General features: G+C 40.4%; 5 protein-coding genes across 10 annotated transcripts in view; 1 reads left to right on the plus strand and 4 right to left on the minus strand.

Annotated features, from left to right (window-relative positions):
- Positions 1–2,589: 2,589 nt before the first annotated feature.
- Positions 2,590–5,494, minus strand: MOS (MOS proto-oncogene, serine/threonine kinase). Its single transcript, XM_059490549.1, has one exon. The coding sequence runs from the start codon at positions 5,445–5,447 to the stop codon at positions 4,398–4,400; it is 1,050 nt and encodes a 349-aa protein (XP_059346532.1). The 5' UTR covers positions 5,448–5,494; the 3' UTR covers positions 2,590–4,397.
- Positions 5,495–14,072: 8,578 nt separating this feature from the next.
- PLAG1 (PLAG1 zinc finger) lies at positions 14,073–66,388 on the minus strand. 3 transcript variants are annotated; one of them, XM_059487705.1, is made up of 5 exons: positions 66,240–66,363; positions 38,768–38,972; positions 25,020–25,119; positions 20,892–21,250; positions 14,073–20,295 (listed from the first exon to the last, which is right to left on the minus strand). In XM_059487705.1, exons 4-5 carry the CDS (start codon positions 21,131–21,133, stop codon positions 19,032–19,034), a joined length of 1,506 nt encoding a protein of 501 aa, XP_059343688.1. In that variant the 5' UTR covers positions 21,134–21,250; positions 25,020–25,119; positions 38,768–38,972; positions 66,240–66,363; the 3' UTR covers positions 14,073–19,031. The 3 variants fall into 3 exon arrangements, with proteins under 3 accessions (XP_059343688.1, XP_059343679.1, XP_059343695.1); XM_059487696.1 differs by lacking the exon at positions 38,768–38,972 and having other exon boundaries at positions 66,240–66,388; XM_059487712.1 differs by lacking the exons at positions 25,020–25,119; positions 38,768–38,972; positions 66,240–66,363 and having other exon boundaries at positions 21,067–21,205.
- Positions 66,389–66,553: 165 nt separating this feature from the next.
- On the plus strand, positions 66,554–72,017 carry CHCHD7 (coiled-coil-helix-coiled-coil-helix domain containing 7). The gene is made up of 4 exons (XM_059493863.1): positions 66,554–66,789; positions 69,503–69,580; positions 70,153–70,251; positions 71,005–72,017. The coding sequence occupies exons 2-4, from the start codon at positions 69,527–69,529 to the stop codon at positions 71,104–71,106; spliced, it is 255 nt and encodes an 84-aa protein (XP_059349846.1). The 5' UTR covers positions 66,554–66,789; positions 69,503–69,526; the 3' UTR covers positions 71,107–72,017.
- An 18,727-nt stretch (positions 72,018–90,744) lies between these two features.
- On the minus strand, positions 90,745–101,374 carry SDR16C5 (short chain dehydrogenase/reductase family 16C member 5). 2 transcript variants are annotated; one of them, XM_059485552.1, is made up of 8 exons: positions 101,269–101,374; positions 97,573–97,916; positions 94,889–95,020; positions 93,818–93,917; positions 92,891–93,035; positions 92,215–92,340; positions 91,516–91,643; positions 90,745–91,207 (listed from the first exon to the last, which is right to left on the minus strand). In XM_059485552.1, exons 2-7 carry the CDS (start codon positions 97,891–97,893, stop codon positions 91,550–91,552), a joined length of 918 nt encoding a protein of 305 aa, XP_059341535.1. In that variant the 5' UTR covers positions 97,894–97,916; positions 101,269–101,374; the 3' UTR covers positions 90,745–91,207; positions 91,516–91,549. The 2 variants fall into 2 exon arrangements, with proteins under 2 accessions (XP_059341535.1, XP_059341526.1); XM_059485543.1 differs by having other exon boundaries at positions 90,745–91,643.
- Positions 101,375–140,313: 38,939 nt separating this feature from the next.
- Positions 140,314–144,179, minus strand: part of LOC132075277 (epidermal retinol dehydrogenase 2-like) — an 11,924-nt gene continuing 8,058 nt past the window's right edge. For all 3 annotated transcript variants that reach the window (XM_059475532.1, XM_059475541.1, XM_059475550.1), the window contains exons 6-7: positions 143,310–143,432; positions 140,314–142,816 (exon numbers count right to left, since the gene is read on the minus strand). In XM_059475532.1, the coding sequence (XP_059331515.1) occupies positions 142,723–142,816; positions 143,310–143,432 (217 nt within the window). In that variant the 3' untranslated portion in view covers positions 140,314–142,722. The remainder of the gene's footprint in view (positions 142,817–143,309; positions 143,433–144,179) is intronic.

A 144,179-nucleotide genomic window follows, 5' to 3' on the forward strand; every position in this document is an offset into this window, starting at 1 on the left:
TCTGTACCATGTCAAGTTGGGCTCTGAGTATCTCCAAGGATGAAGACTCCTTAACCCTTCTGAGCAACCTGCTCCAGTGTCTGACCATTTTCACAGTAAAAATGTTTTCTCTTGCATTTAAACAGTGTTTCCTGTCCTTCTGTTTGTGTCTATTACATCTAGTCCTGCGACTGAGCAGCACTGAGAAGACACTGGCTCCATCTTTATTGGATGATAAATACTGCCTCCTATCAGTATTCTACAAACTGGTAAGATCCCCCTGAGCCTTCTTTTTTGAGATGCAGTGCTCCCATCTCTCAGTTTCTGTGATCAACTTAATGGTCCTTTCTGCATTCCTGGTCCAGTACCTCCGTGACATTCTTGTTCCGGCAGAGCCCTGACACATTGCCCCGCATGAGTCTCACCGGGGCTGAGTGAGGAGATTATCTCCGGTAATCTCCCGTAGCCGTGCTGAGGAGCTGGCAGCAGCCTCCGGAGCGCGCCCCGGTGCTGTGGGCCGCCTCTGCCGCAAGGGTGCATTGCTCGCTCATGTTCTGCTCCGTGGCTGCCCGCAGCTCCAGCTCCATCCGCAGAGCTCCTTCCCAGCCCTCGGCCCCGGCCGCGTCCTGCTGCACGGCCAGACGCTGCGTTCCCTGCGCTGGTTGCCATCAGCAGATTTCTGCAGCTTGGTGATGTCTCTGAACACCAGCACAACCACCAAGGTATTGCCTGCTCCGTCCGATTCTGTATCGCCTGCAAACTCGCAGGGGGTGCTCCATCCCACCGTCCAAGCCCTCCATGCAGATGTTAGCCAGCCCAGTGCTGATCTCTGGGATTCGCCACTAATGACTGTGACAGAGGTCTCCCGCTGGACCTCATGTCACTGATCACAACCCTTTGAGCCCAGTAGCTCAGCTAATTTTCAGTTTTCACTATTTAGTCAGTACTTCATCAACTTCTCAGTTTTCACTATTTAGTCAGTACTTCTGAGGATGTAATGGCAAACAGTGCTAAAAACCTCCCTAAGGTCAAGATGAGCAACCACTCCTGCCCTCCAGCAGCCAGTAGTCTCATGGTAAAAGGCTACTAAGTTGGTCAAGCATGATTTCTTCTTTATAAATCCCTGATGACTACTCCAAATCATTTTTTGTCCTTCATACGTTCGGCAATGATTTCCAGAGTTATTTTTTCCACAAGTTTTCCAGGGGTTTAGATGACTGGCTGTAAGTTTTCCAGATCCTCCTTCTTGGCCATCTTGCAGACAGGAGTTACATTTGTTTTCTTTCAGACCTCAGAATTCTCTCCTGAGCACCATGACCTTCTAAAGACAGCCTAGAGTTGCCTAGCAATGACATTGGCAATCTCCCTCAGCATTTGTGAATGCATCCCATCAGGACCAATGAACTTCTGTACACCTTGTTTGTTTCAGTGTTCCCTAACCTGATCCTTCTTCATCAATAGTAAATCTTCTTTGCTTCAGACCCCACACTGGTCTGGTCTCTCAACTCTTGCATATTTATTATTTATGCTTGAGTTTAATCAGAAGTTCCTTGTTTATCCTTGGAGGCATCCTGTCACCTTTACCTGATTTCCTGCTCATGGGGTTGGACCAATCTTGAGCTTGGAGAAGGCAATCCTTGAAAATCAACCAGTTGTTGCTGGCCCTTCTTCTCTCCAGGTTCATATCCTGGAGGGGAAGTCTTTAAAAAAATCAATTTCCTAATTCCATGAGTGACATCTGTACAAGATACATTAGCAGATTCTATATTAAAGGAAATAACAGATACATCAAGATGATTTGTTTAGAAGGAACCAATATTGCTTTCATTGGAAGAATTGCACTTCACAGTTGTGTTGGATTGTATTGGAATTCTTTGGGAGCAGTGACAGCATGTTGATAAGGCACTGATTGATATGTTCCCTCAGGGTTTCCAAAGGTATTTAAAAAATCCTTCACTACAAACTTTTGAAAGGTACTAAGCAGCCACATTTAGGAGAGAAATCCCGGGGCTGGGTAAGTCAAAGATGGGCACAGGGGGTAAAACTGCCAGCAGGAGAAAGTGCCCACCAGTGTTTCAGGGGATCCTCTGCTGCCCAGCACATCCACAAATGAAGTGCAGGATGGAGAGCCAGAATATAAATAAAAATGCTGATGGTGGAGTTATTTAATTGCAAGGACCAACTACAAACTGGCAGAAAGAAATTCAAGGTATATTAGTGTAAAGTGAGGCAAACAGGCAAACTTACCATCTCACATAGAACCAAGGATTCTGAGCTGTTAGGCTAGAGATATTTCTTGATTAGTATCAACTCAGAGCTCATTAGCAATCAAAAAACAAAACTAACCTTTGAAGTTAATAAAACAGAGACCATCATTATGGCAGCAGAGTATGGTGTGCCTACATCTTGAGTGCTGTGCAGAGTTCTCTCTCACACTATCAAAAGAGAACCCCATAAAATTGACAGAAACATCTGCAGAGCTGATTATACTTCAAGAGTAGACCTTGGCCCTTCAGTATCCTTCTGTCAAGTACAACAGAGAATTTGAAGGGTGCTTGATTTTTCACAGAGGCTCAAGTAGCACTTGTTGATGCTAAAGTATCATTAAGGAAAAAAATCACAGGTTTCTAGCAGTATAAGCAGCAAGCTTCCTAGATTGGCAAAATAAACACAACACAAGCATTTAGGAACTACTAGAAAAAATTAATTCAATTCTTTATTCTTTTCAAAGCTGCAGAAACATTTTTATTGCTTGATATTGAGGTAAGGCACGTCAATGGCTTTATCTAAAAATTTATCTTGCATGCCCTCAGCTAATCATTTCAAAAGGTAACTGACTTATTATCATAACTTCTATAAAACAACTTCTTTATTAAATAAGTTACACAATACACACACACAAAAAGTTCTGGTTCTATAGCATAATTATTTTGACAGAGAAACACAGGAAACTTTTCCCAGAATTTACTTCAGGGCTTTTTATTCCAGACAGCATTTTCTATTTCCACTTAAGGAGGACAGAAGACCAAGAAATAGTTAAGCTCAGATATGCTTTATAAACCATTAATTTCAATTACCAACCCAAATACCATAAAGACCTACAGAATCATCTCAAATTCACATAGTTGCTCATTTCCAGGATTTCACGGGGCTAAGAACAGATGTGTGTCAGAAATCAGGAAACTGGCTCCATTCCTTTGGGATTTTTTTTTTCCAGAATGGAAGCAGGGGGGAGGGAGGGTAAAGAAGAAAAACAATTTGACTGAAACATCACTCTTTCTCCTGTCTTAAAAAGCAGCAGAGGCTTTGAGCAGAAATGGCAACATCAGCTACAGGAGGCAGCTCCAGATAAGGGTGCAGATGTACAATTATCAGTTCTGATAAGTCAGGGATGAGAGCTTTTTGTCTTAGCGTTGCCTACAGCACTTCCTTTCCCAGACACACTACAACCAGATTAGGAAAGATAGCAGATAAGACATAACAGTGCACAGGATAGTTCAATAGTGTATGCTTTGAGCACCAGCAGAGGAACATTATTACTGCTGCAAGCAAACTTCCTTTTCAGTACTTCCAGTATCTTGTCCAACACTGAGCCATGTGTTATAAAGCAAAGTAATCCTCACTTTACCATTCTTCCCCCCACCTTTTTTTAAACTCTATTCTGCACAAAATCTTCTTATAATGCTTCAAAATTTACAGTGTTCCAACTAGCAAGTTGCTACTGACACACCTGGTAGCAGGGAAGTCTTATAAAAGGACAAGTTGTTAATGCAACTTCTTACTCTTAGTAGCCTTAGACTGACAAAAAGGTTCTTTATTTCAAGGAGTATGTGAGTAGTTCACATTTTCCATATCAGAAGCAGCATACTTACTGAAATTAGGTACATCTAAGAACAAGTTAAATAGACCACTGACACCCTGTATTTATTTTTCTGTATTAACTGATTTGTAATACATACTCATTCCTTGGTTAGTGAAGAGGAAAAGCTGAAGTGCACTACCCTAGCTGGTGTCAAGAACTACTCATATTTGACATTTTAAAAATACCAAAAGGTATTATGTATAAAGAACCTGGCAAAAGCAGACCCTTGGTTTTACTTCACTTAATTACAAACAACAATTTTTCTGCACATCACAGTTCCTAGTGAGCAAGGCAGCACACAACACATCAACCAGAAAAAACCATGTCTGCCAACATCATCTTTGCCACTATCCCCTTCCAGGGTAAAACCCCACAGTTTCATTAAATCTCTTTATTTTTAATTTTCCTATATCAAAACAGTTCAGGGTATTTTTTTCCAGTATAAAAAACAGCAACAAAACTTTTAGATCACACAGTGGCAGAATTAATTATGTTCAGAGGAAGGCCAGAGAGAAAGAAAAGTCAACAGAAGGAATATAAAGAGTGCTGAGTTTTCCTAGAGGCGCTGCCTGAGGGCCCTGAGGCTGGGGAGCAGCTGGTCTGCGCGCAGACGCTCCTCTGCGTTGGCCTTCCAGCAGCAGCTGATGATGCTGTGCAGGGCCCGGCCCACGGGGGACTCGTGGAACTCCGGGGCAGCCAGCGACGGGCGCAGGGTGTAGGCGACCACGGCGTAGAGCACGTGCTGCCGCTCGCCCAGGTACGGCTGCTCCCGCGTCACCATCTGCCACAGGGTGATGGCAAACGAGTAGATGTCTGCCTTGGCAGTGACCCTCTCCCCCTTGAGGAGCTCAGGGGCACGGTGGGTGTACGTGCCCCCTTGCTGGCAAGCGCGGGCGCTCTGGGACGAGCCCTTCTCCAGTTTCTGGGAGCACCCAAAGTCTCCAATCTTGCAGACTCCCTGCTCAGTGATGAAAACATTTGCAGGCTTCAGGTCCAAGTGTACAATGTCCTGTGAGTGCAGAAAGGCTAAGCCTGTCGTGATGTCACAAGAATAGCACACAGTCTCTTCCATGCTCAGGGCCTTCCCTCCACATCCTTCTTCCTCATCCTCCCCCTGTCTCCATGCATCCCCAGTGCCATAAATGACATGGTGCAGAGTGATGTTACCCACATACTCCATGATGATGGTGCCCAGGCTGTTGTCGCTGGCTGGGGCACAGGTGCTGGCAGCCACCACACGTACCACATTGTCGTGTTGGAGCTGGGCCACGTTCAGCTCAGCCCAGAAGCTCTGCCGCGACGCCAGCCGGTTTTTGCTGCTCTTCTTCACCTGCTTCACAGCCACTGTTGCACCATGGTAGGTGGCTTTGTAGACAGAGCCAAAGCCCCCAGACCCCAAGGGCTGCAGGAGGCAGAGCTGCTCCCAGTCAATGGAGCACCAGGACAGGCGTGAGGGCAAGCGGCGAGTCCTGGCTGAGGAAGCTCCCCCCAAAAAGCTTTTGCTGTCTTTGCCAGGGATAACTAAAGGGCTGCTGCAGGGGCGCAAATTTGCAGAGGGGGAATACTCAAAAGAAAGAAAACAATTAAGAGGAATAGGTGATGGCATAATATGAAGGAGAAAACAACAGGCAGCTACTAAGACAGAAGACTACAAAGCTTCCCTGATAGAAAGGACTCCAAACCACCTTCCAAAGCCTTTTATCCTCCCTTCACTGTTTTCCCTCCCTCCCCCAAATGAACTGCATCTGTCCCAACTGTCAGAAACAAATCAGGTTCACCTGGAAACATTCTTCTCCAGCCCTGAAGCAAATCTCTAGAAAATCAAGGCAAACAGATTTAAAGCTAAAAAATTATTAACTCATAAGTATTTCACATCATTTCTAATCTCAAAAGAAAAAGAAACATGTTCTGCCCATTGAATGCCTCTAGCAAAATGCCCCAGGAATAAATAAAGCAGTGAGAGGTGATTGCATTTCACCATGGCTCCCGGCAGGAATGATCAGCATCAGGTGCATTAAACAGCTCAGTCTTTCTCAGTGAAAGCAGCTGAAGTGGTGAGTGCTAATGTTTGATGATGCCGTGGCAGGCATAAATATAAAACTGTGTTTGTAGGACCCTACCACTTAAACATAACTGGGACAACAGGACTAGTTTGGGTGCTCAGCTTTGCCCATGCAGTACTGCAACCTTAATAGCAGCATAAAGACAAATTATTGTTGTGTATCATCCTTTGGATACAGTAACTAGAATTACACATAAGTATTTTGTCATCTTCCCATCACACCCCATGCAGTATACTACAGGTGTGTATTTTATTTCTGGATCCTTCTTAGAAAAATTATTGCTCAATTTACAGAGCTGTTCTGGCAGAAATCAAAGAAACATAATTTTGTGTTAGTGGTCCATGTGGTTTTTAAAGGGCTCTTTTGAATTTTGACCCTCTCACATATTTGCAGTGCTTGTGCTAACTGCCATAGTGCTTGGTACCAGCTGTACTGCCCAGACAGCAGAGCACCCTTATGGGACCTATACAGTTGAGGATTTTTGAATATTCCAGTATCTTTCTGTACATGATGACAAATATTTTGGAAAGCTTGGAAGCCATTTCCTACCTCCTCACTCTTCAGATTTTTCAGTACAGATTCTGCCATGGGACTTCAGACTGACAGTGCCTCTTTCTCCAGGGTTTCTTTTTGGGCAGCACTGACTGCAGGCAGTCCTGGTGTTTTCTTTTCATTTTTGTTGGTGGGGTTTTTTTGGTGTTTTGTTCTTGGGGTTTTTTTTGGTTGGTTTTTTTTTTTTTTTTTTTTTTTTTTTTTTTTTTTTTTTTTTTTAAATCTGGATGTGTATAATGTAGATAGCAGGCTGCTGAGAGGGGGTTACAAGAGTACCCAGACCATGTGCAAGCAGAACTGGAGTGTTCTCCTCCTTGAGATGGGTTCAGTTTTTCACCCTAACACACAAACCTGATGTCCCAAAGTGATTTCCTGACCCTCCCTGAACTCAAGATCAGCGGGACCAGGGAGTCTCAAAGACATCACTCCTCAGTGAATCAGTGATGCAGATCTTCCCTAGTACTGACATTTAGGACAATCAGGAGAAATTTGCAGCAGCAATTCACAGGCAAACGAACTTGGACCACAGCTGAGTGGGAATGGAGAATTTGGGTTATCATCTGGCAGTATGAACAGGCTGGGGAAGATCTAGATGAACAGGTGCTAATAGGACTTGGTAACAAGTGAGAGTGCAAGGACTAAGGGATGCCGAGAGACCTCCGAGGGTGGGACAGTTCCTGCAGATGGGACTGCCTGACAACACAAGGCTCCTCCTTCCTGCCCCCTCCCAGAAGGGACTGTGGCAGTGCAAGAGGGCCCAGGACCCACCAGGTGCTGCCATAGCCCTTTGTACAGCATGAGCCAGCCAAGTAATATCCTACTGCTACCCCCGCTTTGGGGCACTTCTCTGGCTCATCATCAGTTACTCAGGGATGTTTTGGGGGTGGGGGAGGACCAGAGGATCTTTAGTGTGGTTTTAAATATGCAGTGAAATAAGCCATGGAGACAACAGGTATTAACTTTCCTTTCTTGAGTAGTACTAAGGTGTTAAGCCTGTATATGAAGTCCTCATTTCCAATGTTTGCAGAGAATGTCTTCTAGGCAGCTAAGTTGTGGTGGAAATGAAAAGCTGCAGAAAGGGGATGAAGCTACATAAGAGAGGAAAGATTTTTATGCCTGTTTTCTGAGTGCTAGTAGGGCTCCAGCTCTTCAACAGGCTTCTGTGCCATACAGCATATAAAAGCACCAGAAAGACATTTCTGCTCTAAATTCTCCAAGCCTGTTTTCACCAGGTTATGGTGGCAGTGAAGTTCAAAGGGAAAGCTGAATGTGGAGAGGCACAGGTAGAAGGATGTGTGGATGAAAAGACTGAGCACAGACCTGTTAAGCTGACAACTATAGCAGCCTTTCTGATGATTGTGAATGCCATAAGACAGTAATAAAATCTATGTTCATAAAATAGACAGGATTAGGCCTGTTTCCAAATTTCTTTGACTGAAATCTCATTCAAAAGGCTGTATCAGACCTTCCATATTATTATTTTCAAATTCCACATCCACATCTGTCAGCTGTCCTTTTGCTGCCATTTCAGGTAATTTTCTTGTTACCCTTTTTTGTCAGAAATCTTTCTGTTTTGCCCTGCCATTGTAGACATTGTTGTATTGTTTTTGGAGAATACACTGAATTTTTGAACAGGAAGAGGGGCATTCTCTGGGGTGTAAAGTGCCCCAATGTAACCTACTGTCCTGCCTCAATCTTACGGCTGAGGACTGGAGGAAGGGAACATCCAGAGTCTTTCAGTGTGAATATGATTGATTTAAATGCAAGCAGGCTTTTATTCTTAGTGAACACCATTTTCCTGTAATCCATTGATGATTTGGCCCAGTGACTTCCCAGGAGCCACAATTGCTGCAGGATGTCCATGTCAAGCTTCTTGGCCCCATTTAGCTCTGGCTTTACTGCAGGCTGGGGAGCCACCTGCAGAGGGGAGCAGGGCTGCTGGGGACACACTGCCCCTTCCCCAGGGCAACCCCCAGCAGCCTCCAACCACACTGCTCCCATGGCACTGCCTTTTCCATGAGGGAAAAGGAAGCTGTAGGAGCCAGAAGTCATCAGTACAGAGTGCAATAGGAGTTTTTACAAGGGACAGGGGGAAAGCACACAGTCTGTGTTCCGTGGGCTCCAATATGTCACAGCTACAATAAAATCAGCATCAATGGGTTTGTTCCAAGCTTGTGTGTTGCATTTCTGCAAGTACAACATACCTGTGCACCCAGTGCTGCACCAGCTGCCCCATCTAGTCTGTGCTTCTGGATAAGAAGGAATACAGAATCTCACTTGCTTCCCCCATTCTTATTTCACTTGCATATCAGGAATATAGAAACCCTTTGTTTGCCATTGCTCTTAGTTACCCCACTGCTGTTTGTTTGGTCACTGCACAGGAGGAATCAGCCCTGATACCAAGGGCCTTAAAGGGCAGGCATGGATGTAACCCAGCACAACACAGGGCACGTACCAAACACCAGCTTGGTTTTCATCAAGGTGCATCACTCTTGTGCTTAATAGCCAGTTTTGTCTAAAACAGGAGAGGAACAGGGCTGGGGATCGGAACTGACTTCAGAGAGTTTAGGAGTATATAGTTTTATATATATATATACATATTCCTCAATGATTAATTTATTTGTACATTTGGTGGTTGTACTATGTAACAATCCCTTGAAGGCTTGGCTATCCAGAGGCTTCTAAGAACTGCCTTACAATACAGAGGTAGCATTGTGTTTCTAATAGGTTACTTTGTAACCTTGCTAAAGGAGCCAAGTGCAGCTCTTCAGTACTTAAATTACAGTCCCACTCAAAGGAAGACAGTTCCATAGCCGGTGGCTTAGCGACTTCTGAGAGGTTTTCTTCTCTGTTTGAAACCAAGTTTTATTTTTTCTTCTTCTACTGTTAGTCCCTCTGATCTCAGTTTAGGATTTGAATATGAACCTACATTCTCCTCATGCACAGAGTTTCATAGTCCAAGTGTTGCTTCCAACCACACCTCATAGACCTCAAATGATATTCAGAGTTGCCTGAAAGGAATTCTGATATGATCAATTACACAGGTGTACATGATAGCATTGTCTGGAGCCAGTCCCTACAGAGGCTTGCTCTGAAGATAGGCCACTGATTAACAACTTGGGTTTTTTTTTTGTTTTTTTTTTTTTTTTTTTTTTTCACTACAAGAACAAGCCAGAAAAGAATCCAGTTCATGTTTCAGAGTTTGGCTGTTTTGGTGAGACAAATGACACCTTGGAACCACAAACAAGCAAGTTTTCATTAAAGCAATGAAAGGTAAACCCAAATGCAAGGAAAAAGTACATCTGCAAGAACTGTGATGCCGTTTTACTGCTGAGACATAATAATAATAAACATTTTAAAAGGTTAAACCCCAGTTTATAAATAATAAGATCAAGTTTCAAACACACATTGCCAAGCAGCTGTTTGATGCTTTTTTTCCTTCACACTAAGGTTACTCCATGTGTTCAAGAGCATGAAGCAAAGGCTCTTCTTACCTGAACACACTGAGGTTTTAACTGGAGGCACTGGGAAGGCAGGTGAGGTTTCACAGCTAATTTACAGGGGGCTCAGTGACCAAGGTGAACCAGGGATAACAATCTGAGTCCTGCTGCTGCAGATTAATACTACAATTTCAAACGAGCACCTTGTGACAAGCTAAAAGAATCCAAACTTAGGGATAGAGACAATGAAATGTAAACTGCAGGCTCTCACCCACAGCAGAATTTTCTGGCCAGGCAAAGACCAATACCTATCCTGGCAGGTTGACTGCTGTCACGTGGCAGGCACCTTGTGCAGTATTTTCAGCCAAATTGTCCAAGACTGGTTTTGCAGTCTTGCCCCTGGAGCAAAGCTGACTTTGCTGGGTACAGGGACATGCCAAATATAGTGGTGGAATTTAAGACTTGTAGCTTAAGGACTAGGAAACAACTTCAATGCTTAATGAGCAAAATTAATCATGTACAGCAAAGGACCCAGGGGGGTAATGTCAGAGCTAAGCTGAGCACTGGAGGCTGCTGATTGCCAGGTACATGGATTTAATGCTGATGCCTAGACTGATGCCTAAAGGGGTGAGTCTCTCCCAGCAGCTTGCACAACCCCACTAACAACAGATCACACCCAGCTCTGGGATGTGTGTTAAATACACTGCCATGACAAATGTGGTGGCTCCCTGCAAACACCACCTCTTTGGAGGGTTGTAGGGTGGAAGAGGGAAGAGAATCAGCTAAATTTGGTGGCTCTGAAGTGGTGGCCTGGGTACTCTGGTGGGGCATAGCAAATTCTCAGAGGTGCCATAAATCAAAAGGTTTTAAGCCCGACATTAAAATGGGTCATACAATTCAAATACATTGTTGCAAGGCTTTCAGTGAGTAAGCAGAAGCTTCCTGTAAAAACTCTGCTGAATTCAGCCCAAGACGAACAGAGCATATAAAGTATGGGGCAACCCTGTAATACTTCACTGGTGTAAGGAGTCAAACACTGACAAAATAAAATGAGACAATTTTCAGGTGAGACTTAAGAAAGTTTGGGACTTTAGTCTGTGTTTATTTGTCATGAATGTTTGATATTTGATAGTCTTATGTTACAGCTCAGATGTTACCCACTTATGGTATGCCCCTAAACCCTAACCAAAGTCGGTATTTTATTTTTATTTTCAATATAAGTACTTGTGAAGGAACTTTAAGAATTTACCCATGACCACGTGTGTGTAACAATTTAACACAAAAGCCAGTAAGCCAGAGTTGAGCCTAATTTCAGAGGCACAGCCTATAGAGCTTTTCTGCTGAAATTGTATCTAGGACTACACAAGGAGAGCTGACAAACACCTTCCTCACTGGAGTCTGTGCACCCTTTAGATAAACTGCTGTCTCTCATAGATTAATCAAGTACTTGGAAGAAGCTCTGCTGGCCTGCCTGGGAAGCCACACACTGTGCTAACTTGGGGATACCTTAATAAACAATATGATTCACTTTGGATTTGTAAAACACAAACACTTTAGACTTAAACATTTTGGAGGAAACCAAAATGAAAAAAACCTGAAGTTAATTTAGCAACTGTTCCAGCTTGGATTACTTTCCCATGCATACGTGCATGCACACATACACGTGCACACAAAATATTCACCAGAGTTCAAGCAATGTACTGATTTTTAGGAACTGTGACTTTTCAGGTTTTCTGCACTACTTAGCACACATCAAACAGAGATCTGACACATGAAAGTGACACTAAACCATTCTTTGTACGTGGCAGTTCAGTGCAACAATGAGAATCAGCCCCACAGGTAAAATATCAAGGGATCAATTAAAATGATTTCCAGCTCAGCCACAGCAGGCATTACCATGGCTTGTTCTCAGAAAACTCAGCTGGCAGCTGATGTCTTTTCAGTCACCTCTCAGGCAAACCAGCTCTGTAGCTGGTGATCTTGTGATACAAATATCCCCAAATGTAAAAAGGCTGAGTGATGACAATGACAATGAAGAATAGGATTGTTCATTATATTTTTTACAAATACTTATTTCTCTGAAAATGTTCATTACTTGAGGACATGCAGATCAATAAATCAATAAATAAATGTATAGAAAGATAAAAATACCAGGCAAAGTGTTACATCTTTATTAGGAGAAGAGAACTTTCATACTGAATTACCTGGGATATAACACACGAGCAGGAACTTGAAACTTCACACTACTGCTGAGGTTTGTCATTTTTAATACCATTATCTCCGGCGTTGTTCAAAACAAATACAGTGTTGCTGTTTATTTGCTAAAGGCCTCAGCTTACACTGATAAGCACCAGTTAATCTTCCAAAATGCTTCTTGAACTATTAAGTACAGACTCAATTTTGTAACAGAGTTTATCTTGCTGTCCTGCTTGCTGCCTGTGTGTGATCGCCAATCCTTGCTGTGCCAACTACAGCAGCTGCCACTTTGGAAAACTTAATTTCTATCCGGTTTTATAGAATGTTTTGATTTGCAAGGCAGGGAAACCAACAGCATGTAGCTGCTCAGTTCTTGCTCATCCAGCAGTAGCTCTGTATCAGTTCTATTTCTCTGTCAAAAACCAGTTTTCACTCTAGGACATGCTTGTACGCGGAAAGAAAAAGAAGGTGTAAAGAATGAGGAAAAGTGAAGGGGAAAACTAAACCAACCTTCCTCTTCTACTCCTGGAGGACAGTGAGACCAGCTACAGAGGATACTGCAGAACCATTTTCTGTACCTTCTTATGCAAGTTTTGGAAAGAAGTGGTTACAGGAGAGACAGAAGGGAAGATGTCTGTGACTCTGAATTTAACAAGGAAATTCTGGAGCGACTGCATCAAGAGATCTCTATATAACACACAGATGTCATCTGTGCAATCCCATTCCAATTACTGCAGAGGCTGATGGAATTTCTAGAGGCTATCTGCTTATTAAATCAGTTTTTAATCTGATTTTAATTTAATCAGTTTTTAATAAATCAATTATTAATCTGCTTATTAATCAGAGGGCATATTAAATCAGTTACAGTGGGTGAGACCAACTAGTACAGCAACACAGTGAATGGGGTGGTTTTCTCTTGAGGGTGTGTGTGGGGGGTATGTGTCTGTGGGTGGTTATAAATTGTTTTGCAGAGTACTTCATATCATAGAGCATGTGTTGAGCTTTTGACTCTCAAAATAACAAGGCCAACCCTCTCAAACAAGTTAGAAACCTGTGGCACAGAAGTGATAAGTCAGCTCAGAGGAGTGGGGTAGGGATCACAAGAAAGGAAAGATGTCTGCATGTGGAGAAGGTGAAAACCACCAACTCTAACAATCATTTCTCTCCAGCTGGGTTACAGCAAGGAACCTAAAAAGCCAAGATTTGAGAAAGAAAGGAACTCAAAAGCAGGGAAACCCAGACAGTGCTAAAGATGTTAACAAAACATGTTCCAAAAAGCAAAGAAATGTGAAATGCTACTCTTTTACTTTCCTGGCCAACAGTCTATGCTGGGGAACACCTGTGGAATGAGCAGAGGTAACTCTCTGCAGGCTGCTTGTCTGGCTGTGAGGCACCTCTTCCCCAGGCATCAGCCTGGCTTCTTCAGAAGTCACTGCCAGGCCAGACAGACATCTATGGGATCATCTATGGGATCATCTATGGCATCAAAGCAACTGAGTTTCTCCTGGAAATACTGCAGAGAGGCATCCAACATACTGTGTCTAGCACATGGCACGCCCTCAAAGTTTGTCCTGCAAACTACAACAAACAATGTATGAGACTTGCATGGATCTGAAATGATGGGAAATCACCTACGTGTCCCAAAGGAATGGTCCCACTATGGACACCCCATACTTACCTTCCAGTGTCTCACAGTGTTTCAAAGCACAATTTGATGGCAAACTCAACTGCTTCCTTCAGTTCAGGTCTGTCTTGTCACAGACACAGTAGCATCATCCCATTTGTTCCTTGGTGAAATCATGAAACACAGATATTTATGCCTTAAGATTTTCTGAAAAAATGACATTTTACCAGCCATAAATTATAAAGACAGTTATGCCTTTGCAAACTATTCCCAGCAAAACTGGATGGACTCTGTAATTACTTCTTGCAATCCCAAACATGCAGATCAAGATTATCTATTGAAATGCCAGGCATAAGTTATTCATTAACTAAAACCATTCTGTAATTTTATTGATATATTTTGTGGAGTTCACATATTTTTGTACAGCAAACATAACACTGTAGGCCACAAGAAGCTGCAGCACTATTGTTTAATAGCAGCAAGGTATATTTTATAATCAGGGTATGTGGACAATAAATAGTCTGTTTCTTTGGATGTGAATGTTTAAAATGAAGTTCTGCTGCAGCTTCATAACGTGATTGCTATTTTACAGAGCTTATACACAAAAATATATATGCAATCTTTTTGTCTATATTTTATACAAATACAACAGTAGTTTGTGAATACATTTTAAAGTACATATACATGATAAGCAACTCAATTTCCCATATCACAGGATAGCAAATTTTAAATGCAAGAAACATATACAAATTCAGTCTGGAATGCAGGGTTTTCTGTGTTCTTTTTTTTTCTCTATTTTTTTCCGACTCAAAACTTTTATCATTAAAAACATTTTAGCATACAAGTCCAAACAATTTTTCCAAGTCCAAACAATTATAGCTAAAAATATCATTTCAGCAATCCGAGTCAGGTTTGGGTGTGACATCATTCACCAATATACTCTTCCCAGTTTTTGTCTAAGGCTTTTAGTAACATATAGTATGTTCTTCACTCCACACCATATAAAAAGCCCACATTTAACATTAACTAGCAGTCACCTATTTTTGTGAACAAGAGCTGGGCTTGTCAGCGTTTAAATTTGCATGTCCAAAATTTTACTTTTGCAAGTGCATATGAATACATTGTGGTGTTGCACAAAAATTCATTAATGACAAATTAAGTCACAGTATAAAAATATATCATACAACTATAGGTCTAGTATAGTCCTTTTTTTTCTATGGGTAAAAATACATCTGAATGAGACAGGGAGGTTTGTAGCACCATGAGAGGAGTTGTATCCCAAGTTACATTAGCAGCATGATCCAATATAACAATATTGCAGGAGTGTTTCTGAGGAGATAAACATTCACTCTGGGTCAACTGTACCACTGAAGCTTATACTGAAAAGTGTTTACATATGATTAGCAATAGTTCTGTGTCACTTCCAGGGCTAGATAACTGTTATCAAAAGACACTGCCTTCCAACAAAAGTAAGACACCCTTATTGCATAAAAGCTTTGGGACTACCCAAACACATTTTGAACTACTGTGGCATTACTTGTAAGTTGAGCATGATGCTAAGTAAGCTGTGGTTTAAACTGTACACTGGGGGGAAGCAGGACGGGCAGCTAAGCCTATAATGGTTTACTACATACCAGATAAGTACATATATTTCAGAGGCTTATCTATAGACTGAGAAGAATACAGGAGAAGCTGCTAAACCAGTGTATGAGACAGACATAACAAAGGATGCAGGATCCCCATAGCATTTACGGACGCAGGATCAGGCCCAAAGTTAACTTCAGACAGCAGCATAGCGATAGGATGTGATAAAAAAAAATGTATCAAATACTGCATGTTAAATATTTTTGACAAAGTTTACCATCAAGAACTCCAGAAGACAGTTTGCAAACGGTGAGGACAAACTCCTAATTGTTTTTGACTGGTATTTAAAATGGCAGTAGAAGACAGTGTAGTTTGAAACATGTAAACCTAGTAAAAACCATTGTAAAACCCTTAAGAAAGACACACTGGTTCTGTGCAATATAGCAAATTGATAAGAAAACACTGTAAAAATGTACCTGTTTAAAATTACAATGTCTACCATTTTGTACACAAAGCATTATACCAAAGGCCTACATATATGTAATCTAATGGCACTTGAAACAAATTATAATAAAAGGTTTTATAATAAAAAGCATAACCTGTAAGAAATTTTCTTAAAAGGTTTAGGTTTTCTTTTTTGAAAGTGCTATATCTTGTAATATGTGTAACATAGAGGTTGACCAAGCTTTATTTTAAAAAATATTGGCCTATAATACAAGTTTAGCTCACTAGGCAAATGATCCTGAAAATATGTACTCTTAACATTCATTATTAGCTTAATAAAGCAATCAGCTCTGGCTCATGTTTCAGTCAGTATATGGTTTTTAAAAACCGCTACTGCCAAATTAACAATAAATCACTCTATTCCACAATTTACTACTAAATAAAGCACAAGCAACAAGTACACAAAAATATATATATTTAAAAAAAAAACAACAACAACAAAACAACCTTACTAGAAGTTTAGAAGTTGCACAAAGAGTGGTGCATGATCAGCCAGCCCTCCCCCCTCCCACCAAGAATCCACGGGAAATCAAGAAAACGGGTTTTAAAAACTGATGGTTTAGTAGTGGCCAATAATGACTGCCTAAGTGATGCTCAAAAGCACTCTGGTGGTGTTGGTATTGCTTTAAGGGTCAGTCTGCTTCCATGTTACCCTACATCCTAGTTCAGCTGCAAACACTCTGGGTGCAGCCACCCACTGAAACCCTGACTGAATGAGGTTCAATATCTTGTCTGAGGTCTCTATTTCTCAAGTGAAATGTATATCTAACACCAAGTGAAATGTCAATCCCTTTTCAGGAAGCTAAGGCACAAACAAGGTAGTAAGGGTTCTGGCTACGCACTAAGAAACGGGTGTTGGCAAAGTGTCTGTGGGTTTTGGTTTTCACAAGGTCTTTCAGCAGCTGGGGCCGATAACAAGTGGCTCCAGACCAGAAATTTGTGTGTCACAGGCTGCCCAGGGAGGGCAGCGCTGCCTGGCCACGCTGCTGGGCCAGCTGCAGGATGCCAAGCACCTGCAGCTTTCCTCTGCGGCAGGGAGAGTTGCAGATGCTCGGTTCCACACGGGACATAACCCACTGCAGGAATTAAGTCCATTTATCTTCATCTCAGATTAAAAGGATTGAGAATAAATCCAAGTTTTTCTTAGATGCGTTACAGTCGTTCATGTAAACTAGAACTACATTCGGTTGCATTCAGCTTGTGCTCTGTTCATCTGTGTTTTTCTTTCCTTTAGAAAGGTGAATGGAAAAAAAGCAATATTGAACAAATCATTCAACTAAAGATGTAAGCAAGCGAGCAATCTGTTTCACAGAAACCAGAGGAAGCAGTCGTGAAGCAGAGCTAAACGCCCACTTTGAGATAACCTGCTCCTAAAACCAAAATCTAGGAGTAGTTTGCAGAATTTCAAAAGGTATTTTCCTTATTAATACATCCTTATTTTAATGCCTTTGGAACACAAACACATTTATAAAAGTGTTATTTTTCAGTAATAAAATTTAAATACACATATGTATAAAATAGTAAAACTACACCTGCATATTGCTCCTAGCATTAAAAAAAACAGTAGGAGCTACTGATAAAACATCCGGAGCATGAGCTCCTTAAATGGGAGCAACTTTTGTTTCTGTGAAGTATATTTAGTTTAACCACTTAAAACCTTGTATGAATTCTCATTATTCATAGTTTGAGAGATACTAATGTACTTGAGTTCCATTTTTTAATTCCTTGTACAAAAATGACAAGGAAAATAATGTTATTGTTGAATTACAGCAAATCTAGTTTGCTTTTATGCATCACAGGGTTGGTTGTTTTTTTAGGGTTTTTTTTTTTCCTCTTTTGGTTATTAGGGGTTGGGGAATAGAATATATATTGCATTAGGTAAAAGTGGTGTAAGCAATATGCTTTTACTTCACTCCTAAGAGTCCTGTCTTTAAATCTTGGCAATGGGCAAAAAGTCCCTAACCAAGTACCCAGGTGTAGAAAGTGTGATTAACATCTAACTTGTTGCTTAGGAGGACATAACACACCATGTAACACAACTGAAAAGATCACTCCAATAAAAACAAAACAAAACAAAACAAACTGGTAGTTGCAAATTTACATTCACTTTCTGACTGCACACTAGTTTTGAACTGAAAATAGGTACACACTTTCTGGCTGGACTTGATCCACCCTTTGGCGGTGGCAGCGGGGAGAAGACTGACGCCTACAAACATGAACACACTACTGGAAGGTTCCTATGCAGTACTCTCTCTATGCTACTGAAGAGACAAAAACAGCAAGTTAAGAATTCAAACAAAAACTGCGACAAAATATTCTGCATTACTATGTTACAACACTTTTATATTTCAAGATCAGCCATTAATTTTGCCTGTTTCCCTATACCAGAGTCACGAAAGCACAACAACAGTTTCAAATTCAACTTGAAACATCTGTCATTTAGGCAAGCAGATATTCTCTGTTGAAATTCTGTTCAGCCATAATTTTAGAGAATTACACTAATTTTTTTTCTTCTGTTATCCATAACAGGCCACCAAAATTTAAGCCAGAAAATGGCAAAATTCTTAACAACTTTTATAATGACTTCAATACAAGTCAAAATGCTATATATATGTACATGTGTATATATGGACTTCTATATATACACACACAAGTTTTCAGAAAAATCTGAATTCTATATTAATTTTAAAAATTTAGATTTGTCATTATAGAACAGGTCAGATGTGTCACTATTTGGGAAGAGGATTTGTTTGGAAACAGAATGCAGATTTTTTTCCCCAAATCTCAGGAATCCTTGTGATACATATTTTAAATGGATTATTTGCAAATAGTAGAATATATTAAAAGGTAAAAGTGGCAGTTCTACCATTGACATTAATAAAACAGACTAGCTGGTATGGTTGAAAAAGTTTTAAAAACGGGATGAGTGTTGTGAGTTTGCTTGGGATGACTTTCTACTGAACATTTTAAATGTGTAAATTGGCAGTGAAAATGAAAACAATACAATGAGACTGTTTAAAAAAAACAACAAACCAAAGTAAACACAGCTGAGAATAAACACTTTCAAAACATTTTAAAAAAGTTAATTTAAATTTCTTACTGGCTTCATGAGATTGGTACTGTACAAAAGCAGAGAATTCATAATGTCTTATAGTAGGCACTAAGTTAAAAATGGTCACCTAAGGCATTTCTACAAATAGACAGTTAACAAGCCAGCTTTGTACATCCTATTGGAAAGCTTGATGAAATCGTGGTAGGGTGGTGGTTGTGCTTAGACTGCTTGTGAAAGCTGCTGACAATGAGTGCAGAGACCCAAGACCTATACTATTGCTAGGATCTTGTGGATCCTGGGTTTGTGGTGGGAGTTGAGTCATAGAAGAATGTGCCTCCTCTTGCGTATAACTCATCCCGAGGTTTCCCACTGAAACAGAAGGATTATAGGGAGGGCCATTTACAGGTATGAAGTTGAACAGCTGAGAAAAGTCCAATGATGGGGCATTTAGAGGTTCACTAATAGGAACGGAGCCCTTGGAAAGGGAAACTTCCCCAGACCCATCATCTAGTGGCCCTACTTGTGGATCCAGCCCTAGTTTTGATGAAGATGCTTGAGAATCCTGGGATGAAGAAGGCATACCACTTTGCAACTCCATTAGGTAACTTTCTATTTCCCCTTTCAATGGCTGTTCTTTTTCAGGCATAGAAATTGAGTATGAGGTAGTACCGAGTGGGTATTTCAACGATAGCTGGTGAGAAGGGTGGACAGACTCCATATCTATTGGACAAGGCATTCCCAATGGTAACGATGTGGCAACCATTTGGTGTGCAGATGCAGAACTCTGCATGGACTGAATCTGAGTGTTGTAGAGATTTAATTGCAAAGTGTTTGTAAATGGCTTTGATGTCAGTTCACTGGAAGGTAAAGACATCACTGGAAGCAGCTCATCCTTAATAGGCACAGAAACATTGCAGGTAAAGGGATCTAGAAGGTCCATTGGCTCTGTTTTGACCTTCAGAAGTTCCTGGTTGTGACTTTTCTTCATGTGGCGCGTGAGGTGATCCTTGCGCCCGAATCTCTGTGCACAGTACTGACAGAGGAAGTCCTTTCTTCCAGTGTGCACTACCATGTGTCTGCGGACATCCTTTCGGGTGTAGAACCGACGGTCACAGTGTTCACACTGGTGCTTTTTCTCCTTCACTCCACCCGATGACTTGCCTGCATGAGTTTTTAGGTGCTCCAGCAGCACTCCTGTGCTTTCAAAAGTCTGCAAACATACCTTACAGGTGAGGTCACCACTTGTTGCAGCATGCAAAGCCAGGTGACGTTTGAACCCAAGCTTGGTATTGTAGTTCTTTCCACATTCTTCACACTTAAAGGCCTCTTTGTTGGGATTGTGTGTATGTAGGTGATTCTTTAGGTGATCTTTTCGGTGAAACATTTTCTCACAATAATTACACTTGTGGGTTTTCTCAGGAGAATGAGTAGCCATATGCCTTTAAACACAGATATATTCTGTAAGTAATTATTTTGATCAAAAAACACATGAGCTCATTTTTTAATGGCAGCTATATACTACGCTAAGGGCTGCTTTGCAACAGAACCTTTTTAACTGAAAGCATGACACTACAAAGACAGTTTGACAAATTTAAATATAGCAAACCGCGAGCCATTTCTCTTAAATTGACACTTTAGTTTTGGTGGGTCTTAGCTACGGTAACAGGGGTATATGGGCAAGTATGAAAGTACTCGTGTAAAAGTCCATAGCCAAAGAACTTTCAGTCCACACTCTTTTTCTTGTGACAATTCCTTATACAAATGAAAATTCTACGCTCATTAAAAACAAAACAAAACAAAACAAAAACAAACAAACGGAAAACAAAAGCAGAAAACAAATTAAGAAACAAAATCAAAGACATTAGCTTGCAAACTTAGGTAATTTAGAATTCTAGAAACAATCCAATAGCTACTTTAATTAACACATCCTCTCTGCAATCAGCTGAAGGCGTACAGAAATATATACTTTTACACGGCTTAACACGGCCAACATAAAATAGATAATATAATCTGAAAGATAAATAGAGTTTAATACCTTAGTAATTTGTACTTAGAAACAAAGGCCTTGGTGCAGTCTTGTTGTGTGCACTTGTAGGGCCTCTCTCCTGTGTGAGAGTATGAGTGAACCTTTAATTTCTCAACACTGTTAAAGGCCTTGTCACACAGTTGGCAAGGAAAGTTTTTTCTTGGTTTGGTTTCACCACGCTTACGTTTCCCTGAAGGGACTTTCTGGGTATCTCTTACTTCTGACAAATCACCAGGAATGACAGTGGCCATCGCAGCCTAAACCAGGCCTTCTTGTTGGACACTTGGGAATTGCCCAACTCCACTAAATGATTTAGCTTTAGATGGCTTCTCAAGTTTCATGTGGTCGTAAAAGAAAGCAAAAGGGGACTGGAAAAAAAAAATAAGAAACAACTAGTTTGTAACTAAACTTAGATTTTGAAGTTTACTTGCTATGTGATGCTTCTGAATAAAACTTAAAAATAAAGTTAGGTTCAGCTGGTCTAACGTAATACCTACAGGTTTCTTTATACTATTTGCTGCAACTCTTAAAATGCATTGCTCAGGATGAACAGATCCACATATGCCCTGAGATCACACCTCACAACTTTCCCCTCAAGCACTGATGGAGAAGAGCAGAGTTTCTGTCAGATCAAGGGAGGCATCAGGCAAAGGCCTACCTACCCAGGCACCTTTTGGCAGCTTCTGATTTCAAAGGATTTACAGCCACGCCTCTGGTGTTTGCACAGACATCCCCCCCTCCCCACACACACACAACTATCAAAGCCTGTAAGCCTCAAAATGTTTGAAAACCTACAGAAAACACAGCAGTACCCATGCAGACACTATGGAGGGCAAAGCTCATGTTCCCGATTGGATGTACCTCCCTCCCTGTGATTACTGCACATCTACACATCTACGCTGGGAAAATGCATGCACTGCCAATGATGCCTAACACCAGGTGAAATTCTCCTGTAAACTCACTCACCCTCTACTAACAGAGACTTGATCTATGAATGACAGAAGTCCCATGGATTAGGGTTAGATTAGACAGATCAGGGTTTTATCAGCCCAGCGCTGGAGACCCCCAGCCTTCTCATGCTACCCTGTGAGACACGAAGGCTGTAAGCATTCAGACTCAGGTTAGCTCAGGATGGAGGCTCCAAGTCCTGCCCCTGTGGCATAGCAAAATGTCAACTAAACAGGAGGCTTTCACTGTCAGGAAGTGCATGATGTGATCCTCGTGTCTGACTTGTGGGTGAGAAGTTTTAAATTTGTCATCTGGTATCATATAGTGGCAACAGGGCACCTGGCACCACAGGGCACTCAACAGCCCTCCTTAGTCAGGGCTTGCTGACAGCTTCACTTCATCCTTGGAGCACAACTGCTACTATAGATACCAAAATCCTGTGCTACCCAGAGTGGGAAGGGTGGAGCGTGAGGTCTGCAGCAGCAGGGACAAGGAGGACAGCAAGACAGCACTCAATGCAAGCATTTTTGAGGGCTGGAAAGCTCCAAAATTTAGCCTTTCTCCCTTGAAAGTGCCAGCACCAACCCCCAGCCCTGGTGTCATGGCTGGCAGCTGCTGTCCCCTCCGGTCCCTGCCGCGGCAGCTGTACAGGAGGCAGCCAAGCTGGGCCGGGCCGGGCTGGGCCGGGCGGCACCGGGGCCGGGCAGCGCCTCAGCCCTGGCAGCAGGGCCGGGAAGGCCGCAGCTGCTGGGACAGGTGGGGCTGGGCAGCTGGAGCCGGGCAGGCACCACCAGGCTGCAGCTGCTCCAGCCCAACGCCACCTCCCTGGAAAACAAACCGGGCTCTTCCCTGCTGGCAGTGAGGGAGCCCTGGCCCTAGCTGTCCTCTCACCCCTGCTGGGGCTCAGCAGAGATGGAGGCAGCAATTGCTCCAGAGAGAAGTGGAGAGCAGCGCCCAGGTGTGCCGGGGGGAAACTACACGGTCCTTGCAAGTGCCCCAGCATGGTCCTGGAAGAAAGCGAGAAGGAAGGAAAGCCTGTGTTTCCCTCAATGCATGACAGGACAGGAGAAGCAGGGAAAGGAAGCCGAAGTGCCTCTTTAATGTCTGCATTATAAGAAATCCTCAGACTTGAGACCTCCATTTGAAATGTGTATACAGAGTATGTCTATGTCTAAGCCTTTTCCTCCTTTCTTCCCATTTTCCCTTGTCTTTAGAGGAGGAGAGAAGTACTGGTACAGCAAGATGGAAATCTGCTTCCTTTCAACCCTGAAGTCCTTGAATGACAGGTTAAACTATGCTACCTCCTTTAAACTAGCAGTTTTGCAAGACCACTTTATTCCCTTAAACTTCCTAAGGAAACACTAACTTCTTTTAAAGATACTTCATGAGAGAAAAGGCATTTCTTTAAGGACTCTCTTGATTTCAGATTTGTCTCAAACTCATTCCCACTCGTGGGATGAAGCCTGGAGACATCAGTTCCATGAGTGGGAAAATGCACAGGTTTTCAAAGTATCAGCTTAATTTTATTTTCTGTCTCATAATCAACAATCTAGTTCACTAATTCTAGTTCAAAAGAACAGTTGTTTGGAGATGTAAGAGAAATAATTTTCTTCGATAAAAGTAAATGAGGATCAGTTCCAAAGACTTCAATGAAGCCACCAATGTAATCAAAAGGAGAGTCTGATTCACATCAAAGTTGTGATATATCTGTGGATTGAAAGGTTTTTTTTAAATATAGGCTTTAATCAGAATACATTAATAAAATTAATTTTGTTCTTCTGTTAATGAGCACACTGGTCTTCAGTGCATATTGGCCTGAATGTAGAACAAAATTTTGTTTTAGTTTAATCTCTCTTGACAAATGAAGTTCAGGGAGGAGAAGAAAAATCCAACCTGACCTACACTTGCACAGGGTACTTTTATACCACACAGGCACCTGCATGAGACGCACCATACAGAGCTGAGAGCACAGCAGTCACAGCCCTCACTGCATGGCCAGGGCACACCTCCAGCCCCAATGGGGTACAAGGGATCCAGCCCCTCTGGCCCCCCTGCCAAATCCATTCCTAGCCTGAGACAGGGAAGGCAGGATTAGCAGAAAAGGCAAGGAAACAGCCTCCACAGTCTGCTGCATAAGAGTGGCACTGCTTCAGCTCAGCAGCAAGTGGAGTCTGTGCCCAGACAGTGACAAGAGAAGCAGGGACAGCAGGGAAGATACAGGGAAGGAGGATGAGCCACCTCAGGGAGGGAGAGTGCACAGAATCAGGATGGGGGTGTGGGGCTAGGTAGGCTCAGGGAGTGCTGCATAGGCATTGGGAATATCTAAGGACATGAGGATAGGGGTGAGCTGGTAACACTGGGGTGGGTGGGAAGGAACTGAAGGTGCAACAAGCTGGGAAGTTACAGGATATGAGGCCATGCAGAAGGGTGAATCTGATGTGATGTCAATAGCAGCCTTTGTTATGAAACAGCATATTAAGCTTAACAAATTAACATCTGACAAATTCTCACTCCTTTTCTCAATGCAAAGATCACACCTCAGGCTGGAGACCATCCTATATTCAGGCCAATATAAGATCACTGTTGTTTTCTCCAAAATTTCAGGTAACCTAGCTGCTGTACCAGTCAGAACATTCACAGGGATGAACAATTTGGGTTTTGCTCCTCTATGATCAAAACTAATTAAGCTGACTTTGAACTGTGTGTCTAAGTGTCCTTAAAAATGCATCACTAGAACAAATATAGTGTGGATCCAATCTTTCATAATGACAGAGTTCTATCAAAGAACACGTATGCACTATTATCTCAGTATCACTTCTCAATGGGTGAGGCAATTAAGAATGTCAGTATTGATCTCTGAGTAGCAAATAACCACTTTTTTTTCCTTTTTTTGGATGTGGATATATAGACTGAGCAATGGAGATAAAACTTTAAAAAAACACTGATCCTCAAATATTAAATTTTCCAAAGACCAGCTGAAAGAATTTTATGAGTACTACTGCCTGCTTGTGTCTCAACATATTATCACTTAAAATCCACATTCTTACTGGTGCTTTCACAACTGCAGGATGAATGATTATATGCAGTATCAAATATAACAAACACATTACACAAAAGCTCATATATAATACTATTTTTAAAGAAGCATATACTTAAAGAGGATTAAAGCAGCCTTTGCTCAATGCACACCTGATGTTTGCCCACTAAAGTCCTCAGATTTTGGTCTTAACCAGTTCCGCTGACTCTTCTTGGAGGAAACCAGAATCCAGTACTTCCCATTTTTACTGGTCTGAAAAACAAAAGGAACAATGGACTAGACTCCAGCGAAATCAGCGCATTCATAAAGGCTCTGATGCGGCAAGACCAGGGATTGGAAAGAATCACAAAGGAAAAGTTAAAAGGGACAGATCCAACCCATGCACAGAACATTATATACTGTTAATTATAAACTGTAGGAATCATTCTTGCATTATCAGTAACAATTATGCACTTCAATTTGCAGTATACTTACATAATTTCAACTAACGCTATGCTGGACAATGACACATAAAGAGATAAAATTAGACAAAAGCAAAGGAGTTTTCATGTAGTTAAAAAAAGTAAAAATCCACAGACCACAAATAATTTAGATGTAACAGCAAAACATGTGAAATGCTGGGCCCAGACTTGAGTTTCTTACTCAGAAAGGACTGAATAAGAGAAGATTCTGGATTAGGCCCAAATTTACTAGAACCTAATGCCTTCATTCTGCTTAATTATACAGGAAATAGCAGCTTAAAAGGTGACCTGCAAAGGAAAATAAAATTAATTTTAAAAAAATAATAAAACCTTTTAATGATGAACATGCTACAGGTAAATCTTAAAGGAGGACAAGTCTAGGTATGCCTGAGCAAACCAAGAGGGCCTTTTTGGAATTTCCCTTGTATCTCCCTTTCCCCTGCCATCATCCTTTTGTAAATTTGCAGCAGGTATTCCTTGTCTTGCTAGGCGGCCTCCTGGATGACACAGCTATACACAGAAAACATGTTCACTGCCTCATTGTAATGGGGAGGTTAATCCTGTCCAGTTCTTCCAGATGTGTAAGGGCAGAGCCCTATACATACCCCACAGCAGGCTGAAGCTGTTTGGCAGAAGCCCTGTAGTAATGTAATGTTTCTTCCCCCCACACAAAACATTTTCCCTTCTGGCTTTCCATTCATTCCAGAAATCATTCCTCCTTTTGATACCGAGTTCAGCTCTACACAGCCCCAGCATCCTGTGTTGGTGGGTGTGAATGTGAGCAAACAAGTGTCCCTAAACACCTACTGATGTCAGAAGTGCTTCAGAACAACCGACTGAAGCTCTCTGATGGCTGAGGAACATTTATGTGGGGCTTTGTACATACAGGCAGGAGGCAGAAACAGCTCCAGTACTCAAATACAAAGCTCTGTTTTCAACTAATGAGCACAACTCTCACCTCCACTTTTTGGGGTTCCCAAATCATCTTGTTTAAGGGAGAAAATGATGATGACTCCTTACCTCCTCTCCCAGCAAGACCCTTATAACTCCATTCCCCTGCAATGCCCATATCAACATCTTCCACCATCACAAAGGAAAAGTTTCATTCCCCAGATATTTCTACTGAGGTACTACTATTGTCAAGTGTTTCTACTAATGTACTACTATTGTTAGGTAGACAATATTAAAGACAGACACATAGATGTAATGGACTAAGTCCTCATGGACTTAGCTCCTTCACTATTCACATTTACAGACTATTTCCTGTTTGGAAAAAAGACTCCAACAAATCCTGTTAAAATATTATCAAGTCCTCTCAGTGGCATTTAACATTTTCTCTGAAATGTTTATAGTCCTCAATGCTCACCACACATCTAAAGTCACTCTAGCAAAAAGCAGATGACCTCAGGGACAGGCCACTAGAGACATGGAAGGACTATGGAATCAGGGGAAAATGAAGCAGCTGGAACAAGTAAATAAACAAGATAAACACATGATGTAGCTAAAATGCTGAGGAGAATGAAGGAGGACAGTGAGGTACTCTCATTCATTCATTCATTCATTACCTTACAAATTCAGCAAAATCACAATGCAGTGGATCCAGGTGAGGGCAATGCTACACCGACAATTAGTGGGATCTCAATTTCTACAGGGCCTTTATTATGTAAAGAGCTCAACAATGTACACACAAAAAGGGCTACGTTTGCATGAATAATGAAAACATTTACTCCATTTGACAGGATTAAGTGAAAAGGTAAAATAATTCCTATTTTACAACAATAAGCATGCTATTGGATAAAAGACTTTTCCTTATGCACAGAAGACAAAAGTTGCCCATGACAATGCTGATTTCTAGACCACCTTTCTCAGAAGCTTTTGGTGTTAAAAAATGTCTGAGGCATAATACTGGACAAAGATGTACCACTCTCCTTGTAACTGCTTATAGTCATAGCGTTACTAAGCTTTTCACCCAGATGAGGTAGGAAGAATTTTTAATGAATAACAAAGTTCAAAGTATTCTCCACATGAAGCAGAGATGCATCACACTACAAAATGCATTGTCACATGCATGTGCCCAAAGCACATGGGTATAACACTTGGGTATAACAAAACACAACTTCTCTAATTTGTCAGAATTCTTAGAATTCTTACAATTTACAGATCTTCCATAATTTGTGAAGCACTAATTTTGCTAAGTCTCCAAACATCCTGATAATTGCAGGTTAGATAATATTTCAATTTCAACTAAAAAAAAGTGTCCCAAAACCCTTAGGTGGAAGATAAATAATATAAAATATAAAATAATATATTCCTTTTTATTATTAAAAAGAGTAGCACTTTTTCCCCCAAATTCACAGTTCCTATTCAAAAATCTGATAGTTACACTTGAAAATATTTTACAACATTTGGAATCTCAACTGAAAGGATAATGAAGACAATACAGAAATATAACTAATAATCCTGCTCCTAACTTGCGTTTCATACTTGAGAGGGTTCAAGCACAGTAAAGGAAAACAACAGTTTCATGGTTATTTTCTTTCAAAATAAAAGCAATAATGAGAACACAGTACTGAGAACACAGTATTTGTCATTTCACCTTTTATACAAAACAGCAAATCTAGCTTCAATTCCTGAAATCAATCAGTTTTAAACCAAAGGAATGGTCCTAGAAATATTAGAATCATATTAATGGTAGAACTCAGTAAGGAGTTAACAGCATTAGAGTCATCGTGGGCTTCAAATATTTCTTTAAGGAAACAAAATGGAAAGCGGTTACTTACCCTACGGAACTGTGATTCTTTAAGCAGTGCTGTCCGCACAGATCCCAGGTGAGCACGTACTCACACGGACAGGACCAAGTCCTCTGAAGTCAGTAATGTCCATCCAGGCTGTGCCTGTGAACCACCTCAGCTCTGCACAAGGCCAAGGAGTCCCCAGCAGTGCCACCACTGCCCCACCTAGCACGGCCAGCAGCAGGGGCAGCTCCCAGCTCTGCCCTTCGCTCACACCGTGGCACAAACCCAATGGCCTGCACCACTGCTGCCAACGCGCTGCTCTGGCAACCTCCCTCTGCCCTGCTGCTCCCACACCACTGCTGCCACCTCAGGGGTTTGGGTGCTGATGTGACTTGAGCTGGCAAGGTTTGCTGTGGTTGATGAAGGGGAGCAGGGGCATGGGAGAGCAATACATGGGCAAGAGTTGATGTCCTAGCTGCAGTTGTGGTGTGAGGTTTGGAAAGCTGAAACACTGACCGGCATCCTAGTTGAGGAAGAAAAGAGGATGAACAAACGCAACCCAAAGCAAGGAGTTGCTGCTGCTCAGGGTGGTAATGGAGCAAACTAATCTCACGATGCCCCAGTCCAACCTCTCTCAGGTTTGCCAACAGTAAAGACCCATTCAGAGTAAAGGACAATAGATAACTTCTGGTGCCTCTATTGCCCATGTACCATAAGAGCCACCATTACTGTAGCATAAGTAATGATTTTTCCTCTTTTCTGTACCAGGTGACTAATAGTTTAAAAAGCACTGACAGGCAGTCACCTGACTAAAAAGTACTGACAAATGAAATCTGCTCTGTTGGAGCAATCAGGGACAGCTGGGGGAGCTGAGTTGGTGATATCATCAGCAAGAGACAGCTGATCTCATCACTGTGGCTCAGAAGAGCCAAAATGATTATCAGACAGCACCTCCATTTGTAGAGAGGCAGTCACTGGAACAGGTTTTCCAGAGAAGCTGTGGATGCCCCATCCTTGGAAGTGTTCAAGGGGACAGGCTGGATGGAGCTTTGAGCAGCTTGGTCTAATGGAAGATGTCCCTGCCCATGGCATGAGGGCTGGTACTAGATGATCTTTAAAGTCCCTTCCAACCCAAACTGTTCTATGACTCCAACTACAAACCCCATCCCCTTTCAGCTGGAGCTCTTAAAATGGCACAAATGTTGCCAGAGCTCCTGAAGATGAAAGAATGTAGCCCTACATTAAGGTGACAAAAAGAAGGAGCACCATGTAGGCATCTCTGGCTTTCCCTGCGCTGTGAGCTTACACACAAGCCTCTCACTAGGCAGTTCCATTTTGTGGGGAAGCAGATTCAATCCTCCTGCTGATTTAGCTGCTGGAAGGGGCTGAGGGTAGAAGTGGCAGAGTGCCTGCACTGCTCCAGGACAGCATGCTGGGACCTGCTGCCCTGCAAGGCTCAGACACCCTTCCTGGATCAACAAGGACCAACGTGCCTACTGCACACTTGAACAGGCCTCAGAGAGAGCAGGAGGTCTGACTGGCTCCATAGAAAAACACTTGATTTTTTGCAGCAGACACTTCAACTCAGAGTAGCTGCAGGCAGCAGAAGATCCAACTTCCCACCTATGACTTTCAGAGAGAGAATTAGAGAGAATTCTCCCTCTTAGAATTAACTTTCCGCAAGGGAGGATCTCAGATGGAGAAGCTGATCCCACCAACGGAAACGGTCAAGCAGGTAAGAAAAACCCATGCAAAGATGTTGAAGTATTGATGCTTCAACCTTTTTAGGGTGCCTTTCTCCAGTTGAATTAAAATCAAGTCTTCTGACTGATTCAGGGGTCTACCTCCCTGCTTGTGCTTGGCAGGCCATTTGATCTGCATTTATTTGAACACCATGTCACTTCTAAAAAGAGACAGCTGAGGGAGCCTTCTACCTTTGCTCATACTTAGAAAGAGAATCCTGGCTTTGGCAGGAAGATGCTGATCCTCTCCCATCTGGTCTTGGCTGAATAGGGGTGGAGAGGGAAAGGGGCAATGAAGGTCTCTCTGTGCTCCTACATCTGGAAACTCAAGGTGAGGCACTGATGCTGGAGGGCAGAAAGGAAGAATGGGCATTGCTTGGGTGAGACAACAGAAAGTGAGCTTGACCATGAAGTCTGAGTAGGCCAGGAGAGGCTCACACCTGCACTTTCACAAAGTGAAATTTAATTTTCTGTCTGCTTTTTTGTGTAATTTGGAAGAGATCTGAACAGCAAGCAACATGTGCAGACACCTGGCAAAACTGTCCAAAAATAAGGCACTGCCAAATGGCAGGAGGGACAGATCTTGGCCCCCAGAGCCCTGTATCTGGCACTGTGGCCTTTTGGATGGCAAGCAGTGAGGGGGGAGAGCTGGCAGGTACCCTACCTGAGAGCAGCTGGGAATCACCACGCTTTTACAGCTCCTCTTCTCTCATAAGCTGACAGACAATGTGAAAAACAAAGGGGTCCAACAGTGAGGCCCCGGTGGGACAAGATGGCATTGAGAGGTGGGTGATGCCACCTGGCCATCTGCATTTTCTGACAACTGCAAAGAACCATTCAAAGATGCAGGCACTGGCCCTGTGGTACAGCGGTGCTTCTCGTAAAGGCAGCACGCACACACATGCAAACTCATCACAAAAGAACAGATAGTTTTGCTGTGTGGGTTTTAAAAAAACACATAAAAGGCTGTATTTATTTTATCTTGAACTTCAGGACCTGCTTATAGCACACAGCTCAATTCAGGGAAATCCTGCTCCAAGGATTCAAGCTCTAGCCTACAGTGCAGAGGGGTGGCTGAGGGAGCATGGTAGGACAGCAATGAGAGCATGCACAGGCTGCAGAAGGACACAACCAAATCCCCAAATCCAGGCATGCAGCAGGAGAACTGCCTGCAAAAGCTGCTACAGGAAAATGGGATGATGTGGGCAAAACAGTGAAAATATCTCTCCAGCGATCTTAGATATAAACATAAGAATGACTTAGAGATAATAACACATAAGAGTTCCCCCCTGAGGGAAACAGCCTAACATCTAGAACACAATGAAACAACATAACCACTGAAACTAAAACCAGGCAACCATTGTAGTCTACTGTTAGTGACAGCACATTACTAATATCTACTGTGTGCAGAATGATGATTATGCTGCAAAGAATATAATACAGAAGACAGAAAAATGCAAGATTCATCAATACTAGATTTTATTTAAGGCTTTGCTGTTTTGGTTTTTTTTTTTAACACCCACAAAACAGAGAAACCTACAGAAAGTGCAGGCAGTAGAGCAAGAAAAAAAATCTCAACCCCTTCAAACCAGTCTGAAATCTGGGTAGCAATGGAAACAAATGCACTAAAATTATTGAATGTATTTCTTCTCTTGTGGGTAGCAAACACAGGGATTTCAGTAGTAAACATCTGTTAAATATACATATCTTTTACTAATTAATAAAGCAAGCACTTGGAGGAAAAAACCCACTAGATTCCTGTGGGACAGTAACCATCATAGAAAAATAGGTATTTATATAGATATGACTATTAAGTTTAATGTTTCTTTTCATTGTCATAATTCTATGCAATTCTGAGAGCTATACTACAGTCATGAAATTTGGACAAGTAGCTTTTCAATTTTAGAAAGCAACTCATTCTTATAATATGCTACACTAGAAAAAGGATTACATAACTTTTTTCAGAATATAGAAGAAAAAATTCTATCATGCTTGTCCTTTTTTTTCCCCTTAAGTTTCTGGAAAAGTAGAACATGAACTTACTAATGTTTATTTTAGCATGACCTAATAGTCTGTAATTTAAAGAAAAAAAAAATCACAATGGCATCCAGCATCACTTTGTGGGCTTTCCATGTTTCAGATTACTTAGGTCCACTTTAAATCTTGAGAGCTCAGTTTTGGTTACTAAATGTTCCAAAGGATTCCTGGTTATATACTAAATTAAAGGAAACAAGAGCTGCCTAGAGCTAACCCATCTGATGATTGTGGTTTTATGGACTTTTTAAGAATCTCCACGGTACTGCATAGATGTTTTTCTAAAAACTTCGGAGAGACTGTGATACAAATAACGCTGTTAGTGTGATTACTGTTAGAATTTTTAAAACCTGTGGAAGTGTTTTTGTGTGTTTTGGAATCACACCATCACCACCACCACCACCCCTCTTCCTCATGAATAATCTGGACCCATTTTTGAAGTAATGATGCTTTTGTGAAAACAAGCTTTGGTTACTGTTTAATCTCCACACTATTTTTATAATAAAATGCAAAGGAAATCCTGTGGATGCACATGCAAGCATGAACACACAACCTAAAGGTGCATGAGATTATACACTAATATGGTCAGGAACCAATTTGATATTTTTAAGGAAAAGTATTTTCCTTTGCCACAAGACATCTCCAAATGAGTGTGGGTGTGAGGGCAAGATTAGTGCTACATCTAGGCCAGTGTTCTATCTTCAGTAATAGCCAAAAGTACAGGACAGGTCACAGATGTGTGATATTTCTCTGGTTCTCTTCAGACCCCCCACTCCTTTGATGTCAGGGACTTTCTGAACCATACGTGGTTTGTGTTTAGCAACTTTGAGCACATCACCCTTCCAAGCAATAGTCCACGATTCTCCTGGAAACCACATAATTTTTTACAATATCCACAACACGTTTAACAAGTCATCCCATAGATCTCTCCACCACTGATTTCATGGAGAACCTCTAATTTTTGAAGGCACTGAATGTGCCTTCCCTCCTAACTGAGCATGCTTTTGTTTTGAAAGGCAGTGGTCAGTATTCATCCTCCTTGCTCTGCACATATCCACAACATTGCCCTCAACTAATTACTTCCCCAGACCAAAGTTCCAACTTACAGAAATGTTCTTTAATGGAAGCCACGTATGTAGCTCATCATCCTTACTGATCTTCTCTAAGCTTCTTCTAGTTCTAATACACCTTTGAAGGCTCCAGAAATACACACAACTTGGAAGCAACTCGAACATTCACTCTTGTAATGACATTCTCAAAATTTATTCTGTACTTTTTTACTCTAATACTTGGACTGTGTTTGGGTGACCAATGAGTTCATGATCTCACATGATCACCAATCACAATTCCCAAATCTTACTCCTCAATGGTAATACTCAGCAGAAACTCTTAATCCAATATATAAAAAAAGGGATTGTTCTGCCCAGTTATCCTTCTTAGTTACCGTCATAATTTATCTACACTGAATCTTATCACCCATTTTGTTGCATAGTCCTCAGCACTTAAATGTCCTTCCACTGTTCTCCACAGCTAGCTCTGTTCTTCACGGCGAAGTTGCTCACCCAACTGCTCATCTCCTTAGTGATCCCATTCATGAACATGCTCCACAGATCTCTGTGGAAATTAACTGGGACCCCCCTTTAACTGAGAATTGGCCCTCTACCTTTTGACTGTACCTCTTAGACTGTAATTTACTTATGCAAAGACCTCCCCCTTACATCATCTTAGTTTCCTTAAAAAGTCTTTTTTATAAACTTCACTTTGATTTTTGAACCAGAACATCTTTACTTCTTGCTGATCCTCCCAAAAACTCCAATTGCCCAAGACAGGACTTCCTCACAAATACTTCTTTGACTCTTCTCAAATTATCATTCCTATGCAGCTGGCCACCAATGCTATGCTTTATTATAGCATCTACCAACCAAATGAAGATTTCAGATTTGCCTGGTACAGGCCTGCCTGGCCCAGACTACCCCTGAAACCATGATTTTCCATACTTGCATTTCAGAAGATTTTTCTGAACCTGAATACTCAAACATGTACCATTTGGACAATGTAATTAGGTAGCAGAGCACAAATAGATTGGATATCTGTTAAGTTTTGCTTTTTGAGACAGTTACCTAACAAATCATAACTAAAGATGTTTTTAACAGTTTCAGCTATCATCCAAGTAAGAGGGTTACTGTTGCTCTAGTCCTACTAGTTAACACAAGCTCAAATAAGAGGGACAAGTTAGGGGTTGAAAAAAATCTCAACCTCATAGAAGCTGCAAGGACTGTGCTAGGACAAGGCTTTCCGCAGGAGCTGATTTCTCTCATGATGCTACATTAGATGGTTGAGAAGATCAATTCTGGAACAAAACCACAACTCATGCAGGACAGATATAAAGTGACTGAGAGACAGGGTAGTCTCCCCACTACATAACACCACATCCTGGGTATAGGTGGCGACCATGCAGTAGTGCAGAGCCTGTAGCAAAAGCCCAGTCCTGCCCAGAGTCACACTGTGAAAACAACATTGCCTGAGGGCAAAACCTGTGACAGGGTTTAGCACTGTTTTTTTGTAACCTTGGATTTCTTTTAACCACATTATTTACTGGAGCTATTCCAACTGAAATGCTGACGATCATGGTTGCTCTCTTTTCCCTGCCTCTTATCCCTGCCTCAAGAAAGGCAACAAGAAAGAATGACCTATTTCCAAGCAGTCACTTCTAATACAACCTAGGGTCAAGGAACTGGTGTTCTATCTGAAAAGAAAATACTTCACAGATTATTGTAGCTTTACAGTAAATAGGAAGTGCTCATCTAGCCATGACTGCTTTTGCTACTACTGCTACAGCTGTGATGCTGGATGATGCTATCAATGACCTTATGAGCTAAAACACAAAATCCTTAGGGAAGGTTAGCTGAAAATGCAGAATACTTAAGGTAATGCCAAAATCCCTTTTCAAAGCTGCAACCAGTGAGCCTTTCTGAAACTGCACAGCACAGACACCAAATGTATTTCTGACTCTGTTCATGTACCAGCTTTGTGCAATGCTGTTAGTACACACCTAAATAGCTTACTCTGACTGAGTGACTACTCAGAGCCCCCACAAGCCCTGTTGCTACCAGAGCATCCTTGTGAACAAGGTAAATACATAGCTCTGCATTTGTTCCCATTTCCCATTTGGCATGTTGAGCATTCTGCTCCAGAGCACTGTGATGCTATGCAATGCAATTTGGGATGCACAACTCAATGCATAAGAATTCTGAGATTTGAAGCCAGATTAGCGAACAACTAAAAGCAGTCATGCATAATTTAGAGCTACACAACTGAACACTGCAGTGGGAGATAAGGCAGGCAGTTAGTATCCAGAAGAGCCACCCGGATTACAATATTTGGATTCAGGTGACCAGAAGCAACAACTGGATCAGTTTCAGCCAGCAAAGCCAAAATCTGCTAGAAGTCCACATAGATTTTGTCGTGGAGCTCCACCAACAGAAAACCATTTTGGGAGCTCCTGTCAGCCTGATGAAATGTCCTAATGATGTGGTCACCAAACAACTTTACCATTAAATCATAAGATAATCATCATATTATTGGCAGGACAAGCAAGCCAGGAAGGCTGACAGTAGCACAAGATTTCTCCATGTCATGTCAAGGGACAGGGATAGGGGTCCCTGCTGTCACAGAAACAGGTTGTGAAATGCATACATGTTCCCCTCCTCTGTCCCAGCTCCACCTCCAAACACACTGGCCTAAGACTTTCTCAGTCTTGCTGGACACAGTTTACCACAGTAAGCATTCACCAACACTCGCTGATCTATGATGAAAGACCCGGATTTCCTGAAATGTAAATTTTATTCTCCACAGTCTAAGACACCAGGCCACTTACAAACTCTCTTTTTTTAAAAACAATTTAGTAGACTCTGCTTCCCTGATTTCAAGCCTACATTAAGTGATGTGAGAAAAACACATGCAAGACTTTGCCTCGAACAGCTGCAAACTGCTAGTAGGGCAGGCTTCCAGAAAGGTGGAAGGAAGATGGTGACAAAAAAGATGGAATAAAAATAGTCTTGTGACTGTATGGTATGCATCAATGTTTCATGCATGTTATGGGAAAAAATTCTGGAGGGCAGATGGAAACATGAAATAGAGATGCTTTTGTGAATCCCAGAGAATGTCTTCCTCAAAAGTGCTCTCCAACAAGATGCTTGGGCTCCTTTCACGCTGTGGGAAAGGAGTTCTAGGCTAGCAAAAAAATTTGCAATTAAAAAGGTATGTTTAGTTTAATTTTATTTTTAAAAAGTTATGAAGAGATGAATTTTACAATAGTTATGTGTTCAATTCATTTTTCAAACAGGTGTCTAGAGAGATGATTTATTTACTGATTTAGCTGATGGTGAATTTTTTTCAGTGAAAAATAATAACCTTAAAAACGAAGCAAGTCTTGCACAGAGTGCTTCTCTAGATGGTATACATAAAATCAGAGTAGTCAGGAAACATTTCAGCTCAACTGACATAGAGGTCTCAATCTGAAATACCTTCTATGTTTTGCAGGGTGTTGAAGATAAAATGCTTGACCAGCGTTTTGTTAGAACTGTTTAGGTTTAGCACCTTTGCACTGCCTGTTTCTTGTCCCCTTCCAGAAATGCATAATCCATCACAATCTTCTGGGGCTTCTCCAGGAAACCCTCCTTTCACCATTCTGCCTTTGCTGAGCTGACAATTTCAAGGTTCAGATCCACCTTTTGTTTATCTTCTGAAATCTGATGGCTATCTTTTAGCTATTAATTCCCTCTTCCTATGGGCTGCAGCTTTTTTATGTGCTAAGAGAAATCAGAAAAAATAAAGATCTTACTAGTCACCCCACTCAACAGCAAGCCTATTTTAGTACTGCTAACTAGCTTCCTCCTTCATGACAACATTTAGATTCTTTTCTTCCAGTTTCTCTTTTCACCGTGTGCCCTTCAAAACTGCAAGATGCTTTCCAAATTACTTCCACATACTACATGCTGTTGTAGGTTTTTCTGAGACATACGTAATGGGGTAAGTTGGTTGCTATTGTTTCAAAACTTGAAATAGTCAGACACTGTTGGATAGGGAATTTGAGTATAAAGGGTTCTGCTTTTGGTTGTTTGTTGGTTTTTAAAGAAAAAACTAGTATGCATTACATATTTAACTGCATACATGGGAAACTCACTGTCCTTATGCTGAAGGACAGCACTCCCTAACAAATTCTCCTGGGAGACCTAAGGACCTCATTTATAAAGACAACAGGCAAATTGTGATAACTGCAAGGTTACCTATCAACAAGTTTCATCCACGAGTGTTACTGTTAGTGTCATTTCCTTAGAGGGGCAAAAAAACCAGACCCCAAAACAAAAACCCAAGGCCTCCTTTACCGGCACTTTTTGTGTCAAACCCCCCTCTTGCACACTATTTTCACTCCTTTTATGGCTCCTGAAGATTACTGTAAAATACACTGTGAAGAAATTTCTGTGGCAGCTTTTAGATCTACACAAGCTCATTTTACCACACAGAAAATACAGAGTAGCCACAAAGTTCAAAATTCTTTGTGTATTTCACCTTGAGTGAAGACTGAGCACAGAAATGAAATTCTGCAACAGCACAGCTTTGTATTTGAGACTGCTCTAGGATGAATAAACACTCTGAGCATGACTAAGGTCTAGAGCAGGGGGGCAGCATAACCAAAGCTGGGGAAGGCTGTGATTAGCGAGGAGGAAATGACAGATTAAATCAGTAGAGAAAGGAGGCAGAAAAGTGTGAATCATGTCTGGGACTTGGCACAGCAAAGACATACATCATTAAAGCTTTGAAGTAAAACTGATGAGAAGATGACATTTCACTGAGGGGAACAAGAGTGAAGAAAAAAGCATGCAAAAGTATCAAAAGTGTGATTGAGAGCTCTTGCAATTGTGGAGTCAGGTACTGGACAAACTACAAAACATGAGTCAGCAGCACAGATGTGACAGTCACTGACTGGGAGGAAGGCAAACCAGCACTTGCTAAGCCGAAGGATGTCACACAGGCAGGAGTGCAGGCAGCAGCAGGAGGAAGCAGTCCCATACAACACCATCCATTCTCTATGTCAGTGCACACCCCCTGAGCACATGACTCCCTCCAGCCTTCAAACTATCTCCCCTTGCACCCAACCCGAGCAGCAGAGCTCCAGGGAGCATGGAGGTGAGCCATGCCTTGGCTTCAGCTCAGCTGGCACAGGCAGCTCCTTGCTGTGTCTCACTGGGCTGGGCTGCTTTCTGCCTTCCCCACAGCCTCAGGGCCCCCAAGGCAGGGAGCAGGCAGTGAGCTCCACGGTGACAACAACACCAAGAGCAGGGTCAGCACTCCTCTTCTGGAGATCTCCAGGCTTTCCAAACAGGGCAAGGTAGGTACTGGACAGAGTTGCAAAGATTTGGACAGTGAGGAGAACTGATCTGGGCAGCTAAGATAATTTGATGCTATTCCTCATGAAATGGGCCTTTTACATGGAAGGTACAGAGCACAGAGAACAAGGGGAAGGAGAAGACATGGGAGGTATCAGGGAGCCGATACAGGAAAGTTTCTGAGAAGTCCTTCTGTACAGCTGGACTGGTAAGAGGGCGAGGCTAGCTGAGCAAAGACCAAGGAGAGGGGTAGGGGACAGTAAAGGTTGATACTCTGGATGACAGAGTAAGAGAAATGAAAGGATGGAGGGACAGTAGTTGGAGTGCAGAAGTTTAGAGATGGTCAGTAAGCGACAGTGCATCTGTGTGGATGAGGAGCTCACAGAAAATAAATAAAACAGGAGTCTGACATAAGTTTGAGAATGGCTAAGTTAAATTGCAAGGGAAAGGCTGCTACCTGAGTGATGGAGCGATGCTCCAGAAAAAGTAGTTTAAACCCTCCTGTGAAGTTATTTTGCAATTGGGCATGCAATACTTACCGGATCAGTTTCCTCCTCCAGCCTCCACAGGATCCTGTAGCTGTTTCTTGGGTATTGTTCACAGCTGAGGAGACACAGTGCTTTGCAGCAGACCCAGGCCAGGAGGACACTATGGTATAGGTGAGGCTACTGACTTTTTTTTTTTTTTGCTGGTTTGTTGTGTTTTTTTTTTTAAATTCATTTACCTCAGGCCTCTGTTGTGGTGCTGTGTACCATTAGAGAAAAGAAATATTCACTTCTGGATTTGGTGGCGATGTCACTTGCAAAACCACAGCCCTGAGCATGTATGAGGGCACTGATCAAGAATCCTGCTGAGTTTCTTTGTCTTCTGTTATATCCTTTATGGTCTCTTGTGCTGGTTCATTCCTGAGGCCAGGTCCAGGTGTGTTTTCTCTCCTTCATTTATGAGTGTACCTGTACCTGCCCATCCCGTTACGATTCATATCCAGGCTCAGCCATATATGAATTGGAGGCCACCAGAGCCTTAGCAGACCCTTCAAAACTAATAGATTATTATAACCAACTTTCTTACAACCTCCACCACAAAAACAGCACCCTTGCCTACCTGCCAACATGTATGGAACATCTACCTCTACTCAAAATGATCCTGGAGTAAAGCACAACATGGGTAGTGAGCCAAGTGGGAAGAAATAAGAACTCCAGCGCATTATAAACAATCCAAAGAAACCCTGAGTGGAACCCAGCTCACCACAACAAGTATTTACTACAGTAAATACTCCTTTGTGATGCAACATTGAGAATTCAGCTCAGCATGGACACATGATGCTGTAAGAGGAACTGCACTGTATTCAAGGTAACATCCTACTGGGGACTAAGCCATAGTGAATTGGATTTGTTAATTATTTCTCAGTAATCATCAGCCTGGAAATTCTTTCTCACTTCATCCATTTTAAGGTTCACAAAGGGACAATCCTACCTATTGACTGCTTGAGTGAATTCTATGTTTCCGTACTTACAAAAGGAAAATAGAAGTAAAGAACGGAAATGCAGTGAATTTTACATGCAGTTTCTGTTTGTTAGAGAAAAATATTTTTCAGTATATAAGAAGAATTTAATAATGTAAAAAAACCCCAAAAAAACAACAACAAAACCCCCACAATGAACCCATTCCTCATCCTCTACCTTTAAGAGATTACTCTAAGAGATAACACAAATGGATTTGTAATTACTGTATTCAAGTATCTTCTATAAGCCACTAAGACACCAAAGGAATGGGTCAGGTGGATATGCACATTTCAGATCTGCTAAGTGCTGGTCCCATCTCTCTCACATAAGCAGCTAAGGCATATCAGCTTACACATTTTGATCAACTTCCAGTCCTTGCTTAAAGAAAGAAACAAAACTACTTAACCAAATCCAGCCTACCTCTCTGTCAAGTCTTCCCTCCTTTCCCAACAAGACCCATCCATTCCTTGTTTCTAAAGTGCAGCCCCAACCACCGTGCTCTTTCAGAGCCTCCACTGCCCATGAGCAGCTGCAGAGCCACACTCCTCCTTCCAAGGCTTCCCTGCTCTCGTGGCAAAACCCAAGGAATCACTTCAGCTCCTTGCTGCCAAAGCGGGTAGGTCACTGTGCATCGCAAACTGAGTCTTGGAGATTTCTATCAGATGCACAGGCTGTTCTTTGTTTACAAAGGGTTGGATATTAAGAAGACATCACTACAAAAAGGAGGAGTATTTATTTACAGATATCATTAGCAATTTACAAGAAAATGAAACAAATAGGTCACACAGGAACAGCTGAAGCACTGAGCAGCTAACTGGATGTTTCAGCTATCGAAAATTCAGTATTGCATCAAATGTTGTAAGAGAGCGACAGATCACAAATGCCAAGTTAGTCATTTTCAGTAACAGTTCTCATGGAATTTTTTCCTTCTAAATAATCAAAACAATTGGTCATTGGCCCTTATAAGGAAAAGTGCCATACCAAACAGAATTTCATAAAATACAGCTGTTTTAACTTCACAGTTCCCTTTAGCATATCTGCAGCACCTGAATTTTGAGGCTGCATTTTTATGCTTGTGTCTTTGTTGTTTTGGTTTTCTCTTTTATTTTTTTTTTAACAAGATAAAACTATTAAAATTATTGGCAGTGGAATAACTTGTTCAGATTCAGAGTAACAGGTTTCATCTGTTCTTAGGATAGAGACTCAATAAAGCCACAGCATAGCAAATTTTAAATAAACAGCCACAACTTGTTTTTTAACAGCAATGTATTAGCCTGTGAGATTAATTGCCAGAAGGTAGCTTACAGTCAGACAGAAAAGATTTGCATAGATAACTGCATCATCCAAAATTATAATATCATTTCAAGAGGGCTTCAGGAAAAAATAATAGCAACCCTCTTTCTCTAGGACAAAACACAAATCAGCATAGAGTTAAATAAGAGAGGATCATCTCCTCTGTATCTTACAGTTATACCACCCCCTGAGGCATTTGATAGCACCTAATACCAAGACAAAATACAGGACTAAACAGAACAGTAGTCAGAGTTCCTGTGTTGTACAGATCTAGAGAGGATAAGACCTTTGTGGACTCCAAAGAGCAGCCTCCCATCTCCCCAGAGCATCTTTTAAAACATGCAGTTGAGCTTGCCTCGAGTATAGCAAAGTGTATGTTTTAAAACCTCGGGCACTGGGATAGCCGCCAAGTCACAACAAATATGTATACATAATCTAATCTACTTAAATTCTGAGTGGAAACTCAGTGCCCTCCAGGTATATCCCTCAAGGCTACGAACAGCATGCTTGTCAGACAGGATGAAGTTTCCCTGTGTAAGTAATAACCGAGTGCTTCTGGCGTCTAACCACGCCTCCCAGCTTCGTCCAAACCCCAAGATCAGGGAGGGAGGAGTCATCAGCATGAAGGTGAGGAGGTTTGGAAACAGGGGCAAAATGAGATTAAGGAAGAGGAAACCAAGACAAATTACAGTGGAGTAGGAACAACAAGGCTCTCTTAATAAAACAGTTATAAGAAAGCTCTCTTTTTGCTTCACCTGTAGCAGATGAAAAGTTGGTTAAAAAAAAACCCAAAACAAGGATCCCGCGAAGAGAAGGCAGCCTAAAAAGTGAAGCAAAGCCAAGCAGAGGCAAAGCAGCAGAGTTAATGAACTGCAAGGCAATGCTGCAGACAGGATTTTTCACATCACTGGTATGGTCACCTTATCTTAGGGAAAAGTGTCTAGAAATAAAGCCAGTGAAATCCTTTGGAGCCTGTAAAGGCTTCTACTGCTAAAAATAAAGATAACAAAACAAAAATCAAAACAGTTTAGGATACAGATAAATGTAAACACACAGGGGCATCTGTTGACAGCAAAAAGCAGTAGCTGTTGTCTTCTGAAATGATGGAATACAACTATTTTTCTTTAAAAGCAGGTGACTATTGAGTATGAAATTTCATACTGCACTTGTTTCTGTGACCTATGAACCCTCTGTTAAGAAAAGCTAAACAACTGGATACATTTTAATAAGAGATCTTTGCATTTGGACTCTAGAATAAAGATTTCACTGGCAGCCTTACTTCCTGCCACTAACCAATCTCTTAAAATATAGTATCTACTAATTCTTTAAAACACTTGGTTTAATAGCACATGATAATAACAGCTTTATCTGAAGCAGATCTAGTGTGTTCTACGCTACTTATTTTAGCAGGTTTTTTTTCCCTTTACTTCTAACAGATAATGTTACAATTACAAATTTCAAACTGCAAATGCCCTACTTACTGAAATCTGAGTACCAGAGGGAGGAAAGAGAGATCTGGAGACTCATGCTCATTCCATCAGTGTTTGTAACTGCCCGCATGAGCAGTCTTCAAGGAAAAAAGCAATACCTGTGAACACGAAGCAGGGATTCATGACCAGCTAACACTGGGTAGTACAGTCTGACAGTGGGGCAGCCACCCAAGCCTTCTATCAGTAAGAGCACATGAAAAAGGGACACACAGAAACTCGGCCGTAAAAATGACATTTCTTTCCTGCCTCCTATCACCTCACAGAAATGTGCCAGAGGAAAGGAAGGTGTGCACCCCCTTCTGCAGGAAGAGCTGGAAGCTCATCGTACTAAACCACACTTGCTACATACCGTCAACCACACACAATACACTTATTTATGACCTGCAGCTTCCATCCCTCTCCCCAAACTCACCCAGTCCTGCCACCTTGCACAAGCTGCCACCATGACTAGTGCTGGGGGGAAACATCTGCTGAAGAAAAGGGTACAAAACGGTCAAAAAGAGCTAGGGTTATGCAAATGAATGGCTGAGAAAAAAGACTCACTACCAAAACAGGTACAATCAATGGCCTGATGATGTTTCTTTCTGAAATCATTTGCTTCCTTACCAAAGCAGAGGGGGCTTTTGGAGGAGCCTTTCCCAAATGAAAACACAAGAATGTATCAAACATTTACATTTTAATTTCTCACTGCTACCCTACTTGTCACCACAACTTTGAGGTTCGTACCCAAAAGACTGTACTTGCCAAGATGAGGGCTGATATTTCCCTTGAATTACACACGAACCAGCACTCTGAGGCATCAACTTTTCACAACAAAACAAAACTCAACACAAAACAAAACAAACCCCTGAAAAAAAATCACTCAGAATAGATATAGCTACAGTAAAGATAATTGCTGTTAGTTAACCTCAAGGCCTGATCCGTCATCAGATTTGATAGCTGCCTTGGCAAGCAACTTCAGCAGTTACCTTCTCATCTCTGGATTAGATCCCAAAAGCAAAGCAGCCAGAATTAGGTAGCTCCACCTAAGCAAGCACCTTGTTTACTGGGTCAAGCATAGGCAGAGGCAACCATGCCCAGCCAAGGTGCCAAGCTGGTCAGACACAAGCCACGTCCTTGCTGGAAGCCAGAGCGTACAGCAGAAGCAGCTGGGCTTTCAGCTTTTCATCCATGAGCAGCTCAGAGGCAGGGGTAACAGCTCTGGCACAGCATCTTGGCTAATGCTTTGGGATCAGAGATGGACACATCTGTCCAGCTGTCATGCTGAAGACAGCACACGTCAGCACTCTGTTAGTCTGCCCAGAACTTAGTTATTTTCAGCATGCCTCCACACTGACACAGTTCAGTGCTTCTTCTTCCTTTCCTTTCCTTTCCTTTCCTTTCCTTTCCTTTCCTTTCCTTTCCTTTCCTTTCCTTTCCTTTCCTTTCCTTTCCTTTCCTTTCCTTTCCTTTCCTTTCCTTTCCTTTCCTTTCCTTTCCTTTCCTTTCCTTTCCTTTCCTTTCCTTTCCTTTCCTTTCCTTTCCTTTCCCCTTTCCTTTCCTTTCCCCTTTCCTTTCCTTTCCCCTTTCCTTTCCTTTCCCCTTTCCTTTCCTTTCCCCTTTCCTTTCCTTTCCCCTTTCCTTTCCTTTCCCCTTTCCTTTCCCCTTTCCTTTCCTTTCCCCTTTCCTTTCCTTTCCCCTTTCCTTTCCACACTCTGTGCCAGGTCAGAGAGCTAAAACATTCAAGTTAACCATAGAGAGCTAAAACAGTCAAATTAACTCTACAGGAAGAATTCCAACCATTTCCATGCAGTCTAAGTCTTTGGAGTGGCTTTGTGCCAGCACAAGAGGAAGCAGAGAAGAACCACCTCATGAACAGGGATGAGCAGTTTGGGATTCCCATATCTCTAGCCCCAAGAGCATGCACAGATTTCCTTTGGTCTCTTGGTACTAACTGTATTCAGTAGCCATCCAGAGTCAGGAACAGCAGCAATTTCAGCACCCTGCTGAACACGGGGATTTGGCACCAGCTCTGTCCTGCAGACCCAACATCCAAGAAAAACCCACCTGATGGAACAGACTGAGCACAGCAGACTGATGGAGCATCACAGCACTGCAAGATGCTCTCACCTTAGCAGAGGTGATGAAAGGTGCTAAATGACCAAGTTCATATTATTATTGGCAGTGCATAGATCTCCTTGAACAAACTTGGTGCAATCTAAGTCTGCCAAACATCTACAATCACAACAGGAAGAGCACTGGGAAACTGTTTGAACTCGCTACTCCTACTAGAGTGAAAAAAATGTAGAAGTTTACAGTCCTCTGCACCATAGATGGCTGTTGACCACAGAGACCAACACAGGGCCTTCTGACAGGTGAATTTAGGAAAAAAAAAAAAGCATCTGCCACTCTTATATAATCTTACCTTTCATACTGAAATACTATCTTCTGATTTAACAGGAAGCAAGGCTGTGATGAGATGGAGCAGTCTCACCAGAGCATCAAATCCAAGTACACAATTTTTTGCCTCATTTCAATATTGAGAAAGGTGGAGAAAAGTTATCTGGACATACAACTAATGATGATAGCATGGCCTCTTGCTTGGAGCACATTTTCAATGAAAGAATGAAAACATGAAGGTAAAGAAAAAAATCAAACAAAATGTCACGTGATTTTTAAACAATGAACCATGTCAAACACCCAGTTTTTCTTCAACATTACAAAGAGTCTTTATACAAAAGAAGCACAACACTTCTAGTCTCACTCCTAAGGAATATTCTACACTACCACCAGTAATTTGTTGAGCTGAGGAGAGAGGAGTTAGTTCAAGAATAGCATGACAGGAAAAGCAGCTGATCAAGAGGAGATGACAACAGATTTCTTTCAGAAAAAGGTGGAAGGATGTTAGCCAAGGGACTTCTGCCAAGATTGGTCTTTAGTCTTTTTCGATTCAACACTTCCATTTAGGATTTTTTTATGCCTTTAAGTGAACACTACAAAAACATGCAGAAAATATGAAAATAGGAGGTAGCAGAAGTACAGTGCAGACTGAAACAACACACAAGAAAAATTGTAACAAATCTTAAGGACAGAAAGAGGATGAAAAGAAACAACAAACAACAGAGTAATGCTCTCAGAGACAGTGGTTTCTGCTGAGAAGTGATGAACTGTTAGTTGGAAGCAGCAGAGAAGGAAAAAATTTGAGTATAACCCTCCTATAAGCAGCTAGTAAAAGTCACTAAAGAAAGCTGTTTCAGAAGAAATAAAATATAATGATTCAAAAAAAGCAGCTGTATTTTCAGTGCAGGAAGGGATACAAAGACACCACCACAGTGGACTACCAAGATCTCACTGGGAACACCATGTATAAATCTGGTAATAGATATTCACAAAAAACTTATCTGGGATAGTACAACAAAACATCTGACCAAAGGGAAAAAAAAGACTAAAGTTCTTAATAAGTAAACCAAAGAGACAGTCAGTAGAGCTGGAACAAAGAAGTGGAAGTATAAGCTTATCAAAATAAGTTTAGGCTGGAAATTAAAAGGCTTTCTAGACAACACAACACTGGCTTTCAGTTTACACGGAAAAAACTTCACTAGTTTGCAAGTGGCTCTATATAGGTTCACAGAGACAGACGTGGTTTCTGTGACAGCGAGGCATCTGGCTCAGCCAGGGTGATTTGTTCCAGTTCTGGGTGATTTGTTCCGGTTCGGGGTCCCTGAATACTCACTGCAACACAACGATGGTCCTTGCAGGCCAGAGCAAAAGTCCAGCAGCCCAGCAGCCTTGCTCCAGGAACAGCCAAGAGCAGATCATGAGGAAGACAAATGCCCAGTATTTTGGGGAAGTATCACCACCTGTGATTTAGGGACTTAGATCTATATAGATTTCATACCCAACCTTTTCCACTATTTTGGCAGCTCTCTGTCATGCCCATGTAATCTTTTGTACTGACAACATCCCATGGCAAGGAGTGCCACAGCTTAATTTCACATTTTATTAACAACAGCTCTCTTTTAGCTTGTTCTGAGCCCATTTCCCACTACTTCTTTTTGCTCTTAGCTAGTGATTTTGCTCACCCTTTATCCCATCAATACCACTCACTGTTCCTTTATCATTTTGTCTGTGATACGAAATCTCTGTTTTCAGTACTCTCCCTTTTGTAGTCTCTTACAGAGCTGAAAAGTCTAAACCAACTTAGGCCTTCTTTGAATGGAAACTGTTTCACTACTTTTTCATTTATCACCTTGTCCTGTATCTTTGCCATGCTACATACTGTATTGTAGCTCTTGCACTGTATTGAGGAGACACACCACAGACTGCTGCCTGTCTGATTTCTTTCCTAGAACAGAAAACCCAATATGCAGTGAGGTACTGTAGTAAGCCTGACATCTACACCAGGCAAGAAAGCATTAACTTCAATGAACAACTGGGGTGTGAGTAGGAGGACGCAAGAGTAAACATATCAGTGAAGAAGCAACATAGTTTAGAAAAGGATGTCAAGCTCCAAGAAGCAAGTGGAGTTTCTGGAGAAATCAATACAGATGCAGAAAAGGGAGATGCAAATGAATAACATGCAAGTACACCTCAGCTGAAGTGGCTGGAGAGACAGAAAGCTGAACAGACTGGCAGCTTTTCCAATGAAATAGCTGGAGATGTGAAATTAAACAAAAGGACACAGGTATGAGAAGGCAATGCACCTGCCTTTTAAACATATCTGCAGTTTAACTCCTTGCAACAGCACGTTTAGGCACTTTGCAAAAGCTCAAGACATAACATAAAAAAGTTATGGAAAAAGTCCAGTAAAGGTTAGTAAATACAAACTCATTTTGCTTAGCTCAGGAAGCCTTTGACAAGTGGATTACTGAAGATCAGGAGAATACTCTGGGAGTATCACCCCTATTCCTCCTAAATTTTCATGACAAAGTAACTTTGGTTTTGCCAGTGGCAGAAACAGAGCACCAGGTTTTAATATACATACAAGTATAATTATTCTTACTGAATAAAATGCAAGCATAGAATCTGATCAGCATTTATCAGGTTAAATAAAAGTACTGTCCTATCAGACCTTGATCAGGCTGCAAAGCCCTCCTGTAACAGTTCTTTAGCCACCCTTGATTTTGAAGCAGGACAATTCCTCTGTTAATCTGCACAAGAACCAGCGCTGCTGTCAGTAAGTACAAATGTGAATTCAAATCCAGTATATTTGACTATTTGTAGAATGAGTGGGATCACATTTCACCATGCTGCCAAACACTTGCCATTATATGATAAACTCCTCTATTTAAGCCAACCTAAAACTTTGCCAAACTGCCATTGTTTGGGCTGAAATTTTACAAATTAGTATCTGCTTCCCTGTTTTGTTTCTTCAGTTTTTATTCATTCCAAACAGTGCATTTCTAAAACATAAAGGTTAATAGAAAAAAAAGTTTTGTTTGTGTCAAAAAATTCTGGCACACATTTCCTACTTTTCCTTTTCCTTTGAACACCTTTCTTTGAGATGGAGATTTAAAATTAGACAGGGATAGTGGTGTAGCTGTCATTCCTGTGAACTCCACCCAAATTCAAGCAGTTTTCTAATTACTTATTCCACAATCCCATTAGTAACTCAGAAATCAATGTTTTGAGTCAGATAATTGAATGCTGTCCTAGAGGTCTCAGATTCTACTAGAGATCTCTGTGTCATTTAAACTAAATGCTACAGAGAAGGTCATTAATTTTCCCAGTCCTTGGCATGTGTCTACAAGGAGTGATTTGCAGAAATACTTAGTGCCTGAAGCTGAAGTGAAAGGCAGTGAAAGCTGTATTCTAAACAGATTATGGAGACAATGGTTTTGAAAAACGCTGCCTAGTAATCTCAGAACAGGTTCTTCCAAAAATTCCACAGAAATTTGATTCTTAAAAAAACAACTACAAAAAAAACCTCACCGGAGTAATTTACTTTATTCTCACTACATTTTATCCTGTGCATGCACTGCAGGCTCTCCTCCTTTGGAATCAAGGTGCTTTACAGTGCAAGCATCATAATGCAGTTGAGGCAAGAGGTGTCTCTCCATCACAAGAGTGAGCAACAGTGTACAAGCAGCTTAGCATTTCACCAGGGCAGGGACTGTGGCTGTAGGACAGGTTTTCTCAAAGAATCCAAAGCCTGAAGCAAAACATCCAACGTGCTAGAGAGCATACCAGAACTCTGTATAAATATGTTCCATTGTCAAGATCCATGTATAAGTTTCCAGCCAGAAAACTGGCTTGTGAACTCCCATCTGTGGGATACATACTGCTCTGAGAACCAGCATCCCACTGGGTATTTTCCTTCAAAGATCCTCAGCCTGAAAAACAGGATAGCATAGGAGTGCCCATGGTGATGACTGAGAGGAACATAATTTGGCTTTGTGAGCCTCCGTTGTGCCATACTGTTAAATTAACACACAAAATTAATCAGTGTGCACACATGTAACTGCAAGTACTCTAACTGCTTTTTTCCCTTTCCTTTCCACATGTCTCAGTTCTCCTCTTTCAAGCAACACTGTTAGCTTGTCAGGGGAAGGACAGATGCCTGCTGCGTTTTCCTTTTCAGCCTCTAGTACACTGAATCCTAAAAATGGATGCTATGTTTTTTTTAAGACATTAACAAAGCAGCACAACTCCTAAAGCCTCCTTTAGTTCTATTTATTCTTCTCCGGTCTTGGAAACAAACATTCTTCCTGTCCACTGCTCTCCTGTGAAAGACCACAGTATCTATAATTACTGGAGAAGAGTGTTTCAGTTATCTAGGCTCCAAACCTTTCCATGCTTTACGTTTCAGCTTGCCCCACAGGGCTTGCCCTCTCCAACATCAGAACCAAGATTTCTTGCTTTGGCTACTAAAATTCTCTCTCCTCACCAGGAAGCTTGTCAGCTCTTTAGAGAATCAAATACCACGATCACATCTGAAACTGAAGAGCTAAAGAGTCTCTTCTGATCAACTTACAGCTTCCAGACAACTTGCCAGCCCCCCCCGCTACCCAGTGCAAGAAAGAGGTGAGACAGCAACTCTAGCCCTAAGAAATGCTGTCAGAGAGCACAGGTTGAGGCTTTAAAAAAAAAAAAAAAAAAAAAAAAAAAAGAATTACCAACTTCCCCAAAACCATTTTTTCCTCATTTGTAGGCCTTCCTGCCAAAGAAAAGCATATTGGGCAGGTGGCACACACTACCACAAGTTGACGCTGCGAAACTCTCACCGGAAGGATACAAATAGCATCAGAAACAGCATCTCAACTTCCTTCAAAATATCCATGATTTTTTGACAGCCCCAAGAAGCAAACAGGATAATTCCTGATCGTAAGAATGGAATGGCAAGATTGAGCAGGGGGAGGAGGACTATATCAAGAAAGAATCTTTCCTATTCCTTTCTGAAAGCATGACTGCTTACAAGAGGCAATCTCATACAAATACACTATATTTTTGTCTGATCTTGTTCAGCTGTTTCTCCTTGGACATTTGAATACTGCATTTATTAAAAAGAATTCTGTCTTTTTGGTTAGAGGTGGATTAAGAATTTTCCTCCTTAGCATCTATGAGAAGATGCTTCCCTCTTTAGTTCAGTGGAGCAGCACAAACTTATGGCTAAGAAATTTTGGGTGTAATTCTGAAAGGTACAAACAAACAAGCCGAAGTCCAAGTTCATGCAAAAATCCTCTCGGGGCAGCTGTTTATTTTATATAATTCTTCCAGCTGTGCAAAGGTGCTCTAACAAAACAAAGCACGCTGCAGAAGAAAGGATAAGAGCTCAACACAACTGCAGTATGGCAGAGCTCTTCCCTGGGGAGGGGTGGTGGGGGCGGTGATTGGGGCGGGGGTAGGAAGTCCGAGCCTGAGAAGCTGCTGTGGCACACAACACAGGGCAGCAAAACCCAGGAGCTGAAACCCTGCTGGAAGATGGATATTTCAGATGGTTCATCTCAAGGAATGTGTTAAGAACAGTATGCAAGAATCCAGTGAAACATTCACGTAGTCAGAGGATCGATATATTTTGCAGGTATGTAGATCCTTAGTCACAATCTGCTAGTGCTTTATCTAGAAACTACTTGACAATACACAAACATTCCTGTTTCCTAGTGATCCTGTGTCACAGACCATCATCAGACTAAGAAGTGCAGAAACATTTTTTTTTTGCAACTGATGAGTAATTTAGGAGTGAAAACTGAAAGCAGAATACAAAAGAAATCTGGTACAGAAAAATGGTAAATGAAAAAAGTAGTAATGAAACATTCAGAAACAATGAATCAAAACAAAACCTAAAGTGAACTTTTCTTATAAATCAAAGATTTCAAAACACTAAACAATAAGAGACTTGATTAAGAAGAAATCTAAATGTGCAAAAATAAAAAGGTCAGATGAAGGTGTTTGGAAGCATTATTAAAATGATCATCCACCCAGAGAAGGTAGTTTTCAGATGCACTGACTACTCTGAACAATCTAATTTTATGCTCTCTCCATCTTTTCTTAGACATATAACTGAAAACCGTTGTTGAGGAAAGCTGCAGAAACTCGGAATAAACAGGAAAGAACAACAACATGAGAAACAAGTCATTGCTACACAGAAAAACAGAGAAAGCAGAAATCTGGAAAACCTGAAGCAAAATAACAAACAGTTTAACCTTGTTAAGGACACTGGGACACAGTGATGATAACTAGGAACACACATTCTTCTGGTCCTCTTTTACTGTAAGGAATTTATCATGAGCTCGACTTCTTGGCTGATTTGGCTTTTTAAATATAAAAGCTCCTCTTTGGTAAATACATTCTCATCTTTAAAACATAATTATGGTCTGAAAGTTGACACTAAAAATAGCACTAAGGAGCTTCATATTTACATCTTCTTGATTTCTGTATCAATTTACTCGATTGCAACAGTCAAGTGTATGTGCTCTGGTCATCAAGACTCAAAGGAGTCCTCCTGAGGGTTAATCCCGAAGATAAGTTTGACAGGGTGACAGATTTCAGTTTAAATCCATAAATTATAGTTGAAATTCAATGTGTAACTGTAAACACATTATGTCTAAAGAACAAAGCATTAACAAATGTTTAGCAACTCTCTTAAGAAAAGCAAGTATCTGAGAAAAAAAAAAAAAAAAACCCAACCAAAATTAGATTAGGGAAAAATAAGAAAAAATAAAAAGAATACATATTCCACTAATCCATACTGGCATGCCAGGAAAACTTAAAGACAATTTGGAACAAACTTCACAAATTCTTACAATTAGGAAATACATGAGGAATAACATCATGAATAAGTCTTCAAATTAGCAAGTGACCAAGAAGTACACACTTTGCCAATTTCAGTTCAAATCAAAATACTTCATGATACAAGCATATTTTTAGTACTTTTACAAATAAATGAGTTCTTTGGAATAAGATCCTTCACTCACTAACATTCTCATTTTTTTCCCTGAAGTGTCAGAAACAGTCATTTCAAGTTGACTTTTCCAAATATCAAAATTGAAAGGGACACTTCACATGTAATCTCATACGAAGTTAGAGTCTGAAAAAAGGACAAACATCTTTTAAATATGAATCTTGGAAAAGCTGCATTTGGGTTTTTTTTTCCCTTCATTTAATGACTATCTGAAATAACTACTGCACTAACCTGATGACACACTTATTTATTATATTTTCTTATGCCTGTTATTCACTTTCTGGCAGTAATACAACTTCATTTAGCAATAGTTTGGACCCCTCAGTAAGGGAATGTGTACATAGTAGCTCTCTAATCTTGCTGCCCAGCTGCTAAGACAGTCACATGAGTCACTTGCTGCCTTTAGAGCAACACATACCACTTGCTGAATTTAGAGACATTCTCTGTTTCTGCACTGGCCATACATATAAATTGAGTAATACCCTATCCTAACTACATACAAAACTCTCTAGGTATTTGTTTTTAGGTTTTTTATATTTAAATCAGTGAGTCAAAGAACATATTTTCCTAGTAATGCAGTTAACAACCCAGCTCTACGAAGTGATTTATGTACCAGTTTTCAGTGTTATCGCTCTCTCACGCCTGTTGGGATAACTTCAGCAGTCAGTTCAAATGTAGGTAACTGCATCTAATTGTTCAGTGAAAATCCAGCCCTGGAAGAATGAAGAACTCTGTCTGCCAGGACAATTCAGTATATAGCTTCGGAACAAAACACTTTACAACAATTCCCTCCTTATCAGTATTTTAAACTGTGACTATTTGGAACACCACCATATTCAACAGTCTATTTAAAAACAATTTACTTCAAGACTGGCATAGTTGCTTCCATGCAGCACCTGCTAATACATATAATTCCTTGTGGAAAATACTTTATTTACTAACATAATCCCTAAGTGTTATGTAGGAAGTACTATCTCATGCTATTTGGTGCAGTGCCTTACAGGAAAGCACAGTGAGGAGCCAGTTCTTTGGACTATTGCTACATTGCCAGGGTAGGCCTGATGATGTTTCATTTTTCCCTGCATCACATAATACCTCCTTTCCCATGCTCTCCCTGTGTCTCTTTACAGCACTGCTCTTTGCAGATGGGCATACAGGGAGCAGATCAAAGCCATGATGTGTTGTGCTCTGGCCATACGTGCTTACTGGCCACCAGAGTAACAAAACCCCCACAGAACCAAACCCAGGGAGTCTTACACTGTATGAAACACACTTCTACATTCTACAGTCCTTCTACACACATTGCACATTCTACAGTCCAAAACCACACTGGCACAAATTCCAAAAGACGTTTCAGCAGGCCTAAAGAAGAAAGCAGCGTATCAAACCTTAGCTAACTCTGTTAGTTTCAAGTATGGCCAAGCTTGCCTTAAAACAGACTTCTTGCCAGTAGGAAATCACAGTAGGCAATGTCCCAACTTGCCAGTCAGGCAGTAGCACATTTTCAAGTTAAATATTCTAATCTGTCAGATAACATGAAATAGACTTCCATAGCTAGCCAGAATAGAATATCACATAGTAGCAACTAACTAAACTTTTCACTGGTGTTGTACCATTCTGAATTAGCATTTAAAAAATAAATGAAAATTGTTACTTCCATGCTGTTTCAGCAAAGTTTGCACAGTAATTTAACTAAATACAAACAAATTCCTTGTATTGGTATTTATTACCTATAGTCATTGGTGTATACAGAGCCAGTCAACATACACGTAAATTTCAGATTACCACACATATATGTACTGTCCTTAAAAGCAACACTTCAGATTTCTGAAGTCAAAAGATAAGACAGAACTCTATTTTTCTGTTGCATTTTTTCCACTTCACCGAGTTTTCTGCCAAGTCAGTACTGCTGTTTCCCACGTCTGTGTGACTCTTTACTCAGCAACAGTATACAATTACAAACACTGAAAAGACAACTTCAGAAAACAAAGTGGCAGGGGAACATGGGGCAAGATTAGCAATTGAAACAACTAATCCAGATGAATCTCAGAGTCTCCAATCCAGCTGGCATAAATTCTCATACTCCTTTGTCTTTTCCCTAATCAGTACAGTACTCTGTTCAGGAATTTGGTTATCACAATATAATATTCTCCAGCAAAATTAGGAATTACTACTCTCTCCCACTCAAAAAAAAAAATTTGCATATGCCAGTTTTAATCATCAATTTGTCCCCAACAGCCAGAACTCCTTAGAGGAAGCCAAAACATGTTGTCAGTTCTTGGAAAAAATATCTTTAATTTGATAATGAAGGTATCATGCACTCTATTTAGGATGTTTCTCTCCTTAAGAACTCAAGTTCATGGGTAAATTTCTGGGCTATCCTGACATCTCTCAGATGGGCTCTTGTAAGAGGTAGCTGCTTAGAACAAAAACATTGCCTACAGAGTGATGTATGATGGCTCAGTGGATTAGCATGTTAAAAACATAATCTCTTTTGACACAGCTGTTTTTAAGTGTTCTTAAAAATATTACAAAATGTTAATTCTGTTTTCCAGTAAACATAACGTTTGATCTGCTGAGTCAGAGATGTTATGCATAATTATCACAGCAGGAATACAATACTATTTGTATTTTTTTGGAGGAAAAGGACTGAGCACAATTTTGTGCAAATAATAAAAAGAAAAATCACAGAGCAGAATTCAATTAATGTCAAATCCACCAGAGGGAAACTGTCGTTCTAACAAAACAAAATACTTGTTTTCCTAGGTAATGTCCATATTTCTAGAAAGTTAATTCCAGAGCCATGTAACACTCACATACAGATTTTATAATATGTACTTTCAACACTGGACTAAAATACTTTGTGCTACTAAGTCAGCACAGTATCACTTTCTATGTATCATTTTTAATTCTGAATTCAAATCCCCCAAACCAACACTCACTAACTTTAGCAAGCACTTTATCATGCACTGTCTGAATGTAGCAGAAGAGCCTCGTGTTTGTACAGCTCCCAGAAATCACCATGGAAGCTTCTGAATACCTAGGCATATCTAGGTTATGGATGTATGCAGACACAATGTAATTTTTTTCTGTGATAGAGTTATGATGGTTTTGTTATCAAAAACTATATTCTTCTAAATTATGTACATAATGTATTATATTAACAAATATGCTAATATACCAACATTCTTTTATTGAGGGATCCAAGCTACTGCTAAATTAATCTCTCATGACACATAAGTATTATTTGCTTCACTGAAAAATATTCCCAGATTAGTACAGTAGTTATTTTTCTTTGCTTTCAAGACAGTTTAATATTTTTTTGAACATTTTAACTTCATTTGTGGTTACACTAATTGCCCTTTCAAGTTGACAGGCTTGTAAAAATCATCCTGAAGTGTCCATTTCTGATACTGCAGGAAAAAATTAAAATGCCAGTAAGTACAGGAAGCATCTTATTCCAAAGAATTAATTTATTTGTAAAAGCCAGAATTATGCATCTCCCTGTTCACACTTCAGAAAGCAATCAATCCTTCACTGCTGGTCTGCTCCTTCTACATTCAGGACACCGTAGTTCCATCATTAAGAGCATCCCCTGCAGAGAAGCACATGAATCTACTGTTCCATGATGTACCCTCAATGACCACCAGCTTCTGAATGAAGCTACAAAAATACTGGGTTTTACTTACTAGAGAAAACCCTGAACAGCTTGCTTCTTGCCAACCTGAAAGACCATCCCTTTCAATGAGTGCCACCTGAAACAATCTCAAAAAAAAATATCTTGGGGAAATACACTTGCTCCCTGAGAAGCACTTCAGTTTTAGCACAGATCTCCCACTCTGAGATGGGCTCAGTATGTTGGCATTACAGACCATACAGTTACTACTATGCATTTACTAATGACTGACCTAGAATTTGACAGATGGAAATGGTGATTGGAAAGCATTAAATAGAGGCTTCATATCTCAAAGATCCACAGTGAAAGGAATTATTAGCATCCAACTAGCTTCTAATAAACTTTGCAAGAGGAACATGGGCCATGCATTTTTACTAACTGTTTAATTTAATTTGTTTTCATTTATAGCAAAGCACTGTTGAAAAGAACAGGAAACTTTCAAATAATTTGGTCAAGATCAGATGGGAAAACATGTCCCTCTTCCACTTAGAAATTCTATAGTTCAGATCATTCAGTAACTTTGCCAGCCACAACATACTAAAAAAATATATCAAGAAACAACTTCCTAAACAAGTGACAAATGCAGAAAGTAGAGGTTAAAAAAAGGATTAATTTTTTTACCCCCTTATAACAGTCTAAAAGTACTCAAAGCAAGAAGACATAACACACACTCTTTGGGTCAGAACTATGCCATGCACAGGGAGTGAAGTAATTTTGACTACATTCTCTCTCAGATGTACCCCCAAGGACAAAATCACATCACAAAATTATAAAGTTGCTCAGTAACAGTTAATTCATAAGTTAATTCACAAAGGCAATATAACCTTTGTCCAGAAGACCTCATAACCTTCCTACAAAGGCCTGAGTTACAAAAAGTCTGGATATATTATAGAATTGTAAAATGGTTTGAGTTGGAAGGTACCTTAAAGACCATCCAGTTCCATGGGCAGGGACACCTTTCACTAGACCAGGTTCCTCAAAGCCCCACCAAACCTGGCCCAGAACACTTCCAGGGATGGGACACACAGGGCTTCTCTGGGCAACCTGTTCTGGTGCCTTACCACCCTCACAGTAAAGAATTTCTTCCTAATGCCAAACCCAAACCTACCTTCCCTCAGTTTTACTCCTTGTCTTATCACTACACACCATCACAAAAAGTCCCTCTCCAGAGGCTGTTGTCAGCCAAAATGGTGGGAAATGTTATATATATTTGGGAAGAACTAACAGTTAAGCTCTTTCCTAACTGTTCTTAACTGCTCTAAGTTAAGCTCTTTCTTCTTCAAACTACAATCCCAAAGTAAGAAATGGGATTTAGGTATACTTCACAGGACAGTTACCAAGCAGTTGCAACCTGACAGCTAATTTCTGCCTGCCTTTTAGCTTTTTTTGTTAAGCTGCCTACATGAAACTTTCACGCCAAAACTACCTTCAAATACTAAGCTACCTCCTTTATGATGAAATTCAGATGCTTAGCAGAAGGGATTATTTGACCTTCAACCACAGTTTAACACCTAAAACTATGACAAGAACAGACATTTAGAGCATCCATTAAATCTTGGAGGCTTTGCTGACAGTTGAGAGACTTTCTATTGTTTGGTTCCTGATGAAAAATGGAATAAGCAGCACAATACTCAAGTTCTTATTCAGACAAAACCTTTAGGAAATTTTATCTGCTAATGAAGAATTATGGAGTTCATTTCAAGACAACTGAATATATTATCAGTTTCAAGGTTGCAACATGACTATGTGACTGATATCACAAATTCATATGATTTAAATATTTTGAGAGGACTGAGGGGCAGTGATTTAAGTCACCAGAGCACTTTTTTGACCAAATCTGTCTTCTAACTTGAGGACTGAAAAAAGATTCAGTCTCTTTTTATGTTTAGTTGTTTTATTAGTCAAACTATAGAAAAACTGAAAATAACAACACACATCCAACCTCCCCAAATGAAAGCATCTTGCTACTCCAATCAAACTGACAAGCAATCAATGTAGTTAGAAACTGCTTAAATGCACTTTCCTTTCAGTACAAATATTTAAGTATAGTAAAGAGCAAGAAATTTGTTTTACATGATGCATAGATAAAACCTGCACTAGAAATTGAAACGTATTTTTCAATATGGACTTAACTTACTTGTTCTCAAATATCCTGAAGTGGCCAAGGTTTCAAAGGTGAAATAATAAAGGGGAGACCTCTAAAACCATTCCCCCCCCCGCAAAAAACTTATTTCACAGTTTAACATTTCTGAAAGTATAATCTAGATTTCTGTGTGCCTTCCACAGAAATTGACACTAGAAGTGTGTCTGAGTATTTCTTATGAGAAACAATGATAGGACATATTTGACAAGACCTGGCATCTTTTCCTCACAGGTAAGTTTAATATTCATCCAGTTAGGGACCATTGCTATCACCCAAACACCATCATGATTAAGTTTCCTGTATTATTCTGCACTCAATTTTTCTATTTGTAGCATCACCAGCTCAAGTAAATTTCACAGTATTCCTTGGCACAATTTTTGTAGTACAAAAATTATCAATAGCTAAACTTAAAGGGACACAAATAGATTCTGAGATAATAAAAGAGTTTAAAACAAGTTAAAGAAGTGCTGAGTTCAGAAAAGAGTGTATCCAAAAGAAAAGGATACACTCAGGCAGCTAAGACAAAAAAAAAACCCTTAAAATTATAACTGGGAAAACATTACATTTTACAAGTAATGAGAAATTAAACAAGTTTGATATAAATATTTCATGTATACTTTTTAAAGCAATTTCAACACATACTAAAACCACCCTAAATAATTAGGATAATTAACATATTAGGATTCTTAGTTAACTTTTTAAGTAAAAAATAATGTAACTTTGTTGTTTAGGAATAGAGCTGATTTCATTGTACTGGTATGCTTATAACTGTACTTAAACACCATTTAAAATAGCATGTAGCAACACCATCCTTTGACAGATGCAATAATATTTTTATTACTTTTTCTGAAACTGATTAAAATATAGCCATAAGCAATATGTTTGTGCTGGGGCATAATTAGGAGTGGTTTAGTCTGAACACAATCCTAGTATTCAAAATAATAAAAGAAAACTTCAAATCGCAGATGAAAAAAAAGCCTAAAGATTTAAATAACTGGCATTTATGTCTAAGCTCTTCCTAAGCTAGGTGGTTCAATATTTCCTAGTGTCCTAGGTGAAACAAATTATATAAGTATTGATCACAGTAACTTCCGGTGAACAAAATAAGCTTGAACAATATTGTGTTTAACTTTTAAACAGAACACAAAACTCTGACACTATTTTATATTTGTTTTATTTTACTTTAATACTCTTCTTAAAGTACTTGTGAGGAGAAGAGCACCAGTAACTGATAGCAGGCAGCTAACACCATAAATTTACACCTTTGTAATGTATTGTCTTATGAAAACATAAGAACAGCTGCAGGCAATTGCTACTTTTATATATTTATATTTTATCTATACTTGCATGTGATAAATGCAGCATTACTAAGCCTTGCATGTAGGCAGCTGCAGTAAATGCAAAATAGTATAAATGAAAATTCCACACGTGACAGTAGGAGTTTGAAGAAACTTAACATTTACAAACTTGTAAATGTTTTATTACTAACTATACTGGCTTGATTGAAATTTAATAGCAAGCTGCCAGAATCTCTCATTCTGCCTTTCCTTCAAAATGATCTCTTAAAAAAAATATTCCTATTCCACAACTGATTCAAATACACGATATTGTCCCTAAATGTCTCCTAAAAATGTGTGCATGTCTGTATCTATCCCACATGTAAATGGAACATTCATGATAAATACATACACCCCACAGTAAACAGTTTTATTACAAGTGACAAGCACTTGAGACAGTAAAATCTCATTTGCCTACACAGGGTCTTTCTGCTGCTCAAACACGCAGTATAGTGAGATCTCATTAACTCACAATCAGATGATTTGCAGGGTTTTTTAGAAAACTCATGCACTACAAAAAGAAGGACATACTCAATACATGAAGAGGTAAGCTAAGTTTTCTGACAGCCTCGCTCCTTTTTTGTTATTTGGCAATTCACAGTAAATGTGCATAAGTAAAAATCAGCAATCTACATCTTATTTCCTAAGAAATACTTTACACTTGCAGACTGCCAAATCTGATGTGACTCACAACCATAAAGAAAAGCTTTTAGGGTTAGAGATACACAGTGTCAGGCTACTGGTAAATTACCTGCAGAATACATAAGTAAATTTACATGCAATCTGTATTGCTAAATTGTATCAAATAAAGTATTATTACAGCAATATGGAAGAGATTATTATTAGTTATCCTAACTTAAGTGAAAAAACAACTTTGACAAATAATTCCCTTTAAACACTTTCTAATCTGATTTCTAGGGATATTTTCCTTGAGAGAGGAATTTAGCACATTAAGTGCAAAAGAAGATTATAGCAATTCAGTTTACTGTAACAGACTCTTTTTGCATTTTTCCAAGTTTCTTTACATAGTTATTTCTTAATTGCATCTGATGGCAATTCTTGGGTTTTACTTTCCTGATTCCCACTTGACTTTCTCAAATCTGATTTGAGGTATTTTACTTCAGAGTTCTGAGTTACTGTTGTATGCATTACAGCCACACTTTTCTGCATTTGTTTTTTTAATCTCACTTTTTAGTTTTATAACAGTTCAGACCTGTGGGTTTTTTCCCTCTCTTTCCTTTCCTCTAAACAAATAGCTATTGGGCCACATTTTATTTCCTTTGTGCTCCCCTATAAGTGTATAAAAACCACCAGATTTGGTCATGAATAGAACAGGTCATCACTCTGGCCATGTATTTTAATGTATTTGACAAGGTATCTCTACACTCTGGACAGGCAATGAACCAGAAAGGAGAGAGAAGAAGACTACAGAGAAGGATATAATAGAAATTATTTATTCCTTCCACATGAGAATAATTACAAATCCTTTCTCACTCCTCACAGTCAGGTATGTACTTACACAGTCACCTCAAAGCCCTGACATATATGGTGGCTAATTTCAATGCCATGATCCTGCAGTAACCGTTTGCTAGACATGCAGGGAGGGTCCATTTAAATATTAAAAATTTTAATACATCGTATAAGAAGGCCCCATTCTTTAAAACTGGGAGCACACAACTACTCTAAAAAGCATGCTGTATCTTTTCAAAAGTCAAAAAACTCCCTCCAGTTCTATGAATTTCTGCATTTTGTCCTAAGATGAGACAATAACAGGTGAACAGTGATACAGATGTAGATAGAAAACACTTTGACAACACAAACTAAATAAAAATAAAACTTAACCTGCAGTAATGGTGACCAGTTCTGTTTAATATTAGGTTTTCTGAACTTGCATACAATTAGGATCTTCTGCATTTGATATTTGGTGGACAACTGTTTATTTAAAATGAATTAGTAACTGCAATCTATGCAGTTTCAGAAAAATGTTCACTATATCCCTTGACAACTAAAAAAAAAAAAAGCATCTGTGTAAGTGATTATATTGAGAGTTAATCAGTGTTTTACATTCAAGTTACAAGATCACACAATTTAAAAATCAATATAAATTGAATTAAATTCTAGATGTGGGTTTTTTTTAGATTAGATGAAAATACACAATTGTCTATTATCAAATGCCCAGATAACTGCAAAAAAAACCCACTCCAATGCTTCAGAAATTTAAACATTTTATGTTTGATCAATACAAGTGTTACTTTGTTCTAATATTTGAATTATTTTAAATAGTTTTTTAAGGCTACCTAAACATTTGGTAATCAGTTAAAGATGCTTAGCAGTTCAGTGGATAAATGCTGCACATTTCTTTCAAAAGCTCTGCAAGCTAAATCCTTACTAGGAGCAGAAATTTGGAGAATAACTCCTTGAAAGCAAATTCGCTATCACTTCAGTGGTGGTCACTGCTAGCTCCTTTTAAGTCTACACTGATTTGAGAATGGTCTAAGTACTTGAACAGATTTCATGTTTTCCAGAATATTTCTGCTTGGTAAACATTTAAATTTGTTCAAGAACCCTACCAAAAAGTATTTGTTCACAAAAACTGGTTTTAGCAACATAAGGGGTTATAGACAGAAAATTTAAAAACTTATGGTTTAGACTCTGAAGTAAAAACATTTATTTTACAAAATAACCTTGAACAGCTACAAACAGTGGTTTATTTAGAACATGAGTAGTGCCCTCCTTAACCCATTAATTTTAAAACACATGCAATACTCTGAAAGGAGGAGACTTTAGGGCACCATTTTGACTAACCAGCTGCAGAGATGGACAACCATTAGAAGTGGCTGCACTTTGTGCACAGTGCCTTTTGGAACTACATAAACTTTTAAAAAGTTTCTTAATTGAAATCTCAAAAGTTCTACATTGAAAACTAATTTTCAGGATAATTACTAAATTAAAAGTACACACCAAGAGACACATTTGAGCTAAGCATTCAAGGAAAGCTGAATGCATGTCACTTTAGATTCCTGTATTGGCTTGAACTGTTGTAGAATACTGTAGTTATTAATTTTTAAACATTACTGGATAGGATTGGTGAGTCTCTAAAAAGGATTTCAATACATTTACACCTCTCCTGTTTACCTAGAAAAAGTAGGTTAATTTCACCAACAACAGACCATAGAATTTGTTTCCTCAGGTGCTTTAATTTTAGAAAATCTTGAAAAAAATCAAACTGTATAATCTATGGAATCAGACCAATACATAATAAAGAAGATTATCTTAACTCTTAGAACAAGGAAGCTTTGAAAGTTACTTTGTATTTTTATTTTAAAAATACACTTCTTCACTGTAAGAATTCTGTTTTCTACAAAAGAGTAAGTTTGTAAAAAAACAATCCTAAACAACATTCTTTTCTGCTATTATTATCTCCATCTGGATTATACCTTAAAATTAAATCCAGTTTAGAAGAGTATCAAATTCTGAGAGAACACCCTTTCCTCTTTCTCCACCATAAATCCTGAATTTTGTACTATGGCTGGATACACCAAATTTACTTTGTAATACACAGGTGTAAGTCAAGAAAGATACTTCACAACACTGCTTCTTTCACATTGTTACTATCAGTGTCTATACCTATTTTCAGCATTAAAATATTAATGATTAAAAAGCTCCAAATTAGGTAAAAATGTAGAGGCATGTTAAGCACTTCACACTGATGGTCACAGAAACAGCATTTGAAGAGTTCTCAGTACCATTAACTAGTTTATTTAAGTTAGTTCTGCACATCTAGTACCATCTGTCTCTCTACCCTGGTACATTAAAATTACCAACATATGGTGAACTGCTATTAATTTATCAAATTTCTATGCATTCCAGGGTAATGTTACTTCAGTCAATAAAAATAATAGATCAGTTTAAGAAATATTCAGAAAGGAACTTTAAAGTCTGAATTCTTACTAACTATAAAAAAGATCTCTACACCATAAAAGGCAGTTTTGGAAAAACATTCAATATCATTCCTTTATACAAAATGATTAATTTTTCTTCCTTAATGACCCTTTTTCTAACTTAAGAGCAGTTAATGTGATTTAATTTTCACAACTGTGAGTCACTGGAAAACTTGGAGATTTCTGCCCAAATCTTTAACCACAAAGCTATCCTAGGCAACAAGTTTCTTTGGTCACCCTTGCAGAAAGGGTACAGATCATTTGCAAGCACATGCTATTCAACACAGAGGGCTATCACAGCTCCTGCTCAACTTGCACAGCTTCACAGCAAACATGTGCTGCAATAGCCCCCATCCAAGTCCAGCAGCCCATCTCCCCTCTCAAGAAGCACATACCTGTACTCAGTTTTCAATCTAGAACTAAGTACAAAGGCTCCAAAACCAAAGCAAGTGTAAAGGCAACATTGCAACTCCTCATAAAGGTATCAAATTGCCATGTTAAGAGGCGATGCTAATTTTTTAAAATAGGACATTCAAAAATAAAATTAAAATACATAGGAGATAATAGAGACAAGCAGAGCATTTCACATCATCGCAGTTAAACATTTACAAGTTAAAAATTAAGAAAAAAAAACAGTATCAGCCAGAACCCATGCTAAAAGCATGCATGCATACACTCATGCACACATATACATGACACCAGACCACAGTTAGAATGACTTTTCTTTCTTTAAATAAAGCCAGAGGCAATTCTTCCAAGTCATATTTTAACTACACACCTAAGGTGTACTTGTAAAGAGCCCCTTCTTTGGCCAATTAAAACCTACAGTTATTTTTCAGTATTTTCAAAACCTTTGGGGATGGTTTAGGAGATTTAGGCATAGAATAAACTTTTGAACAAACTCAAATGGTCCCAACAAAACTGAATGTATTCAAAGTAAAAATAATGCACTTCACAACTTTCACAAAATGTCTGTGAAATTGCCTTACACACAGGGAATTCATCCCCTCCCACAGAATTCGCAGCTAGCAGAACAGCACTAGATCTTAATATTATACAACCTGAGACTATTCCGTTTCTGCAGCATACAATCCAAAAAACACTCTCCAAAACAGAGCATTTTAATTGACACACTAAGAAAACTTCCCTGAAGACCTGCTACACACAAAAGAATTGCTTTGATCCCAACGATTCTGCACGTTTCCCACTGCTATCCTTCCCTAATTTATCAGACTAGGGCCGATTTGATACCTTTCCATTAAAAAAAAAAAACAACGAAGCACCCCTCTGCTAGAGGCAGAGGTGCTGCAGAGGTGATGATAACCCCAGGAAAAGAGAAGCTGTCTCTTTAAAATGCCCTGCTATGTCCCTGATCCCACGTGGAACCAACATCAGCAGCACTTTCGCATTAACTTCAACGTGAGGCGAGATGAGGCATCATTATTTCATATAAATAAAACGAGGAGACTGCAGAATACATTCTTTGTAGGGGACAAACAGGTGAACTGAGCGTGCCAGGGAAATCAGCAACCACCCGCAGGAGAGGTGCCCTGCCCCCGAGCCCTCTCTGCTCTCCCTATGGAGCATTAGCTCAATCCCACACCACTCTCAAGAATCCAGTTCAAATAGAGGAGTGAGCCACCAAGAAAACTTGAAATTCAAAGGCAACGAAAATGCACTTTATAAACCGGAAAGGTTTACTCTTTGCCTCACACATCCTAATTAGATCAGGAAAGTGACACTACAAAAGCATAACATTCCGGTCCGAAAAAAAAAAAAAAAAAAAAAAAAAAAGGAAAGAAAAAGACAGAGGAAAAGAAAAGAGCCCCCATCTCCCCAAATCTCCCAAAAACACACACACACAAAAAGCATTAAAAAAGGAAGTTATAAAGCACCACATCCAGCATTTATCTTATCTAGGATCACTCCACATTACCCCCAAGTTATACACTTTCTGCACCATCATCTCCCCCTACCTCTCTGTCCTGAAAGGGATTTTCACGTTTTCTCATTGTCGGTGGCGAGTTATAAGAGGCTTTTGCCTTTCCAAAGAATTCATCAACAAAAAAAAATAATAAATATTAACTCCTTGCTCCCTGAAACCTTAAAACGGTCTCGGGAAGACGCGGGTTTTATACTGTTACCTTGAGGAAGAAAAGGGGGAGCAGCCCCGATTTTTAGGTATTTTTTGGCATTTTTTTCTGATTTTTATTTTGTTATATGCCTCAGTTCTCCCTCCATTTTGGTTGTTTATGATACTGACAACAAGCTGTCCCTGCTCTCTCTCTCTCTCTCTCCGGATCTCTCCTGCTTTCAGTTAGCAAACCCCCCTCCCCAATGCAACACGACTCAGCACTTACTTGGGTTCACACTTTTCTCTAAACACACACCGATGGGGAAGGGAAAAGCTCCTGGGCTACTCGGAGGGGGAGAGCAGGCAAATTCGTTTCTTTATTACGAAAAAAAAAACTTTTGTCCAAAAAACGACGGGAAAGGGGGGTCGAGTGCCCCAAAGTCACTCTGGATCCCCCCAAAGACGCAGCCGCCAGGTCCGGGGGACACCCCACGGATAGCCGGGTCCACGGGGGAAATTTCTGTGCGAAATTTGTCCGGTTTGAGGCGGCGGGCGAATTTATATTAATTTTTTCCCTCATTTTTCGGCACCGCGGTCTCTAATGTCTTCCGCTCCCTCTCTCGCCGCTCTCGCCGCTGTCACTGCATTCACAGCACAGGCTCCGGAGAGGCGAGGAGGGGAGGGGGCGGCCGCGCCGCTCCTGCCCCTGCCCCTGCCCCGCGGCCCCGGGCCCGGGCCGCCGCGGGGGTCGGCGGCGGGCACCCCGCGCCCTCCTGCCGTCCCCCGGGCAGCCCCGCCGCCTCGCCCGCTCCTCGCGAACCAGCAGAGCGCCGCGGGGAGGGAGGGGAGGAGTGGAGGAAACTCCTGAGAGAGGTTTTTCTCAAAATCATCTCTTTCTCCCTCCGAAGGGGGGTGGGGGGGGGCACCGCTCGCCTCGGCTTCCCTCCCCTGCTTTTCCCCCCGGGGGGGTCCGACGCGGGGCGGCGGGGGGCTGCGGGAGATGGGGGGAGAGGGATGGAAGGGAGGGATGGTTAACACAAACTTTTCCTCACTGCTCGCTGCTCCTCTCTCCTCTCCCCCCTCCTTCTCCTCCTCCCCCTTCATAATTTAAATAACCCTGATATTTCCCTGCTAAACCCCGGCGCCTGCCCCCCAAACCCGCAGCAGACTCACCGCGGGAGCCTCAGCATCCCCTCTGCGCCCCGTTTCCACCCTTTACAGTGTTCTCCGATTTTTCTGTAATTTTTTCCCCATATTTCAGGCTGGACGCGGCGGGCCTGGAAATTGTTTGCTTTCCCGTCTTTCCAGCAGCCATTGTAGTGTATGCGCTGCGGTGCAGCCCAGCCTGCCGCACACGCCGCGCCCACACCGCCCGCCGCCCACACGCACCGCGGGTTGGACGCCTCCCCCAGTCAGTCAGGGCCGCGGCCGCGCCCCGCCGCCGGCGCCTGCGGCCCGCGCCGCCCGCCCCGTTGGTGGAAGGAGGCGCCGCTCACGGCCGGGGCGGGCGCGGCGCCGCCGCCATTGGCGGCCCGGCCGTGCCACTCAGAGCCGCCGGGGCGTGGGCGGCGGCGGCGCGGGGCCGGGGGGAGCCGCGGGGCCGGGAGCGGGGTAGGCTGCGCCCGTACTTAAGCGCGCTGCCCGAGCCGCTGACGTCTTTCGAATTGGAGACGGGCTGTCCCGCTCCCGCCCCGGGCTCCAGCGGACACGGCCGGGGACGGAGGTGAGTGCCGCCGGCGGCGACCCGCGCTGTGCCCGCCCGCCGCTTGCCCTTCCCGGCCGGCGCAGAAAAGTCTCGCTCGACCTTCGCCGCCCGCGGGCCGGGGCAGCCCCGCTCGGGCCCGGCGGCGGCGCGGCCCGGGCACCGCTCCCTGGCGGCAGGTGGTGCCGAGGGGAGGCGATGGGAGCGGCCGCGAGGAACGGGCCGGGGCGGGGGAAGGGGTCGCCGGGCGCCTCCGGCCGCTCCGCCGCCGGCGGGAGGCAGCGACCGGGCGGGGGGCACCGACATCGCCTCCGCACCTGAACGGCTCCCGGCCTTCTCCGGGAAGCTGAGCTGGGCAAGGCGGCAGCTCCGCGGTGCTGAGCGTCAGGGACCGCCGGCTGCCTCCTCCTGCCTCCGCCGCCGTAACAGCCCAAAGTGCCGTAGGAATTTTAGTACGGCCTTGGCTCCAGGGTTCCGAGTTTTAATGAGCTGGTCTACATTGCGGCATAATTAGCGATTTTGTGTCTATATGTATGCATTTAAAGCAGACCAAAGGCTTTTCCATGGGCGGGAGCCTGTAGCGAAGTGCCCTGATTGTTTATGAACTGAAAAAGCCCCAGGGTTAAAGAGTGCCAGCAGCAGCCCTGGTTCTCTGTGGTACGGTTTACAGCTGTTAATGTGTTAAAGCATAATTAAGAGCTGTGGCATAGACAAGCCTTCGGTTGTGGTTGGGCTCTGACCTGTAATCTGAAAGCAGGAAGGGAAGCCCGTACATGTGCAGAACCTGGGAGGAGGGGGAAGCTCGCTTCCTGCCCAACTGCTCATTCGGTCACACAGCCGCATTTCGGCGTGACCCGCCTGCCCTTCCAGCTGATAATGTTTCAAGTCTGAAGTACTTCGGAGAGGGAGAGAGAGTAACACGCGCAGGAGCTATCAGACCTTTTGGGTTGTACTAAGAATGTTTGAGCATTTGACTGCTCCGAGCTGTGAATCTTCATTAGAATCTGAACTGCTTATTCGTTAAGTAGGTGTTTAATGGGTTGTGTGCATTGTTCCTTAGAACGGACGCGGTTGCAGACTCTGGTAGTGTAATCAAGCTGAAAGCGTCAAGTGCAGTTTGTGTAAGGAACACTGATTATGACGGCCCATCCTATGACTCCCAAGTATTCTTTCGGAGAGTAAGTCTGAAGTCAGAGTATGTAGACTGAAGCAGACAATGTACACCTTGAGGCTGCTTAGGCGGCAATAGCAATGAAATGCAGAGTTAGAAACCAGACACATGCAAACAGCTAAAAATCTTGTATCTATTGTGGTGAGTTAGGTGAGGCATTGTGGTATGCTGCTTTTGCTTCCTACTTCTCCCTTCTCTCCTCGTTTCTTAAGTCTGTGATGATGCTAGTGTACATGCTTGTGTTTCCATTTGAGTTGGAAATGCCTGATCAAAAATGTACTTCCTCCCATCACAAAGGAGAAAATTTGCCTGGCTTGTTAAATTAACTTAAGCACTGCATAGTTCTCAAAAGGAAGTGAAAGCATTTCCCCAATGTTGTTAATTAAAAGGCCCATTTGCAGAAGATGATCATATGGAAAGCAGAGATAACTCCAAGTACCAGGAAGGTATACATGCACAGCTTGTAAAACCTAGGGCATGTTTACTGGAAATAGTTTACTCTTACCCAAAGAAGAAAACCTGTCTAAAACATGGTTTTCTATGAGCTACAAAGAGCAGTATTTGAATTTCCTTTTAATCTGGTATCAAGCAAAACAGGCTTTTTCCTGCAGACTTGCACTTATCATTCCCGAATGTGCACAAAAACAGGTCTAAGTTAAGAATTAACACTGATTTTTTTTTTGAGAAAATAAAAAACAATATTAAGTTGTGTCCTTCATTAGCAGTACTTTAATTTGCTCTCTGTGTTTCTGATTGCATTGATTCAAGCAGTCATCTGGTCAACGTTATTTTTTGTTAGATTTAGTATTTGTTTGGAACACATACCTGTATTGCCATATGTGTGCTGGAAGCAATGTATAGGGAGCTGTAAAGGGAAAGAGGGTCTGCTGTTCATCTTGATGTCATCATCTTGGATCAGTGTAGAGTCTTGGCACTGAACTGTGTCTCTCAAGCTTCAGAGTCAGTGTCAAACTACTAAATGGTAAGAAATGTGATTCAAGCGTTCATACACAGTGTAAGTGGGTCTGGTCCCACCTTGCGGTGAAACCAGTTCTTTTTCTATTCAATATTTGCTGTAGCAACACAGGAGATAGTGGGCACTTGTACCTGGGAAAGCTCAGTGACGATGCAGATGTGATCCAGCTAAGGAGTAGGGACAAATCTGGAAAAGTTTACTTGTACATTCCTCCCACACACTATTAATTGAAGTGTCTACAGTGTGTTGGCTGTGAACAGCTTCTATGGAGCTGTTTCTCCTACACGTGGTCACTTCCTCCATGAGACACAGGCTGGTGTGTGAGCTGCTGCAGTGGCTCCATTCTCTGCAGGAATTTATCAGGGAGTGAGCAGTCTTGGTGCTGGGCTAAACTTGCTGGTGTTGTCTTGCTGTTACTGCTTTCAAAATAACACTTCGCAAAAGAAGGTTGGGTTTTGTTTAGTTTTTTCTTTAAGATAACAAAACTGTGTGTTGCTAGAAGGCCTTTATTACATCCTGAAATTCAGACTTAATTCCTGAGTTACTGTTAAAAGTAGATACTTAACCTGTTTTTTTTTCCTTTCTAGCCAAGGTACAAGTGTCTTTCTAGAATGTCCAGGCATGCAAAAAAGCTTAGAGATCAGGATATAAATCCATGTCTAGCGGTAAGATGATCAAATTGAGTTTGATTTCTGTCTGTACATTTCAGTGTTAAATAATGCACTTTCTAGGGGACTGTTTTGTGGGTAGAACACTGGCATTCTAGCACTTAGCATTAGAAGTTTCTTAAGAGTCTGAAGGTGGGAAGGGCTGAAAATCTTCCATTATAGTAAGTGTGAAATAACAAGTTAATTCCCTATAAATAGGAGTAATACAACTGCTGGCAGTCTCTTTTCTGTCCCTAAAACCAGAGCCTGAAATCCTGGTTTGACAAGCTTGGTTATTTTTTAAAAGCATTTTGTGAATTATACCAAGCATCATTGTAAACAAATATTCTGTGGCCTCTGCACTTACTGTCTGAAGAGTACAGACAGCACTCTGTTATCTACAAATTAAATCACTGCTTGGAAGTACTGGTGATCCTTTGTAATAGGTGTTACTTTGCTCTCTTTGATGGTGTTCTTTCATCTGAAGAGCTCACTCCTATCTTCATAGATATTCTGGGACTTGTTAAAATATTTAAACACTTAGTACAGTAACTTCCCTCAGCTCTGAAGTATATTTTCCCCTATTAAAGGAAACAGATGCCACTACAAAATGTATGAATGACAACAACTATAACAAGGATATGTGTACTGATTACTTTTTGAAGTACAAAAACTGCAGAAAATTCTGGGTAAGCACAGTAAACTTTCTAAATTTTACTCCCTGCTTTGCTTTATGTATGTTACTTCTGACATCCTGCTTTCTGAACCCTTCAAACTCAGCTAAGAATGTTTTTATGGTAACTTACCAGCCCAGGTAGTACCAGCCCAGTATGCATTGCTGTGAGACTTAAGCATATGCACATCAAAGTACTTCACTTGATTGTTCTGGGTTTACTCTCTTAGATTGTGAGTCAGTGTTCTTGCAATACCTGATGTTTTCCTTAGAACTTGAGTCACATATTTCTAGTAATAATTTCTTTTAAACTGATGCGGTGAAAAAATACTGAGGCAAGGTAAGGTTATCTGGTTTCCCACTGGCTTGGATCATGGTTACTTTAACCTGATATAAAGCTTATTTGGTGGTGGAGAAATACCATGAGGATCTACGTGCAGTTAAACTGTTTTCTGCTGTTTCCTTATGCCATTGAAGTAAAGAGGTTTTAGCTTAGCCTTTAAATACTTGTGCAAACTACAAAAAAAACTGTTTACAGACAATTATGCATTGGTCTGGCATAGAGTAATGGGAATACTGATTGCACTCTATTCTGAAGCAGCAAGGTAAACTATCAGATATCTTGAACTAACTACTAGTACATTTAGTTATCAGTTAATCAGGCTTTTAGAGTACCTGAGTTAATATAGAAAGCATTTTTCTATTAAAAATCTTGTTCATTCAGAGCTCAGGGAAATCTGTTCTCATGGTCACTTTGTTCTATTTTCAGCACGGCATTATGATGCAAAGGAAGAGAAGTGGTGTGAAACCAGAGATGCCCTCAGCAGAAGAAAGAAAGAAAATCTTGGAATCAATGGGGAAGCCCTACTGACTAGAAATCTGAATTGACTGTTGTCACAATACATATGAAGACTTGGCAGCAGCAAGTTACCATTTTATGAACCGGATTTTACAGTTGCCATATGTTGGATTAAAATAAGATCTTAAATTTTGAAATGTGGGAGCTTTCTAGGATAGAATTTCCTGGGTTTGTTCCTACTTCCTGTCATAGGAACCTGGCCTCTTTTATTGGAAGATACGGGTCTCAATTCAACTTGTGTAGAAACTTTTGGAAGTAGAAGCTACCTTGCTGTGAAATGCTAAATATAAAATTAACGGGACTTGAAGAAAGCCTGTTTGAAAAGATGGGTTGGTGAGCATTGCAGTGTGGTTCTAAGTTCTAAGACTGGAGCAGGTTGAGAAGCTGGTACATGCAATGTGTTTCTTGCACTCAGCTGTTCTGCTCAATAGTATGGATTTACCATGTATGAATGTTGAATTCTGTATCCCCAGTTTAAATAAGACTGTTCATGAACTAAAATCCTAAGTCCAACAAGCTTGTCATTGGGTCTGCCACTGCACTTGTCAGTGACAGCAGAAGCTTGCAGTAAGTCAGATCTGCAAGCTGTGCTAGTTAGAAGGTTAGAGAGATGGGTGAAGATAAAATTGAACTCCTCAGGTCTGAGCTGCATAGTAATTTCTGTGGATAGTAAATAGATACTTTGGTGGCGGGCAGGCGGGGGGACTTGCAGACATGTAAACAGATCCTCTGAGTGACATGGCAGGTTTAACTATAGCACATCTATCTAAGACTCTGGACAGCTGAAACCTGGGGTTTGGAAATGCTTACTCATATGAGATTACAAAGCTCAGTTTAAACAGGTACTCTAATCATAAATAAGGTTGATTCTTTAGCTAAATTGAACAAGTAATAAATTTAAACATGTTGCTGTCTAGGTGAAATAGTGTTTTTTACCTTTTATCTTCTGGTGTCCTGGCTTAAAAGCTTGTATCCCATGATAAAACAGAAAAACTACTGTCATGAGCTCAGGTTCCATGTGAAATCCTTTAGTTCATACTGGGATCAACTTGGCAGAACTCTGACTGACCTCATGAAGGATAGTGTGAAAGTGTTGTCTCTCTATTTAGACTTTTTGGAAAGACTCCATGGCTTTCTGTTTCTCCTGTCTGGCTTGTCTTGTTTCTTTCCACTGTAGGCCTGTTTCTTTGCTTGCTGTGATTTTCTTGTTGTTTGATCTGACTAGCAATTCCACAAGATCTGCTTTTGCTCTTCCTTTCTGCTCTCTGTTTACATTTGAGTTTTGAAATTGATTAATCCTACCCTCTCTGTTGGAATGAGTGTGTAACTCTATGCCTTTTGAGTATGCAGTACTCTGAGCAAAGCTGTACAGCCTTCAAACATGTCACAAGTTTCTCTTGTCGGTTCCTGGCAAGGAAAATGTACTTTCTTCCATCAAGACCATAAGATTCTTTATTTCAAATTACTTTCTCTTCACCTAAAGTGCAAACTTTGACATTTTCTTCTTTTTGTAGTTGGGGTTTTTTGTTGTTGTCTTTGGTTGTTTTTTGGTGGGAGTTTTTTGGGGGGGTTTTTTGGGGTTTTTTTGGAGGTTTTTATTGTTGTTTGTTTTTGTTTCCCTGTGTGTGGAGCTGAATATACTTTCAAGGGCTTGCTCTTTGCTGCCACATCCTTGCTATCTTTTAATACCCTCCTACATACCAATCTTTCCACTTTTTTTTTTGCCCATTTGACACCAGTTCTTATTTGACTGATTTTAACATTTTGGTCTCTTCTCATTGCAGTTTTTTTCTAGTACCTTTCTTTCATCTTTGATGTAATGGTATAGTCTTGCAGTGACTTTCTAATAGAGCTCCTTTTGAAGGTTGTGTGTTCTCTGCTCTCTTTAATAGTGAAAGAACTTGCTTTCATTAAACTTAGCCATAAAACTTCCTCATTAACTGTGCCTCTCTTTGATCTTCTTGTTCATCTGCAGATTTTGGGGAGCTGTTGTTCTCTTCCTTAGGGCTGTGTCTCTTCAGACTCTTCTGCCTTTGCTGCCTTTCTGGCTTTTGCCTCCCTTGGTGTGTCTAAGGGCACCTTCTCTCCTACTTGGCACAGGTTTGTCATTTGCCACCTCTGCTGTATCTTGGGACATGTTCTTTGCTCCTATGGCTTTAACTACTATTCTAGTGCTTGCTATTTTTCTGTTGCTGTGCTCTTAAATTCTGGGCTTATGTTAAAATCTACAGTATATTTTATGTGCAAGAAAAACATCATCTTATTCTTGAGGTGGGTATGCCCATTCTTCTTTGCATAAGCTCAAGTTCCTTAACATTACCTCATTTATCCCAGGATTTCCCTTCAGGTCTTCTTTGCATGTAGAAATGCTTATAAGTATAGTATGTAGCAGTGCTTATAATGCACTTATAAGTTGTTTTTTTTTTTTTTTTTTTTCTGACAATATTTGCTCAGGAAGCTTCCACTAATGTTATTTTCTTTTAAAGGATAGCTGGCCTATCTTTTGGCATTGATAGGTGGCCTGTGCTGCTTTGTAAAGTGTTTGTAAAGAACTAGCACTGGTCTTCAAAAAATCAGCGAAGGAGATACATTACTGCTTTCAGGTGTCAGTGCCAGAATGTGGGATCACAGGATGGGCTAAGGCACATGGAATGCAGGAACAGCAGTCTAACATTAGACTTCTGATCATCAGTGGATGTACATGGTAAGCTCCCTGTGCATGTTACAACAAAAATTAGTTTAGTGTAGAACTGAGAGCAATTTAAGCAGTGACATTGTTGATTTAATTCAGGTAATCAGTAATCTGTTGTAGGGAATGTAATTTATTTCCATTCTATTTTCCTTACTGTTAAATAACACAAGTTTATAAAAAATCTTGAGGGAGCAAGGCGTTTTCTTTCTCATGTCGTAATGTCTCTCAGGAGTGATCTGTTACTTGAGTATGAGTTTTTATTATTTTTATCCCTCACTTGAGGTTGCTGTTCTTGCTTTCACTGCTGAAGCTCGAGTGGTAAAGTGTGATAGCTTAAACATAGGGTCTTACGAGTTGAGATTTTTCCATTAATTTTTGTAGTGTGATTAACTACCTTTGGTTGTGAGCCAAAGATAATGGTCTTTTCCTCATACCTGAGAGCTTACATTCCACACTTCATGAAACAGAGGTAAGCTGCAGCCTGCCACTCTTACTGGACCAAAAAAAACCCCAAAACCTGGGCTGCATTATTAATTTCCCTAAAGCACACTCTTGTATGTTAACCCAGAAAGTGTAACACAGTGGATCATTATAATTCATTAAGAAACAGGGAAAGGGACCTGTGGGTTGGGTTTTGGTTTTAAGCATGTGTAATTACTCATTTTGCTTGTGTACAAGGACCAAATCTGGATAGTGGCGTTAATGTTTGATAATTTTTTTGTTTGACAGCTGGATGGTGCTGTTGCACAACAGACTGAAAACAGAACACTCCACCCACTACTAGCTCTTTCAAGCTTTTTGGTCTCTTCCCACAGAGGTAGCAGAATTCATCCAATAGAAAGGAAAGATTGATCCTGTCTCAACACTATAAACAGAAAAGGAGGACAGAAGTCTAAATCATTGCTGGGAAATAGAGGATTTCTGTGCAGCCTGAGAAGCCCGAGAATATGGTCCTTGATAGATTTTTTCAGTGTGGTTATTTGATCACAGCTAGGCACTGAACAGCAGCTGTAGGCTTTCTCCCAGGTCTAGGTGAATATCCTGATTCCCATCTGTTCAGTTTTGCCTTCTCATTTTTTCTGTTACTCTACAGTGCAAGGCCTTGTCTGGCTCAGAGTTTTCTGCTACCACAATTGGGATGAGTCTGTGCTCTTGAAGATATTCAAAGGAAATTCACGGAATTGCAGAGTATCCTGATTTGGAAAGGACCCACAAGAATCATTGAATCCAAGTTATCTAGCTCTAGAATCCTGAAAATTTCTTTGGATTTAGCTGAAGCTTTTGAAAGGCAGGGAGTTGAATCTGCTGCTGCTCCAAGTCTTTCATGATCTTGTAATGAAACTTCTGCACTCAAGTGATGAAGAAAATGTGCATAGAGGAGCTTTTGGTAATACTTTTGCAGAACAGATAAGGTAAATTTATAGTACAAAATGTTATGCTGTTCTAATGCATTTGGAGACAGCCCTTAACTCATGTTTAAAGTATCTACATCTTTAAAGTTGGTCTTCCAAAATAGCCATGAAATAATTACTGTGTGGAAAAACACCATTGCAGGTTTTTGTTTTCTTGGAAGAATCTCAGGCAACTGGAAGAAATAGTTCTGTAAGTATTAAAGTAGCAAAAAAATAAAGCAAGCTGGCTATTTCAGAATATTTTAACTTTTATTGCAACTTGTTTGATAGGAAGAAGAAAACAGAAGTACTGCATTTATATTAACTAAATACAGTGGATCACTTAAACTTAATTGCTTTATGACATATATGATACCATATGTAGTAACTCAAACCATCAGATTGTAAGTAATTTTTCTATATTCTTTGGGTTTCTACCTTGATGAGTCCTATCTCAAAATCCTTTTTTGGAGGAATGATTCTGAAGATCCTCAATCATTACTTGTTCTTACAAGTCCCACTACCCTTGAGATATGTCTTTACCTATTTTACTTCAATAAACTGCTGTGCACTGCAAACACTTCCTGATATCAAGTGACTGGCAGAACGCAATAGAATTCTGCATAGAACAAAATTGAGCTAGTGTCTGTCAAAATGGAAAACAATTGTAACAAAGTCATGTGTAATGACAAAAAAAGATTATGCTCAAAATAATATATTCAGTCAATACCTCATTTCTATAAGCAATTCACAGCTCTAAGACAAATTTACACTAATAGAAATAGTGTAGGGACAGTAGGGGCCATCAGCTCACACCTAACTTTGAAGAATCTAAAAATTTTTAATTTATGATAAAATATTGCAATTGTTTTGGCAAAAAAAAAATTTTGCAGTGTTTTTGTGGAAATAGCCTGCTGGTAATATTTTCTGTGTCACACATGTATCTCAAATTTTTGTTTCCCTGAAATGTGGTTCCGTGAGCAGTCCTTGTCTGCAGAGTTGCCTGCAGCTGTTGAAGTTGTCAGCAAATGTGATTGCACATTACAAATAGGGTGGTATTTTCTCCTATTTTTATTAAATAGTGGAATTGAATGAAGTTGCTGCATTGAAATATGTCAGTCATACAGTTCTTGCTTCAATCTATAGGTTACAAAAGGATGGAATGAAGCTAACAAGATAAATCCTTAGGTAGGGTGTACACTGAATTTACCATATCCTGCAATATCAGTTTTGAGTACTCTCTGCCTATATTTTTCCTGATGCTGTATGAATTTGAATGGATGTTCCTGATAAGCCAAAAAATGTTGTGTTTCGGTATTTATCTATGTGACAGGTAAACTAAAGTGGTTCTTAAAGGTGACAGTTCAAGATGTTGGAGAAACCCCTTTGACTTTCAGATTGAAAATTAACAGGTCTTGAGGGTTCTGTATGTGTTGACTGTTGTGTGTAGACATCAAAAGCCTATGGATGATGGAAACTTTGATCCCAGAAGTCTCTGGTGCTTCATGTTCTGCCTTGCACTTTGGTACTGCCAGTGCTGATGGACTGCTTGTTCCTACCTCCACACTACTGAGATTTATGGAAAAAATATTTCATCAGCCTTGAGGATTGACTGTGAAGTCTGCTAGGGTGTAGGTGAACAGAAGGAAATTTATTTTTCGTCCATTGTTTGAATGGCCATCTTTACAGTCATTCCCTTCAGTAACTGCTGTTCCATGTCCCTTCTTCCTCCCTCCAGCAGGTGCCTCTGTGATCCCCAGCATCAGTGCCAACACAGGCCTCTACCCTGGGGCATGTATCCAGCTGCCTGATAGACATCAGAGGGAAAAGGGAATAAGCATTGTTCTGCAGCCCAGCTGGACCTCTGAGCACCTCTCTTGTATCCCTTCCCTGGCTGGAAGGGACAATGTAGGGTGTCTGAGTAAGCAGCAAAATACAGGAAGCAAATGCTGAAGTCACAGCTGCTCTCACAAGTCAGAAGAGGCTTTCTGTGCTTGAAAAAAGGCTTAGCTGTTCAAAGCTGTGAGCACCCAGGGACTGTGATTCTAAAACTCAGAGCTGTAAGACTGGGTCCAGCTGTTACCCAGGCACTACCCAGTCCATCATCAAACCCTGTCCCTGGGCACATCTACACATCTTTCCAATAGCTCCAGGAATGGTGACTCCACCGCTCCTCTGGGCAGCCTCTTCCAATGGTTCACAACCCTTTTGGTGAAGAAAATTTTCCAAGTCTCCAATCTAAAGCTTCCCCTGGCAAAACATGAGGCCTTTTCCTCTTGTTTGTTACTTGGGAGAAGAAACTGACTCACCTCATTACAAGCTGCTTTCAGGTTGTTGCGGAGAACAATGGCGTCCCCCACTGAGCATCCTTTTCTCCTGGCTAAACAACCCCAGTTCCATTAGCTGCTTCTCTTAAAACTTGTGCTCTAGACCCTTCTTGAAGAATGCCTAGCCTACCTGGACTTGTTTTCCCCTCAGGACTGCTTCTGAAGCAGTGGTATCAACCAGGCTCCTAAACAGCCCAAAATCTGTCCAGTGTGGCAGTTCTGCTCGACACATCTCCTTCCTGCCCCTCCACCTGCTCCCTTCCTGAGAATGAAAAACTCATTTCATGACTGCATGCCCCAGATGGTTTCCAGCAGTCCTTTTCTGTGCACAAATAGAGTGTCCTCCCTAATTGGCTCCTTCATCAGCTCTGTTAGGAAGTTTTCTTCCACACTCCAGGAATGTCCTGGACTGTTTTCTCTCTGCTGTGCTTTATGAGGTAGCAAGCAGCTAGAAGTAGATAGAACCTAGAAGGATCCATGGTCTCCTAGCACCTTCAGCCAGGCAGTCTAAATAGTCTTTACAGTGTGCTCATCTACTTTGTCATAGATGTGCTCACACTGCAATTGGGTGCTGCAAGCATATGTGTATGAGGAGCAGAAAACCACTGAAAAGGCTCACTGGTAGGTCTTTACTTACATCTGCATCAAAAGCAGCTTTCAGATTTCTGTCCTTTAAATTTTAATGTTCAAAACCCTGACAATCAATTACAATAATAAATAACACTTCAGTTCTTTTAGTGTCACTGTGAGACAAGAAGAGTTCATGAAATGCTTTGGTTTTCTGTAGTTGAGGAAAATTTCCAGCCAGGAGTTGGTAGAAAGCATCAGTATCTCTTTCTCCTCCAGTTTGGCAGCTGCAGGAAATCAGCCTGCCAGAAAAGCTGCTCTAAAGCTGGATGTTAGCAAACAGGCAGCTGCTCCTTGAGTCGGGGAAATCTCGTTCTCTGACCCAAATGGGTACAGATCAGCCCAGTTCTGTACAGGTCTGGAAATGCAGGCTGCTCATTTTTCATTGTGCTGGTGAGGTCATTGGTTGCTGTCTATTGCTACCAATTGGTCTCTGTAAAGCCCCAAGAAGCTGACACTGTTTCTAAAATCAGAGCAATTTGCTAACTTAAAATATTGATACATTTGATTAATTTGGTTTTGTTCATATCCTTTCTTGGCTCTAGAATTGCTGTTTACTTGTAGAAAATTATTCTTTGGGCAAGCTTTTCCTCATTATTTATTTCCAGTTCAGCTTTCACATTGCTAGACTCTGCACCAACCCAAAAAAAACACATTTGCTGTTCAGTAAGGGACTAATACCATTGATGAGATGTGCCTGACACAGGAGGTTCACAGATGTTCTTGCACAAGTCTTTAGAAGGACATTCAACATGTGACATTGCAGGAACATACTCAGCAAATCTCTAGGTAAGGAAATTGACTTGATAAACCTCTTCATCAAACTAGATGGAACCAAATCAGGTACTTTGCTGAGAATTTTCTGTTTATTAGTGCAGTATAATTTGCTGCTTACCAAGCTCTGGTACAGGCAGTGTTTGTGAGGGGAAGGCACGGTGGTATTGGGAAGTTTCCTGCTGGAAGAGGGCAGCTCTTGCTGCAGAGATGCTCCTTCTCTGCATCCTTAAGGAAGGGACACAACACATTGCTACACAACCCATCCCAAAAAAATCACTTGATATGAAAACCAAAGAAAGCTGAGCTGTTTGGTAGCCTGTTTGCTGCTTTTCATTTCATCAGTGATAAACACCAGAGAGAGGCTACAGTAGGAAATTGCCAGAATAGCAGAAGCCATCCCAGGACTCTGCTTCCAGTCTCATAATTATTTCTGGGGTTTCTAACAAGAGGTACCATTCACTGTGCTACCTTCACATGCATAAACCCTTCTGTGGGTTGTGAATGTGTTGGCATATGCAGAGTTCTTTCAAAAGTCCATATTCAATACAGATTTCAACATCTGGACAACAAGTTATCTCTCTGTATCCCCAAGTAGCACAGAAGTTGGCCATGTTTTATAATTAATTGTGATTTCTCCAAAAAGAGATTATTGCAGAAAAAGTAATTCTTCTTCCATCAGAAGTTGCCTCCCTTTATCTTTTTTCTCTGCTGGAAGATATGTGTGGTATTTGGGATATGCTTTTCTTCACAGAGGATCTTGGATTAAGGATCATGTGCTTTGGATTTTGCCTAACGGGTGGCCTGTCAGGTAGCTCACAGATAGTGTTGACTCCAACAGTATTTATCCAAATGACCTTAAAATGACTTATTCAAAGAAACAAATGAAGGTCATAGCCTTTCCCACCTCAACCCCCCATTCCAATAGCTGAAGTAGTGACATCTAATATTGGTTTGCCAGATTATTTCACATAATGTCACAAGAGACCCTACCTAACCAAACAGTAGTCAGCATATGCTGGATAATGTAACAAGTGTAGAAGTAATAAAGTGGTATCGTGGGTGGTGAAACACAGGGCTTTTGGATGCCTTGCTCTGAGAAAAGCCATGATAAGGACCTGCCTTCATAATAAGGTATGAAGCTGTCATTCTGGCAGTCTAGTAAGCTCTGACACTGGGAGAACGATAGCTGCTCAGGAACAGCAGGACATAATAAAGAGTTCCTGTACTACAAATAAGGGTAATATAAACAAAGTTTTCCTCATATACATTTCTTAAACTATTAATGGTATTTATGCAGATCATATTACTAGTACCTTTTTTCCTCAGGTACTAAAAGTCCCTAATTCTTGAGAGAAAAAATAAAGGTGTTTGTTAGTAGCTTGGTGCTTCTTATGCATCTGCCTTGAATTTTTCCCTGCTATGGAGGACAGCTAAGATTTAGTTAACTGCAAGCAGAAAAAGAGCTTCTAAATTCCTCATAAAGACCATATTCTGCCAGCTGGGCCAAAAAAAAAAAATGCAAGTAATGGCAGCTAATGTTATTTCCAAATAGGCCTTCTCTTACTCCTATTATCAAGATGGGTAGTTTGTACCTATACCAATAGTTTAATCCCACTCCTCATGTTCTTACATTTTCATCCAGGTTCCTTAAGGAGTTGCAACACATGGTAAATTCAAGTCCCTCCTGCCATCTGGAGAAGTTGGTGCAAAAAAATAAGATATAGGAGTATTTTGCCTCTACTCATTTTCCCTTAGAAACAGCTTTTTTTTGGGAAGCTGGAGCCTAGCTCTAGTCCAGTTTTCTTGTCCTGAGGTAAACCCAAAGTTTGCCTTTGAGAAGACAAGTGTGTTCACTTTTTTCACCTCTACCCTTGATGGCAGAAAATGGAAGTGCAGTAAATGCTCTTGTTCTGTGGAAACTACAGATCAAAGTGACTATTGGGACTTATCTTGACTGTAGTCAAGTGTTCTAAAGCATTACACAGTCTGTGAATTTGTTTTTTCTTTGCTGTTAATGAATAACTCACTGTGTACAATGTTGCAAAGTTTGGTGTTTCAATTGTTCATTGCAGAACATGGAAAGCAACTAATAATTACTAGTTTGGGTTTTTTTTTTTTTAAGTGGTGCCCATGATTAGAAGAAAAAACATTGTAAGGTGAGATAAATTGAAGGGCTGAGGGGTATAACAGCTTACCTTTACCCTGTCCCATTGCCTAGGAACAGCTCATCTTCAGCCTTCAACCAGTTTTTACACTTGCTGGGTTCTTCACTGGACTGCTCTCATTTGCTAACAAAGCAGCTTAAAGGGGAGCTGTGACTGGTCGTACATAATTTCACACTTAAACAAAGTGATCATGCAAGCACTAGGACCCATGAGCCTCAGGCACAAAGCAGCATCTGCTTACAGATAACCATTTGTGATTGCTGCCCTTCTGTTCAGCTGTGGACATTTGAGCCAAGTGACCTCCCATGTAAGCCTGGGTTACCACCAACCAAAGTGATGAGTCAAGACTGCAACAGCTCACATCCTCTGTGGCTCACCAGAGAGACCTCTAACACTAAAATACTCTAGCTGCATGTCAGTGACTTCAATTCCAATTTTCCCATCTAATTGTTTAACAACAAAAGCCTGCAAAAAAAAGAAGTCTGACTAACTAATCATGAGTATTGCTTCCTGTTTTCTGAAGCTAAACCCAGAACAACGGTTTGTGTAATGATGATGAACTGTTAAATAAAATTAAGTCTCCCTCCCTATGGACTTCATAATAAAAATTGTAAACAATGTTTGGCAAACAAAGCTGCAGGCCTATGGGCTGTCATTCCCAGATGGCATGAATTAGTGGAGAAAGGTTCATTGTGCTTCCCTTCCCCAGCCGCCCACCCCTCCCTGGGTTTTGCATGTGCTAGCTTTGGACAGGGATGACTCAGCTGCTGGTGAATCACCTGCTGAAGTGCTGAAAGTGTTGGCTTGGCTGCAGTTCCTCAAGCAACAGTGAACTGTCAAGGCAGACTGGCAAGAAAATAATCCTCTGCAGCTGGGAGAACTTTTGTGCTGGCACATCTTGATTTGCTGCTAGCAGAGGCTGCACAGATACTACTGTGATTTCAGAAATGCCTATTGAAATCTTGCTTGCTAAAAAACTTCCTTGTGCAACTGTTTATTCATGATAGGGATTTTCATAGGCATTGCTCAAAAGCTGTCTTCATGAGACAACCAGCTGGTGAATGGCTCATGTACAAAGTAACTGGAGAAATGCTCCTAAGGGATGTTTCACTGTTTTCCTATTGGTGACCTGAAAATAAGGGAATATTCCAACCAGGGAGATTGTTCCAGAAAAATATATGGGGTCTGAGGTCTATTTCAGAGGTAAATCCTTCTGAAATCTTGCTACTTCAAATTACTGGATTGGTGGTGGTGGAGAAAAGGAAAACTAAAAAACACATGGAAAGCTGCCAGGCTCTACGTCCCTACATGTCCAAGCAGCTGCTTGGGAGAAAAACATGGAAAACTTATTGTCACTATGTGGCAAGTCTAAATGTCTTTTACAAGTGAGACTGTTTGAGAGATGATACAAACCAATGTTAGTTTATTACAATAATTTTTAACTTACGCGAACAATCCGCCTTTTTGACTATTTTATTCAGTGTTGGTATCTTCTTCACCTTAATAGTCAAAGAATCTTTTAGCTTGAAAAAGACCCCTGAGGTCACTGAATCCAACCTATGACCAAACACCACTATGTCAACTAGACCATGGTACTGTCACATCCAGTCTTTCTTTAAACACTGCCAGGGATGGTGACTCTATCACCTCCCTGGACATTCAATGCTTAACAATCCCTTCTATGAAAAAGTTCCTCCTGATGTTCAGCCTGAATCTCCCCTGGCACAGCTTAAGGCTGTGTGCTCGCATCCTGACATTTGTTACCTGGGAGAAGAGGCCAACTCCCCACCTTGCTCCTTTCAGGTAATTGCAGAGAGTAATAAGGCCCCACCAGAGCCTCCTTTTCTCCAGGCTAAACAGCCCCAGCTTCCTCAGCCACTCCTCACCAGACTTGTGCTCCAGACCCTTCACCAGCTTTGTTGCCTTCCTCTGGAAATGCTCCAGAACCCAAATGTCCCTCCTGATCTGAGGGGCCAAGAACTGAACACAGGACTCAAGGTGTGGCCTCACCAGTGCTGGGTACATGGGGACAATCCCTACCCTGCTCCTGCTGGCCACACTACTGCTGATACAGGATGCCACTGGCCTCCTTGGCCACCTGGGAACACGCTGGCTTATGGTCAGATGCTGTTGCCCAGCACCTCCAGGTCATTTTCCACCAGGCTGGTTTCCAGCCACTCTGCCCAGCCTGGACAGGCAGTAGTAGTGTACAGTGTACAGTAGTAGTGTATATGCCAGCAGCCTGTTCTCAGCAACAGCAGCACCAGCTGCCCCTGCTGATGAGCAGACATTGTGAGGACATCATCCCCAAGGCTCTCTTGTGGCCCTAAGGAAGAACCAGCATGTGGAGAACAGCAGTGTCATGACTCCTGTTTAGATGGTTACCCCAGTCACTCTTTCCCAACAGGTATTTCGTATCATCATCTTTGTCAGCATCTTCTGAGCCAAAACCCTCTTTCAAACCAACGACTGCACAATGATGGGTAAATTCCCTGTCATGTAGGGTGGAGAAAACAGAGCCAAAAAAGGACTATTTGAAGTTACATATCTGTGTAACTTCTCATTGTGGCAAAGCCAGAGGGTTCAGGACAAGGTAAACAAACAAGTCAATCTCTATAAATTCTTATTTTTGGAACAAGTCTGATGTTATTAATATTTTGTGGGGGAAGATCCAAGGATGTGGCAGAATCCCAGTATAAACCAGGTTTGCTCATATAATCTCTCAATAAGCCTTCAAACTAGTCTTATGATGAGCATATTGTTTGAAAAACAGATAAGGGTTTAATCAAAGGCATTCCTTCATGTATTTTCCTATGAGGATTCCACATTAGTAATGTTAAAAAACAGTCTATTGTCTGGAATAGCAGACATTGGACTTGGTGCTATTTGAGGTTCTTACACAGAACTAGTGATCCAAAACATCACCTCATGCAGAACGCAAATATCCATATATATGCAGAAAAGCAAATGCAAGGGTGCACACTCCCCAAGTGCTGCCCACTCTAATCCCATTCCAGCCTCAGTGGAAAGCCACTGCTAAATTCTGTGTTCTTAGCTGCATCAGAGCATACACAAATCTTAACTACAAACAATTATTATCAGCATTGTACTGACTGTGATTTGCCTTTGTTTTGTCTTTCTACCTCAATTTCTTTTCAAACCATCAGCCACTTTAATGTTGGAAGTCTCCATACCACTGAAGCTAACTATTTACATTATGTTAACTGTAATCTAAAGTTAACACATATGTGTGTGCAAGTTTATAGGTATTTATCTTTTTCTTCTAAGACAATTACTTTTGTTAAGAGACTATAGTCTAGTTACAATCAATCAACTCTGCTAATCTCTAAAAATATCCAAGGTAACAGTAGTCAGTTTATAGCAGTCCTTTCTCCATGCAGGCAAAATACAAAGGTTCTTAAAATTTTCCATCCAAGTCTCATTACAGTCCAGCTAGGGAGTGGCAACAGGATAAAAGCCAAGGAATTTCCAGAAATGTTGAAGTGCTACTAAGTCACTACTGACGCAGTGCCCTGACTATTTGCTTGATGAAAGATGCAGGGCCATTCTGCCCCTAATTCGCAGATATCAATGCATCCCAAAAAAAGTAAAAAATTCTTGCCTGCTTACAATGGGGAAAGAAAAAGGATACTTATTTTCCCATTTAGGAAAAAATACAAGATTTTAGCACTCTTTGACCCCAGTCTCTGGAAAAGACTATTTTAGTTACCACATTTTCTAAGTCCCTTCCTCAATTCATTCTTTATTCAGATTATATTTGGTTTACAGTTTAAAATATTATTGCATCTATTAATGTGAAAATATCCTAAAAATATTAGTAGGTGTATAAAATCCAGAGACCAGTCCTCTGGCAGAATGTCTCCTGAAACAGTTTTAATGGAATACACAGGGGTGAAGCCCTAATGAATCCTGAACTTCATTAACCACCACAGAAGCTTTAATGGTTTACATGCAGGAATGTAAGAATGGACATTGTAGATTTCCTTGGGGTGATTTCCTGGATTTCAGAGTGGCAAGCTCACATGCTTCAACATAGTCATGAGAATTTGTATTTGGTTGCAAAGGCATAATTTATTGCACTACTCTGTCTCCTTCAAAACCCTCAGAAAAAGAATTGGTATGAATCCTGAAGTTATCCCTTAGCTTGTTCTCTTGATCTCCTTGGACTTCTACTGCTACTTTCTGGATTTTAAGACAACACTATTAAAAAGAAAAAACCCCAAACAAATCAATCTATAACTCAGGTGAAGAACACAGGTAGATACTCTGGGTATGTCTTTGTGGCTTTTTCTGCTGTAATACAACAAAACAAAAAAGCATATACATAGAAAAGAATAATACAGGACAGGCCTTCACACTGGAAATAATGCAACAGCTCTTCCTGTGGATGTGAAAAATCTATTGTTTACATGCCATGTTCTGAAAAAAAATATTAAAATGGCTAGGCTTGTGGCTGGCTGAATAAAAATAAATGCTGTGAATATGCCACTGTCTCCTTAGTCTAGGTTCCTAGCAGTCAGGGGTGCTACTCCATAAAATGCTTGTGATAAGAGATTATTTCATCTGACAGACAAGTCACTACCTGGCTTCAGATGTAAATCTCAAACCTGCTACAGTATACTAAATTGTAAAAACTAGTTGAAAATACTTTTAAAAGGGGATAGGCTTGGAAACCTTCCTGTCTGCCTCTTTATACCTCTGTGCATGCAGAATCAAAACAAAATCTAAACATTATACTTCATATATGTATAACTGAAGTGTGCATATATAGATATGTTCATATATATCCTATATTCCACTCTTCTGAAGTGCTTATCGTTTTACAAAATACCTTGCTTGTGAGACACAATGCAAACCTACCCCTATTGAGACCATGTACCAACTAATTACTCATCAACAATATCACCAATATCAACCTTCCCTCTTTTCTTGCATTTTCCATATATTTAGTGGATTCTCATTTGAACTGGAGAATTAAAGTTCCTCAGTTTTTTTATCCCTCCTCCAGTCTTCTTTTCTAAGGGGGTTTTCCATTTTGGATACTGTGGTTATTTTCCAACAAATCTAGCTGCCTCATTCCAAATCTAGGAAAAAGCAGATGTCAGGACATTACTTCTTGAATGCGAAGCGATTGTTTAAGTGCTCTCTCCCCTTTGAATGGGAGCTGAAAACCTGACCCATTTAGACAGGCAGAGTTACAATCATACACAAATTAAAAGAAAGATACTGCGTTTTTTCAATTATCTGAATGCTAAGGACCAATCCATAATCCCTAAAATGTTGTAATAAATGTCATTGCAGATAAAAATATCTGGATCTAAAAAGCATGAAAGAGGGCAGTCAGACATTTCATTGTCAACGTGGAAAAAATAAAGGTTGAATAAACTAGTTTCAGAGCTGTCTTCCAAGCCCTTGGCTCAGGAGCAAGGTTGGAAACAGATTTCTGCCTCTTGCTGCCGGTGGAGATAATTGCTACAGCAGGCTCTGCCTGCTTCAAGTACTTTTATTTTCTTTTTGGTGGGATTAACTTGGTATTCCTTTTTTTGAGGAAATTTTAACACAGAAATTTCAACTAGGCACATTGACAATTACTCCCATCCTCTGTTAGAGACCAACTAAATACCAGAGGGTAGAAATTACATACTTGCTGAAGGAAACACTGCAAACAAGCACTTCACCTGGCTATTCTAGTGATATTTGCTCCTTCTTGATACAACACCCTTGATGTGATTACTTGGAATTGACAGCTTTCTCTTAATTTGTTAGAAGCTCCCCAAAACACAGGTAGGACATTCTGCAATAGCTGTAGCATGATTCAAATCAGTTTTGTAGCTTTATTAGCTGTGCATGGTGCATTGTGTGAGTGTGCTTCAGGGTAAATCATCATTATCATGACAGAAATACACAGACAATGAATAATGCAAAGTGTGTTTTCTAGAATTAATATAGAGAAGACCTTCCATGTTAACCTTCCAACAAGAATTCCCATTTCTGGGGAACAAGCATTAAAGACCATGTGCTCAAGAGATTCCTCAGCTATCATATATCACCTTGCATTAATCTCTGAGCAAGCTGCCTTTACAGCAATACAGTTAACAGAGATGATACAGATACCTGCCCAGGGGGACTGCACCATCACCCAGGTAGCCTAGACTATGGCACCTTCTAGGCATGAAGTTCATGGTACTAACAGGCCAAACTTGTTCAGCAAGGACCTCTGTAATTGTTGTTGGTGGCATGTGCTGACAGGGTTGCTGCTACTGCTCATGCTCTGGCTCTGTTGATTCTTCTTTCTGTGCCAAAGCTGGGGTTGCTGCCTCTGGACCCCAAGAGGTGGGGAGACAAAAGTGTAACAATGTCTTAGGGTTCATCCGTCTGGGGCAGGGATTGTGGAAGACTACTCCACTACAAGTCCTACAGAATAATGTTTCCTTAGATGTAGTTATGCCTGACCTTGGATAAGGTGTGAAATTTCTCAACACAGCTGTACCAAGAGCCAAGGTTTGTTTTAATCAAGCAGTAACTACCCAGGAGCTGCAACAACACAGAGCACCTTGGCATAGAACTTCTGTCCTTGTCACATATTTGTCTTGAACATCTCTGTTGCAATCCTGAGGGCACTCATCTCCCTAGTGTGCTATTGCCAAGGGCAAAGGAAGAAGGTGGGATTTTTTTCCACTTCTCTTCCCTAGGCAGAGCTATGTTTTCTTCAGCCATAGGCCACAGGCTATCTATGAGGTTCTCACAGAACCTCAGGCTGTTAGCTTGGAGGCTTTGAAAGGCAGAGAAAATATCATCAAGCTGGAGACACCCAAGACTAGAGAGAAAGTGTGTAATGCAGTGAGTGGACAAAAATCCCTGCTTGTAGTGCTGCCCCACACACTGAGGCATTGATAACATGTATTAAAGTGTCACCTGAGGGGCAGGAATCCTGCATTTTCCTAGAATATCTGGGAACTGTGGATCCAAAATAATTTCTCTTGATTGCCACAGCAAAGAAAAAGTCAGTGAGAGAAGCCAAGTTATTTTGCTGAAATGCTTATTTTACAAAGCCTATGGCTTTGAACAGCTGCTCAGCAAACTATGCAGTGCACACTGGTGTCTTTGGAAGAACAACCGAACAAAGTTACCAGAGAAGAGGTACCTGCTTGGCTCCTTCCTAAAATGACAACAGACCACCATGAACACCAGATTCCAGGCAGGTGCACACAGCTTCTGGGAATGAATTCCAAATTCATAAAATAATAATGGAGCTTGTATCTCAGCTGCTGGTTTTTTGTTTGCCTTCCTTCTCAATCTTGTTCAGAGGATTTAATCAAGTTAATTTTTCTTGGCACTATGTTCTCTGTATTTTGAAGCATTAGGGGACAGCATGATTTCTGCTACCACAGGAATATGATCCCACATGAAATAGAAATATAGCAGGCCATAAAATACTATGGATTGCTTTTGGATCACCATAAACATTATTATTAGGCTAATGCAGCCATCCCAGTCAAATTTGGGACAGTCATTCTTTGGGAGAGACTATTTAAAATTTCAGGCAGTGGCCATGAAACCAACAATTCTTTTGTGGGAGCTGCCTGATATATTGTCCAGCAGTCAGACATTATGATGTCACAAATGAAATGCTCCTCCTTTTTAAGTTTTATCTTCTTGTTTGGCTGCCACAGTGATCCTTCCATGAGTTTTCTTGTTGAGAGCAGACGGAAAGACTCTTTTTTGGCATTAGGAAAGTAATCAGTCAAGATCATTGTTATGCTGGAAGTAAGCCACCTTTTATCTTAAGACATTTACATCTCAGATATAAGAAGATCCAAACACTCACTCCAAGCAACCTCCTGAACACAGGGGAAGGATGTGTGCTGTTTGACCTCCAGGATACAACTCCACATCTGTCATGCCATCATAGGAGATAAAAACCACCACAGGACAGGCTGTTATCCTCCAGGTACCTGATGTAATTTACCAGTGACCACAATATTTAATGTGGTAGCAGCACATTTATGTAAAAGCCATTATTTGTGTACTCCTACTAGGACAGCTAGCAAGCAGAGATTTTCTACTGAAGCTCTGTATGACATATTATGCATGCTCAGTCTAGTACAGAAATTGGTCTCTGAGAGAGATGAATATGCTCGTAACTAGTTTTTGCATATACGCAGTGAGCCCAGTGAAGGGCTGCAAAGATAACTAAGATACTGGAGCACCTGCCATACAAGGAGAGGGTGAGATTTCTGGGACTGCTTAGTCTTGAGAGAAGGTTGAGCCCCAATGTGTATAAGTACCTAAAAGGAAGGTGTGAAATGCAAACTCGGACTCTTAGTGGTATCCTCTGAAAGGACATGAAATAAAGTACATTGAATTTACACATAATTTTCATTTATCCATTTTTAAACAGAGTGTGAAAAAACACTAGAACAGGTTACCCAGAGAGGTTGTAGAGTTTCCAACCTTAGAGATACACAAAACTTAATTGAGCACAGGTCCTTTCTACTGATTCTGTGGGAAAATTCCATGGAGATGTATTTATCTGGCACAGATTTTCAGGTAAAATTCTCCTAGGGCTTTGGCAAACATGAACCTGCTGAAAATCCCCAAATCCTACTGCCAGACTTACTGCTTCTAATTTTCCTCAAGAGAAGGTGTTCACAAAGACACTAAAAATGAAAAGCTACTTGCTCTCACTAGAGCTGGAGTTTGATACTCATAGTGTTCATATGCAGAGCTCACTTTTCCCCTTTGCTTCAGGAGGGAAAAGTATGTTCTGTTAGTATAAAAAGGTGAGGAGGCTGAAGACACAGATACACCACATAGTCATTAGTGGTAGAATTTGTGAACACTGCAATGTGTGCACGGATTGCACATTGAGACAATCTCTTTTACTTGGTTAACTTCTGTTTCCTGAGGTGTACTGTAAAATGAGTAAAAATTTTGAGGAAGAGAAGCTGAAGATCTGAAAGGAGATTGAAACAAATCTTTTGTTCATCACTCTGAACTCTAGCTCTCATAAATCCATCATAAAGGTAAGGTGATTTTTAACACACTTGTTTTACTCTGTGTTTCTTGCTCATCAGTAGAGTAGTAAAGTAGCTCTATGTGAACCTTTCTCTGCTAATAAACCTTACTATTTGTATAGTCAAGGGAAATTAAGATAGTTTGTAGGCCATCATTGAAAGAAAAAAAAGACTCCCCATTAAAAAAGTCCCCCTTTTCTCCATACTGTTCCAATTACTATATCAATTGCTAGCAGAGAACTGTGAGATGAAGTGGACTTAGCATGTACAGAAGTGATGTACACATAAGCTTCCTTTTTCTTGTTTTGGATTACAAAAAGTCAAAGTAGCTTTCTAAGCATCCATTGTCAAAAAGGACAACACCTCCACAGCATATGCTCAAAATAAATGGACAGTCCTAAGAGTAAAGGGAAAGTAAACCAAGTCTCTGTAGACACAAGGCAGTCTGTCACCCAACCCAGAGAAGCAAAACATCAAAGGATGGCTGTAATGATACCATTCAGTTCTGTCAACATCATTCTTTTCTGAAACAATCCCAAGAGAAACCCCTATTATACAACACAACACCCTTGCTTTTAGTAGTTCATTGTCTCTTTTGATGAGACATTGAACAGCCCACCTAGACTGGCAGTCTCATGCTTTATAAATACAAATTTATTCTTTTTAGGAGGTGACAATTTAAAATAGTTCTTAAAATACTGTACTTAAAAGATACAAAGACTTCTGTTACAAAGTTGCAGTCATAGTATTAGCTTTTAAAATAAATTAGGCACAAAGTAGATTAGCAGCACAATTGCTTAGTTTATCTTAATTTACATATCCTTCCCTATCCCTGTCCCAACATCCATTGTCATCTGTGAGTTGAGAGATCACACCTCCAAAAATTAATAAATGTAACTGTTTTTTTTCACCAACACAGTGTGTATTTTTAATCTCCCAAAACTTCCATTTGTAAGAGTTACAATCTGTTGTTTGAGGAAATTCGTGAATTCTTCAGCTTACCAGGGAATGGTAATGGCACCAGCAGTACAGCTCATCCTCATGGTTCACTGAATGGCAGCAAGAAGTCAGATCCACTACAGGCTTTTCTGAATACCTGCTAAATACATGTGGTTTCTTGGTCTTTTCTTCCCCCCAGAGTTGCCAGTTATTGGTTTGTGATGCAGGACCCCTTTTAAGGTGTTATAAACCAAGGCAAATAAGTTCAATTAATGTATTTTCATAATGAGGTGAAAAGAAAACAATTCAAAAACAATACTTCAGATGAAAACTGTTGATTAAGAGCCAGTTAAAAAGCAACTCTTAAAAATCTTGTTACTATTGAGAAATGAGGCACCCAAAGTTCACAGCTGTTAGTGAAGCAAACTTTTCCCACCACCACCTTTAACTAACTTCAACACCCACTTTAGAGCTGCTGGTCTCTGAATTTTGTGCTTTTTCACTCCTTCTTTGGTCGACCTTTGAAGGTATTCATCATATCATCGAGTCCAAAGTAGTCTAAAAGGAGAACTGTTGCTTTCACTGGTAGGAAGCTGTAAGGTAGGGACATGGAAGAAGACAAGAAGAAACAAAGAGATATCAGAAGAGTTGTGCAGTTTTATCACAGAATTAGTTTAACCTGGCTAAAACTGGTAGTATTAGGCAGTATACTCTTTAGAATACAGACCCACTGGTCCTCTCAAAATATCTTTTACACTCATTTGGCAACCTGAGTTATAGACAGATCAGTATTCCAGCCTGGCTTGCAACAGAGTCAAAAGTGCCCAAATGCTACAGCAAGACACCAGATGGATTTACAGTTGAACTCGGTGATCTTTGAGGTCTTTTCCAACCGATAATTCTCTGACTGCAGTTATGGAGAAGCAGGTGGTCTCTACAGCCCCCAGTAAAACTGCCCCCCAGTGGAGTCAGAAAGGCACAGTTAGACATTTCTGCCATTGTTCTATGGCCCAAGGGTAGACTGAACCCACAGACACAAACAAACAAAACCCTTCCAAAAATGTGCATAACTTAATGAAAATTCAAACCAGCAAGTAGAAACTTCTTTTATACTTTAAGAATCCCCAAACAGAAAAGAGAGATGGGAAAAGAAATATAACTTACCTTTTTAAAAAAAGTAAAAGATAAGCGATGCGTGGCATAAGCACAACTTCTTGGTTCTGCCGAACAGCACTGACTATCCTCTCGGCCACGTACTCTGGATCCAGATTAGCAATTAAACGTGGCCACCTGAAAAATATTTATTGCTATCATACAAATTGCTTTGGATTCACATTTTCTTCAAAGAAATCTCAATTTTACAGTTATTCAACTAAAAAAAGAAATAAATACCACAAGTCCTAAGAACAACAGAATCTTCAGTATGTTAGAGTGAGTGGACATGATTATTTCTCCCCTGTATGACCTCTCATAAGACAAAACCATTAGGACACACCAGACTTGTATTTGGCTCCCAAACTTTGTCATTATACATGCATACTGAGCAAAGCTATATCATCAATTTCAGGAGGAGAATGGGGGTTTAGAAACCAGAGAGGACAAATGGAGCATTTGGCTTCTGCAAAGGAAAGGACACCAATTACGTTTCACATTTCAGCTTAAATGAATAGTAAAGTACCTAGGCCGTTTGAGTTGCCCAGTCACTGGATAACACCCATCTGAAGTCTTAAAAACAATACAAGCAGAAAAAAGCCTGGCTCATGATTTTTATAAAGGAAATAAGGATTTATAACATGCTAAAAATGCAACTTTCATAAAAACCTCACAAGAGTTTACTTACTTGGATTTAACACCATCAAACATTCCCGTGTTTATGACGTAAGGACACACAATTGTGGTTTTAACACCAGTCTTTCTCAGACTTCTCATCTCTATATCAATTGACTCTGCAAAACCAACTGCTGCAAATTTACTTGCACAGTAATCTGTAAAATAAAACATTAATTGCAGTTAAATATTTAAATTTAAAAATTAAACTTTATTGTCTAATACTAAACCACTTCACATCAGAATAGGAATGGTTTTCAGGATTAGGTTAAAATTTGCTTTTGATCTGATTCATTCCTCTTCTTTCCTCTCCTAAATCAACTGTTGTTCTAGACTGGCAAACAGAGTTTCTCATGACATCTCTGCTACCATTTTCTCACTCTCTACGAACAATGGTAAATGAAATTGTTTTTCTACCATTTTTTCTTTAAATCCATGCACTCACTTGTTATGCCTCAAACTCACATTTTCAAGACTCTCTAATGTGGTTTCAACTTGAAACTCTCTTGGAGCTAGATTTCTTTTACTGCTATGTCACCTTATTTCATATTCTGCCCTCTTTGTATACATATTCCAGAAATGCCTTCTGAGCTCCCTCTAAATCTAATGTGGCCTCTCTCCTATCAGAAACCTGCAAGTAAATTTTAACAACACTGAGATTCTCAGCTTCCAAAGCTCTATATGGCTTCTAGATCCTTCTGCCTTGGCAGAAAAATTTGTTTCACAGCACTGCTGAGCTTCTGGAAAATGCTTTGCAAAGAAATGATCTGTTTAAAGGCAGCTGTTTTGAAAGTCTGACTACTGGCTTTAACTCTATGGAAAGATCCAAAAATTCAAAATAAGTTAGGTTTTTTTCCCCCCCATAGATATTGGCTGCACAGTTTAAAATAAAATTAATTACTTCAATTAATATTAGCTTTAATCCTCTTCAATACACTACCTGAAGCCTGACTGGTTCCACAGAGTCCTGCACAGCTTGCTATGCTAACCAAGTGCCCGTGGTTGGCGGCAACCATTGCTGGGAGGAAGGCTTTGTAAGTCTGCAAAGTAAATCAGAGCTGCAATGTAACATTTTACTAAGTAAGTTACACGCCACAATATTTTGAAGGTGTTTGATGGTTTTAGAGAAATTCTCCCAACAGATTAAATAAGCTTTCCCCTTCCATTGTGGAAAGATGTGTGTATGTATGTGGAGCTTGAACTGCATGTTGTTTGAACTCCAAGCTTCAACCATTTAAATGGCGAGTTCCTACCCTACCTGTACTACCCAAGACAGATGGTAACTTGATGAAAGCTAAATATATGGCTTAATCTAGTCATGAAGTTTCTTTCAAATGAGAATTAAGTGCTCACTGCAAATTTTGTGAAATGGCAAAGATTTCCTTCCGTTAAATTCATTACATCTTTATGATTAAATTTATTTCTAAATAAACTGACACATGATTGAATATTTTTTATACAATTCTTTATGATAGAAGCACCATATAGGTGACCAGCCTTCACTGAAAGGAAGAAAATGCACACCAGGTTACTCATTCTGGACAAAAGCTTCACTTATTATCAAGAGGATTATCACAATGTGTGTGTTTCTTACTGGAATTATCACAGCCACAGAACAACTAGAACATTAACAGAACAGAAGAACTGAAGTAGAACTGAACATTTCTCGGGGCAGCCACTATTAACATGGGCCTGCTTCATGTCAGTTAATAATGAGACACTGACTTATGTCTAGCCTCAGAATTTAGCAGATGGTGGACTTCAGTTCTTAAGAGAATTTCTAAATGTGAAGTGCTTCTACCTGCCTACACTAGAGATTCCCAAAGAATCCATTCTTCCACGCTTTTAAAAAAAATTTGACCCACTCCAGAGCAAATAAATACTTTCTTGTCTAATTTCTGACTGAACTTCCAAAGACATCTATATGTTTTCCTCAATTCTAAAAGGCAAAATACATTGAAAACATGTTAAAAGGATGTCTTAGTATGTATATGCAAAATACAGGTTTTACCCAGAAGTGTGCCATTATGTTCACTTCCATGGTTTTTTCTACAAGTGAATCTGGAGAATCAAGAAATCTCTTCCCAACTACAACACCAGCATTGTTGATCAAGATGCTGACATCACCAACTTCTTTTTTAACCTAAAACAAAAAGCATCAAGAGAATGTGCAATAAATCCAGACATTCTTCCCAAGTATTATTGATGAAAACTTAACAGAAATATTACACATTTAAATAAGTTGAACTTGTTATGGATCCAAACACCTCAGGTTCTTGCAGTCTCACCTGATGCCTTTTTAAATGTGAGCTCTCAAACAGATTTTCTTCAGATTTGTGGAGCTCAACAGCTCCACACAAGCTTTGCTTTCAGCACCTCTGTTTCTGAGGACAAATGTTCCAGATAAGTCTTCAATGGAGAAAGCTTAACTAATACAACAAGTATTTTTCTACAGTAAACACATCTTAAAACTAAATAGTAATTCTGGACTAGAATCTGGTACGCTCTACCCCAGAAATTAAGTTGGCTAAGAAATAATACATATACATTAAACTCAGTAAGAGGAGGTACAGTTTTCATTTTAGCTTCAGACTGAGAGCCTTCATGAACAGACCCATTTGAGAGAACAAGTGTAGGCCAGCTGATTGCAAGATATTATGTCAGCTCTCCAAAGGAGAATGAACGTATTTAAAACAGAATTTGAGATACAAGTCATTGATCTGAGCTACCTGGGAAAAATGAAATGGGTAACACAGCGAAGAATTAAAGAATAATTTATCACCTATCCTTTATTCTAGTTCAACTTCCTCGTATTCCTTAAAATTGCTCTAATCTTGTCTATTTTTTTTAACTAAGCTTTAGGAGTTGGGTACTTCTGGAATAGAGACATTAGAAATAAATTTTAAGCTATCGGTTTTAATAGCCAAAAGGCTGTCCTTCATCTGTTGGTACAGGAAAGAAACAATGACATGATACACGAAGAACCTTTTGGTTTTCTTCCTACTGAAGTAACTTTTTCATGCTGTCTCTGTGTGGCTGATGAAGCACATATTAAAGATCCACATACATTTCATTTTGGCTATAAAACTGTTTATCGGGAGCAAAATTTTCAAACACATCCTGCCCTACCAGCATAAATTTAGTTTGCAAGACCATAGTCTTGCAAAACTCCAAGCCTGCATAAAGCTGAATCACCAGAAGAGGAAAAAGGACCTGGAACCATGCTGTCATATCTCCCAAAGATATGAACACTAAGAACCAAAGTCTACTACGCTGCATGAATTAAGCAGTGGCACCAAGCACCACCTGTACTAAAGTGTTTTTGAAACTGGTAAGATTGGATAATTCTACATCATCAGCAGGACATGACATTTCTGAAATAATGGTAGTAAGGTGTTTTCTTCCATGCAGATTAGCATGAGCATTATTAATGAATCTGAGTTGCTGAACTGCTGACAAAAGGTTTTAAGTGAGGGACCACACACTGGACCCTACCGCAACTTCTTTGTTCCTGCAAGCTCTGTTTGCATCATCCTGAACCCATGTCACACAAATCTACACTCAGTTCTCTTTTTCAAGTTTCACCAGTGTGGCTCAGCCACTGCTTTTCTCCATGGGCCCAGAGTGCTAGCCCTCAATTCAAGTTCTCAAACCTAAAGGTTAATTTTCATCTGCTTCATTCCAGTATCCTTCACACTACAATATTCCTCCTCCAGCTCTCCCAGTTCAATAGGAAGCACAGCTACAGGCCTATGGAGAGACATGCAACTTCTCTGCAAGGACAGCAGATGTCCAGCTCAGCTGGTCTAACAGCTGCAAGGGGGACCAAAGCTGATCAGCATTACTGGAATACAAAACCAATAGCACCAGCCTCTAATGAGCTGCAATTCATACACAAGCTTCATGTATCAGAAAGCCTATCATAGTCATTTTTGCACAGACAGAAAAAGACAGAAAGCTAGAGCTTCTTAAAGAGCAATAAAACATTACTTCAACCAAAAGATGTTCCTGAAGACAGCTGAACTTTTTATTAAAAAAAATCATCCCCAAGCAAGACACACTGCGGAAATCTCTTAGTTCAACAGTTAAGATTAGCAAATTTTAAGTGAATGAGAACAGGTTCTTAGACTTGAAACTGTTTAACAATATTAGCTTTTGGCAACACTGCTAGTCTGCCCAAATTATTTAACCACATGCTATGTTTACAAAGCTCTTCAAAAATGAAAGTATTTAAGACATCAAGATACATTTATTAATTCAGATAAAGTAAGTCTGCCAAAATCTCTTCACAGCAATGGAAATATGTGAAAATTGCCTAAGCAGTTAATCCTTTTTACAATGTATGGTCTTTTGGTAAAAGGCTGCCAGAACTTGAAATACTGCTTTAGCTTCAATAAATTGATTTTCCGCACTTCACGATTAAGGGCCTGCTTGGTCATTGAATGAATAAATAAGAAGCTACTCAGCTAAAATGAGCTACTGAAAAAAAGAGCCAGCTCTTTTTATTTTTTAAGGAATAGAGATACATAAGTCAACTCTAAAATCAAGAATTCTTGAAATAGATAGGAAGCAATACATTCAGAATTAATTAACTGTAATCTCTTGCTTTGAATCCACTAGAAAACTTACTCATGCATCTTACACCCATGCTTGCACTCATCTTGGAATAATGTCAAAGCCACAAATATACTTTACCTGGTCAGCTACTCTGTAGATATCCTGTCTTTTGCTACAGTCACAGACATAAGAGTGTACTCTTCCTGCTCCTTTTTCCTTGAGCAGTCCTACTGTGCATTTGAGCCCCTCTTGATTAATGTCCCAGAGGACCACCGTGGCTCCAAGGCTGGCAAACTTCACCGCTAAGAGTCTTCCAATGCCACTTCCCGCTCCTGTTATTAATACGATTTCACCACTAACATTCTTCTTCCGTACAGGAACAACCAAGAACACCAGTGACTCCAGTAAGTAGTAAACAAGAAGTACAATCACTTTTAATGTTTCCAGGAAGAAGTTCATCTTCAGGCTATTTCTTCAGATATCTGATTAAAAAAACCCAAAACATTTACCAGATAGGGTAAACCATAGAGAAAACACAAACGTCAACAATGCAAAAACATTTTCAGATCCATTCTAAATATTCTCCACCCTGCTTTTGAGTATTGTTTCAAAGAAATATACAGGCATACACCTGCATATGTAATCCATTTGTCCTGTTTCTGTCTCCAGGTTGCTTCCACTTTCCTCTAGGATGCAGTATACAATTCATTTACCATTCAGCAGCAATAGGAAATACCCGCCCTCATCTGCTTTAGAAATTCCCCATCCCTCATGCCACAGGTTTCATTCTCTGCTCTGACAGAATGTGGACAAAAATCTAAAATAAATAAATACATACTACTACTACTAATAAAAATCTGCCCACTGAGCATCTCAAACAGAAATGCATGACAACTACAAATCAAAACTTATGGTTTAATTAAAGAACTTCAGTGCTCACACACTAGTGCTATAGGTCAGGAAAAATTCTCCTTTTAGGACCACAATGTTTTTTGCTTCATAGGCACTCCCTGTCACCATGAAATTATATGCAGAACAAGTCACAGTCCCAATTACGCTGAAAAAACATGAGTATAAGGAGCTTCAGAAGACAATATGCTTGTAAATCTCCAAAGCACACTAGGTAAATACCTGTGTGTCACTACTGACTTTTCAGCTACCTGTAGTACCATTATTGAGGAGAGCCTGCTTCTGCAGTTGAACAAAGCTCTTTGGCAATGCACTGCAAAGCTGTTGAGTTTCTTCTCTTCACCTCCCTTCATAAAGCAAATGCCATAGGCATGAATCATACCATCTCAGGTACATGTTTAACATCACAATCTGTACACATCCCAGTAAAGCCAACACCAAGCAGGCCTTAAATCCTTGGAGGAATGTTATTTCATTTTCCAGCATACAACAGCTGTGCAAGAAATTAATCCTTGCTTAAAAACAGGTTTTAATCTTTGACTAACAACATTGTGAAGCAATAACATCTTCTTTCTCAGCTAAAGATAGAGCATGCTGGCACCTACACTTCAACCTTTAGCACTTTTAGACATTTAGCATCTTTAGCAACCTTTAGACATACCCAGCCTGATTACATCTCCTAGTTAACGTTGCTATCCATGTGTATAGGTAATCATGTTTGACAAGTGCCAGGAGATAAGTAACTTGGGTCTCTGCTACTCTGAGCAAAGTTCATGAAATTGAGCATGTGAACATACACGTGTTACTATGAGCCTCAGGTTTTCTACATGGGCCAGTCTTGAAAAGAAACAGGCCTCTGCTAGAGCAGAGCTAGTTATTTCAGAAAGTTTTCTGGTAGAAACATTGGAACATCTTAAAACTGTTCTGGTAACAGAAAAAAACATTTGCCACAGATGTAGTGGGCAGGAAACAAGTTCTTTCTGGCAAAGGCAGGGGGTGAATGCTTCCTGTTGAGTACTTTCTATTCTTCATTCTCATTAAAATGTGACAAAATGGGTGCAGAGGCAGTAACTCCAGTAAGAAGTGAAACAAATACCAAAACAGCACTGAAACATTTTTCTAGAGCCAATATTAGCATTTCCTATAACAGGCTCTCTTATTTATACAGATATTACAGTTCTAAGCAAAAATAGAGTTATAAAAGAAAAACGTTATTAAATTCGATGCACATAAAAATGTGCCAGCTTTTGGAAGCCCAAGTTCTTTGTTGAGTCTAAAACAGAAGAAAAAAGTCTTTAAAATAAATTCAGCTTCTGAATTTAACCTGATTGCACTAATTTAATGCACTTAACATAAAACCCTCCATTTGCATGCAAGGAGACTGGTATCTCTGGCATAGATAAAGATGTTTAAGTTAATCCCTATGGAAAACCAAGTGAGGCAATTGCCTTCAGAGGCAATACACAATTTGAACTCAGTTGAAAATTTATGACAGTAATTCTTCAAGTAAGAATTAAGCTTATATAGGTCAGAGGCACATTAGATCTTTCAGAAAAGTATGCCTATCACTTAACGAAGCAGAGTTGTTTATGCATGCAGATCACAGGAGACTTCCTATTAGAAGATCAACTCTGCATCTTTCAACAAGATGCTTAACTTCCACAGCCACATCTCTCCCCTAACCCAAATCTGACTAGGCCTCCAATCTCACTCAATGCATCAGTATTGCTAATTAAACCAGCTACTGTAACCAAGCATATCCATACAGACAATTAAATTGGCCGCTCACCTGGCCAATTTTGGTTTGTCAACTAAAGTGAGCAGGAGTGTATTTACAAGTTAATTTGCCAAGGGGGCCTTTGGCACATATCTCAAATCACTTCTGATACCTTGTATTGTTTTTTTAGTATGCCTCTGTCCACAGAGACATAAGTGTGGAGTGTTTTTATGCAGTAGAGAAATTATCAGATGCTCTACGTTTTATTGTGGTTGCAGGCCCCCAGCTGGGTAATAATTAGCATTGATTCCATGACACTCAGAAGGCTGATCAATCTCTTTATTATATATTTAATTAATAAGAAATCCATTGCTTTTATAGACAGTTACGATACACCTGGACCTAACTGGTGCACCAATCCAAACACCATCACCATTGGCTAATTAAGAAACCACCCTTTGTTAAACAAATCTCCACAACGCATTCCACATGTTCACAACAACACGTGCAGCAAGTGAAGGTAAGAATTGTTTCTCATTCTTTTCTTTGATCTTCTCACAGACTTTCCCCCAGGACAATGCCTGGGAAAGTTGTTTCTTTCTGTGGCCAGAGCACTGCTGCCACATTTTATCAGACAGACTTCGAGTGTAGATAATTTGGCCAGCAAAGACTTGTTGGTACATGCCAACACTCACCACCGACAGGCTCTTGCAGACCTGAGAGAGTCTTAAAGACCATCACTGCTCCCGAATCAGAGCCAGGACTGAGGCTGCCAGCTGAACGCACACCACCCTTGCTAGTGGGAGGACTAAAGGTTGATCACGCAATCACCTGAGCGGCGTTTGGCAAGGATGCAATTTTCTCACTGTACCGGGAGAGCTGCGATCCCACAGAAGTACAGCAGTCCTGTAGCTGAGGCTGCCCAAGCGCAGCAGTAAATTCCTCAGCCCCCGGGGGATGCTGGATAACCTTACTCTGGCTTGGCACAGCGCGCCTACCAACCCAAGCAGCAGCATAAGAAAGCCCACAAGCAGCAGTGCCCAGCTCACCGCCCTCAGGCCGCCTGCCCAGGACGCACCACTGCCCCGTAGCGCCCGGCTGCCCACGGCCTCGGTCCTCCCACATACGGCCCGCATACCCTGTCCTGTTCTGTCCCGTCCCGTCTCCCAGCGCCCGCCCGGCCCACAACGCCCCAGCACCGGAGGTACCTTCTCCTGCCGGCCTGGAGGACAGACAGGGAACCACCGCCGCCCACCGTGGCCCAGCGGCTCTGCGGGCGGGCGAGAGCGGTGCGAAGGGAGCAGAGCGGGGCGGAGCCAGGCAGCCCTGCCTTCGCTGACAGCCCTGCCTTTATCCGGCAGCCCGCCCCAGCGCGGGGCTGAGCGGATGCCCGGGGCAGGGCCGGTGCCCGCTCGGCCGGGCTGGGCGTGCGGCGCTGTCCGCGCTCCGCCCGGGGCTGCCGGCCGCCGGGATGGGATTCAGCGGGCGGGGGGAGCGGGCCCGGCTCGGAGCTGTGGGGTCGTCCCCGGGAAGGAGAGCTGCAGCCCCGGGCGGCCGTGGGACGCTTATGCCCTGTGGGCTCTTCCTGAGACCGGAGTAGGCCAAAAGCTCCAAGGACGGAGTAGTTTGCCGGGTGGAGGCCCTCGGGACAACGCCCTAACTCCCCACGCACTTTCCGTGGGTTGTTGTTTGTTGTGTTGTTGTTTTTTGTTTGTTTTAAAAAAGTATTTATACACATGAGGTGGTTATCAGTCCGTGCTGAAACCTGCCCCTAAAGGCATGGTTGATGTAAAGAGGTCACCTAGCCTGTTTGAAGCCATGCTGCACGGAAGTGGCTTCACCGGCTGAGTGTGACCCTTTCAGGGTGGTGTCCTTTTGAGGGAATGAATGACACTTCAGTTTAAAAAATGAGTTCTGGCTCTACCCAGACGAGTATTTGGTTTGCTAATTCAGTGAAATGCTCTTCTGCTATATATTTACATAAGTCCCTTAGGGCAGCATTGTTTTGGAGGGTTTTTTAAACCATATGCTTATCCTTAGGCAGCAGAGCTCTGAACTGTGAGTTGCTGACCATTCACAACTTCAAAGAAAGTTTGTATGATGAGAGGACACTTAGTTCCACCAGAAAAAATATGACTGAAGGCATTTGCTTGGCAAATCATTATCATGATTGCTAATATGCCTACTTTCCAGTATTATTGTATTAAAGCAGTATATTTAGGAGGATAATGATAGTCAAACAGTGACAGTGGCTGCTGCTGCTTTCTTTTTAGAAAAAATTCTTTTTAAAGTGGCTCACTTAAAACAACAAAGTGTAAAAAACCCACCCCAGTTATTTAATTTTAAAGGTGTTTAAATATGAGCTTTGCATTAATACTTGGAAGTTAATAGTATTTAACATTGAGAATGACCTTATGATTGGCGTTGGAGGCTAGAAGATGGAAGACACATCCCCTTTCCCCACCTGGTATGAAGATTTTGGGCATGTAAGAAATGTGCTGAATAAAACTTGCTGAAACAAAATTCACCAGACAGCTTCACTTTACTAGCCTACATTATGAAAGACTAAAACTAGTTTGTAGAGAAACTATTTTTAAGACTGTCAGATTTCATCTTTCAGTGTCTTGTGTCTGAGAATACACAGATGGAATCATTACTCTTGATTCTAGTCTAGAAATGGAACTATGCTCATTTGTATCAGATGAGGATGTCACCCTCTTGCCACATGTTACTTTTGGACTGATTTTTGAGTGCTGTCAGAATTCCAGGAGTGTAGAACTGGGACTGGTGTTGTTTGTTTGTTTTGTGTAACGTCCCACTGGATGTCTTCAAAGGAACCCAAGGTCAGTCAAGTCATAAGAACATGTTTGAGGAGCTTTGTAAGTGCTGTCACTTCTGCTTCTCTGTAGTACTTATGCTGTATAAGTGTACTACTAGTCTGTAGCATTTTTTACTGAGGGCTGTATTGTATTTTGGCCTTCCTTTACTTCAGGAAAGCACTTGGCAACTGTTGTTGGGTAGATAATGGCACCTCTTCTGGAACAGTGTACCCAGTACCACTCGGAGTGCTGTTTATGTGAATCTGTGGTAGATGTTTTATTACATTCACCTGACTTCACTACCACTTCATCTTGATTATAGATGTGTCACAAGAAGCATGGATAAAGCAAATAGAGAGTTAAGGTTGGTCTAAGCTGGATAAATGCATTTGCATGGTGATTAGAACAGTCATCCTCACTTTAGAGTAAAAAACAAGAATATCCTGTCATGCTGTTGGAGCCGTATTCTCTTAAAAGCTCTCATATTATTTCTTTTTTTTTCCCATCAGAACACTCAAAATGCAATAAATATTTTGATACTAAAGCATCAGTTGTCCCCCATGTACCCCAGCTGTTGAAGTGGAGTAGTGTAACATGCTTGTAAACAGTCTGATCTTTCTGCTTTCTTTGAATGCTTACTGTAGAATTCTAAAATGACCTCATTGCACTTTTCAACATCTTCACAAGGGGAAGTGGAGGGGCAGAGGGGCAGATACTGATCCCTTCACTCTCATCAGGATTCAAGGAAACAGCATGAATCTGAGTCAGGAGAGTTTTAGGTTGGATCTCAGGAAAAGATTTTCCACCCAGGTGGTGGCTGAGCACTGGAACAGGCTCCCTGGGGAAGCGGCCACAGCACAAAGCTCAAGAAGCTTGGTGCAATCAAGTTTGGACAATGTTCTCAGGCACATGGTGTGACTCTTGAGGTGTCCTGTGCAGGGCCAAGAGTTGGACTTCATGATCCTGATGGGTCCCTCCCAACTCAGTGTATTCTGTAACTCTATGGTTAAGTTTTCATTGGCAGTATGAGCTGCTTTAGCAATTGTAGGTATGTCACTGCAATTGCAGCCTACACAAACTTGTCCTCAGTCACACATTGCAACTTCTAGGAGAGGAGTGGTCTTCATAAAAACCCTAGTGCATTGCTCATAGTAGTCATATGTGTCCTGTGTTGCCTCTGAAGGAAACAGGACAAACACCACTTTGCCAGAGTTCCTCAAAATTGAGTTCCTCAAAATTGACTTTTCCTTTTTTATTCCTGCAGAAGACAAACAGCTGGGGCAAAGGAGATTCCAGTCAAGAGGAAGGATTATCATTCTGAACACATAAGACTAAGTGGCATTCTGAATTTTCATTTACTATGTGCATTTCCTTTGAGTAATTTTTACTGTCTAATGGAGATTTATGGAATTCTAGTTCTGTGTATTAGCAGACTTAAAAATAGAGGAATTGTAAAAGTGACAAACTGTTCCTCACTGGTGCCCTATTCATTTCATCTGGGAAAAGTGCCAAGTCCTGTTTTGGGAGGGTGAGGGGCTGAGATGTGCTGCATTAACATCTGTTCAAAGTATTTACAAACTACACAGCAAATACACCAGCAGCTTTGGTGTTCCTCAGACATTAGGAGAGGGACAAATTCTCATTGGAATAGTAACATGCCAGCACTAAGTATCACCATGACTTAGCCACTGGATGCTCAGGTCCCATAGTTCAGTGCCTGTTAAGATGTGTTTCCAATGTCAGGACCTGACAGATTGTTTTTAATTCCCTAAGCATTATTTGCATGTGTTGATATGGGCCAGCTCTGTGGTGAAATTTATTGTATGCTCACACAGTGCAGAGGATTGTGTGGCAAGAGGAGTGAAAGCTTGCCAAATATGACTACTTAACTGGGGTTCTCATGCCATAAGAAAGTGTGGTATGGGTGCTCTTGCCTCTAACCATGGCAACAGGTAGTATTATACACAGGGGTGTGTGTGAAATTATGTTCTTTACCACACATGAATGCCTGTTACATGAGTCTGGTAATGAGGCAGTGTTGGCTAACCTCCCATCTCCAGAGTTAACCCACTCTATTCAGAACAGTGAGATGAATAAAAAAAAAAAGTGCATTCTAGTGTGATGCAGAAATGTTACCACATATGCTCAGATTTTAAATATTAAATATCAAATATTATTATGTGTCCAAGAGCTGGACAGCTCTAAATATAAAAATATAAATATAAAATATAAATCAGCTTTGTTTAGCAGCATATGTTTTCTGATCCCACACTAGGATTTTATTTGCCAATGTGTAAGCTGTAACTTTATGCACAATGACACAGGTAATCTGTTGGCTGCCACAAGCAGCTGCCAAGAGACTGCTGCTATGTAGCTGTTTGCTCAGACCTTTTGCATGCTCCCCTGTGTGCCCATGGTGTGTTCTTATTAGCACCCTTACTTACCTGCCTGTACTGTAGGAGGAAGTGTCCCACAAGAGATTTTTCTGCTTTCTTCAGGGAAAAAATAATTTTTGAATAGTTACTGGAGGAGTCTGGGCTAAACATCATTTATGATGTACAGGCTGTCAGGATGGATTTAAGTGGAGAAGTTGAAAAAAAAAAGGTAATTAATAATTTTTGCTGAATAGTAAAGAGAATGGGGCAGTTTCCTACCATTTGGGACTTGGAAAAAATGCTTTCTAATAAAGACTAATGCAAGGTTTCTGATGTGGAAAAATTAGAGACACAGCAGGGAAGCAAAACCACCAAAGAAGGTTTGATGTCTGGGAAATGAAGCAGCAAGGCTGATATCCAGATAACAGAAAGAAAAGTTAGCAAAGTTTTAATTTATTAATTGAATATACAGGAAAGCAGTGGGTTGGAGAGTGTGTTCTAGTACAGGAATATGTAGGGATTGGAGGAGAACACAGAATGGAAACAGCAAGGTATAACCAAAGAACTAATTTAAACCTCCATGTGCTGGAGGGAGGACTCCCAAGTGTGGCAGTCATGAATATCTCATCTGGGCTTGCAGATCTGTGCCCTTATGGAAAGCCCGGGCAGCCTTACATGCAGGTAGGGGCTAGAAGTGAACATAAATGATAGGGGGAGAAGGAAATGAATAATGGTTCAGACCATTATTAGGCCAGACCTAATCTTCATTTCTCTGCTTTTCCTTCTTTTTAAAGTCTGTTGCTTTTTGCCTTGTTTTAGATATTTAACAGCCTGGGGAGAATGAGGTGCAGAGTTTCTAGTCTATTCTAATGCACTCTGTAACATGTGGCCACTAATTCTGAGCGTTCAGCTTCATTCCATACCTGTATCACTCTAAGCTACCATGAAAAGAAAAGTTGCTCCTTTGCTCCTCTGTTACTTTGTTTTTTGTAGGCCTGAAGGAGATGGGGTTTTTCAGCTCCGTACCATACTTTCTAGAGTATCAGCTGATGGAACTATTAAGGATTTTTGCCTATTCTCATGTAAGTGCATCTCAATAAGACAGAAAGTACCTCTGTCCCTCAGTAAAACTTTGTGACTGCCAGAATATACTTGCCATGTCCTGTGATGGTTGATTTTGGCTTGGACTGTATTTCTCAAAAGCTGAGATAATGCTGCTAATGTCTGTGAAGAAAATAAAGAGTGATTTTTTTTCCAATTTACAGGCCAACTCTGCATTGTTGGCCTGTAAATTGGAAATAAATGCTATGAAAAGAAAAATTGATTATATTTTTTTGCTAACTTTTATGTCCATGATATCTTACTTAGCTGCTGGTTGCAATGACATTAACCTCATGTCTCTGCTACATGCAAAATCACAGCACTTTTTTCTTTTGCATTTTAACTTGCCCTTTTCTCTACAATTTTTAAGTTATTAGGGTCTTCAGCTACAGAGGAAATCCACACATAAACATGTTGGTGAAATTATTTTCTCAGAGAACGTATAAATTCATGAACATTGAGCATGAAGTGTGTACATTTACAGGAGTACTGGCTTGGATAATGTTTCACTGTGTTTCCCTGGTTACTTCAAAAGAGTTATTACAAACCTGCTGCTTTTGGAGTGATCCAGCTGATTTCTGAGGTACCAGAGATTAAATCACCTCTGCTTTGCCAGGTTTGATTCAAACTTAAATGTCACTCTCTCTCATCTGCAGATCTGGATTTCTATGATCCACTTAATAGTCCACTTAACATTTAAGTTGAACAACTCCCCAAAAGAAGCTAAGAGTGTACAGGCCTGATTTGCACAGGTTCTAGACGTGCCTCAGTGCTACACACTTATGCTGCATGGTACACATGACACAACATGCAGTGCAAACAGCAGTAAAATTCTGATCTAAACTAGGGAGATGATTTATATTCAGTGCTTTGAGGTCTTGAGTACTAATGAGTCTATTGACCTATGCAGTACTCTGTAGGTTAGAAAGTTATAGAGAATAAGGAAAAAGATATTTCAAATCCTAAAGGAGATAGAAAAATCCTGTCCAGCTCTTTTAATCACACTTCACAAGCCCTTTTTAAGTTGCAGATTTTGTCTTATTTTATTACTATATTTACACTTTGAGGATTTTGTTATATCCCTCTGCCTACACTTGTTTGAAATGCATCTGATGCATTTGTTTATGCATTTTTCCTACAATAAACTTCTGTATCTTTGAGTATTATATGTAAGATTCTTATTTTAAAATTCATTGTTGTCCCATTTCAGCTCTGATTGTAATCCCTATAGTAGCTAGCTATTGATGGATTAAACTGAGTATCAATCATGTTGGTAGGTGGCAAAAGGCTGATGCATGTGATGCCACAGCAGCACAAAATGGTGTGATGAAAAAGTCTCAAAGAATTTTGTGAAGAAAGGAAACCTGTCCAGGAGATCTTTACTCTCAGTTAACCTAAGGAAAAAAACTTATCACTGTGTTTGTAGTCCTTTACTTGTCACTGTATTTTATACTAGAAATTGAGAAATTAAAACTTTTGTCCACAGCTGACTGAATAGCTATGGGAGATTTTGATTTTGTGATTTTTTTTTTTCCCCAAAACATCACTTGCTAAGTGTGGAACCTCACCCACAGAAATCTTATGAAATCATCTCAGTATTACAGAGACAGAACTTTTTTGCCCATTTTTCTTCCATTTGAATGCAGGATATTATCTGAGCACTCACAGTGTCATTTCTCATATATCTGAATATAAAGTAAGTCCCTTATGTTTTCTGAAGGTCTGTATTCCTCACTATTGCTCCCTTAATTTCTGAAATTTCTGAAATTGAATTCCTGAAATTTTCTGTACTAGACTTGAAATCTGTAACATGTTAATTCCATAGCTGAAAGCCATTTTTAAAATGCTTTATTGTTGCCCATTTAATTTCCTGTGGTTGAAGGAGAGTTCCACCAACGTTATCTTCCTCAACCTCCTTCCTGTCTCTGAAAATTACACTTGGAGAAAACAAGACCACAAGACCACCTAGTTTTTGACTGGATTTTGTTTCAAAATATGCTTTTTAAACCCAAATCAATGGTCTCTAAAGAAGGGAAAGAGTTTGGAAAGCATTGGGAAATATATCAGAATAACATGCAAAGTGATGTAATAGTTTTTCAGGGAAGAAATGATATGGAAATACAAAGAAATAATCACACCATGATCAATCCATCATGCACCCACATATTCCATGCTAAGTGAGAACTAACTCCCCTGCTTTCTACTCCCATATCAGAAAAGATCTAGAACAACTTGGAAGATGTACCAAAGAGTGAACAGGCTCTCAGAGTGTGCAATAGTTTTTGCCTAAGAAACATTTCAACAGCCTGGAAGAATTGGGAGGGGAGAGGTGTGATAAAGGAATATAACATCCCAAATAGTGTGGATGAACTGAATGCTTATTCAGTTTCTCACAATAAACAAGCAGGTGACAACAAGTGACTGGCATCCTCGAGGTGTAAATGAAAGAAACTGCCCTTTCCCTCTATACCCTTAGTCCTGGACAGCAGACTGATTTTCATGACAAAAGTTGTAATTATTTTATGCAGGTTGATTATAAAATGAATACATACACAAGAAAAAGTGTATTAAAACCCAGTGTTTTTAATGATTGCCTACTAGAAGTCCCATTTCAGAGATTCAACAGTCTTTTATGTATGTATGTAATAAGTATTGGACACTTTGCAAAGTGATTGTGGAGAACAGTCTTATTGCTCAGAGCAGCAGTTTCAAGAAAGAAGTGTTTCATTTCAGAAAGCTAAATTACACACCAGATCTGATATGTCTGATACCTATACAGCACTGGCAGCAACACTGTTCACTGCAGAAGAGCCATACTGTGTTAGTCAAAACATCTCTTTAACCTTGTATTTTACTCCTCATGCAGCCAGCAGCACGTACTTTGGCAAACAGTGTAAGAACAGGGAAAGCAAACAAGGGCTCCCTCAGTGCATATAGACTCAGGGGCTTCCTAAGCCACAGAAAACAGTTTTGCATTTAATGCTTCTGATGGATAAATGGAGAAAATATAATTGACATGCTTGTGCATTACAGCAGCTTCTGAATAATTATGGAAATGTTGCTTTTATGCCTTTTGATCTCTAGATAATGCCTGTGAACTTTCCCTTAGGAAAAAGACCTTTTATATGTAAGGTGCATGTTTTTGGTCCATCCATGTTAGTATGTCATGTACTATAATTAAAGTCTTGGGATTTTATCTCACTTACCTGCCCTTGTAGGTATTAGAGAATAGGCACATAATATTTATACTGTGCAATGAGAAGAACTATAAATGATTGACGATACCACTAAATTGGTAAACAATATACATCTGCCAACCTGTTGCATTTTAAGCTGTGATCCATGGATTGTTTTATCTGTGGATCATGCCTAACATATGTCAACAGTAACTTAAAAAGTAAACTTTCCACTGGGCTTAAATTTTCCTTATGGGGACATGTAGCTCCACTGGAAAATTTCTAGACATCTGAAAACTGAGATTGAAAAATATATTAGGAAGGGAAGGTTAGTAAGGAAGGTGGGAAAATATTTTCCATCATGTTCAATAAAGACCTCTTGGTTTTTTTTGTTTTTCTTTTTTTTGACAGGTCACTTATTGAAGAAAAGCAGTGATCTGTCAATCTGCTAAGCAAAGAAAATGCACAGGCCAGCTTGGGCACTAGTTTTCACTTAGAAGCAACCAAAACCAAGCCTGAGCTTTAACGATTCTGTTCTTATTTTCACATCTGCATTTGTTTGTGTGCCCTCCCAAATACTGGTAGGTAGAGTTTTGTTTTGCATATTTATGTAACTTCATACGTAACTTCATCTGGCGTAACACTGGGAAACAAAACATTGGTCAGGAAGGTACGGCCAAAGAGATGGCCCAGATGGCAACCTCACATTCCTGGTTTTTCCTACCAAGGTGTACAGTGGTGTACAGCTACAGCCTCACAGCGCCTGACTCTGCATTTGGAACCAACACCCACAAACAGTCCCAGCCCGGAGCCAACACGATCCCCCAAGAGCTGTTGGTCTCCAGGATGCCTGCGAAGTGATTACAGAAACCATAAATTAAATAAATGATTTCCAAACCCGACCTCTGAAGCGCCACAGCCCTCCGGAGGAAGGAACCGCTTCCCCCGTAGAACCACCTGGGAAGCGGCTGGAGCCCGCTCCCCGCCGCCCCCACTGACTGGCGCTGCCGTTACCGCTCCCGCTGCGAACTGAGGAAGCGGCGATGCTTTTTTTAGGCTGCGGAGCTTTCCCCTTTCGGCTTGCACCTACACTAAAAACCCCCCAACAACCCTTCCCTTGCTGACGCTCCGGAAAGCCAGCAGGCGAGGCACCGGCCCTCCCAGCAGCCCCAGCCGGGCCCAGCCGGCCCCCGCCCCGCGCTGCCGGGAAATGTAGTGCGGGCGGGGGCGGCCCGGCCTGCGGGGCCCGGGGGCGGCCGTGGCGGAGCCGGAGCGCAGGTCCCCGCCGTGCCTCCGCTCGCAGCCTCCTGGGCTGGGGGACGGCCGTGGGGGAGCCCCACGGGGGCCGCGGGAGCGGATCGAGCCTGAGGTGGCTCAAAATGGCACCTGCCGGATCGAACGCCCGGCGCGGCCTCGTCCCTCAGGGCGTTGGGCCTCGTTGCCGCAATGGTGGCACTTAAGCAACGAGGGCTGAAAGAGCAATAGGCACCTGATACAACAACGTGGCTCTCGAAACGTTTTCTCTGAGCCTCGAGCTTAGGTGTGCCCCTGTAACGATGTTTCCATGGGTGGGGAAACGAAATAAATAGGGCAGAAGATCTTTTTTCCTTTTCAATGCCTTTATTAATAACCAGCCCGAGTGGGAAGAACCTGCGGGTCGCACGGGTCGGGCTTACGCCGCTGCTGCTCCCAAAAGTGGCACGGAGGAGGATGAAAACCGCAGTTTTGTCCACAGGTCTGTGGGCAGAGCTGGGGGTTCCATCCTCACCAGAGCATCAGGAGATTGCCGCTGTTTTGGATTGATGTTCGACCTCCTCTGTCCAGCCAACTTCTTCAAGTTAGGGTGAGGGGTAAAAAGGGTGTTAGCAGCTATTGGATTCTGTTCCTCACATCTAGACATCACTTTGATCCGTCAATTCCGTGTTGGCTTGTTGTTTTTAGGGTTTTTTTGCTAGGTTTGGTGAGGAAGTTCTTCATTTGCATGCTAGCCTTGATGTCATGAGCATGCCAACTCCAATATCTCCTCCTCTTCACCGTCCGGGTGCCATCCTCCAGGAAGCAGCACGGTGCCACTGGTCAAAATGGGCATTCCCCAACCATCAACAACGGGTAGTTAATGAAAAGGACAGGTGAATAAAACAACAAACAGAACTCCACCCTTGCAGCAGCTAGCCCAACCTGTGAACTCTGCAACCTTTTAAAAAATGAGCAACTTTTCTACTCATAACAGGAAACACACCTTGGTGCTTACATGCGAGCGGTTTTGTACCCTGTGCTCATGTTTCAGTTGTGGCAGGTTTCAGTGTTACAGGCTGTGTTTCAACCCGACCTGCTTCTCCATGTCACCAGGTCTGGAATCTCTTTTTTGCATGTCCGTGATGCTAAAAGCTCAAGTCATCCACAATTACTGGCTCGCCTTGTCTTCCCCACAGCCTTTCTTTTGGCGGTGGTGTGCTCTCCTCAACTCTTTTGGGATCAGAAGCAGATCACGTGCTCTCCTTTATGAGAATCCTATCTAGTTACCCTGAGGAGGGCCTTAGCCAACCCATAATTACTACATGTTGTAATCTTATCAGTCTCCCAAGTATCACCTCTTTGACATTTGGATGGGTGTCATACACACACCTTTTTATGGCCAGATTCTTAGCTCTTCTCACCGCTCCCTTTTTGTGCATTTTTAACTTAAACACCCCTAAAATTATACAGTACTTCCTACTCAGCCAGCTGACCACTATTTTGTTCTTTCTACCCTTAACTATTCTCTTCAATTTTGTTTTTATCTCTTTAAATCTTAAAAATCAATCCTTCACATGCAAATTGCAACATTAAAATAATATCCATGTTTCATTAACTTCAGAAGTCTAAGAAAAGACTTCCACAGAGGAGGTTGCCCAGACACTTGACTATCAAGACACAGAAATGTGCAGAAGATTATGAGAGGCTGCTAGCAGATCAGTTCCCAATACAGCAAAGCTAGAGACCCTCTTAAGCAAAAGGGATGTAAGAATGGAGAATGCATTGTTAATGACTCACTGGGTCTGTTTCTGTCTTCATTCTGTGTTAGCTCTGGAAAGCAGGGACAGGAGAAGCTGCTCGAGCTGCTCCCTCAGAGAAGCCTCTTCTCTGAGGTGAAGCAACAGTAGTCAAGGCCAGGATAGCGAAGCACATGGGAATGTTAGAAATGCAGTATAAGAGAGGTTCTGCTGCCTGGGCTGGGACTGGAGCTAGTGGGGAGCAGCCGTGTTATGCTGGCACCTGGGCTGCTTGGCTTCTTTTCCTTGGCACTGGGAAGGTTCTGGCCTGAATAATGCCAAGCATGAACTAAGCTATCCATTGTAACTTACTAAAAGATTACTGTAAAATGCAAAGTTTCTCTCACAAGAAATTATAGGAGTACCTTGGCCACAGGCAGAACTCTTTCCAAACCCATACAAATAATGTCTGACTTAAATACTTTCTAGATCTTGCTAAATGTTCAAATATTTAGGTGCACCTCCACAATTTGCTGAGGTTTGTTTTCCACTTCTTTATCAATTCAGTTTTTGCTGTATCTAACTACCATAGAACTGCTTCTGCATGTAATGAATTACAAATGAAATTTGGTTGGGAGGCAAAGTGCTCAAGAACAATTCACTCAGTGGGTTGCTCATTTTCTTTGAGTGTTTGGTTGGTTGGTTTTGTTTCTTTTACAGGAAGAGGTCTGTGTTTCTTTTTCTGCCAGATATTTATTCTGCCATCATGGTGTTAAGGTGTGATAGAAAATGAAACCTGCTAGGGTTTATTTCATTTGCTTTCCTGTAAACTTCTTTCATGTTTGGCAAGCTTACTTCATATGTGGAAAATTGAACTGTAACCACTTTGAAATGAGATGATCTTTCTAATTTTTCCTCTGAATTATTTAACATGCTCCATAGAAAATTTTATAATACTCAACATTATTTCCTGATAGCCCTATAATTTAAAAAAGTAATTATTTCCTGAATGTCATAATTCAGACCTAGTAGATGTTTGAAGAGGTGATAGACATCAGATGTTTCTGGATATTACTCGACTATTGCATGTACAAAGTTTGGTGCAGTACAGAGGTTTCAGGTTAAATAGGTTAATATGATTCTCAAAACAATCTCATTTTAAAGTAGATCTATTTATGCTTGTGTAGAGAAATTTCCTCTGTGTGTAATTTTAATATTACTGCTAAATCTCTATGATCATGGAATCTTAAGCGAAAAATGTGTGCAATGTAGGGCATGTGACTCTTGACCAGTTGAGCCAACAGTTGACTGTCCTGAACAGCTGAGTTCAAACCAGTGGTGCCTGGTTTTCAGATCTAATTCCTGCACTAGTCAGTCCTTCCAGTGGAGCCAGTATTTTTCTCACTGTTCTAATCTTCTTTTCGCTGGTGTCCCTTTGTAGAAAGTCCTTGAAGCAAATTTCTACTTTCATTTTGTGTCTCCTTCTTTATCACTGTATCCTGTGAACTTTTTAATTTCTTCTTGTGTGTCCTGCCAGCTCTTGTGAAGCTGTAATGTTGCATTCCTTCATTTGTTTAGGACATGTAGCAACCACAGTAAAAGGTACACACCAAGATATTTGATACATAATAAAATGACACCTTAATTTGATTTATTACGAAGAAAAATAGGACAATTGTAATAAGGAAGTCCTGGGCTTTCATATTTGAGCAATTACACACATGTGGAACGGAGCAGGAATGATTGCCATCCTGCTGTGTAAGGTTAGGTAAGACCTCACTCCAGTTTCAGTTGTTGATGACCATCTCTCAAGGCCTGAAAGATCTGGAGTTGAATGAACACCAGAGATGAGACGGCTCAAAAGTAGAATATGAACTGAAGCTCACTATAGGAAGAAGTCAAAAGGCCACTTTATATTTTAAACAGTCAGTATGTTGCCTCGTACAGATAAGATAACTTTGTATCATCAGTAGATAGATTTATTTACCTCATGAACTTTTCAAGTTTGTCTATGTCCAGGTTTTGCTTTGTCTATCTTGCAACACTTAAAATCACACTTGCAGGTCAAAACTAAAATGAACGCAATCGTTGCAGGATGTCATTTTCCACTATTCCACATCAGTTTCACATATTTTTAAAGCATAAATAATCATAATAATATTTATTTTTGTGGAAAGAAAGTATACATTGTTTGTACTCTACAGGATAGTTTGCATAGATAAAATGCAAGCTTGTTAGGCTTATGACTGAGTTTACAGCTCACTATAACACCATTCATAAGCTCTTAAACCAGAAGAACAGGGCCAACACTGCATCAAAGACTCTTGAGTGATAAGATGTCTTTAATTTTTCTGAACCTGATTACCACATGACAGAAGAGAGGATTGCATAGAGGGGGTGAGGAAGAAGTGGTTGACCTTGTGATTTAAAAAGCTTGGCCATTAGCTCAATAGTCCTACAGGTTTCACTGCAGAAAATGTGTTACCACATTGTCAACATTGTTTTGTAATGTCTCATGCTCTTGTAGGATGTGCAGTTCAATAACATTCTGATCCCTGAAAACTGGAATGTGGAATCAAGGTAGATGCTAATATAACCTTAGCTCTTCCTCACTGAACAGATGATAATCACTTGGAGTTGCCTGATGCTATCCCCATCTTTAGAAGATGCTGATTTGAGGGATTAGGGGATTAGCTGGAACGGTTTGAGAAAGCTGTAATTGGACATGAGATGATTCATCCTTCAGTACAGGATATAGGATGAAGGCTCCCTTGAGGACCCTGTCCAATTGATGATCACAAAGTTGATTAGAACGAGGGAACATCTCCTTCTGAGGAAAGGCTGAGAGAGTTGGGGTTGTTCAACCTGGAGAAGAGAAGGTTCCAGGGAGACCATACTGCAGACTTTGAATACTTAAGTAGCATTTGTAAAATAAATGGGGACAAGCTTCTTAGCTGGGCCTGTTGTGATAGAAAGAGGTGCAAACATTTTAAATGGAAGGAGGGTACATTAAAAATAGATATAAGGAAGAATTTTTTTGAGATGAGGATGATGAAACACTGATACAGGTTGCCCAGAGGAGGTGGTAGATGCCCAGTCCCTGGAAACTTTCAGGTAGGATGGGACTTTGAGAACCTGATCTAGTTGAAGATGTCCCTGCTCATTGCAGGGGAGCTGGACTAGGTGACTTTTAAAAGCCCCTTCCAACCCGAACTATTTTATGATTCTATGATCCACCCCATTTATGTGATCAAAAGAAGACAAGAGAGATTCCCAGGATTCCTTAAGCAATCCAGAATGGCCAGAACCAAGTTTTATAGCATGCATCAGTGGTGAATTCCTGTGTTCTTGTCAGGGCTTCTGATAAACAGGGTCCATGTGTGTTGTAGGGGTCCATGGTAGGCCTGTGAAAGGATAACATTGTGTAAGGGTTAGTGTGGCTGAGAACAAAATACCAGTTTATCAAATTTAACAGGGTTAATTCTGGGCACACAACTAAAAGCTTGAGTGCACAGCTGTGTGGGATGCTTGGTTTAATATGTCTTATGTAGACATGTGCTTAGATTTAGCAATGGGATGGAATCAGTATCAGAGCCTCAATTCTAGAATGGTACCTTCACAGGCAAAATATATTAATGTTAATTAAACTACAGATGCTCAAAGAGAGAAGAATTTAGGTGATTTTGGCATACATCTTAACTCATTATTGCTTATCTTCAAAAATCTGAGTGACAATGAACACAGAGCATGGTTGGTATATGACCTTATTCTTAGCCTTCCTCTTCCTGTACACCACTCTATAGGAGAAGAGGGCTAATGCTCATACTTCACAATAGCTAAAATATCTTAGGGCCATTGAGAGAAACAAACAAACAAAAAAATTCAACTGCCAAATCTCTTCAGCATACTGGGGACATCCTTCTCCTTTCTACTTACCTGCTCGCTTTCCCCCCAAAGACACCAGATTTATGACAGACAGCATTCCCAGCTCACACTTTAATTCCTGTTGAAGTCTTGTAGGTGGCAATGCAAGCATGTGAAAAGTTGATGCTTTCCATTTCACGTTTTATGTTGCTGGACGCACCATAAATGTCAGTTGGGGTTCAGGAGTTCTGGGTTACCTGAGGTATCCTATGTGCCTGCAGGTGCCTCTTTATAATGGTGTCATTAGCTTCACTATTTTTCTTCGAAAAGAAAAGGCTGAGACTCTTTTTATATTCAGCTTAGTGAATTTATACCAAGATCTGATTAAAATAGTGATTGCATTGCAGCAGTTAAATCACTCTGTTGATCTGGATATATCAGTGCCTTGGGCGGAAGATGAGCCCAGGTCATTGACTCCTCAGTAGTTTATGCACAGTGCTGGTATGTTAACAAAGAGCTTGTGATTGCTATTGTCACCCAAATCATGTATAACCACATGGTTCAAAGAAATAAGAGGTCAAGATTTTCTGGCAGTGGCTTCTGGAAGGAGCAGAGCTGAGATCTGTGATTTGCTTAATTTGTAAGAACTTTATTTGTCTGTAGTGAAGAGACTTATTTAAGTCTCATGAAAGTGGAATGTGCTGCAGTTTTGCCCTTCCCAGTCTGAGGGTTAAATTTGCATTTCCTTCGATGTCTCTCCAGCTAACATGAAAATAACTTCCATGTGTTACTTCTCTCCTTAGAAATAGTTGGAGTTCCTGCAAAATTATGTTTGGTATTCAGAATATACCCCCCAAACTACAATTATCCCCAAGCACTTGAATGTACTTTTAATTTCTTTATTTCAGTGTTTTCTTGAGAACTACAATACCTAGTCAGTTCTTTCTTCAGTGCTAAAAAACATCAGTATGCCAATATACAACCATTGTCTAAGCTCCCAACACCTTTCTGAATTTTAGTTTTAATAGGCTCTTTCATGTTTCTGTTAACAGACTAAGAAATGAGGAGTGGGGTCCCTTTGTAGGGAGCGCAGTGAAACTTGGTTTTTAGTATGTGTTGAGACCCCAGAACCCACGTCTCATGAGGGTGGTTTCTGACCACAACGCCACATTACTAACCAAGATGTCTCTGCCAGTATATCATTAGGAACATTTGGCAGAATGGCATAGAAGTTTCATTTCCATACTTCTTGTGAAGAATTGTAGGAGAGAAGAGATTTGAACGGAGAGAACTGTAGGAAGAATTGAGTCATTGCCTGCTCAGAGGCAGCCAATGCTTGGCCAGCCCTGCAGTGCTGTCTGAGCAGGGTGCTCTCAGTCCCCAGCCAAACTAGCAGGAGCTATGGAGAGCACACATCAAGGGTGTGAGCCAGATAGCCTTAGGTAGGCATGCAAGGGTTGACTGAAGGTGTGGCAGGGTCCTGCCTTGATGGGGAAGAATTGGAAGGGTTAGGAAAGGGTATGAGAGATTGGACGGGGTGCTGTGTTGGTATTGCTGGGGTCATGCAGGGTGTTGTGCAGGGCCAATTAGTAGTGCTGCCCATGGAAAAATTTGGGAGCTCTGATTACAGTTGAGAGAAAGAGATGAGAGGAAAACAAGGGTGGCAGAGAATAGTTCTGTTTTCTTTTGTGATGAAGTGGGATTTCAGTGAAGGGTGCAAGATCACATTTAGGACCAATAATATAGCTTTGCAGGCTCTTTCACCAAGAATGTTTTTTTTTCTTTGAAGATGAGATTACTAGATGTGACAGAGCTGTCTGTCTCCATGGTAGCAGAGCAGGCTATGGAGGGAACAAATGCAAACCCAGGTTTTCATTTTGGCTAATGTTGTTTTCTCAGGGCTTGCCTACACTTGGACACTTTGGAATGTTAAAATGAAATAAATTACTGCACATATGCTAAGTTGCACTAAACTCCTCTGTGGATGTTCTCAGTCATTGTAACATACGTCGCCATATTTAGCCTACTAAAAAAATTAAACTGCCCTTCTTCTAAACGAAAATGGATAAAGCCTCACTTATATACATTGTCTGGTTACTTTTCTTGAGCAGATATTTTCCTTAGTGCCCCATATGAATGAAGCCTTAAGTGAAGACAGTACTGGAGTCACATTGTTGGGCAACAAAGGCCACAAGCTTAGCTGAAAGTAGTGTTAGGGTATGATAGGACCATCAACTTCTCCATAGGAAGCTCTTGTTACAAATCTAAAAATATCTCCTTGATGCAGACAGGCACATCTATTATAGCACATTTCAATCTGCCTTTTTGGAAAAGTTTATAGTGAGGCAATTCCGGAAATATTTGGAGGCTTCGTATTTCCTTGATCTCCGCCAAATTGGTTTCAGGCCCCATTATGGTAAGGAAACTATAGGACTGTCTGTCTTACTAGCTTACTGGCAATTGCCAAAGACTGAGTTTACATATCAATTGACGACAAAAATCAGGTCAAAAAATTTGGGGACTCCATCACAGACAAATATACTTAATTGATAAATATTTTTCACAAAGGCATGGCACTTTTTTCGGTGTAGGAAGTCACAGTGAAAATGTCAACTGGTCTTATCTGTAGGCTGTTTAGCAAGGCAGACTGAATACAGAAACTTGTGTAAAATATTGTAGAAGCGACCCCACTAACTGTCAGAGCTCAATATTTCCTATTTTGTGATAATGGGTAGATAAATGAATTTCATATGTCTTAAATACTTAAATGCAATAAATAAGATAATTAAGATGTTCAATCCAGCTAAGAATTCATTTCACGTTTTTTGTATCAGAAGATCTTCCCTTTCTTTACCTGAAAGGGCATTCCCATAGGATGACATATGTAGGTGATATCCTTGTTCATAGTTGGGGGCTGACTGATTCCCAGAAGTCAGTTATGTTCTGAAGGTGGAGATGCAGAAGAACCACGAGACTCAGCAATCACTCTTTGAAAGATCCAGAGCTTGAGACTCTAAAGACTGCTGTATTTTTCAGGTCATATGTCTGTCTGGACCTGGATAATATTCATATTCTCTAAAGTAAATGTTTCTCTAAGCCTCGAGGAAAATAAGGGATAAACACAGGAGATTCTAACTGAGATAAAATTGTTGCAATGAAAAAAGCAGGAGAAATCACTGGAAAAAGAGAAAAGAAATAGATTATACACTGAGGCCACCTACTGGTTGTTATTGAATTAGCAGAGCAAATGCTGGAAAAGCTGCAGATTCTGTTGGCAGGAGCCCAAAGCAAAGCAGGAAAACTATCTTGCTCTTAAAACCAAAAACAAACAAACAAACAAAAAAGTGCATTTTTATCTCTTGAGTGTGATGTTGGAAATTATGAGCATTAAATACCCATGTTATTTCTTTTAACTTATTCGTTACAATGAACGTACTATCTGGATTTGTTAGTGGCAATGCAAAGCAAAGTTGCTTTGGGAGGAAGGTGGTGGTAAAATTGGCATGCTAGTACTTCTTAGGCTTTGTAAAAAGGTGTTGCTCTTATCTAATTCTGTTAAATGATTTTCTTTTCTCAAATTTAGTATTTATTCTTTGGCTTTAGGGTAACACTGTTTGTGAGCAAGTTCATCAGTCCAGGAAAGTCTTTGCACCCTAGAAATATCCTTGCAGTCAAGGCAGTATGAATAACTGACACACTTTCAGCAATGCCTTTGGCAGAACTTGGTATAAGTGTAGTCTGATGGAAAGGCTGAAAGATTTGTACAAGCTGAAGATTCTTGATGTTTGATCTTTTCTGCACTTGCAAAAATCTGTCAAAAAGTAAACTGTTTTTGGAAGACGGAATGCCATCACCAGAAGATCCCTATCTTTTAGGTACATCTCCATTTCTTTTACTTTCCACAGCCCTTACTTCTGTTGGTATGGAAAAGCATGAATGACTAAAGAATGCATAGAAATTTGGCCACTGATTTCAGTGCAAAATTCACAGTGCTACCACCTGTATCAATACAATCTATAGCAACTAATTATTATAAATGTCTTATGGTAACACCAGGTTTTAAAGGAATCAGGGGTGTGAGAGATGAGCTTTGGTATGTCAGAGGGTGAAGCAGAAGCAGGCTTTGTGGGTTTTGAGAAAAATGGTTTTGAGTGGAATGAAAAGGAAGTTAACTTCCAGGCTGCCCCATTGCTGAACATGTCAAGACAAATAAGGTGATGGAATTTAGAAAAGAAATAGAACTTAACTTTGTGGAAAATGAGAAATTCCAGCCTTCCTGACAGGGTTGGCCGAGGCCTACCTGGTGAGATTGCTGCAGGTGATGGCACTGGAGGGAGCACAGTGCATCGCCTCCTTTCAGCCTGTATGCACAGGTCAGTCAGATGTGAAAACCTCCATTAAGCAAGAGGACTTTCCATCCATTAGGACAGGGCAAGAGATCAACCTGGTTTTCCAGTAAGAACCTGGACAATTTTGGCCCCAGTTGTTATGATTTCTGTTTCTGGTTGTTTTGTAACTAAATAGAAGTGAAGAATACAGAGCTCAAGAGCTTATTTCACAACTTGAATACAACAACACAGGCGTGTTACAGACATGACTATATCGATGAGTAGAGAAGTCTGAGTAAAACAAATACTCTCAGGACAAATGATAAGGGAGAGACTCCATTTGCCACCCAGAGTATCAGAGCAGTGTCCTGTGCTTGCTGATGCTGAAACATTAGAATCAGGGACAAGCACTGTCAAGGCTGAAAGTCTGCTGTGTGGTTTTCCAGCAGCAGATTTATGGTTGGTAAGCTTGGCTTCTGAATTGCAGGGATGTATTCAATTTTTTTTCTGGCTTCAGTATGTTGCTGATCTTTTGTGCACTATTTTTTCTTCAGAAAAGTTTCCAGTTTCTAGTGAATGGATTATGTATTCAAATTCTTCTGTCTTCTTCCCTGCTGAAAGCAATATGCTGATCTTTCACTGGTCTGCAAAGACCAAGTCTAGCTTTCATCATATGTGTTACTTGGCATTTTCCGGAACAAAATTATCAGTGTGATAATGTCATCACTGCCTCATACAGTATAATCAAATATACTCACAATATCAACTGTGTGGCTTTTGTCTGTCTGAGTTAGATGAAGCACACATTGTCATGTCAGGGAACAACTGTCTGATATCTTATAAGGAGACCAGCAATTTGTACAGTTTGAGAATATCCCACATCCCACAGCTTATGTGGTAAATTCATTCTTTGTTTGAAAAGACAGTAGTAGTGCTGGATTAATATATTCCATAGAAAGTCTTCTGAAACTTGGGAACTGCACCTTGAAACTGCAAGTAGTATTGAATAAAAGTAATGCAGACGCTTGTGGAGGAAGGTTTACTATCTAAAATATCTTAAATTATTGTTGCAGGTAAGAACTCCAGTCATGGCAGTTTTCTTCTACTTTTAGTGTTTGCATTTGATTCATTGTATCTCAAAATTATTCATGTTTTAGTTGAGACATAATTTTCAGCACTGAAATATAACATTTGCATGTTGAATATGAAGCCTTTTCATGAAATAAGATTTTTTGTTGTTGTTGAGTAGTGTTTGATATCACCTGTAATGTGTTGGCTCTGATATGCAGTCAGTTTTACAAAAAAAATTAAGTGCTGATGGAATCAAAAGCTTTTCCCGGATATCAACTTCCCAAAATGTACTTTGCAAAAATAAGCTTTTGTTTAATTAGGATTACTCTTTTTCCACATGCCATTGGCATAATTATTTTTTCATAAAACTAGTATTTATTTGGCCAACTTTCTTGCATAAACCACAGAAACTCATTCCAAAACAGGTTATGCATTTAAAAGATGAATGTTGAGGTTGAAGTATTGTTTTCTTAATTTAAGGAAGAATGCCATGCATAAGTAGATTCTAATTAATTTATGACACACATTATAATAATATGTGTTTTTGGATTACCCATCTTAAAAGTCTTACAGGGATACTAGAATAGAAATAAAACTGTTAAATATGTCTGATGTAATTCTATCTTGCCATGCACTTTGATGTGCGTGACACACACATATATATATGTGGCCTAAAACAGTATATGACTGATCTTATCCTCCCAAGAAAATTAACTTCAGAGGTTCTGGTTTTAGTGATGCTGTTGGAGACCACTTCTGGATTGTATTCATTGTTTGAATATGTGGTGGAAAAAGCAAACTGTCCTTTTTTATGGACAAAAAGACATGCTCCTCTCTCAGCAAAGGGATGCTTAAAGGTTGAGTAGCAGTCCTGTTGCAAATTACGTGGGTGTTACAATGGACAAATAGAAGTCAAATTTGGACAAACACTGTGTTCTGGTGCACAATAAAGCCAGTTGCATAGTAGCTACACTGGGAAGATCATTGCCAGCAAATTGTGGGAAGTTGTTTTGCACATCTAATAATAAAGTACAATAACCACAAGACTTTGGCCTGGGATGTTCAGGATGGACACTAGAGAAAACTTTACTACACTGGTAGTGTAGCCCTAGAGTGAGTCCAGGGAGATGGAGAAATCTCTTTCCAATTTTCAAATAGAAACTACCCTGTAGTGTTGAGTGGAAAGCTGGGTTAGAAACCCCCAGAGAAACCTTCCAGCTGATGTGCTTATGATTCTGTGATAAGTCTTATGAAAAAGATAATTCTGCCTGCCTGAAATCAAATCTGGCAAAGTTCAATTGTGCTTAGTACAGCCCATGAGTATTTTTCATGTGATTTAGGAATTATTCCAAACACAGTGACATCATTCACACAGCTCTGAATTGTACAATGGTTACACAGAATCTCTGCTATCATTCTTTGGCTGTCGATATATGTCTATATGGCACAAATTTATAACAGAAATATCTATGATGCACCTACAGTCCTCATCCCAGGTTATTTGCAGATGTGTGCTCCATAAGAATAGAGAGCACCTCTGTACTGTGAGTTTTTAAAAATGTTCTGCAGCAAGTGGCCCATGAGTCACAAGAAAGAAGTGATCAGTCACCACAGACTTCCCTAGCTCCCTTGGGATTGTGAGAAGATGCATCATATCCTTGGTTTTTGTCTTCATCCACTTTTAGTGGCTTTTGTCCTTATCAGTCAGCCCTCCCCTAAACTGTGCATGGTCATGGTTAGAAGGACAGTACAGGCCAGGAATCATTCACTGAGGCCAACCCACTTTGAGAAAATAATTTAGGTTTTTAGACTTCAGTGAGTAAGTAGATATCCTACTTATTATTTTTTGCAACATAAAAATGTCAGAGATTTTATGTATCTGCGAGGAATCAAATAAGAGATTGAGGCTTCTCAGGTGTCTCACTAGACATAAAGAAGATTCAGTCAGATGTTCAATCATCGAAGTGTGGCTAGTAAATTCAAGTACCATAAGAACTGCTCATCTAGTGTCTGAGATTATTTAAGAGCTTGCAGCTGTTCTTCTGATGAAAAGAAATGGTAACAGTTTACACATTTGTATCTACAGTGGATTTTGTTGCTAGTATGATTTGATGTTTCCCAGATGTTTCAGTACAGATTCTCTAGTCACTGTTTTCATGCCACCCTTGATTTCTTGACCTCTTATATTCTTCAGCTGTCTGCTCACCAGGTTTGTTAATCCTACTCTATTTTATCTCTTCCTTATACAAAGGCACTTTGCAGGTCAAAATTACCCTTGCTAGGTTTTTCTCTACCTTTTCATTTCTGATATGCCCTTTCAGTCATGGTCTTGGTATTCATAATGCATATAATTGACTTTATCCAGTGGCATAATGACATTTTTTGTCTTTTTCAGTATTCATTTCCTAATAGTTCATGTCATTTTCCTGAGTTTTTAATAAAAAATCTTTATTTAAAAACTGTGGCATCTTATTTGTGATATTTTTACGTAAACGTGTATTCTATCTATAAAACCTCTCTAGTAGTAATAGTCAAGTTGGGACCATAATTAGATTTGTTTGCAAAGTTAGGATTGTGTTTTCATGTGTCATTTTACATTTGTTTACATAAAAGTGATTTCCTCTGGTATTATTTGTACTTAGTCACTCAATCTCCTGAGGCTTTTCTGTGGTTCATTTTCAGGCCTCATGATGCTGAATAACCACATCAGCAGCACACCATGTCTCCTTCTGAGTCACACCTTTTTGTGGTCATTTCGGATATGATGAACACTTTGGATCTCCCTGCACTTTGTGGCACTTGGCATTTACTCCTATTTTTTTTTTTTTTTTTTGATCAACTGTAATAGCACAAGGGGTTTTCCTGCTAGCCTTTGTCAGGGTAATTTTTAAAAATCTTGTCAAATGTCTTTTTGAATCTATATACACTGTTATATTTTTCTCCCTTGTTTGTAGGCTTCTTGGTTACTTGAGAAGCAAATGCAGTGGCTTTCCTAAAGTGTATTAAATTCTACATTTATTCTCTATTTCTGATGTCAGTCATTTGCAGAAAACAGATCTACTAAATATAGATAGAGATACATTGAATGATATGAGTGGAAATGGACACCTGAAACCATTCAGAAAAAAGATATTGGAATATATAATTGACTTGGGTTGTTTGCACTGCTTTAATGATCTTCTGATAAAGTTGCAGCAATGTATACATTGCACATCTACCATTCACAATTTCCTCCATCAAGAAATATTGCTGATGGAACTTATATTTTAGCATCAGCAATTTCCCGAGTCCTTATGCAGAGGCAACTACCCAAAGAGATTTATTGCTTTTTTCCTACTCCATTGCAATGAAGATTTGAAACACATAAAACAATACTACAGAAAGTCTCTTTTGACTAAGCACTAGTTTGTTCTGTGGTGTGAATAAGAAAGTAAAGGACTGTCATGACTGGAAAAGAATTAGGAAAAGGAAATACTGACAGACTCATATTTAAATACTAAACCTTCAGTCTTCATTGTGGTCAATTAGCTAAAGAAAATGAAATGTCAGGCATTACAGAGCTAAGGCGTGGATGACATCTCAGCCCCCAGTGAGTTCCCACAAGCAGAAGAAAGTGGGTTATTCTGCAGAAGAAATAAGGTTACTTGATCTCAGGTCTGGACACTGACCTGCAGAGCCATTGATCTTGAGTGGCTACATGTCATGAACATGAAGAGAAAGGACTGCTGAGAGAGAGCTAGCACGTTCGCACCCTCTCATATCCTTTCCATATCAGTACTCAAGATGGTCAGCCATGAAAATGAGTTGTTTCCTCTGAAAGGGCAGGATGCTGGAGAATGTAATAAATTGCTTTGACTCCTTTCTGCAGGCTTGCACTGATAAATAATTGTTAGATACTGTCAGGCTGCTCACATGTGGTTTTCAAGAGGGATGTCTCTTGGGTCTTTTTATCATCAAGTGAAGCTCATCAGGTGACATAAACACAAGCACTAGAAAAAGGTAGATGAGATACCGCTCTGTTCCTTACTCCATACAACCGTGCTGCTGTTTCTGCCTTGTCGGCTCTGTAGTTGGACAAAGTCAGCCCAAGGATGAAAAACATCTGTGTGAAACCGAACCCATGCAAGAATCATGATGTGAGGAAAGCTGTTCTGAAGAGTGCAGTCTACTTTGGAGTTAGTCGCTGCACATCTGTGATTGATCAGCTGAATCTATAATTTAGAAGTCCTTTTGCATTCCTTGATTGTGCTAAGTTTGGACATAGCATTGCCCATGAGTAATGCTTTCTATAAGCTTTGATTGGCCAGAAGATCCCATCCCATGCTGGCAGACGATGACACGTTACTCAGTTATTCATGCTTCACTTGCTTCCTGGCTGGACTACAGGAGTCTGATGTGTTTGGTCACCAGGCTTTCAACACTTAGAACAATTCACCTACAATAAAAAACCCTCAGCCATTTTGTTTACTTTGAGTGTATCATCAGACCTGTCCTCAACTGTCTACAATCCCTCCCCACAAGAAGATGGTTCTTCTCATCGCCGTGGGGTTTTTCCACAATGGCCAAAAAAGTGTCTAGAGCTTGGTGTTGACAACTGCATTTATCTGTCCATGCAGACTGTTCCCTTTGCTCCCTATCTCCACCTCAGTAGGGGTAAATGCTGTCATAAAAGTTGTCTGTCTAGGAGACAGAATGTTCTTGGAGACCACTCTGAGACAGTGAAATTAATATCCTGGGATTTAAGGACAGTCACAAACCTGACCTCCCAATTAAAGTTCAAGGGATATTTATTTGACTTCTAGGAAAAATACTGAGGCAACATAATTGTTTATAATCAAACCAACTGTACCAAATAGACGAGACTTCACTGCCCAAGCATCTTCCCTTGGGAAGAAGAGGAGAGAACAAACAGCATGCAGCAAGCAGGAAGTCATGCTGCTTAATGTATTTTGGAATGACTTTCCAATGCCATGCTAGTGAGGTATAAAGAACTCTTGCAAAACTGAGCAGACAGTTGCTCACAGCCTAATTCCCATGCTGTAAGTTTTGGGTTTTTTTGGTGCAACCTTGATACCTGCTTTTTTGGGCAACATGTAAATGGCATTGAGGAAGTAAGCACACTCTTTTCTTCAAATGCGTTTGGTTCTGCTACTTGAACATTTGCAATACTGTCATGGGACGTGACACACAGAACTGGTATTTTTCTCTTATTTAAGTTTTAAAGATTGAGGCCCAGACCCTGCAAAAATACCCTGAGTTCTCTGTGCTCAGCCTCAGACTCCTAACCCATGAACTCCACCTTGTACTCCCTCTGCCAGCTGCCAAATTTTTGTTAAGCTTACAGATTTCCTATCCATGACGAGAGCTCTTAGGCTGGCTTAACAAACACATAAACACACAAGCTAAGAACCTGATTATCATACTGATAGGAAAGTGCAAAACCAAATACTGATAGAGCAATAAAACTAAATGAAGGTAGTGCCCATCTATTTTTGTTCTGCCTTTATGAGAATTCATCTTCCTTCATCAATACCTCTTGAGAATTCAGCAAACCTTAAAATACCTAACACTTCAATTGTAAGGCATTTTAGTGACATGCACTAAAATACATTAATACTTGCAGTGGAACCAGCATCTTGGAAACCTGTGGAAGAGGTTAGTGTCAAAGTTTCATGGAAGACATGGAGTAAATTAATTTCCATGTTTCATTTTCCATAACATATAATTAAATATGAACTTTACCTCTAAAGGGACACTTTTTAGAGGTCATGGGTAATTTTGACCACTGCAGACAGTACTGAGCAAACACCAATAATAAATGACACCACATTTTCTTTAAAAAATTATATATTTATGTCTACCCAATATTAATTGAAGCTTACTTTCATTTAGACTCCTTGTAACTTCCAGAGCCACTACTGGATATATTTTATGCTTTGTATGTTCTTGTTCTTCCTCAGCAGGTCTCATTATGAAGCCTTCAGTTGCCTCATGTGCTTGGAGCCACCATCCCATGCTGATGCAAACCACTGTGTTTGCATGTTTGTCTTGGCTTCCCAGCCTCTTCAGGTGTGGGACTAAGTTTGGGATGGAGCAGCTGAGAGGCATGTTAGCAAAAGGCAGGTGCAGGTGAAAACGTGTCTGCTGCCCTTCACAGAGGCAAGATTTTGATTTTACAAGGACCATTTTCTCCAGACATCCACTGCTACTCTTTTCAGAGATCCACAAAATACCAAGAAACTGCAAATATATTTCAGAAGTTTTCTGGGACACTGTTTCTTTATTCTGGGATGAACTGTGCATTGCATTGGGATTGTGTTCAGTTACTTTTAAGCATCCAGAATACTCTGTGAGAGGAATTATCATTCTATGGATTTAAATGTGAATTCAGTGTGTGTGTTATTTGACTGTGTGCTTAAATTTGTACATATGTCCACACAACGATACAGAATTTGCAGTCGAATACCAAAATGCAAGGAATTCTTTTTGTGATTTATTTGTACCCCACTGTAATTAAAGAAGCTACAAGTAATTAGGGAAAAAAGACATTTTTAGAATACTTGTTCAAAATAAATTAAGTTTGGCTAAAGCCAGGAAACTTCAAGGCCATAATTTATTTCTTATGACTTTTTTTTAAAATTCATTTTACACTTTAATCTATTGAGAAAACTAGATTTTAGAGAGGAAAGAAATTATACCTGCTCTATAAAAGCATCTCTCTTTTAAAAAAAAATAAATTAATTCTTCACTTAATTGTAATCTTGTTTGTATTCAAATATTTTCATGGCCTATTGTTTGAAGGCAGTAATCTAACACTCTTCACAGCCGCGTATATAATCAAATTGAAGAAATTACAGAATTACAGAAGAAATTACATGAATTACAAGAAATTTCCAACAATTTACTGATGAATAAAGCACAGTTTATAGAGTTTACAACAGATAATAATGAAAAATAATCTTGTGTGAAAGTACTTCCTTTCCTGCTTTGCCTGCAATGTATAAATATATACTAAAATATCTTTTTCTCTTTTACTGCTTAATAAGAAAGAGATGATTGTCCAGCTAGATTTATTGTGAAACTCAATGTGTTATGTGCTTTTTAAAAAATAATGAACAGAACTGTATGTGTGAAAGAATAAAGAGAAATTTTCACAACATCTTTTTTGTTTAAACAGATATTAAGAATACAGAAAATATGACCTAAAGAAAGATTGAACATAAGTAATTTATTAATTCTACAAGTGACTAAAGAAGAAGTTTGTTCACCAGTAACACTATTTTAAATATGTCTAGTTTCAGTCTTTCCTTTTTTGAACAATGGTTTTATTTAGGCAGTTGAATATCCAAAAGGAATTAAAAAGAAATATTATCATTTTCTTTGTGCAAAAGTGAGGTGGCAAATCCAGACTTCCTCTTAGCCCAAGATACTGTGAAAGTCACCTTCTTCCTCATCCTCAATAAACCAATCTAAAATGAATGTGGTTAAGTCATGCTCCATGGTATTTTTTTAAGTCTCTGGAGTTTTTTAATTAGTCTTTGCAAGGTTGCTCAAGAGGCAACAAAAGTAGAAGAACCCATATGGCCAAGAACACAGAGTAAATGCAGTAACAGAAATTGCTAAATTGCTGGCATTTAAGATCTTCAGAGCCATTTTCTTTCATAATTTCTTTTTCATCACATGAGTCCTCAACAAACTGAGTAATTTCACTCTGTGAAAGTTTGTAAGGTAAATGAACAATGTGAGCATCAATATTGGCGGTGCCAAACCAAGGAGACATTTCTAGTTAGGCCTGAAAATATTGTATTTTGCCTCCACTAATGATATCTGAAAACCCCTCATTATATCTACAAACCTGCCCCCCATACAATTCACAAAAATTATGTTTATATATAGTTATTGCAAATTTTGTTTAACTATTATGGAAATACCATCTTGCATTTACATTTCCAACACTGTTTTTCATGACCGAGCTGACCTTCTGAGGCTGCAGATGAAGCAGGACCTTTACTTAAATTATCCTCTGTAGCTGAGAGAACTGTCAGTAACAGAGGCTTCAGAAACTGGGAATTGTTGATTCCTCCTGCAGAGGGCATTTTGCCAGAGCATTCTGCTTTAGACTAATGGAAATTCTTGGACTAAATATATGCATGCATAGGACTGGAAAAATGTATCTGAAGCATGTGTCTCTATAGGAATCTGATTAATCTAGAGCATAAAATTTGAAAACACATTTTCTTTGTGACTCAGATTGAAAATTACCATGAGCATGACAGACTATTTTATTGCAGGGTTTTACCATGTTTGTAGTAATGGGTATTTGCTAATCAATATTTGGCAAAGAGAAGAAAGACATCATAAGGAGGAAAGAAACATCCTTAAGTGCTTAAGTAGGAATGTGCTTGAGTTTTTCCACTTGAACTTCAAGCTATCTTTCTGACAGTGTACCCTTATGTCTAAGTAGAAAATAAAAATGTGCACCTGATAAAATAAGAAGTAGGGATTTAAAAAAAGTGTAAAGTTTCACTTTCAGCTTTTCTTGTTTTAAAGCAAATTATTTCAATATCCATTCTCCAGTCTCACAGAGTTACCTCAATAAAATCTGTAAGAACAGCTGCAGACATTGTGAGATTTTAACAATGAATAAATAACACTTCTTCCAGAGCCTGGTGAAATTTATAGGACTTTTCCCCACAGGAACAGACTTGTTCAAATGTTTACTAACTCATAGTGTATGTAAATATTCAGGGTTCTGTGCCTGTAAATGCATGCCTAACTGGGGCCAGCTGAAGGCAACTGCAGTTTCCTGCAGCATGGACACTTTTCTGGGAAGGCAGACCTAATTTGCACACTAACATGCACAAAGTGGGCTCAAAATCTCTGTGGTACTTCAGGCTACTCACCTACCTTCAGTCTCCTTTTCTTGGTCTTTTCACTGCCTGCAAGGGGAATTTGTGCCAGCAATTCTGGTTACAGTTCTCAGCAAATTCATTAAATAGGATGTATTAAAAACTGAAGCTCATGGCTGATGAGCTGTACTGCTGGGACAAACCTTATCAACATTTCTTGGGATATCACCTGCCTAGGCAACTAAAAAGGATGCCAGAGTTTCTGGGAAAGTAATTTTTTCTTTCTTGTGCCCTGTTACACTTTAGAAAAATACCTGTGCTTTCCAATGGAAACTGAAGGAAAAAGCATGAAGAATTGCAATGTTATTTGATGGGGTGTTTAAACTGAATCTAAACTTGATGGAGAGAAAACATTTATTTTTCAGAACTGTAGCATATTGGGAGCATACAAAGATTTTATCACAAATGTGTGTGGTAGCCATGCAGTGAGTGTCTGTGCCTCAGAGAGCTCCAGATTATCTTCATGGTCCCTCTGGTTTGGATGTGCCAGTGAAACATATCCACATGATGTGCAGGCTTTGCAGAGCCAGCGAGAGAGCTTGCAGGTTTTACAAAGTTTTACACTGCACTAGGAAAAAAATTTTTTTTTTGAGGGCACTTGTTGAGTACCTGATATCCATGGGGAACTTCATGTGCTTCATGAGAAGGAGGACTAGGTCATCCTGAGTGCCAGACCTGTACAACAGGGACATCACTCTTTTTTGACACCGCTCTTCATCCTGGATGTCTTCACGTTTACGGCAAGTGACAAACCTTTTAAGGACATATCAGCCGAGAAATGCCAGAGGAAATCTTCATTGGAGTGTGAATGAGGGCAACTGTCTCCTGCAGTAACCTGCAAATGCATGACTTTTCATTGTAAATTAGACCAGTGATTTATTTGCCTCTTTATCAGGGCCAGGAGGACACTATTGCTATTCCATGCTCAAAACTGTATCTTCACTACTCTTAGAGTTCCCCATGTGCAGGGAGCTATGGCTCTCCACCCCCAACTCTTTGACCTTTTTCAGTGTTCATTCTCCTCTTTCCTCATAAACTTTGGGCAACATCATTGGCTTCTGCTATTTCATGTTACCAAGGGCTTCCAAATTTGGCTCTGTTTCATGTCTAGTTTTTGGAGATCCAGATTCTTTTGGATCTGCACCTCTCTTTTTAAATAGCTTGCTTACTTCCATAAGAATTTGCTGCATGATTTTCACTCTTGTACCCTGTCTTTTCTAGTTGCCAGGCTTTCAATTATTAAGGTGTTATGAATGCTTTTGTCAAAAATCATAAAGAAGTGCCCCAGCATATGAATGACTACAAGATGTTTTAAAAAGTGTATATGGATCTTCTCATACACGGGACAATTTTCTAAAGAAAAGGCAAAAAATTACTTGCAGTTCAAAACCGCGACAATTTCTCTTAACTCCGAAACGTTCACGGCAAAACATTGCTTTCAATATACAGATATTGTTATTCACTAGAGGGCACTCCTGTGTGCGCAAAGCTTGTACGGCACAGCGCGGCCAGGCAAGATCGGCTGGGTTTAGGATTTTGCGATTTTATAACAGTGTCATGTGAGAATGTTTCCTTCACGTTTCTTTCTTGATGTACAATTCTATCGTGTCACTGAAAGGCGATCTTCTCATTCTGGGTGCTTGTGGAGGCCGGGGGTGGGAGAAGGGAGTGAAAAGAGCGACTGACCCCTCAGTCTTCTCCAGCGGTGAATGCTTTCGCCGTAAATCACACACCCCAGTGTGAGGGGGAAATATGAATGGCCACCATCTGGAAAAAGGGAAAGAATTAAGCGCAAGTACCCTTCTGCCCTTCAAGTTTTGCCGACAGGATTGGAGGAGCAAGTGACGAGTCTGTGAAATTGCCTCTTAGCGATGCAGGACGGAGCCGCCGGTGCTGCTCCCTGGCCGGCGGGTTCCCCAAGGGGCGGCGACCCCCGGCAGCGGAGCCTCGGTCCCTCCTGCCGCCCTCTGCTCCACGGGACCAGCCCTCTTCTTCCTCCAGGGATCCCTGCTGCCGCCGAGGGCTAGGCACTTGTGGTCTGGCCACCCTCGAAGGTTTTTCTCCTTCTTTGCAGATAGTTGATGCGTATTAAAAAATATATGCTCGGGAAAAAAAAAAAAAAAAAAAAAAAGAAAAAAAAAAAGAAAAAAAAAAAAGGAAAAAGAGAGATGAAGTGCTTACATGTTGTTTCATCAATAGGTGAGGTTCCTGGTGTGGAATATTCCAGTGTAACAGGATTAAGTAGCCATGAGTACAGCCGTGAGTGCGTGGGTCGGTAACACAAAGCGACCCCCGATGCTGGAAGCAGGGAGGGCTGGCACGGCAGCCCGGCCCGGAGGCGCACGGGGCAGATCGCCCCGGCGGCAGGCGCGGAGCGGGGGTGCTGGCGGTGCCGGGAGCCCCGCAGTGCCGGGAGCCCCGCCGTGCCGGGATCCCCGAGTGCCGGGAGCCCCGAGTGCCGGGAGCCCCGCAGTGCCGAGATCCCCGAGTGCCGGGATCCCCGAGTGCCGGGATCCCCGAGTGCCGGGAGCCCCGCCGTGCCGGGATCCCCGAGTGCCGGGATCCCCGAGTGCCGGGATCCCCGAGTGCCGGGAGCCCCGAGTGCCGGGAGCCCCGAGTGCCGGCAGCCCCGCGGTACCGGGAGCCCCGCAGTGCCGGGAGCCCCGTGGTACAGGAAGCCCCGAGTGCCGGCAGCCCCGTCGTGCCCGGTGCCGCCTCCGGGCCGCTGCCGGCAGCGGGAGCGCCGCAAGCCCGGCGGGCGTGGGGCACCGGCTGGCGCCCGCTCTGGGGCGTCCCGTCCCCGCCAGGAACCGGGAGAGGGAGCAGGTTTAGGGCAATTTTTTTTTCATGCAGGACTGTGGTCTCTCCTGTACTCCGTAATTTCAGGAGCAGCTGATGAGCTGCAGGAAAATTCATCGAGAACTGTACTGTATGGGAGGGAAACCAGGGAGAAGAGGAAAATGGAAGAGGGCCACAGATTGTATCAGCAGAGGTTTAGACTGGAGATTAAGAAAAAAGTCTTCTCTGAATAAGTAGTCAAGCATTGGATCAGGCATGAGAAGTGGTGGAATCCCCATCCCTGGGGGGATGTACACATCCCATGTATTTAAAGACATGTACATGTGGCTGTTGGGAACGTGGTTTAGTGGTGGGCTTGGCAGTGCTGGGTTAACAGTTGGACTCAGTGATCTGATGGGTCTTTTCCAACTTAAAGGAATCTATGTGTGTGTGATGGAATGCCATTTTGCCAGGGTGTTTTCTGGAATTTAGTGTACCTGTTGGTATGTAAAGCAGTGTTACATCTATGTCTAAGTGCCAGGCTCACAGGGACTATGATACCTTTCTCCCTTGCTCACCCACCTCAAACTTATAACGGACCATTTGATTCCTTTTTTCTCCTGTATTCTGGCCATAGTGCAGTTCACCATTCCCACAGAGTCATGCCTTCCATCAATTAACCTGAAAATGTTGACCAGTGTTCATTTGGGGAAAAAATGAAACTGAGGTTTGCCTTAGTTTAGCTGGTAGCTAGCTATTACATCTGCTCTAGGGATGCCTGGGACACAAAGGTCCCAAGTGAAGAAGGGAGTGAAATAAATAATTCAAGTGTCCTTAATATCTTCAGATGATTTTGCTATTTCATCCTCTATTCCAGATCAGTAACAAAAACACGAAATGAGCACAGCACTGGGGTTTCCCAAGCAGCCCACCTCCACTCTGGAAATTAACTATTCACTCTTTCTAGTTGTTCTTCCATATTAAACCCACCCTGTTTACGCATACAAGGGCCCTAATTTTCTGGTTTATAGCAGCTTAGTTTTCATAAGTGAAAAGCAGCACTTCTAGTTAACATAAAATCTTAAAAGGCACACTGGAAATTTGCATGATAATAAGGAGATAAAAAAAATCAGAACTTGAACTCAAACTTTATGTCTACATCAATGCATTTCAGGACCTGGTTTCCTTTCTGAAGCTGTGAATAAGAAAGGGCAGGCAAACCTTTTAGCCAAGAACACCTTCATCAAAGCTGCTTTAGAAATGGGAAGTAACCTCATTCCTAACCTCAGCAGCATGTTTGAGGATATCCTCCAAAGTGTAAAAACATTTCACTCCACATTGATCTCCATGAGTGATGTGAGCCAGATTTTTCCAGAAAAAGGTTTTTACCTAAAATACCAATTTGAACACCTATTGATAATTCAACAGCCATAGGGAAGACATCTGGTGTTTCAATTGCCTGCTGCACTCAACTCAGAATCCATTGTTTCCAGCTTGCCCAATCAGTACAAATATATTAGTTATAAGTAATTGCTAATCTTTCAAGTGAAGAAAAGAAGGAATAATCCAACATATCGACAGCACGGTGATGTTTTGGCACTGCAGGTAGCTATAATATATGTTATTTTTAATATGTTTAAACTTGGATATAAATTAGCTATATCCTCTCTGTCTGTTTTGTGATGCATATTAAATGTCCAAATATTTGAGCTGATATCAATAGAGTATAGGTTGAAACTACTTTATCCTATTTTTAAACAATGAAGTGGACATCTCAGGACAGGAAATCCATCCAAACTTCCTCATCTGCTGGCTGAAATAAATTGATGCTCTGAGAAAGCAATCAGGCAGTGAAATGAGTAATTTGGGTCTGCCATCTCACCTCCAGATAACTAAAATTAAATGAGGCAGATCACTTGCTTACTTCTGCAGGATCATTCAGGTGAGCAAATACATTTTAGCTTAAATAAGCAAGTGATGCACAGTTCAATCTTCAGCTGAAAGTGTGCTGCAATTCTATGTAATGCACTTTGAATTCAAACTAGCACCATCAAGAATATTCATTCTGCTTTTTAGGCTCTGCAAGGACCTTGCATGATAGTTGGTGATTAAAAGGAAGATGATAATGTGTAAGCAAAGCAATTGCTATCATGTTATTATAAAGTGAAAATAGGAAAGATTCAAATAGATTTAATTAGCATTGTTTATTCTGTGGTTTTTATGTGAGAAAAAAGGACATCTAGAAAAAATACTGTAAATACATTTGAAATTTATTAATAAAATCTGTTTCACTATGATTGGTTAAAAAAACAGATGAACTCCCTCTGTATTTTTAGTTCAGTCAGAGAATTTTACTGGCAGGGAAGACAGCTTTTCTGCCTTTCTTAGGATTGTGAAGCAGTGTTATTCAGAGAAATTGTCCTTGCTTACAAGCACAAGCCTCTCTTGTTTGTGCCAAGAAGGGTGGCAGCCATCTTTAAACACACTTCTCCTTTTTCTCACTCACCTGCTCTTTCCTTAGCTCCTTTTTTCAGGATGAGAAAATTTAAGCTGTGGACCAGCAGTCAGCTAGGCATTTATCAGACTTGTAGGAACAGTTTCTGCTTAAATGGAAATGTGAATTACTAGTGAAATAACCATTATTTTACAGAATATTTCTGGCAAGCATTACATTGTTTGGAGACACATTGTTATCCAGTACCTTTCGGATACATGTTTCTCAAAATGACTGCAAACTTCTGTGTTTTTCCCCCCACATTTTGTGGAAGCAGGAGGTCACTGGTATCACAGATGTAATTTGTTCTGCCAATATCTACTCAGGATAAATCCCTTTTCTGCCAAATTGTTGGCTCTTTCTACCAAAACTGTGACTCATGTCAGTAATTCCTTGCTGTCTTTTGCTTAAAAGCATATTCTAGGGAGGCAAACCAAAATGCTCTTCCATACCTGAGAGTTTGCACACTGATTTGGCAAAGGTGCTAAAATATTTTTCCATTTAGCTTTCTATTTTGTTGGTTTTCATTGGTCTTGTTGGGACTTACAGTTGTAGGCAAGGTGGTTAGATCTTTCTGGCTATGACAGGCTGAAATAAGTATGTCTGGAGATAAGTATTAGAGTTTTCTTATATTTCTCTGATAAGAAAGAGTCTTTGAAGTTTTTGCCTCTTGCAAATGGGCAACATTTACAAGCCATGAGATTTCAAAAGTGGACTTTTTTTCATATTTGCAATTGGAGGAATACTGTTTGGCTGTTAGATTTTAGCAACAATTAGGTGCCAGAGAGCAAAGCTGATGAGAGATGTGGTAGAAGAGCCAAGTGAGGGCAGAGCACGGTGGGTCTTTGTGCTGTAGCTCTGGTGAACACCACAAGCAGAGCTTTCCTCTTGTCGTGCCACCCAGGCAGAAGGCAGCAGCAAGGCTGAGGCTCTGTGGGAAGCTAACACTGTCCTGGATCCTAGACACAACCGGAAAACACAACGTACCAAGCACTGCTGCTCATACACACTTGACTAAACATAAAGGGCAAAACCAGAAGTTTTCTGCTCCTTTTTCTTTCTTGGTACCCTTTGGTATCGGAGTCTCATCCGGACAAAGGGAAAAACTTCATTTTTGACAGATAATTCTGATCTTTTACCAAAGCAGCTAGTATGTTTTATGGGAAAACTTAAAAGTGAAGTATGTTCCAAGGATATTTATTACAGACACAGTTTAAATGTCTTTTTACAACTTCCTTGATGAATTAGAAAAAGATCACAGATTTGTTGGTTGACTCCCCTTTCCTAAATGTCACAATTTAATAAACATGATTTTGGAATATTTACTCCTTTAATGAATAACAACAGTAATAACAAGCAAGAAATCCTGTCCTTCCTCTGTGGCCTTCCTCCTTACTCCTGCAGCCCTGTTAGTAGGCAAGCATTCCTTACACGTCATTTTGTCCAGATAACCTAATGTTCTTTTTTGTATTCTCTATTAGTGACCTAGAGCACCAGGGCAGGTTCAACTGTGTCTCAGTTTAAGGCAAACTGCCTTTTATGCAACCTGAAGTTCTGATTTTATTGTTTTTGGGGAAATAAGAATGATAAAAAAGCTTCAAAGAAAATTGCCAGTGACTGAACTGTCTCTGAGAAAAATTTAAAGTTGCACATGAAAAATACTAAGGATAATTTTCTAATAAGAAAGCAAAGAAACCAGAATCAAAAAGCTGGAAACATAAAAATACTAGGACAAAAAGAAGGCACGTGCCCTTAAGAATTAAACATGTACAACCTCTCTCTTGCATGAAGCACCACCTAACGTTAAATGATTCTTTCTCATATTTCCCCAGAAAGATGACATTTCCCATTAATATTACAAGAGCAACACAATGCTGCAAGTGTAGTATTATCAAATTCTTCTAAGAGCAGCCTTCTGCACTTCCCTTTTAGATATTTTACCAGGTTAAGAAGTATCTGAATGCATCTCTGCTGCAATTGTATTGAAGGAGCTATTTTAAAGGTATTTTGTGAGTGGTGGAAAACAAACCACTAAAATTAATTGTTGTCATCAACGTCACTAGACATGATGCCACCTCCAAGATGGAAACACCTTTCATTTACAAAGAATGTGTGATGAGAACTTATGCCAACAATGTATCAAGTTGCCATTATGAGTGGTTGAAGTGATTTCAGTTTCCATTGTGACATCTCTAACAGCATTCTCAAATTGTGGGGGTTGTTCTTGTGTAGGAATTCTGTGTGTTGCCTCTGCAATTTTTTCCATGTATAAAAGAAGTGATATTTAATTATCTGATTCTTACTTTAGTTATTGCAGTGGCTTCTGACTTTCATGTAGAAGTATGTTCCTTGCTTGGAAAGCAGATTGTAAAAATGCAAATGGAAGGAAATAATTAATTAGAAAGTCATTGTAAAACCTTTGCAAGGCAGGAAATCAAGCTGTCATGAAATGTTATATTAAAGAATTGTGTATATTAAATAAACACCACCAGTTTACCAAGTGGTAAACAGATGTGTGTAAAGCAAGCAGAGTCCTATGTAACACGGCTTAAATATTGAAGAGGAACAATTTCCTTCTAATTTCCACTCCTGCCTGATCCCACAGTGTGGTCTCTCATCTCCTGCTTTTGCAGACATGGTTAGAATCATGGGTCTTCTCTTAGTTTGTGTGGGGACTCTTAGATTTGCCAGTTTAGGAGTCGAGACACTCATATTCCTTCAGCTTCCAGGGAAATCCAAGCTATAGATAACAAAGGGCTTTAAACAACAAAGTTGACATCAGGCCTAGCCTGATTTCCTACTTTTAATTTATTTGCTGTCACACTCTAAGTAGCTTTTTATCTTTTCAGGACTATCACACTGTCTGGCTTCCTTTCCTGTTCTGTAGGAGTATCTAATTCCTTATCTCCTGGCTTATCATCCCAGGCAGACAGGCAACACGATGGACTCTTGAGGCCACCTCTACTCAGCCCATTCAGCTGCAGAAAAGAAAGTATCTTTGAGTCCAATATCCAATTGGACTTTAAATCCAATATCCATCCAAAATGGATATTGGAACTATTAACATTTAATTTGTTAACTACATTTCTGAGAAAGAAGGTATGGGGGAAGCAACAGAGCAACTGCTAGAATGGCCCTTGCACCACCACAGTGCACTTGATCAATGAGTGCTGCAGAAGTGTGGAGTTTATGAAAGCATTGAGCAATGCCTTGTGACTTCTTAAATCACTGCTACCTCAGGCACTGCTGCCAGCTGAGATTAGTTAATGAAGTGGAAGATCACCTGACCATTTATTTGGCTTCAGCAACAGTTCTGTGCAATGGTAGAAGGCAATTAGAGCTGTATTAATTCTTTTTTAAATTACACAGTCATTCTTTATTAGCAGGCTGTAGCACCCTGAAGAATCTGGAGTATTGAACAGAGACATTGTATTCACTGCAGAAAGAGACTAGAAAAATCCATAATAGTAATCAATGTAGAATTTTGATCTGTTAATAACTGGGCTCTTTGGATTGATTCAGAGCTTTCTTCCTCATTAAATTATATGAAATATGGAAAATCATCAGGCAATATAGAAAGTAGTGACATTTCTCTAGGTGTAAAAGTAAAGAGATGAAAATTATTTTTCTAGTCACCATTAAAAATTGTATAATCATGAAGCCTCTTTTTCCCAGGATAGGGATGAAAGACAGGGACAGTCTACACTCATTCAGGCAGCTGTCCCTATTTTTTGTGTTTCTCAGGGTAAAAATAAGGTCAAAGACAAAGGTAAGTGACAGGGAAACAGGGAATTTCCTGCTTCCAGTGCTAAATCTATTAATCTATTCCTCCACAATTGTCCCATAATCTGTGGGAACTGTGAAGTAAACATCTTTCCAGAGAGAGACTGAGAAAATACAAGTTACTAATGAAAAAGATGTAAAATATTGCAGGATTTGGAAATATGTTTTTCCTTTTTAATATATGAAACTTGCCTCAAATTAGCTTTGAGTATTCTTAGAGTGTCTTCTATAAAAGCCATCCTTCTAAGATAGTAGATGGTGATGAGGCCTTTAGAAAGACAGAGGTTTTTATGGGAATGTTTTCAAATTTAATGGGGCAATGCCAATTCAGGTGATAAAACAGAACAGACTATCAGAATTTCTGGGAAAGTCCAGTTGTTTCTATGATTTCCTGCAAGTTGCATCTCAGTGTCTCTGGGCATTTGTTACGTGCTTAGGTATATAAATGAGGAACTTGAGCATCTATGAAAACTGTAATAATGGCTTACAGGGAACACATAATGAATTTGGGTGGAAACATTAAACTCTGAAGTAAAAGAGGAACTAAATAATGTAGAAGAGTGAAAATAATGAGAAATCAAAGTTGCATATCATTGCCTCTAAGGTTTATTCAAAGATTTAGATTACAAAGTGACCCAGAATAATTCAGATGTTTCTTTCTCACAATGCTTATAATTCGAATATGATTAATGTTCTTCATAAGATACACAAGACTACAACTTCCTTTATATGAAAAATGTGCTCTGAAGGGCTATGCTGTACCAATGGGCATAAAAAAGTACAAGAAACTGACATCACAGATTATCTCACTATTGGTGCAGCAACACAGGCCTTTCTTCATCAGTTTTGCAGAGAACAAGGAGTGAGAAAATGAAGAGAAAAAATTAACATAAACTAATGCAGTCTCATTGGCAGCTTCTGTGGTAATAGAGTTTCTCCTGTAAAAATGTTTTTGTCATGGAGGAATTACAAATACGATAAAAACCTCAAAGACAGAACAGGATTCTCAGGAGTTGTTGATAAGTCTGAGATACTTCCTAAGTGGCACACTAGATTTCAAAATATGAAGATAATTTTCTGTTAAAAAACACGAACACCATTCAAATGCACCTTCTGAACTTTAATAAGAAGGTTTTGGCTTACAGTTTTAAAATTGTATTACTGGATCTATCACACTTCTTTTCTGTATGGAAACAAAACTACTCCCCCCCAAACACCACCATCATCAACCTATCCCAAACCCCAAATTTTTTATCTGGTATTTTCATGGAAAAGAGTGAGTTACTGATTTCTAGGACTGATAAGAAGATCTAACAGATCACTGTGAGACTTAGAAAGTATAAGCTTTACAAATTCCTTCTTGAGACAAGCAGATTAGCCTGAAAAGAATATGGAGCCAAAAGTGCCCTTGGCCGAGGTTCTGCAGGATGGCTGTGCAGAAAAGCTGAAATACAGCTTAGAGAATAGGGTATTATTTCCTTTGCACTATTCTTAACCTACTCATGTCCTGCCTATGTGGTTGATGAATTTACAACTGCAGATGTAGGTGGTAAGGTAGATGCACTTCAGTTAAGAAAACCGAAAACAAGAAAGGCATCCTTAAAAGTGGGCCCTCACAATAAGCTCCTTGCCTGCAAATATTTCATCATGAAACCTTTAACATTTAAATGATGGATAGTCCACCATATATTAATGTCACTAGCACGTGACACTACTTCAAGTAGGAGTCTTGTTTCACAAATAATTTTTAAATACATTTTTCTCATCTCATGACCCCTGCTCTTAAGCTCTGCAGCACCAGCAATGAAATTATGCATTAAGATGTTTGGGCTCTCAATATATTCCCAAACATAATGTCATGTCAATTTGCATTGACTCCTGTAATCATACTTTAAAATGATAATAGATCTAGAGCCAAATAGTAACATTCATGCAGAACAAGGGAATCCAATATTCAACATATTTGCCTGCAATTGAGAAATTGATTGGTATTTGCAGGAAGTAATTTAGACTTTGCTGCCTCATTAATAAGAGGAAAATAATATTTAATTACTCATAATCTACAGAGTTTTAAAAAATATAAATCAATAAACCTTGCTTTCCAAAGAGCCAAACTTAAGATAGCTTTTCCCTTCTCTCAGAGGAAAGTTTCCCTGTGATATCTACTGGTACATGAAAGAATTTATTGAATGCATACATGCTTTGGAAACACAGGGATTTCAATAGTGTGTACTCTAATAACTATTTGTATCTGGGAGCTTGTAAGTTCGAGTTTAGTTAAGTACAATTGAATTATGATGGCAAACATGGTCAATAGATGATTGTTAAATGTTTTCTGTAATTCCTTAAGGTTTTATGAAGCAGGCTTTGTAGATTCACTATTTGGCAATGCAGTTTATTTGTTTTTGAATTAAGACAATTGTGAACATTTTATGTTAGCATTTTCTGAAAATTTACATGAGGATTGATGTTTATCAATCAAGTAGTAGCACATATTTTGTGTAAAAACTTCTGCTATTGGGGAATTTCTTTCCTTTAGGACCTTTATGTTGTAATTTCATTCAAAGACAGTTGAAGAACATGGGTGTGACTTCTCTCCAAATACAAGGAGAGATTTCACCCATAACTTCCCAGCTATTCCTCTGGTCTTCATTTTCCCATAATTTACAACAGAATTGTGTTCCACACTAACAGGATACCTCATTGAAACTTCAGTCTGAAAACAGTAAAGTCTGTGCAAAATTGTTGCTTGGTCATTCAACATAATACCTAATTTATTTTAGAGTTTAGTGATTTTTCAAAAATTTCTCAGAAAATTGCCACACATAAAGGCTTAAAAGACAGTTGTAAAGAATTAAATGGCATGCTGGCCAATGTAAAATAGCATAAAAGAAGTGAATTTTTTGCCAAGAAATAAATAGAACTTAAAATTATTTTTTTACTAAAAATGTTAAATTAGATAGCACTTGAGATCTTTAGAATACTTTTTGTTTCAATCCTTTTTCTTCTGAGCAAAGGCTTCTTCCATGCTCTCAGGGAACTTGACATAAGACTCGAGCAATAGCACTGCTTTTCTAGGAAGGAAACTGAGGAGACAAACACTGAGTTAGCCTATATTTTTTTTTAGATAAAGGTACTCTGTAAATAAATGACAAATACATTATATGTGCTCGATACTTCCAGTCTGGTAGTAGCACATTTGGCACTTCAATGTTATGAATTGGGAAAATGAATGACAGACCACTTTGTGAAGGCCCAGCCTGCAGTGGTGGCAGGGACTGGAAGTAGAAAGTGCTAGACCTGGCATTGCTCTCAGTGTATCATCTCAGGAAAATTTTTGAAGTTTCTACACCCAACTGCAGCTTAAAACATTTCTTGGAGACAGAAGAGGCCAGAGGAATGTTATTCATCTAGAGTATTGAAAAATCAAACCCACTGTTTCTTTAAAATTTGGTACATATAACTGGATTGATTGCAGGAATATTAACTAAAGGACTGTTTGACTAAATGTTCCTGCTGATTTTACAGGCAAATGGCAAACGAAAGAAGGTAATGCTAGAAGACAAGTCACATGCTTACATTTTGAGACCAAGTAAGTATACAGCTGGAGGCATGATCAGATAAAATTTCTCCTTTTTAATTGCATCCACGATCCTACTGGCTGCATACTCTGGATCATAAACAGGAAACAAACAAGGTCTCCTGTAAAACAAGAAAAAAGGGTTATGAAATGATAAAACTTAACTTTTGTGATAAATACACACACATGCATAATTGAATAATTTATGCAATTTCCCCTTCCCCTCACATAGTCTTGAAAAGGATCTCCAAACCCTTTTGTTCCCACTATCATCAAAATAAATTGAAAAGACTTTGATGATGTTGTGAATTTAATGACTTTTTGTAAGCTGACCCCAATGAAATTGGTGCCCACACTGATTGCAACTTTGGAAACTTCCAAGCTTAGCCATACTGTGTGCTGCTCTGTGCATCACTGCTCTCCAGCAGTCTTTTTCTGCTCTAAGTGCTGAGGTGACAGGTGAATATACCAGGAGCAGGCTTGTCACCAGCCAGGAGGTGACAAGGAGGGCTCTGCTCTGCATGCATATGCTGCTGCACGATGCTGAATGGTGCAAGCAGGAGCAGAGCACTGAAAAACCCAGATCACTGGTCCTGCACTCCTGCAATGGCTCATTCAGTGCTTGCAGCCTCTCCCATCAGTGCAGCCACAGAGCCACCCAGCAGATACCATCACCACAGCTGTTCTCACTCCAAGTACAGTTCCTGCCAGTGCAGACAGTTAATAAGGACAGGTCATGGATATCCTGATAGTCATAACTGTAATTATACTAACAAAATTACTTGGTGCACAGAACATCAGCAGTCTCCTGACAAATAAGGTTCCCTTAACCCTTAAATACTGCTGTGTATCCCCAGCTGTTCCTTGAC

This window comes from Ammospiza nelsoni, chromosome 1 (assembly GCF_027579445.1).
Source record: "Ammospiza nelsoni isolate bAmmNel1 chromosome 1, bAmmNel1.pri, whole genome shotgun sequence".
Classification (NCBI taxonomy): Eukaryota; Metazoa; Chordata; class Aves; order Passeriformes; family Passerellidae; genus Ammospiza; species Ammospiza nelsoni.

Excerpts from the sequence above, each read along its gene's own strand:
- MOS (XM_059490549.1), bottom strand. The coding sequence starts at position 5,447 with ATGCCATCACCTATTCCTCTTAATTGTTTTCTTTCTTTTGAGTATTCC.
- PLAG1 (XM_059487696.1), bottom strand. The coding sequence starts at position 21,133 with ATGGCCACTGTCATTCCTGGTGATTTGTCAGAAGTAAGAGATACCCAG. Across the intron at positions 20,296-20,891 it reads TCTAAGTACAAATTACTAAG|GCATATGGCTACTCATTCTC; the intron begins GTATTAAACTCT and ends CTGTGTTTAAAG.
- CHCHD7 (XM_059493863.1), top strand. The coding sequence starts at position 69,527 with ATGTCCAGGCATGCAAAAAAGCTTAGAGATCAGGATATAAATCCATGT. Across the intron at positions 69,581-70,152 it reads ATATAAATCCATGTCTAGCG|GAAACAGATGCCACTACAAA; the intron begins GTAAGATGATCA and ends CCCCTATTAAAG. Across the intron at positions 70,252-71,004 it reads AAAACTGCAGAAAATTCTGG|CACGGCATTATGATGCAAAG; the intron begins GTAAGCACAGTA and ends TTCTATTTTCAG.
- SDR16C5 (XM_059485552.1), bottom strand. The coding sequence starts at position 97,893 with ATGAACTTCTTCCTGGAAACATTAAAAGTGATTGTACTTCTTGTTTAC. Across the intron at positions 93,918-94,888 it reads ACATAATGGCACACTTCTGG|ACTTACAAAGCCTTCCTCCC; the intron begins GTAAAACCTGTA and ends TTTACTTTGCAG. Across the intron at positions 91,644-92,214 it reads CTTTTACTTTTTTTAAAAAG|CTTCCTACCAGTGAAAGCAA; the intron begins GTAAGTTATATT and ends CCTACCTTACAG.